The following is a 118,098-nucleotide window of genomic DNA, read 5'->3' on the forward strand; positions in this document are numbered from 1 at the left end:
CCAGATCTCCTGCACTGGGGGCACGGAGTCTTAGCTACTAGACCAGCAGGGAGTTTCCTGGCCTTTTTCTTAATGATGAGAGCCAAAGGGAAAATACATGGGAGTCAGAGGAACTGAGGCTGGATATTTTCCTGGCCCTTATTCTCTCTCTCCGATCCACCCTGGGTTTTCTGTTCCAGATCAGCCCTAGCCCCGTGATGAAGTCACTCTCCTTCTTGGGGCCTTCTAGTCCAGCTTCAAGAAAAGGGGCTTGGGCCCAGGAAGCTGCTTGTTACCAGATGCCCCCAGGTGGTTCCAAGGCAGGTGCTGGGTGGACAGGGTTAAAGAAGCAGCTGTCTTGTACATTCCAGAAAGGCTTTGTCTTACATTCCTCCTGGATGTACCCCTAGAAGCCAAGGGTCTGAAGTGAGCAACCAAGAGGCTGGGGCTTCTGGAAACAAGGCAGATGATCCTCTTTGTGGGACTTGACTCTGAAAGCTGCTACCATCAGTGGTAAGGATTCTGAGCTTCTACTGCCCGGGGCCCCAGTTCAATCCCTGGTCAGGGAACAAGATCATACAAGCAACACATTGCAGACAAATAAATTTAAAAAAAAATTTTTTTTAAAGAAATACCAATCTTACAACCCAGCCATTGTGTCCTTCGATTCTTACCCAAGAATGAAAACATGTCCACACAAAGACGTTACACAAATGTTTGTAGGAGTTTTTCTGGTAATAACCCCAAACTGGAAACAACACAAATATCGACCATTAGAATGGATAAACAAATATGGTATATCCGTACAACAGAATGTTACTCAGCAGTCAAAAGGAACAAACGATTGATTCACACAACATGGATGAACTTCAAAATAATTATGTTGAGTGAAAGAAGACCAAAAAGAGTATATTCTGTTTGATTTCATTTAGGTAAAATTCTAGAAAGGGAATCAGTGGTTACCTGGGGCGAAGGTAGAGAGAAAGAGGGAGAGATTACAAAAGGGCACGGGACTTCCCTGGTGGTCCAGTGGCTAAAACTCCTTGCTCCCAATGCCGGGAGCATGACTTTGATCCCTGGTCTTGGTCCTGCATACTCCACAACACAGCCAAAATAATAGTGATAATGGCATGAAGAAACTTCTAGGTATGATGAGTAGGTTCGTTACCTTTATTAAAGTAATGTTTACACGTGTTGAAACCCAAATTATTTTGTGCTTTGAATATGCACCGTTTGTTATGTGTCCATTGTAATTTAAACAAATTTTATTGGAAGATATTTGCTTAGTATTGTGCTGATTTCTGCTATCCATCAACATGAACCAGCCACAGGTATACAAATGTCCCCTCCCTCTTGAGCCTCCCTCTCATCTCCCACCCCATCCCACCCCTCTAGGTTGTCACAGAGTACCAGTTGAGCTCCCTGTGTCACGGCAAATTCCCACTGGCTATCTATTCTACACATGGTAAAGTGTGTTTCCATGGTACTCAATTTTTTAAAAGGTGTTAATGAGTGAACATAGGTTGAGCATATCTAGGTCCAATCAAGCATTGAAGGTGCATACAGAAATCAATCCAGATACTTTTAAGCATGAAGAACAGAAAAACCAACTTAGGTAGCACAAACATAAAATGCTTGATGTCATCTACCTGGAAGGCCAGAGGCTTCAAGTAAAGTTTGACTGATCCCTTCTGAGTACTAGACACCACCTTTACCAATATGATGGAATCCCCATAATTGTCAAGGGACTTAGCTACAAATAACAGAATATACTCTAACTGATTTAAGCAACAAAGGAATGTATTTAAAGATATACATGTAAATAGCTCACACAGTATCTGAGCAGGATAGAGAACTAAGCTTGGAGGCTGCAAGCCAGGAACAATATGTCAGTCTTACCCCAGGACTGTTATCAGCAAATCACATGCTTTTTGCCTCCACTGGGCATTTTCACCCACATAAGGGAGGAAGGATCTCTACTGAGAGTATTCACATTGCCCCACAAAAGCTCTGTATCTCTGCCACTCCCTGCAGCATCCTCTTCCCCATATAGCTCTCTTCCGAATCAGAGTCAGCTGCAGCTGATGGGGCAATCCTGGACCACATTCCTGTGCCCTAACTATACAGGAGGCTACATAGAAGAGTCTTTTACCTTATATTTTCCTAATAGGAACTCGTCTTGGCATGCATAGGAGAAGAGGCTTTCAAAAAGATACTGGGTGACCACAACATAAAAAAATGGCTCACTATAAGTCTTATTTGGGAGAGATTATTTATTTTTTTAATTTTATTTTTTTCATTTTTGGCTGTGCTGGGTCTTCCTTGCTGTGTGGACTTTTCTCCAGTCATGGCGAATGGGGACTCCTCTCTAGTTGTGGTGCAAGAGTTTCTCCTTACGGTGGCTTCTCTCGTCACAGAGCATGGGCTCTGGGGCACCTGGGTTTCAGCAGCTGGGGCACGTGGGCTTAGTGGCTACAGCTCGCAGGCTGCAGAGCACAGGCTCAATAGTTGTGGTGCACAGATTTAGCTGCTCCGCAGCACGTGAGATCTTCTTGGCCCAGGGATCAAACCTGGGTCTCCTGCATTGCAAGGCAGATTCTTAACCACTGAGCCACCAGGGAAGCCCTGGGAGAAATTCTTATTTATCACAGTTACAGTTGAGGAAACTAAGACTCTTAAGAAGTTAAGCTGCTTATCCATGGTTCATGGGGTTCTCAGTGTCATATCTTTTTGCCTTTTCATACTGTTCATGGGGACAATATGTCATGTATGGATGTAAGAGTTGGACTATAAAGAAAGTTGAGTGCCAAAGAATAGATGCTTTTGAACTGTGGTGTTGGAGAAGACTCTTGGGAGTCCCTTGGACTGCAAGGAGATCCAACCAGTCCATCCTAGAGGAAATCAGTCCTGAATGTTCATTGAAAGGACTGATGCTGAAGCTGAAACTCCAATACTTTGGCCACCTGATGTGAAGAACTGACTCATTAGAAGAGACCCTAATACTGGGAAAGATTGAAGGCAGGAGGAGAAGGGAACGACAGAGGATGAGAACGACATAGGTTGGATGGCATCACCAACTCGATGGACATGAGTTTGAGTAAGCTCTGGGAGTTGGTGATGGACAGGTAAGCCTGGCGTGCTGTGATTCATGGGGTCACAAAGAGTCAGACACGACTGAGCGACTGAAATGAACTGAACTGAACTGATCCATGGTTACCCAGCTGAGCCTTCCCAGAGGATTCAAACAAGGTCTTCCAGAGTCCATAGCTCGAGGTAGGGTAGGTAAAAGGAACGAAGACAGCTTCTGCCCCACCCTCACTGGCCTTCTCACAGGAAGACATTGTTCTTCCTTGGACCCCCTAGCCATATCTCAACATCCCTGAAGGAAAATACTGCAGTTTTCAGGGACAGGCTGGTCCATACTACAGAAGCACCTGGGGAATCACCCACATAAGTAACAAAAGTAAGTCACAGTTCTATTTGTCCCATGATAGTGTAAACATCATAGGTTTTTGTTTTGTTTTTTAAATCAAGATAGAATCTAGAAAACAAAGAAAAACCAGTTAGATATACCTCTTGATGGAAGTCCCTAATACTACATATGTAGGAGGCATATGGCAACCCACTCCAGTACTCTTGCCTGGAGAATCCCATGGATGGAGGACCCTGGTAGGCTGTGGTCCGTGGGGTCGTCAAGAGTCTGACACGACTGAGTGACTTTGCTTTCACTTTTCACTTTCACGCATTGGAGACAGAAATGGCAACCCACTCCAGTGTTCTTGCCTGGAGAATCCCAGGGACGGTGGAGCCTGTTGGGCTGCCATCTATGGGGTCACGCAGAGTCAGACACGACTGAAGTGACTTAGCAGCAGCAGCAGGAGTCTTGGACCATAAAGAAGACAGAATGCCAAAGAATTGATGTCTTCGAACTATGGTGCTGGAGAAGGCTTCTGCAAGTCCCTTGGATAGCAAGGAGATCAAACCAGTCAGTCTTAAAGGTGATCAACCCTGAATATTCACTGGAAGACTGATGATGAAGCTGAAGTTCTGGTATTTTGGTCATCTGATGTGAACAGATGACTCATTGGAAAAGTCCCTGATGCTGGGAAAGATTGAGGGCAGAAGGAGAGGGTGTCAGAGGATGAGAGGGCTGGATGGCATCACTGATGCAATGAACATGAACTTGGGCAAACTCCAGGAGATGGTGAGGGACAGGGAGGCCTGGTGTGCTGCAGTCCATGGGGTCACAAAGAGTCGGACACGACTGGGCAGCTGAACCACAGCAACAGGACAACAACAATAGAACAAAATTGAACCCCCTCTCCTCAAAAGAAAAAGAAGACTTGAGACGCAGAACCAATCAAAAATAGGGACTTTTTTTTTTTTTAATGAGAGCTTGGGAACAGGCTGTTTTATTCATTTATTTATGTTTTTGGCCAGGCACATGAGATCTTAGTTCCCTCACCAGGGATCAAACCCATGAGGGATCAAACCCTGGACCACTGGACTGTCAGGGAATTCTCTCTCTATGGGTTTTATTTTAAAATAATTGGGTATAGAGTTGGGCTTCCCAGCTGGCTCAATGGTAAAGAATCTGCCTGCTAACCCAAGAAGACTTGGGTTCACTCCCTGGGTCGGGAAGATCCCATGGAGGAGGGAATGGCAACCCACTCCAGCATTCTTGCCTGGAGAATTCCATGGTCTGAGGAGTCTGGTGGGCTATAATCCACAGGGTGGCAGAGTCGGACATGACTCAACATGCATGTAGGGACATGTTGGCTGTGAGTTGGTAGTTGTCCAATCTGATGACAGATACACAGGGGTTCATTATTCTGTTCTCTCTACTTTTGGATATGTTTGAGATTTTCCGTGGTAAGAAGCTATAAACCAAGAAACAATGAACTTCATGGTGTGAAGAATGGCATTGCTGGCCTGCCGGGTTGTATCTGCTCCTCACCACCACCAACCCTTAGGTGTCACACTCTGTCTCAGCCTAAAAAAGTTAAAGTGAAAGATGCTCTAAAGCATGCACCAAGTTTGCCCTGCAGTCCCCTTTGCTCCCACGAGGTACATGATGAGCAAGTGAAAAACTCTGAGGGAATTCCTTGTGGGTCCAATGGTTAGGATTCTGAGCTTTTCACTGCTCAGGGCCCAGGGTTCGATCCCTGGGCAGGGAACTGAGGTCTCACTGGCCCTACGGTGCAGCCAAAGCCAAAACAAACCTCTTCTGAGATTGCCACAAAGCTAATGAGGTAAGTGAGGGACTGCCTCTGATAACGAGTATCAGTTGGATTTCCAAGGACCTTTGTTGATACTTGTCAGCATGCCCCTGCCTTAGTTTGGATTCTCCCAGAAGCAGATCCTGAGACAAAGATTTGAATGCAAGAGGGTTTATTTGGCAGGTGACCCCAGGAACACCTGTAGACGAGCAAGCAGTTGAAGCAAGGAAAGGGAGGAAGCTGGTAAAAAGCAGTCAGGTAGCTTACTTCTGTGGGTAACAGTGCCTGATTCTTCAGGGGACCTTCAGGGGTCAGTGCAGAACACCCCGTTTCCCCCCAAGGAGTGATGAGCTGGAGTAAATATCAACTCTGATCAGATCAGTTGCCCATTGAGAACAACTAGAAAGGCATGTTAGATCTCCCACACCTTTGGCTGCCATTTGGGTAGAGACTCCAGGCAGGGGAAGAGATCCTCCCACAAAGAGATGTAGACGGCGGCATCCACAGTGCCCCACCTTGGCAATCTCAGTGGGGCTTTGTAGCATCAGCTGCAGTTCCTTTGGAAGAATTCCTGTTAGCATTTTGATCATCTACTTATGCCAACATACACATTGCCTAGGTATAGGGAAACAAGCTGACCAGGTGTTGTTATGCTTTTTGGGGGAGGGGAGGCGGTGGTGGAATTTCAACACACTGAGTACGTTTATGGGCCTTTGTCAAAGATAAATGGTGTGCACTTGCCCTGTGCGAATCAGCATGTGCTGTCCAGAGCCATGGGGGACACAGCCATTCAAGGTCAGCCCTACTGAAGAACCAAAGTATAATTCTATCTCAGAACGGAAGCAGAATCTTTAAAGCATCAGGATAAATGCCTTTGATTTTCCTTGTGGTTTTAAGGTTTTAAGGGCAAGATTTACGTCTGCAAGGAGGGTAGGAATTCGACCCTGAATGAGGCAAGACCACCTTTCAGCTCCAGACTTTCTCATGTGCACACACCAGTCAAATGGATGTGTGAAAAACAAGTGGGGTGACTAAGCGAGTGAATAAGTGCATTTTTAACTGTGCCAGGAGTATAACAGTGTCATTATCCATCAGTCTCCTTTGATCCCCCTGAAATAAACAATTTTTTAAAAATAGACCCTGTTGACTGGAAATGTTAACTTCAGCAGTCACAGTTCAGACTTTGAACAACTGAGAAACAACTCACAGGCTCTTCCTAGTCATCAAACTGTTTCCTTTGTGTGTGAGTGAGTGTGTATGTGTGTGTGAGAGAGAGAGAGAGCCACTTTTATCAACAAGCAAAAGGCCCTGAGATTCCAGAGGAGGGTGGACTCTGTCCAGCTGGGGCTGAGGTATTATAGAAAGTTCATACAGAGGCAACATTAGCGTTAGGCCTTGAAGGACAAAGCTAGAATGGAATTTTTGAGCATCCACAGCATGCCAAGCACCATGCTAAGCTTTTACCTACATTTTCTCATATAGTCTTCACAGTAATCTTGTGAGGTTGTATTCCTCTTTTATTAGATGAGAAAATTGAAAAATTGGCAGGCAGGGAGTAAGGGTGTCAATATTTCAGAGCCAGCCTTTGGTCCCAGCACTGCTCTTTGGGGAAAGGGAGACAAGGGCAATTTCAGCACAGGTGCTACCTTTATGGGTCAGGGCTCGGCAATCACTGAAAAATCAGAAACCCGGTAGTCCTAGGTGGGACATCCTACGCTGGGAGGATGAGGAAAACTTGGCTGTCAACACAGAAGCCAGGAAGAGCACTGTTCCTTCTTGGGCTTCTGCAGAAGTCTCCAAGAGTCAGGGTTGATTTGTAAAAATATTTCTTTGGCTGTGCTGGGTCTTAGTTGCGGCATGTGGGATCTAGTTCCCTGACCAGGGATTGAACCTGGGCCCTCTGCATTGGCAGCGTGGAGTCTTAGCCACTGGACCACCAGGAGACTCCCTGAGGTGATTTTCAAGCCCCTTATGAGCCATTGGCTTTGGTCATGTCACAGAGGCTGACTTTTATGGAGAAGTTATGTTGTCCTGCCCATGTCACCCACAGCACCAAGGCCACCTTTAAAAGTCACATGTGCTATCCTGGAGTTGGTGCTGATCACGACGAAGCCCTAAAGAGATACAGCAACTGCCAGGCAAAGGTAGCCTTGGTCAAGAATTTATACTGGAAGATTTACTGAGGGAAGAACATTTTTCTCATTCAGTCATTCTTTCATTTATGCGTGCAACCAATATTTAAATAGTGAGAGCCAGGCATTGTTCCAGGCCTCAGGGATGTGTGGTCAACAAGAAAGATGATGTCCTTGTGCTCACAGATTTTTCATTCTTCTTCTTCTTCTTTTTTTATTTTTGAGGTATGCAGGAGACCCCGGGTTGATTCCTGGGTTGGGAAGATCCCCTGGAGAAGGGAAAGGCTACCCACTCCAGTATTCTGGATCTGGACAATTCCATGGAATGTGTAGTCCATGGGGTTGCAAAGAGTTGGACACGACTGAGCAAGTTTCACTTTCACTTCACAGCTGATTTACAATATTGTGTGCATTCTTTTTTAATGAACTTTTATTGGAGTATCGTTGCTTTACAATGTTGTGTTAGTTTCTGCTGTATAGCAAAGTGAATCAGTATTACATATACATATATCCACTCTTTTTAGATTTCCTTCCCATTTAGGTCACCACAGAGCATTGAACAGGGTTCTCTGTGCTAGACAGAAAGCTCTCTGTATGCATTTCTCTCAGTTGTGGTTGGTTTCTCCAAATGATCTTTAGTTACGGACAACAGCAATAGCACTTCTTCAGATGTTTATTGACGCTTGTTTGGAAGCTTGGGTAATGTGGAGGATGAGCAAACAGCCCGGCCGGGAGGCTGTAGGTCTGCACCGCATCTACTGACAGTACTGTGGCCACTGACTAGTCTGAGTTATGTGCTTTCAGTGTTAAATACAGAGTGAATGTCAAAGACTTAGTATAAAAAATGGTGTAAAGAATATTTTCGTATACCAAACACATGTTAAAATGATAATATTTTGAATACATTGGGTTAAATAAAATATTGGTTGTTCAGTCACTAAGTCACATCCGACTCTGCAACCCTATGGACTGTAACATGCAAGGCTCCTCTGTCCCCCGATGTCTCTTAAAGTTTGCTCAAATTCACGTCCATTGAGTTGGTGACCCTGTCTAACGCCTCATCCTCTGCCACCCCCTTCTCCTTTTGCCCTCAATCTTTCCCAGTCTCAGGGTCTTTTTCAATGAGTCGGCTCTTTGCATCAGGTGACCAAATATTGATATATAAAATATATTGATATATTAAAATACACTGATATGATGGTCTCGGGACTTCCCTAGTGGTCCAGTGGTTAAGACTCCATGCTTCCAACGCAGGGGGCATGGGTTCAATCCCTAGTCAGGAAGCTAAGATCCTGTATGCTGCACAGAATGGCCAAATATATATATATATATAAAATAATAAGATGACCTCACCTTTAAAATTTTTTTTAATGTGGGGGGCTTCCCTGGTGGCTCAGAGGTTAAAGCGTCTGCCTGCAATTCAGGAGACCTGGGATCAATCCCTGGGTCGGGAAGATTCCCCGGAGAAGGAAATGGCAACCCACTCCAGTATCCTTGCCTGGAGAATCCCATGGACGGAGGAGCCTGGTGGGCTACAGTTCATGGGGTCGCAAAGAGTTGGACACGACTGAGCGACTTCACTTTCACTTTAAACAACTTAAAATTGCCTGTGTGGCTTACTCTAAATCTCTATTGGACAGCACTTCTCTAGAACTAGTAATAATATGCCAGTCATGCAGCTGGGCTGCTCTAGGAAGGAGGCAGGGCCCACAAGCACTGAACACCTGCATATTTACTCACTTAGCAGTTTCTGAGCATCCTCACTAATGCTGGGACCCCTACCCTGAACATCCTGGCAGGCAAAAGGGATTCTTCAAGGCCAGTGCCACCTTCCTTGTGACACTGAAAGGTTTATGCAGGTGCATCTGATTGGCGATCAAGTCACACTTTCAAGCCCTGGCTGCAAATGAGGTTTGACAGGCAAGTCTTGGCAACTACCTTTGGGAGGTGAGAAATTACCACCGTGTAAGAAATAGGTTCAAAAGACACTGGGGGAGCTACACATATAACAGAGTCCATTACAGGCGCCAATCACTGTTCTGCTACATTTTTGGCAGTGTGTGGATCACCAGGTATAAAGTTCCTCATCATGGGATATGTACATACATTTAAAGAACCTTGTCTGAGAGAATTCCCTGGTGGTCCAGTGGTTAGGACTCTGCACTTTTCACTGCAGAGGTTGTGAGTTCAATCCTTGGTTTGGGAAGTCAGATCCCACAAGCCTTGAACCATGGCCAAAAAGCCCCTGAGAGTTGTCTGAGAGCGCCCATCAACCTGCAAGAATGGTGCCAATAAAACAGATTGTTCTGAGTATAGCAGGTTTGTTTATTTTGTTCAATACCAGGAGTCTCTGGTTCATCACTTCAACCCTTTCACCAATGTTTTCAACTCTCTTGCACTTGTCTCTGGCTCATAGCAACCCTACATTGTTCCACCTTCCCGTCTTCTCTGGGTCTACATCTGGACAAATGGACACTGCTGAACAAAATCACATATCTGAGCAGGTTGGTGCTACTATAAATGGGCCCTCAAAATTGCCTGGCCATTTCCCCTTTTTCCCTGGTCAATTCCCCACTGTTCTCCACAATGGCTATTTCTTAAACCTCCACACCTCTTGTCCCCATGCTCTTCCTGCTTCCCCTGTGGTTTCCTGCCTCCTTCCCCCTCAAACTCACCTTCATCCACGGTAGTTCCTTCTTCCCTCCCTCTAGTTACCAATAGAGAAGTACTTCCCTTCCTGTTGTGAGTTTACGCCTCCACCTGTGCTGTGGGGCACAACTCCTCAATTTGTGACTCTCTTGTGCTTTTGAAAGTTTATCATCCTTCTTTTTTTTTTTTCTTTTGGCTGCACTACATGGCATGTAGGATTTTATTAATAGTTCCCTGACCAGGGATCGAATCTATGCCCTGCTGCAGTGGAAGCTTGGAGTCCCAACCACTGGATGACCAGGGAAGTCCCCTATTATCCTTTTCACTGACTCCTTATTGTCAACATTCCAGCGTGTTCTCAATTCCCTCGTCCTAAAAGACAACCGCAACCCAAACCCAATGGCAAAAACTTCTCCTTTGACTCTGCTGTTTCCCAGTGCTTTCTGTCTTTCGATTCCTTCCTTAATGGTCATATTTCTTGGAAAAGTCACTCAGGGTCAGTCCTCCCACACTGTCGTCTGGCTCATCTTCCCACAGCTCCATTATCAACATGCTTATTGAGATCAACAGCAACTTCCTTGTTGCAGAGGCTGGCAAACACCCAGGACCGGTGAAGGGATCAGGGCTCAGAGGTGGGTGACACCTGGGACAGATGAGCTTCCCAGAGTCCTTAATACCCAGGACAGGTGAGGAGAGGTCAGGTTTTCAGGGGAACTAGATCTTAGCAGACTCTGTGTCTCAAGTTCACTGTTTCTGGCCACTGTGTGCTTTGCAATAACAACAGGAAATGAGAACCGAGGTCTGGGTTCTGTTTCTGGATCGATCTCTGCCTCACGTGGGACCTTCCCCTCTCAGCTCTAATGGGACTCTCAGGGTTGCTGTGAGGCACCCAGCAAGCACTGAGGATGGGTGAGCTGCTCTGGAGTCTGCAGGAAGCTTGAAGTCCTGGCAATCATTTCCTCTGAGGGACCCAAAGGCCTCACACTCAATACCTTCAGGAGGCACATGGGTGCCATCCCATTTTTCAGGTGGCAGAACTGAGGCACCAAAGGCTGAAGAAGTTAATTATCATTTAAGGGGAGTTGTAGGCACTTACTATTACTCCACTGTGATCCAAAAAGGAACAGGTTTGCCGCTCAAACCTGTGAGAACAGCTGGGAGGGTAAGGTGTGAGGAGGAAGCATTAATATAACTTAAAGACTAAGTAATTGTGTTCTTCTGGGCTGGGCATTCATCAGTTCAGTTCAGTTCAGTCACTCAGTTGTGTCCGACTCTTTGCGACCCCATGAATCGCAGCATGCCAGGCCTCCCTGTCCATCACCAACTCCTGGAGTTCACTCAAACTCATGTCCTTCAAGTCTGTGATGCCATCCAGCCATCTCATCCTATACTACACTACTATACTACTACTACTACTACTACTACTACTACTACTAAGTCGCTTCAGTCATGTCTGACTCTGTGCGACCCCATAGACGGCAGCCCACCAGGCTCCCCCGTCCCTGGGATTCTCCAGGCAAGAACACTGGAGTGGGTTGCCATTTCCTTCTCCAATGCATGAAAGTGGAAAGTGAAAGTGAAGTTGCTCAGTCGTGTCCAATTCTTAGCGACCCCATGGACTGCAGCCTACCAGGCTCCTCCATCCATGGGATTTTCCGGGCAACAGTACTGGAGTGGGGTGCCATTGTCTTCTCCCATCTCATCCTATAGGGAATATTAATATTAATAAAATTTAAGACCTAGTCATTGTCTTCTTCTGGGCTAGGCATTCATGTCCCTCCCCTGAGCTGTTGCCCCACTTCTTTTCTCTTCCATAATTAAACATCTTGAAGGAGGAGAAACTCCTTCAAATGCTGCAATGACTTCCCACTGCGAATAGAATAAAATGCACTCCTTCCCTTGGTCCAGGAAGCCTAGGACCTCTGACATCACAGCCTGTCAACCTCTTCCCTCACACCATTCACCCCAGCCCCACAAGCCTTCGTTATGCTCTCACACCAGCCTCAGGGTCTTCTCACTTGCTGTTGCCTCGGCCTGGATCACTCTTCCCAAGTCAATAATACATGGCTACCTTCTTTTCACCATTCAAGTCTCAATTCAAATGTCACCACCTCAAAGAAGCCTTCCCTGACCACCTTAGCTAAAGAAATCTTTCCCATCAGCCTCTCCCGATAGCCCATTTTATTTTCTCAACAGCACTTTTCAGTATCTGCAAATATTATTTTTTTTAAAGTTTATTTATTTATATTTTGGCTGCGCCCAACAGTGCATGGGATCTCAGTTCTCCAGCCAGGGATCAAACCTTCTTCCTCTCCATTGGAAGTGTGGGGTCTTAAGCTCTGGACCACCAGGGACTTCCTGTTTATTGTTTATATTCTCAGTCTTGTGCTCTTGCTTTTATTATTTTCTTATTTCTTTGGGTATATGTATTATTTTTTATAACAGATTTGTTGCTGTTGTTGTTTAGTCACTAAGTCATGTCTGACTCTTTGCAACCCCACTGACTGTAGGCCACCAGGCTCCTCTGTCCAAGGGATTTCCCAGGCAAGAATACTGGAGTAGGTTGCCGTTCCCTTTTCCAGGGGATCTTCTCAACCCAGGGACTGAACCAGCATCTCCTGTACTGGCAAGCAGATTCTATACCACTGAGCCACCTGGGAAGCCCCAAAACAGGTTTATTAAGATATAATTTGTATGTCATGCAATTCACCTATATTAATGGTTGTTAGTATATTCACAAAGTTGTACAACCATCACCACAATTAATTTTAGAGTGTTTTCATCACTCCAAAAAGAATTCTGTACCCATCGTATGTTCCTCTCCATTCCCCTCTCTCCAACCCCATCCCCAGACGACAGCTAATTTACTTTCTGTTTCTACAGAGTTTTAACCACTGGACCAACAGGTAAGTCCCCCTATTCTAGATATTTTATATAAATAGAATCATATAATGCTTCCCTGATAGCTCAGTTGGTAAAGAATACGCCTGCAATGCAGGAGACCCCAGTTCGATTCCTGGGTTAGGAAGATCCCCTGCGGAAGGGATAGGCTACCCATTCCAGTATTCTTGGGCTTCCTTTGTGGCTCAGCTGGTAAAGAATCCGCCCACAATGTGAGAGACCTGGGTTTGATCCCTGGGTTGGGAAGATCCCTTGGAGAAGGGAAAGGCTACCCACTCCAGTATTCTGGCCTGGAGAATTCCATGGATTGTATAGTCCATGGGGTCACAAAGAGTCGGACATGACGGAGCGACTTTAACGTTTCACTTTCAGAATCATATAATATGTGGCCTTTAGTGTCTAGCTTCTTTCATTTGGAATAATGTTTTCAAGGTTCATCCATGTTGTAACAGTATATCATCTCTTTTTATGGCTGAATAATTTTCCATTGTATGGATCTATCATATTTGATTATCTCTTCATTTGTTGATGGAGACTTATTTCCACTTTTTTTTCTTTTATGAATAAAATGCTACAAACATTTGTGTACAAGTTTTTGTGTGAAACTGCTTCCAATTCTACCGAATTGGAATTGCTGTATCATAATGGCACCCCACTCCAGTACTCTTGCCTGGAAAATCCCATGGATGGAGGAGCCTGGTAGGCTGCAGTCCATGGGGTCTCGAAAAGTTGGACACGACTGAGCGACTTCACTTTCACTTTCCACTTTCATGCATTGGAGAAGGAAATGGCAACCCACTCCAGTGTTCTTGCCTGGAGAATCCCAGGGACGGGGGAGCCTGGTGGGCTGCTGTCTATGGGGTCGCACAGAGTCGGACATGACTGAAGTGACGCAGCAGCAGCAGCAGCATAGTATTCTGTATTTAACTTTTGGAGAAACTGTCTTCTACAGTGACACTGTTTTCCACAGTGGTGCACCATTTTACACTTTCACCAAACACTTATGAAGTTTCCAATTTCCTTATATCCTCCCAAAACACTTTTATTATCTTTCAGAGGGCAATTCCCCACCCCACCCCCCACCCCCGCCAATCTCCATCGCTGTGTGCTGGCTTACTCTAGTGGCACCTCGAGAGCTTCTCATTGCCGTGGCTTCTCATCACAGAGGACAGGCTCTAGGTGCGGAGGCTTCCATCAGTTGCAGCATGTGGGCTCAGTACTTGCAGTTTGCAGGCTCTAGAGCTCGGTAGTTGTGGTGCCTGGGCTTAATTCCTCCAAGGCATGTGGAATCTTCCCAGACCAGGGATTGAACCCAGGGCCCCTGCATTAGCAGGTGGATTCTTATCCATTGCACCACCAAGGAAGTCCCTATCATCTGTCTTTTTGATTCTATCCATTCTAGTGGTTGTGAGGTAGTAACTCACTGTGGTTTCGGTCGCATTTCCCTTATGCCTAATGATATTGATATCTTTTCATGTGCTTATTGGCCATTAGTATATCTACTTCGGGGAAATGTCCATTCAGATCCTGTGTTCATTTTAAAATTGGGTTGTCTTTTTATTATTGACTTGTACAAGTTTTGTATATATTACGGATGGATATCCTATATCAGATACATGATTTGTAAAAAAACTTTTCTCCTTTTTGGAGGGTTTTCTTTTCATTTTCTCAGCCATGTCCTTAAAGCGTAAACATTTTAAATTTTGATGATGTCCAATTTATCTATGTTTTTCTCTTGTTGCATGTGCTTTTGGTGGGTTATCTAAGAAACTATTGCTTAATCCAAGGTCACAAAGATTTATGATTATTTCTTCTTGTAAGAGCTTTATAGCTTTAGTTCTTAGAATTTGATCCATTTTGAGTTTTGCATAAGGTGTGAGGTAGGGATCCAACATCATTCTCTTGTATGTGGATGTCCAGTTGGCCCAGTACCTTTCTTTGCATTTATTTTGCTATTTTATTTCTAACCTTTTACAATAAATGCTTAGCTTATTATGTTCTCCGTCTTTCTTCTTTCCTAACATAAGCATTTAAAGTTATATGCTTTCCTTTAAGTATTTTTAACTTTTAAATATCAAACAAGTTGGTGAAATTGACAATCCAAAAGAGGCTTGTTCTGACGCTTTAAGAACACCTTCGCACATCACTGTGTGACCACCCTCTGCCAGCTACACAAACCCAAATTCAAAAACAAAGGCCTACACTAGCCTTGAAAGATTATCCGATTGTTAATTTAATAGGATTGACTCATTTATTCAACGGATATTTGTTGAGTGCCTACTGCAGAGCATCATTATATTAAATTCTGAGAACAGAGAAGTAAAATAGAGTCCTGCTATCCCAAAGCTTACAGACAATTGAAAAGAAAAAAAAAATTGAAATACTGCATTGTAAATGTTAGGGTGGGGTATGTAATACATACTAGAAATAGGAAACATAGGAGTAAGATTAATTTTAAGATTGAGAAAGGTTTTCTGGAGGAAATTGCTCCCTTCAAGGACCTGAAAGATGAATTAATAGGAGCTTGCCAAGTACACAGCAGGAAAGTGTGTCCTGGGCCATTGGAGCAGCAAGTGGAAAGACCCAGAGGTGTTAAAAAAAAAACCCTTGACGTTTTGGAGGAAGGAAAAGAAACGCACTGTGCTAGGAACAGAGAGTGTCAGGGAGAGGTGCAGGATGAGAGTTAGGATAAACGTGGAGAGGTCCCAAAGACTAGACTGGAAAGTACAATTAAATCATACTGGGGAGCTTGGGCTTCATCCTACAATAGTTGAGAGGTCATTGAAGAATTTTAGGTAGGACTGGGACAATAGCAGATTTGCGTTTTGAAAGTTTTGCTGTGGCTCCAGAAAATAGATGAAGGGAGGGAAGGTCAAGACCAGTGGCCAGGAGACCCTTACAGAGGTTGTAGCAGTTATCCAGGGCTGGGTTAAGGAGTGTCCAAGGGGGTGGAAAAGAGGGAACACAGATGATGGGGTACTGTCGGTTATGTCGGAACAGGCTGGGGAGAAGATGAGTTCTTTTTTTTTTTAACTAGCCATTTTAAAAAATTGATTTACAATGGTGCATTAGGTTCTGGTGTACAAAAAAGTGATTCGTTTATACATATAAAATATACTTTTTTCAGATTCAATTCTAAGTTATTACAAGATATTGAATTATAGTTCTCTGTGTGGTTCAATAGGTCCTTGTTGTTTCTCTATTTTATATATAGTAGTGTGTATATGCTAATCCCTTACTCCTCATATTTCTCCTCCAACTCCATCCAGAGGGTGAGTACTTTCTGTACTCTGTTTGTTTTTGCCTTTTTTTTGGTTGTGGCAAGGCTTGTGGAATCTTAGTTTCCTGACCTGGGATTGAACTTGGGCTTTGCAGTGAAAGTTCAGAGTCCTAACCTCTGCTGGGAAGACCCAGCAGTGAGCTCTGGTCTGGGTAGTTTGAGGAGCTCATAGGATGCTTCTTCACCTCCTGGCCTTATCTGAACCCAGCAATCTTCTAAAGACTCAGGTTCCTTAGCCTTCTCAAGGGAAGGCTGTCTCCTTCTCTCACATTTCGTGGCTCTCAGGGCCAGCAGGCTTAGCATAGTTTCCTGGTTCCTCACTGCTGCTTCCTAATCTTTCTTCTCCTTTACCTTCCCAAACCCGAGCTCTTTTTTTTTTTTTAATATTTTTATGTGGGAGAATGGATGCATGTATATGTATGGCTGAGTCCCTTCACTGTTCACCTGAAACGTCAGAACATTGTTAATCAGCTGTACCCCAAAACAAAATAAAAAATGAAAAAAAGATTTATTTGCATTCATTTATTTATTTGGCTACATTGGGTCTTAGTTCTGGCATGCGGGATCTTCGATCTTTGTTGTGGTACTAGGGGATCTTTAGTTGTGGCACGTGAACTCTTAGTTGTGACATATGGGATCTAGATCCCTTACTAGAGATTGAACCCGGGCCCCCTGCCTTGGTTACTTGCAGTCTTAGCCTCTGGACCCCAAGGGAAGTCCCCAGTCCTGAGCTCTTTGAAGTTAATGCCATCTCTGCTGTACCACTTACTACTCTATTGCTGTTATCTGTGGACCCACATCAATGACTTTGTCTCCTGGTCACAGACTTTCCCTTCATCCTACTCCAACTCCTGTCCTTGAGGACTTACCCATGTGGATGAACTATCCAGTACTTCTGCCTGCCACCCCCTTGACTTCCTCCCTTCCCTTCTCCACCAGCCAGCCTCTCTCAGGTTCACAGGAGACCTACTCACCACCCATAACCATACCTCAACTGAATTCTAAGTTTCAAGCCTACTCTGACCACCATTTCTTATCCTTCCAGGCCCTTTGGTTTAGTGTATACACCACACAACTCTTCAAACTCATCAAGACCCCATTATCTGTATCACTTTTTCACTATCTATCAGCTCCCACCCATTTTCACTTCCTTTTCTGCTCAGCTTAGAAAAGAGTCCATTACTACAGGCACTCTCTTCATACACCCTCCACAAACTCGCCGGTCTCCATCTCAACCTCCATTTACTTGACTGGCTAGCCACCAACCCTAAATGTACCCCAACTATCAGAGTTTTTCACGCCTGCAGCTGAGCAACTGAACACTGCCAGAAAAAAAAATTACTGAGCTGGACCTACTGGTTCCATTTTCTGTTCATGACCACAAACCTCAAATAAGCACTCGACACTGAGATCTCTATTTTTCCATCTTGCAATCAGCTTTCAACCCACTTTGCTCTGTCTACTGTCAAAATTGCTCCATCAGAATCCTATCAAGGTCAAAAACAGTTTCCCAGTTTCAAAATTCAGTGCATGGTTGGGGGAGTGGTGGTAGAGAATGTGAAAGGAATCAATCTGTTATACAACAAGTCACAGGGATGAAATATACATCATGCTGACTATAGTTAGTAATACTGCATTGAATACTTGAAAGTTGCTAAGATAGTACATCTTCAAAGTTCTCACTGTAAGAAAAAAATTCTTTTGTTAATTATGTGTGGTGATGGATGGTAACTAGACTTACTGTGGTGATCTCAGGGTTTACAAACATGGAATCATCATGCTGTTATATCTGAAACTAATGTGTCAATTATACCTCAATAAAAAATTCTAAAAGCACAGATTATATAGAGATTTTTCTGAATAGAGTAGTAGTAATACTGAGACCAACTGCAGGTTAATACTGGCAATTGCTTCATTGAACATTTTTCTAAAAGATATAGAAGGCAAAATGCACAAACATCCAGGTGTGAAGTGTTACTAAACTCTTTCAGGTAGTGAAATGTGAAACTAGTGGTATGGTCATGCCTGAGTGAGTTGTTAAGTAACTTAGTACATTAAGGAGACAAACTGTAGCCTCTTACACCTGCCGTGAGGGAAGGCTGTGCGCTCCAATGGGTAATAACTCAGGCTTTGGCAACAGACAGACTGGGGTCTGAATCCCAGTTCTACCACTTACTATGGTTTAAGAGTAGTCCACTGAATCTAAGCCTCAGTTTCCTTATCTTTCGAATGGAAGCAATAGGGTCAATGTACAGAATCTGTGAGCAAATGCATCAAAGTAGTTCTTTATTTTATACATAGTGAATTTCTAATAAATGCCAGTTGTATCAATCCAAAAAAAAAAAAAAGACAATTCAGTGTATCCTTTTCAGTCCTCATCTTTCTCTGTCTCTCAGTAGCATGTGGCAATTGACCATTCCTTCCTCCTGGGAACATTTGCTCCTGCCTTGGCTTTTGTAACACCACACACTGGTTTTTCTCCTTTGTGTGCAATTTTTCTGACCGTCCATTGCTGGTTCCTCCTCCTCAGCCTGACCTCTAAATGTCTGAGCAGTTCTGGATTCATTTGTATGCTTAAAATCTGAGGAGTTCCCTCATGGTTAGACCTAGTGGTTAGGATTCTGGGCTTTCACTTTTGTGACCCAGGTTCTAGCCCTGGTTGGGGAACTAAGATCCTGCAAGCTGCATTGCACAGCCAAAAAAAAAAAAAAAAATTTCTGTTTATTCTCTCCATAGGAAGCCTGATCTCTCCAAATTTATAGCCTTGGCCTGTCCTCTGAGCTCCAGTCTTATGCATTCATATGCTAATTTGCCATCTCTGCTTGGATGTCTAATAAAGAGCTAAAATATAACTCATCCAAAATAGATCCCTTGATAACCCCTGCCAAACCTGTTGTTCTCTTCTCCCTATTTGAAATCAAGCCAGTTATTCCATAAACCTAGGAGTCATGTCTCCCCTTCACCGACATCCACCATCAAGCCCTTTGTATTTTACTTGCAAAATGTATCTCAACTTCATTCCCAATCTCCCCTCCCCATATGTGCTTTTCCATCCTTGCCCCCATTCTGGTTCAAGTTACCACTGTCTTTTGCTTCATCTTTTGCAATAGCCTTCTGACTGACCTTCTGGCAAAGTCTTCTCTTTTCTATAAGCATCAAAGGGAGCTTTAAACAATATAAATCTGATTGCCCCCATTTCAAGACTTCCACTGTAACTAAACTAAAATCCATACTGTTTCCTGTGGTCAACAAGGCTTCCGGTATGATAACCCCTATCTGCCTTTCCAACCTGCTCTTAGCACCCTTTTCATCAGGCTCCTGTAGAGCCACCTCACACGTGCTGACCCTCTTTCTAGTCTCTGTACAAGCCAAGCTCTTTCTTCCCATAGGATCTTAGCAGTAGCTTTTCCTCAGCCTGGAATCTCTTGCCCAGAATCCTCAAATGGGACCTCCTATTTGTAATTCAGAACTCAGTTCAAGTATAATCTCTTGAGAGAGGACTCCCTGACTACCTTATCAAAAATAAATCCTTTTCCTTATCCTTTTATTTCCATCATGTGTGTGCCTGAGTGCTAAGTCGCTTCAGTCGTGTCTGACTCTTTGTGACCCTATGCACCATAGCCCACCAGGCTCCTCTGTCCATGGGGTACTCCAGGCAAGAATGCTGGAGTGGGTTGCCATGTCCTCCTCCAGGGAATCTTTCTGATCCAAGAATCAAATCTGTGTCTCTTATGTGTCCTGCATTGGCAGGTGGGTTCTTTACCACTAGCACCACCCAGGAAGCACTTATCATAATCCAATGATGACTTGTTTAATATCTGTTTACCTTTTTAACTGACTGTCCTGTCCCATTGGATGTTCATCCGTGTGGGCAGGGACTTGGTCTGTCTAGTTTACTCCTGGGCCCTAGGTCTTAGAATCAACTCTCGCTCACAGTAAGTGCTCAATAAAACATTTGTTAAATCAATGAACACAGAGTTAGACAGTTGGATGTTCTGACATAAACTGGTGAAAGATCTAGGCTGAAGATACAAATTTGGGAATTATTGTAAAAATAAATCTTAATAAGTAAGGACTAGAAAAGAACTTCCTTAACCTGCTAAAAGAGTCCACAAAAAATCTACAACCTGAAAAAAAAAAAAAAAGAACTATGCAACTGTGATGGAGATCCTAGCCAGCACAGTGAGGCAAAAAGAGAAATGATGCATCAAAAGGAAGAAATAGAAATGCCAATATTTGGACATATATTATTTATGTATAAAAACAAAATCACCTATACATAAATTGTTAATTTAGAGTTTAGTAAAGTTGTAGAATCAACATATAAAAATCAACCGCTTTTTTGGACTTCCCTGGTGGTCCAATGGTTAAGAATCCACCTGCCAATGCAGGGGACACCGGTTTGATCCCTGGTCTGGGAAGATTCCACATGCTGTGGGGTAACTAAAGCCATGGGCCACAGCTTCTGAGCCTGTGTGCCATACAGCCCACAGTCCACAACAAGAGAAGCCACCACGACGAGAAGCCAACATGCCACAACTAGAGAAAGTCCTGGGCAGCAAGGAAGACCCAGCTCAGCCACAAATAAATAAATAAAAATTAAAAAATAACCCTGCACATCTGCTTCGTGGAGCAGCCACCCACTTTCTCCTAGGTAGATGGGCTCTGCCGCCTAGTGTCCCAGTTCCTGCTGTCCATGATAGCGAGGCCCATGAGGGGTTACCACCAAGGTTTCCACTAGCCCGCAAGCTAGAGCAAGGGAGCCATCCCCCTCATGACTACTACCAGCACCTCCTTGGTTTCACTTCCAGTAACTGCTCCTGCAGAAGCCATACCCCACCACATGGTCTTCCCCCACCACCAGGGTCCCCCCAAGGCACACCCAAGACACTGGTGGGCAAGCTTCTTTTTCAGGAAGTCCACTCTCCCGTTATGGCCACAGTGTTGGAGTCCCCAGAGCACCCCAGAGTCTGCCCAGGCCTCCACCAGCATGATCACCTGTGACCTGGCTCTGTAAGCCATGGGGAAGCAGCAGCCTGGTGGCCAGCCTGGCAAAACGAACTGCAGGCCCCCCATCCTGAGTGACCACCACAGCTGTCAGGCTTCTTTCCAAGACGCTAGGTTCATCAGAGACCTCCCCATCCCCTCTCCTCCCCTCCCCTCCTCTCCCCAAGAATAAGCAGGTTGCAGCCAATGGAAGCAGTTCAGTTTTTAATATTAAAACAGCAAAACACCAAAAAGGAAGTTGAGAGACCTTACTCTTTACTATCCAAGTCACACAAGAGCCTTCTTCACATCCCATAACTCTGTGCCTTGCACCAAGTGGACAATAAATTCCAAGCAGCCAACAAAAACAAAACAAAACATAAGTTTTCCTTTAAAAATCTCGACTGCTTTTAAAAATAATTTTTATATACCAGGAAAATGCAGACCATCTCATTATTCTAAGCTTATCTCTGTATGAAAACAACCATTCTATCACCACAAAGCTCTGTGGACACAGTGAATTAAAAAAGAAAACACCCTATAGACATATGAACACATGTTAAAATACCAAAAATAACAACAACAACAAAAATCCTAAGACTAGCCAGGGAAGAAAAAGAAAAGGTCAGTGACAATAGAATAAGAATCAACAGCAACACTGGATGCTAAAAGACAATGGACCAATGCTTTCACATTTTTGAAGAAAATGTATTTGATTTTAGATAAAATTCTATACCCAGCTAAAGTGGCACTTAATTATAGCTGTTTAAAATAATGGCATTTTCCACACATTGTTATAATATTTGAAAATCTGCCTCATGTGTACTCATCAGAAGTTATGTGATAATATTCTCCAGCAAAAGAAGGGAGTAAACAAAAAAAAATTACTCTTGATCCAGAATGCAGTAGATTCAGCACCCAAGGAGAGCAGCCATGGGGGAGTCCTTAAATTCTTATCAGTTACAATAAGAATAAATATATTAGGTCTAAAATGGATAAAGCAAGAAAAAGCATTCTATCATTTAGAATAAATGAAGGTAACTACCAGAAGAAACTACTAAAAGAGTTAAAAAGGATTGCCTGTGGTAAGCAGGATTTAGGAATGAGGAAGGAACTATGTGAGAAATACATTTTTTGTTTAATTCCCCTCCCCTCCATGTTTGCTTTCCACAATAATCGTTAATACACTGATTATGAACTGTATACTTGCTTTTTTGATAAAAGTAAAAATTTACTTAAAAAGAAAGATTTTCTTGGTCCAGAAAGGACAGTTAGTGTCAGAAATGGATTTTTTTTTTTCCTTTCCGGGTAAAGCTAAAGAATCTTTAGAGTCCCTGTCAGGGCTGGAATTTGTTCTAGGTGAGAGAAGAGACCATGCTGCAGCCAAGCAGAATTTCTGATAACCTGCCTGAAGAGATCTCAGAGAAAGGGAACAATTCTCTAAGACTACAGTTATTTGTGGTTTATCTTCTCATTCTAAATAGACAGTCATATTCCAACCCTATTTAAAAATGTTTTCCCTTAAAGAGAGTCCTTCAAATGGGGTAAATGTTGCTGCTGCTGCTAAGTCACTTCAGTCGTGTCCGACTCTGTGCGACCCCACAGACGGCAGCCCGCTAGGCTCTTCTGTCCCTGGGATTCTCCAGGCAAGAATACTGGAGTGGGTTGCCATTTCCTTCTCCAATGGGGTAAATGTTACTGCTACTGCTAAGTCGCTTCAGTCGTGTCCGACTCTGTGTGACCCCCATAGGTGGCAGGCCACCAGGCTCCTCTGTCCCTGGGATTCTCCAGGCAAGAATACTGGAGTGGGTTGCCATTTCCTTCTCCAATGCATGAAAGTGAAAAGTGAAAATGAAGTTGCTCAGTCGTGCCTAACTGTTGGCGACGCCATCGCCTGCAGCCTACCAGGGCTCCTCCATTGGTGGGATTCTCCGGGCAAGAGTACTGGAGTGGGGTGCCATTGCCTTAGGCTTCACAAAATCTGGGTTAGCTTCTTGGAGTTGTTTCCCACAGGAGTCCAAACTTACTCCTTTTTATTAAACGGTCGATTTATGTTTTTATTCAGATTGTTTATTTGTTCTTTTTAATTCTTGTTCTTGCGGGGAGAGTGAGCACAGTTTTTTCAGTAATTTTTTGAGTCAATAAACTGTATTAGAACCTGCTCCTTCTCTGGCTACCTTACCTGAAGCTCGGAGACTGTAAGCCCTTTGAGGCGAGGAACAGAGCCATCCAGTTCAGGTATAAGGTTAATGCGGCTTTAATAAATATTTGTTGAAGGAACAAATACAAATTTGAGTGCCATTCAGATCAGATCAGATCAGTTGCTCAGTCGTGTCCGACTCTTTGCGACCCCATGAATCGCAGCACGCCAGGTCTCCCTGTCCAATACCAACTCCCGGAGTTCACTCAGACTCACGTCCATCAAGTCAGTGATGCCATTCAGCCATCTCATCCTCTGTCGTCCCCTTCTCCTCTTGCCCCCAATCCCTCCCAGCATCAGAATCTTTTCCAATGAGTCAACTCTTCGCATGAGGTGGCCAAAGTACTGGCGTTTCAGCTTTAGCATCATTCCTTCCAAAGAAATCCTAGGGCTGATCTCCTTTAGGATGGACTGGCTGGGTCTCCTTGCAGCCCAAGGGACTTTCAAGAGTCTTCTCCAACACCACAGTTCAAAAGCATCAATTCTTCGGCGCTCAGCCTTCTTCACAGTCCAACTCTCACATCCATACATGACCACAGAAAAAACCATAGCCTTGACTAGACTGACCTTTGTTGGCAAAGTAATGTCTCTGCTTTTGAATATGCCATTAGGTATCATTTTTTCCTTCTGCTTTGTCTGTTTATTGAGACTGTGTTATGCAAGGCTGTGGGAATAAGGGTGAGAGGAGGTAGAGTGATTTTTTCCAAACTTTAGAGCCCACACTTTGACTTTACATAATAGATGCCTTTCTGGACATTTTGTACTGTGTACAGATTTTGCTAATCTCAACTCACTTTACACATAGAGATTACTAACGATGTTTAAACATTTTGTACTATGAGATGCAGAGCATTTTTCTTGAAGAATCTGTTTATCTTTCTGTAAAGTGAATTACCAGCATATATGAAGTCTATTTTGGGGGTGTGCTTAAAATGGGGCACACCAGTACTAAGTTCGGCTTTAACAATGACTAATTCGCACACCCTGTGTGCTGTTGGGCACTCGCCAGCAACTAGGCACCTATCACTTCTCTTGGCCCTTCGCTCCCTGCTGACCACCTGCTTCGACTCGGAGGCGGCGTCTTGACACTCCGCGACCTCTCTGTCATGGCGTCCGCGGGGCGTCTGCCGCCGGGGCCAGGCACTTGGCCGGGCGGCGACCTTCCCAAGATGGCGGCGACAGAGGCCAATTCGCGTAGGGGGCGGGGTTCCGCCTCCGGAGGCGGAGCAGGAGGCAGAAGGGTCGGGCTAGCGGGCAGGCTGCTTCCGAAGTAGGCAGCCCCAGCGCGCCTGCGCGGAGCGGCCCTGCGCGCTGTGAGGCTGTGGCGGGGGAAGGCACCGGTGGGGCCGACGGGCGGGTTGAAGGAGGGAAGCGGGCGAGCGAAGTCCCAGTGCGCGCCGCGGCGGCACGGGTACCCTCCCCTTCCGGGCGTGAGGCGCTGTGAGGAAAGCTGAAGCGAGCGGACTCGCACCGGCAGCGAGGCGCCGCTACCGCCGCCACAGCCCAGCCTTCCTCGGCTTCGGCGCTCCCGTCGTGGGGGCCCGGGTTCCTCAGCACACCCAGCTCCAGCATCTCCGGAGCCTGTGCCCAGTTCTTCGGAAGCCCCGGCGCCAGCCCGGGCCCTTGGCGGGGAGGATGACGGAGCTGCAGTCGGCACTGCTACTGCGAAGACAGCTGGCAGGTGAGGGAGCGGGCGGCTGGGCGGCGGGCCGGGCCGCGATCGCGGCGAGCAGCTGCCCGCTTCTCCTCTCCTCCAGGGCGCTCCCTGGCTGGCGGGCCGGCGGTCGAGGGGAACGGCAGGCTCCGGCGAGATCGGGCGCGGGCCTGCGAGAGTGGGGAGCCTGGGCGCCGGTCCGGGCCGGGTCCATCACTTCTTCCCCGGCTTTCCGAGGGTGTTGGGGGCGGGGGCGCGCCCCAGCCTCGGCCCCCGGACGGGGCCTGGCACCACCGGGGATGGAGGGGAGCTTGTCCCCTCCCCCACTGTTCGGTGGGACGTTGCGGGGGAGGGGCTGTGGGTACCCTGTCCCGGCGGACCCTCCCTGGAGGGGCGGGTCCGGGCTCAGGTGCGCCCGAGACCGCTGGACCCCCCGAGGCAGGTAGAGCATCTGAGCCCGGCCGGCTGCGCGTCGCGGGCTCGGCTGTCTGAACCGCGGGGCGGGCAGCCGGGGGCAGGGTGGGCGAGAGGAACTGGCCGCGGGGCGGGTAGGTGAGGCGCGCCAAACTTCTGCCCGGGCAGCGCCGGGTCCGCGTAGTTGTGGCGGACAACAAAAGCGCCGGCCTCTGCGGCCTGGTCGCTGGCGCACGGGGTCTGAGAGCCCGGCGGGGCGCGGGACGCCGCCTCGCCTGCCTCCGCCTGGCACGGGCTCCGGCTGCGCCGCCCGGCTGGGGGAGGGTAGGAGCGGGCCGAGCCGAGAGCCGCTCGCTGGCCAGCTCGGGGCTTTGTGCTCCGAGCGATTCTGGCTCCTGTGCAGGCCTGCGGGGCCCCGGGGCTGCGGCCCGCGGGCTCTGGCTTGGGGCGGCGGCCGGGTCTGCCTCCCCAGAGGTGCCTGCGTCCCCCCTCCCCCATTGTCCCGGCCTCCGGCCGTTTGCGGCTTCCAGGTTGACTTTTTAGGGGGTTGGCTCCGACTCTGCTAGGACTGTGTGAGCGGAGCATGCGCATTGGAGACGTACGTGTGCGGAGTGAAAGAGGGGGAGGCGGGTTGGTGGCTTCACAATGCCTCCCCACGTGCTGCCAGATTTAAAGAGAAATGAACCAGCAGTTAGCTTCTGCTGCCCAACGCCCGGCGGCTGTCCTTCTCGATTCTGGCGGATCTTCACCTCTCCTCTCTACCGCCGGAGGCCCTGAGCCGTCGGCAGAACCTAGAGGCTGGAATGGACATCCGTTTTTGCAATAGGTTTACAAAGAGTTTGAGGTGCTGGTTAAATCACCTTTGTGACTTCTTAAGGAAAAGGTTGTCAGGGGCTGTTACAGGTTGTATAGTTAGGTTTATTATTAGACCATGAGCAAGCAAGTTTGGACACATACTGAAGTTCTGGATGGTCAGGGGGAGTGATCTAGACTGAATGGAGAAGTTCTGGTGATCTCTGTGTCCATCGCAAATAATGTATTGGACAAGCACTGAATGAATAACAACTTTATTGTATCTTGTAGTTGCAAACACAGCTTACTGTTCTGTGTTTTTTTTTGTTTGTTTGTTTTGGTGGAAGGAATTAAGATGTTATTTTGTTTCCCTAAGAATTCCTTGATCAGAATAAGTTTTAATTATGTGAACTATTAAACAGTATTAAATATTAAAACAGTACTCAACTTAAATAATGGGAAAGGTGTGTATATATATATATTTATTTAAAGGTGTAAAAGAAGTTAAGCAGTTGCTATGAAAATAAAGTATGACTAATAACAGTGTTAGCAGTAGCAGTATTTCAAAATTCTTTCCAACCTACTTGTGAACAGACTCTAAATTTTGATAGCCAGTTGGTTCAGTTTTGCACTCTTAAAAGATTAATCCCAAATATTGATGAAGACATTTTCCAAAACGCTTTCTTAACGGATGACTTTTTGTTAAGGCTTACCAAGATATGCTTTAAGGTTGGAGGACAGAATGATTTAGTTTGTAATCTTTCATGCCTTATTATAAAATTACTTAGCTGCCGATTACTTTTCTTGCCTTCTCAATCAGAAACAAGGACTGTTGTTAATATTTTCTTAAGTTTTTGAAGGATATTAATTAACATACTCAGAATATATGAAGTAGGCCAAGGCCAGTGCATTAAGCGAAATGTGAAAATATCAAGTTTATTGGAAAGACTTGATAACTACATACTGAAATAAAGGCCCTGTTTAGTCTTTAGTAGTACATTGTTTGAGCTTTTTGGTTCTTTAGATATCATTTGAAAACAGGAAAAATGGTAAACTGTTATCTCTTGAACTCATTTAGAGTGAATTTTTGAAAGGCTTAATAATAAATGCTTTAAAAATTGTGTAATATATTGAACTGAGTAGACACTCAAACCTAAGCCATTCTAGGTGGTAGAATTTTGGAAACTTAAAATAGTGGCCAACAGTGGTTAGTTTACTAAGCCCCTAGTCTACCAGTCCTTAAGGATTTTACTTTATTACTTGAGGGGAGAATTTATTTTGTGGGTTTGTGTTCTTTTGTTGGTAATTGTAATGAAGAACCCGGTTACTTTGAGAGTGAAGTGGAATGGTTCCTTGGGTTGCAGTTACTGTGGTGCAGGCCTATATACTATGTAATAGAATGTTAAGCAGTGTTCTTGGCCGCTACCCACCAGAAGCCAGTAGTATACCGCCTCAGTTGTGACAACCAGGAATGTCTCTGTTGCCAGATGTCCCCCGAGGGACAAAGTCATCCGAGGTTGAAAAACCTCTGGTTTAAGGTGTTTTGGTTAAGACCAGAATGGCTGTTGTGAAGCAAGTAAGAAATACATTCATGAAATCAGATAGGTTGTATTTCTTTGTGGGTATTATTAGACTATGACTTACTCCTTTGCGAATTCAGCAGTCACAGTTCAGCTTTTGCAGTGCATAATGCTAAATACTAAGAAATTCCACAGCGAAAGAGATGATTTAAATTTTTCAAAAAGATATAAGCAGTGGTTAAAAATACAGAGGATAGAAAAGGTATCATCTTTCCACCCTTGACCCAGACTACTTTTTTTTTTCCGGAAGCAACCATCATTGATAGTTTCTTGTGTGTTTGAGTTCAGTTCAGTCGCTCAGTCGTGTCCAACTCTGTGACCTCATGGATTGTAGCACACCATGGGGTCTTGTGTGTTTATATGGGCTAATGTTTACTGAGAACTAGTATGTACCTGGAATTGTGCTGAGAGCTTTATGTATATATCTCATTTAATCCTCCTAATAAGGAAATTGAGGCTAAGAGAGTTTAAATTACTTATCCAAGGTCACACAGGTAGTAAGTGTATGAATCTATTCATATTCAGGACCTTCCTGTTAGAAGCTTTATTTTTAATTTGCAGCGTTGTCTTCCAGGGAGCAGCGATTTAATATAACTGTGAAATACGGTTTTATAAATTTAAATATTCAAGGTTAATTTATCCACTAACTACCAAAATGATTGGGGAAATATTCCCATCTTAATAAAATTTTATGCACAAAATAATGCACCCTACAATCTAAATGATATTCTTAAGGTAATCATAAAAGGATGTTTTAGCCACTGTTAGTTTAGGAGCAGCATTCTGCAGAGTGTCATAGGTTGAAAGCAGCACTAAGCTTTTTGGTGTTAGCAGTTAACTTGGGGAACATGAATTGTACTAATTGGTCATATTCCCTACTCTAACCATACTTACTTTATGACAAGCATTTATAAAGAATAAGAGAATCTTTTTTTTTTTTTTAAGATCACTTGAGGTTTTTTAACAATGACAACATAGATTTTCAGTAGTTGCTTTCTCATAGGTACCTGTCATTCCAAAACTAGGAAGAAGAATCTCTTTATGCAGTAACAATAAATAAATTGAACTCCTTTTATTGTAGAAAGTTTGATTGTATATTTTAAAGTAATCTGGAACATTCCCATATCTCCTTGGCTACCTATGTAAGTAGGTTGTGATGAATTATATGTGTTTCTCAGACTTAATGTGCAACAAAATCACATGGGAGTATGTTAAAAATACAGATTCCTGGCTTTACCTCCACAGAATCTTAGTCTACATGTCCAGATGGGGCCCAAAAAAGCCAAGTCTTTAAAGCAGTTTTTTTTGTTGATTGTGAAACTGTGTTCTGAACCCCACACTTCAACAGTTTCCCTAAGCTATTTTGTCATCCCTCTGGAGGGCCTTCTGCAAGGAGTCCCATTCCTAGTTTTTGTGGGGTGCTGTGTTTTGTTACCCTGGTGTTCATAGGATATTGAAAGAATGGTGTTTAAAAGGAGGAATTAGATTTAATATTTCGTATTGGCCTTTCTATAATGTATTGGCACTGTGACATAAAATTTCATTAATAATCTTAAACAAGAAAAAATAGAGTATTGATTATTGAAAGGGACCACCCTAGTGGTAGAAGAAACTAAGGTGATGAGCACAATATTATTCTTAATGGTTGTAAACTCACATATTTAGAAATGGAAGAAAAGCCTAAAAGTAAGCCTTATATTGCATCAAATTACTATTTATTTTAATAGAGTTTGGGGAATTTTTAATTCCAGAAATCATTACACTGTTCCAGATATAATGCAGCTACTATATGCTGTCAGAAAAAAAGTATAAACCAAACAAACATTGTGGTTGAAGAAGGGATGTTAGATGACTTGTAAATCCCTGTAGTTGAGGGGGAGCATCAAGGAATTAAGCATCTAATGTTTTGTTACAGAATCTTACTTCAAAATATATACATATACATATATTAAATCATTATGTGTATATCTTACATACAGTGTTATGTGTCAATTCTATCTCAGTAAAGCTGGAAGGAAAATCTTTAATTCTTGACATTAAGGAGTAAATATTTTAAGTTATAATTTCTGTTGCTCAGTGAATATTTTTGATATATAATGCAATTTAGTTTTTTATAAGTATTGGTAGTTTAAAATAAATGGTAGTTTAATTTTAAATTTAGAATGAACATACTTTCTATATTGTGTAACAGTTGATTTCACTTTCTCAAGTACACTGAATATATCAAGATGTTGAGGTAAACATTTGTTTACCTATAATTTGTACATATTAGTTTATTAGTATAATCTGTACTTACTGTAAAGTAGTACTAAAGTATATGGTTTTATTATATAGTTTATATAAGTTAATATACTTTATATTTGGTGATGTGTGTGTATATAATGGTGATGTTGTGTATGTTAGTCGCTTAGTTGTGTCCGACTCTTTGCAACCCCGTGGACTGTAGCCCGCCAGGGTCCCCTATCTGTGGAATTCTCCAGGTGAGAATACTGGAATGGGTTGCAGTTTCCTTCTCCAGGGAATCCTCCTGACCCAGGGTTAGAACCCCGGTCTCCTGCATTGCAGGCAGATTTCTTATCTGAGCTATAGGGAAGTCCCAAACATGCCTTAAGTATTAATAGAGTGATACTGAGTATGGAAAACCTGAAAATCCTTTCACTACCTCAATATTACTGTTGCTTTTTGACTTTTCAGGTGAAGCGTGTTTGCAGGTATCAAAATTTTCAATCTTTGGGTTATTTGATCTTGTTTACTTTAGTGCAGATTTTATTGAGCAGGGAATGCTAGTTTATTGTAAATTGTAGCAGGCTATGCTTTTGCTTCAAGCAAATAAAATGCTAAGCATTCTTTTGTTTTAATGAACTGACTTCAATTTAGGATGAAGAATTTTTCATTTCTAGATTATTGAGAAGTATTTTTGTTAGAATTTAAAACACTAGTTGACCTCCAAAAATCTGTTGAACGGCAACTTTGACTGGTTTGTAGGAAATAACTTTTCAGAGAAGAAAGCATAGTATTAATATATGCTTATGGAACCATTCTGGCCAAGCAAACATAATATAATTATATCTTGTTGAAAGCGTTTCAACTACAGAAAATTACAAATAAGAAAAAGCAAATATTTTGCAAATTTTGGTAATGAACATGAATTTTTGGTATGAACAGATAAATGAGGGGATAAGAATAAAATGCATCTTTAGGAAATAAGATGTTATCTCTGTGTGTGTGTGTGTGTATGTGTGTGTGTGTGTGTGTGTATATATATATATATTTTTTTTTTTGCACTAGTTCAAGATACTATTAGACTAATTCAGGTAAATCAGATTTTGTTTTTTCAGCTGTGCCATGCTTGTAGAATCTTAGTTCCCTGACCAGGGATTGAACCTGTGTCCTTGGCAATGAAAGTGCAGATCCTGGCCACTGGACAGCCAGGGAATTTCCTAAGTCAATTTTTTTTATCAGTGCTGTTCCCTTGATAGAGTTTGGCCCTCAGAGAAATTGCTAGGAAAAATTCTGTAATTTATTGCTGTTGCAGTAGACATGTGTACTTCTCTTTATGATGTGAAGTCCTAGAAAATTTTTGAAAAGTCAATTTTTGTAAGTAGAAATGTTTACCTTTTATTAAATGTTTTTATGCTTTTAATTATATTTTCAATTTTATATTCTTATATAAGATGTATTTTAACTAGGAGTTTATGTTTCAAGACAAAGTAATTCTAGACAAGGTAGACATGGCACCAAAAGCATGATCTATACAAAGTAGTATTGGTAAACTGGACATCATCAAAATAAAAAAACTTCTGTTTGTGAAACACAAAAGAAAAAGCAGGCTGTAGACTGGAAGAACAAATTACAAACTATCTGACAGAAGATTGTTCTAGAAAATATAGACCTCTTTAAAATTCAACAGTAAAAGAAAATGAACAGTCTGTTTAGAAAATGGGCAAAAGACATGTACAGACATTTCAGCTGGTAAATAAGCAAATAAAAAGATGTTCAACATCATTAAATACCAGGGAAATGTAAATTGAAACCACTGAGGTATCACCACATACCTATTTAGAACAGCTAAATTAAAACAAGTTAACACCACATGCTGGACAGGAGAAGCAGAAAAACTTCATCTCTCACATGTTGCTGGTGGGGATGTAAAATGGTACTGCCGCTATGGAAACAGTTTGCAGTTTCTTGTAAGACTAAATATACACTTACCATACAACCCATCAAGTACACATTGGGCATTTATTTCAGAGAAATGGAAACTTATATCCTCATAAAAACTTATCTGAAAATGTTCACAGTAGCTTTATTAGTAATAACTGGTAACTGGAAACAACGCAGATGTCCTTCATTGGGTGAATAAACCGTGGTACATCTGTACTACGGAATATACTACTCAGAAATAACCTGATACACAAAACAACTTGGATGATCTCAAGGGAATTATGCTGAATGAAAAAAAGCTAATCTCATAAGGTTGCATATTCTGTGATTCGATTTATATAAAATTCTTTTTTTGATGTAAAAAACATAGAATTGACAGTCAACCATTTTCCAGTGTGGTTTGGTAGTGTTAAGTTTATTCACAGTGTTGTAAAAAAACAACCCTCCATAACTCTTTCATTTTGAAAACCTGAAATTCAATAAGCAAATCTCCCTTTCCACTTTGACCCCAGCCATTGCTAACCACCGTTTTATGTTTACAGTTTCTCTGCATTTGATTCATATGAGTAAATTCATCCAGTATTTGTCTTTTTGTGACTGGCTTGTTAGCGTAAGGTTTGTTGTAGCATACAGCAGGATTTCCATCCTTTTGACACTAAATAATACTCCCTCGTATGTATGTATACCGCATTTTGTTAATCCATTCATCTGTAGGTGCATTTGGGTTGCTTTCCTCTCCTGTGGTTATTGCTGCCATGCACATGGGTGTGAGATATCTCTTCAAAACCCTGCTTTCAATTCTTTTGAATATATAGCTGGAAGTGGGTTTGCTAGTTCATGTGGTAGTTTTTTTTTTTTTTTTTTTTTACAGGTTTAATGGGTTTAATAAGTTTACCCCTTCAGTTCCTATTTGCAGCACCCAATATTCCTTTGAAACACCAGACAGAACCAGCGGTGGCCAACAGTCAAGGTCAGACCTCCAAAGTTTAAAAGTTCAGGTTCTCTGAGCCATGTGGTAGTTTTTTAAAAATAAACTTTACTTTTAGAACCAGTTTTATTTTTTATTTTATTATTTAAGTTAATTTCATTTCTTGGCCATGCTGCAAAGCTTGTGAAATCTTAGTTCCCCCACCAGGGATTGAACCTGAACTCTGGCAGTGGAAATGCTGAGTCCTAACCACTGGACAGCCAGGGAATTCCCTTTAGAGCAGTTTTAGATTCACAGCAATCTTTCTGTTCTATTTTTCCATTGCCCTATACAACTGTATATCAAAATAAAAAGTTTAAAAAAGCCACTTGTAACCAGAGCATTTTTATCGGTCTTTTTTCATGTAAAGAAGTCCTTTTTATTAATAAACTTACTATCATACTTAGATAAGCCTACAGTGTGCCTGCAGTGCCACCTGTGACCTGGGAGACCTGGGGTTTGATCCCAGGGTTGGGAAGATTCTCCTGGAGAAGGGAAAGGCTACCCCCCCGTGCCCCGCCCCCCCAGTATTCTGGCCTGCAGTCCATGGGGTCACAAAGAGTCCTGACAGGACTGAGAGACTTTCACATCATACTTAAAAATGTAGCAACATAGTTGCCATATTAACACTTTCAAGGAATAGGAAGCTGCAATTGAGATACATCTATAGTTTGAGGTAGAAATTCCATCTTAATTTTAAATAATCTTTGTTTAAACTTCTTGTGCTATTGTTTGGAAAATGGGAGAAAGGATCACTATAAAAGCTCATTTATTGAGCACTACTGTTCAGTTGCATTGAGAAACACGGAGAGAATGCAAAAGATAATTGACCTGGTATTCTTGCCTTGAGGTGCTACATTTAATAGGCGTTGATGGACATGTAAACAAAATTATAATGCTGTCAGTTCAGTTCAGTCCCTCAGTCGTGTCGGACTCTTTGCGACCCCATGGGCTGCAGCACTCCAGGCCTCTGTCCATCACCAACTCCCGGAGCATACCCAAACTCATGTCCATTGAGTTGGTGATGCCATCCAACCATCTCATCCTCTGTCGTCCCCTTCTCCTCCTGCCCTCAGTCTTTCTCAGCATCAGGGTCTTTTCCAATGAGTCAGTTCTTCACATCAGGTGGCCAAAGTATTGGAGTTTCAGCTTCAACATCAGTCCTTCCAGTGAATACCCAGGACTGATTTCCTTTAGGATGGACTGGTTGGATCTCCTTGCAGTCCAAGGGACTCTCAAGAATCTTCTCCAACACCACAGTTCAAAGGCATCAATTCTTCTGTGCTCAGCTTTCTTTACAGTCCAACTCTCACATCCATACATGACTACTGGAAAAACCATAGCTTTGACTAGACGGACCTTTGTTGGCAAAGTAATGTCTCTGCTTTTTAATATGCTGTCTAGGTCGGTCATAACTTTCCTTCCAAGTAGTAAGCGTCTTTTAATTTCATGGCCGCAGTCACCATCTGCAATGATTTTGGAGCCCAAGAAAATAAAAGTCTCACTGTTTCCATTGTTTCCCCATCTATTTGCCATGAAGTGATGGGACCGGATGCCATGATCTTCGTTTTCTGAATGTTGAGTTTTAATGCCAAGTTTTTCACTCTCCTCTTTCACTTTCATCAAGAGGCTCTTTAGTGCTTCACTTTCTGCCATAAGGGTGGTGTCATCTGCATATCTGAGGTTATTGATATTTCTCCCGGCAATCTTGATTCCAGCTTGTGTTTCTTCCAGCCCAGCGTTTCTCACGTTGTACTCTGCATATAAGTTAAATAAGCAGGGTGACTGTATACAGCCTTGGCGTACTTCTTTTCCTATTTGGAACCAGTCTGTTGTTCCATGTCCAGTTCTAACTGTTGCTTCTTGACCTGCATACAGATTTCTCAGGAGGCAGGTCAGGTGGTCTGGTATTCCTAGCTCTTTCCGAATTTTCCAGTTTGTTGTGATCCACACAGTCAAAGGCTTTGGCGTAGTCAATAAAGCAGAAATAGATGCTTTCCTGGAACTCTCTAGCTTTTTTGATGATCCAGCGGATGTTGGCAATTTGATCTCTGGCTCCTCTGCCTTTTCTAAATCCAGCTTGAACATCTGGAAGTTCACGGTTCACGTACCTTTGAAGCCTGGCTTGGAGAATTTTGAACATTACTTTGCTAGCATGTGCAGAAGGCAATGGCAACCCACTCCAGTACTCTTGCCTGGAAAATCCCATGGATGGAGGAGCCTGGTAGGCTGCAGTCTGGTAGGGTTGCTAAGAGTCGGACATGACTTGAGCGACTTCACTTTCACTTTTCACTTTCCTGCATTTGAGAAGGAAATGGCAACCCACTCCAGTGTTCTTGCCTGGTGAATCCCAAGGACTGCGGAGCCTGGTGGGCTGCCGTCTATAGGGTCGCACAGAGTCGGACACAACTGAAGCAACTTAGCAGCAGCAGCAGCAGTTGCTAGCTAGCATGTGAGATGAGTGCAGTTGTGCAGTAGTTTGAACATTCTTTGGCATTGCCTTTCTTAGGGATTGGAATGAAAACTGACCTTTTCCAGTCCTGTGGCCACTGCTGAGTTTTCCAAATTTGCTGGCATATTGAGTACAACACTTTAACAGCATCATCTTTTAGGATTTGAAATAACTGGAATTCCATCACCTGCACTAGCTTTGTTCGTAGTGATGCTTCCTAAGGCCCACTTGACTTCACATTCCAAGATGTCTGGCTGTGGGTGAGTGATCACACCATCATGATTATCTGGATCGTGAGATCTTTTTTGTACAGTTCTTCTGTATATTCTTGCCACCTCTTTTTAATATCTTCTGCTTCTGTTGGGGCTATACCATTTCTGTCCTTTATTGAGCCCATCTTTGCATGAAATATTCCCTTGGTATCTCTAATTTTATTGAAGAGATCTCTAGCCTTTCCCATTTTATTATTTTCCTATATTTCTTTGCCCTGATCACTGAGGAGGGCTTTCTTATCTCTCCTTGCTATTCTTTGGAACTCTGCATTCAAATGGGTATATCTTTCCTTTTCTCCTTTGCTTTTTGCTTCTCTTCTTTTCACAGCTATTTGTAAGGCCTACTCAGACAGCCATTTTGCTTTTTTGCATTTATTTTTCTTGGGGATGGTCTTGCTCCCTGTCTCCTGTATAATGTCACGAACCTCCATCCATAGTTCATCAGGCACTCTGTCTATCAGATCTAGTCCCTTAAGTCTATTTCTCACTTCCACTGTATAATCATAAGGGATTTGATTTAGGTCATTACCTGAATGGTCTAGTCGTTTTCCCTAATTTCTTCAATATAATGCTGTATAAGTACATAAACACAAGTGGAAGGAGGACAAAGACTGAGGAAGGAGTATTAATTGTGGGAGGGTACAGTGAAGTTGGAAAATCATAGGGAAAGAGCTATATTTTGGATATAGCAGAATCAAGATGTCAGTTCTTTAAGAGTTTAACTTAAATATTTAAAAAATTCTTGGCATTTATCAGTGTAGAAAAATTAGTAATTAGAACTATTTAGCATGACAGAAATTTAATGTTGTGAGACTTAAAAACAAATAGGGGTTTGGAAATGCCGGGCTAAATGAAGCACAAACTGAAATCAAGATTGCCGGGAGAAATATGAATAACTTCAGATACACAGATGACACTGCCCTTATGGCAGAAAGCGAAGAGGAACTAAAGAGCCTCTTGATGAAAGTGAAAGAGGAGAGTGAAAAAGTTGGCTTTAAAACTCAACATTCAGAAAACTAAGATCATGGCATCCGGTCCCATCATTTCATGGCAAACAGATGGGGAAACGGTGACAGACTTTTATTTTCTTGCGCTCCAAAATCACTAAGATGGTGACTGCAGCCATGAAATTAAAAGACGCTTACTCCTTGGAAGAAAAGCTATGACCGACCTAGACAGCATATTAAAAAGCAGAGACATTACTTTCCCAACAAAGGTCCGTCTAGTCAAGGCTATGGTTCTTCCAGTGGTCATGTATGGATGTGAGAGTTGGACTGTGAAGAAGGCTGAGTGGCAAAGAATTGATGGTCTTGAACTGTGGTGTTGGAGAAGACTCTTTAGAGTCCCTTGGACTGCAAGGAGATCCAACCAGTCAATCCTAAAGGAAATAAGTCCTGAATATTCACTGGAAGGACTGATGTTGAAGCTGAAACTCCAATACTTTGGCCACCTGATGCGAAGAACCGACTTATTAGAAAAGACCCTGATGCTGGGAAAGATTGAAGGTGGGAGGAGAAAGGGATGACAGAGGATGAGGTGGCTGAATGACATCACTGACTCAATGGACACGAGTTTGGGTAAACTCTGGGAGTTGGTGATAGACAGGGAGGCCTGGTGTGCTGAAGTCCATGGGGTCGCAAAGAGCTGGATACGACTGAGTGACTGAATTGATAACTCTACTGAAGATTTCCAAGAAAATAGTCTGGACGCAGCTTTTGAGGGATGGCAGTAATTTGTAATTTAAGAAATTTTGTATAGAACCTGTCTGCTTGCTTACTTCACGAGTATATAAAAGTGGAAGGAGGGCAGAAAGGAAACGAGTCATTCTTCATGATCTTAGGACTTCCCGTATGTGGTCAAATTCAGTTCTTATAGCAAATCTTTGGAGTAAACACCTTTCTGGGATAAGGAAATTGAGGTTCAGGGCTTCCCTGGTGGCTCAGTGGTAGAGATTCCACTTGCTATGCAGGAGACGCAGGTTTGATTCCTCCGTTGGGAAGATCCCCCAAAGGAGGGAATGGCAACCCCACTTCAGTATTGCCTGGAGAATTCCATGGACAGAGGAGCCTAGCAGGCTTCAGTCCATAGAGCCACAACTGACCAACTGAGCACAACTGAGGTTTTTATTATGTCTGGTATTCCCTGGAGCTAACCCCGATGGAGCTGGCTGGCAGAAATATATCTGCTAATGAAATTGAAACCCTTTCCTTCTCAGTGGTTTCTTTAACATTTGGGGCTTCTTAGACGCCTTTGAGAATCTAGTAAGCATTAGACCTTCCTTTAGAAAAGGCACACACAGTTTTGGGTATAATTTTAGAGGGTTTTCTGATCTCGTGAATGAGACTTCTGCACATGTAATGCTGTCTCTTACATCATTCACTCAGCAAATTTGATGACAATTTTGTGTGTTATATAGGGATGCCCAAAATGAATAAATTATTCTTGTATTCCAGAAACTCATAGTCTATGGAAAATTCTGTCAGAGGGCTGCTTTAGCACACTGTGCCAGAGGGAGTCGGGATGTTTGCTTCTGCCTGGACGTCTTCGGAGAAGTTGGTGGCATTTGTGCTTGACTTGAAAAGGATGTGTAAAATTTGATCATGCAAACTTAAGAAAGGATTTAAGGCTGAGAGAGAAGCACAAGCCAGACATAAGACTTGCGCTGAAAATAAGTCACTGTGGTTGGAGTATATGATGAACCGAACTAGTGGGAAGACAGTATTTGGAAAGGTTGGTTTCATTTGTGGAAGACCATAAAGATACTGAAGCATAGACTTTTACCAAGGAGGGGAGAAGTGATGTGATCCAAGTGTGTTGGACAAATGCTTCTCCTTATCTGTGGTGAAAGACCAGGTTTAATAAATTTTCCAATTCATTATATAATGATTCTTTAAAAAACAATAAACAAATTATTAGAAAGATGAAATAAAGATAGATTCTAGTCAGTACTTTATAATATTAGGTTCATCAGATAAAATGACTGTCATATTGTTCTCTGAGTGTCTAAATGCTTGCTGTGGCTGACGGTCACGGACCAGTAAGTTTGGTACATTGGCACCAGTTAATGGACCACGCTTTAGCACTGCTTTGGGCAGAGTAGAGAGAGATACTAGACTACAGTCTCTCCACAAGGACAATGATTTTTATTTTTATTAACTGACTTATCACAGATGCCTGGAAGAGTGAAACAGCAAGCAACCAATAAGTATTTATTGGATGGATTAAAATTACTGTACTAGATCCACCTCCACCCTCCCCCCACCTGTCTCCCCGCCCCATTACTTTGGCACATGTGAACTGAACCTTTTAAGGTAGAAAGTGAGACAGTTAGAAACGTCCATAAAGTAAACATTTAATTCCTTCTATATGCCAGGCCCTGAGGATCCAAAGATTCATGATACAATTCCTGGCTTCCCTGTCTAGTGGAGAGTGTCGAGTTTTATAAACAAATACTGGTTGATCATTAGAATATATATACTTCATCACATTTGTATAGACATTCTTACCTTTCTTACATCCCCGCCTTCACTTGTTTAAAGTATAGCTTTGACCAAATGGGGCTTCCCTGGTGACTCAGGGGTAAAGGATCTGCCTGAAAGGCAGGAGACCTGGGTTCGAACCCTGGGTCAGAAAGATCCCCTGGAGGAGGGCATGGCAACACACTCCAGTATTCTTGCCTGGGAGATCCCACGGACAGAGGAGCCTCGTGGGCTACAGTCCGTGCAGTTGCAAAGAGCTGGACAGGACTTAAGTGACTGAACAACAACGACGACAGATGTTTTAAAATATAACTTTTCTAATTAATAAAATGAACCTATTTATTATAGACTTGGAAAAGATAAAATGTGATACAAACATCAACCATCCCTTTGCAGCCTCTTAACATTTGATTCTTTTCATTGCATTTTGCTTTTTTTTGTAAATTGAAATTCTGAAAGAAGAACCTTCAATATTAAGGATTGTAGTGAAAATCACGCTCTTCAAAGTAGAGTTTGTTAAAGTTCCTTTTACATACTGATTCTCTTTAAGAAATCTTCAAGATTAAGGAGTTCTTTTTTTCCAAATTTATTTAGCAAGTAAATGACAGAAATTTTAAACTCAGATTTTAAATTCAGGTCATCTTATTACCAGGACTACTGGTTTTTATACAGTAGCATGTTTAAACTTTGAAAACTTTGTGGCTTTTGGAAGGAGAACTAATATTGCTCGTGGCCTCACCTGATATTTTGAGATTGTCTTTCTCAACTTCTATGCTGTAGGATTCTAAGACTAAAATATCTACTTCATGGCTTATGTCAGGAGGGTTGTTACTCTAAGACTTTTCTTAATACTCTTTTACTTATTACGATAATATTTATTTTTCATGTTTAGCAGTGTGTAGGATGGTTTATATTGTCATCACTAGCCGTCTAGGACTTTGGGCTGTGCTCACTTCTGTATTCAAACTGCTGTGAACATCTGTGGTGTGGTAATTCCCCAGGGAAATACTGTATTTTTTTTTTTTTTCCTCAGTGTCTCTTCTGGTTGTTTTTACATCTCTCCCTTAGGATTATACCTTTGCTGCAGTTTCTGCCCTTAGCATTTGCTTGGTGGAAAAAGAACAAAACTGTCGTTATCCAGTTTGGTTTATATTTAACTCTTGTGGGTGCAGCTGTGGCACGGGTGAGGATGCTGTGCTTCCTGCTGCCCTCTTCAGGGTCTAAGGCATTCGGTGTGGCTCTTGGGGGAAGCAGTGCCATTGTGATAGGCCTTCCCCACCCCCCCGCCCCCCGCAATAAAGGTAATTTTAGAAGAGTTTTAGATTTACAGAAAAATTCTAAAGATAGAGTTCCTATATACCCTGTACCCAGATTTCCCTGTTATTAACACGTTACATTAGTGTGGTTCATTTGTCACAATTAATGAACCAGTGTTGATAGATTATTATTAACTAAACTCCATACTTCATTCAGATTTCCATAGTTATTTTGGGCTGTGCCATATGGCATGTGGGAATCTTAGTTCCCTGACCAGGGATCGAACCCATGTCCCTGGCAGTGGAAACATGGAGTCTTACCCGCTGGACCACCAGGGAAGCCTCAGATTTCCATAGTTTTTACCTGATATATGTTTTCCTGTTCCTCTTTCCTACCCTAGATAACCGCATTGCATTCAGTTGTCCTAAGTCTTGTCTGTTCTTGGAGAGTTTCTCAGTTTCCTTGTTTTTTGTGTCTTTTACAATTTTGGGGAATACCAGTCAGGTATTTTGTAGGATGTTCCTCAAATTGGAGTTGTCTAAAGTTTTTTTCTTGACTAGACTGGTGTTTTCAAAAAGAATACCACAGAGATGAAGTGCCCTTCTCATCACGTGCCAGTCGATAACCACACAACAGCACTGGTGATGTGAACCTTGATCCTTTGTTTAAGGCTGTGTTGACCAGGTTTTTCCACTGCAGAGTTACTGTTTTTCTCTTTTTCCTATCTTATCTTTGCTACTCACTTATAAATTTCATTCCCCACTCATGTGGGAAGGAAGGACTAGGCCTCACTTCCTGAAGGGGCCCCTATCTACTTATATTATTTGGAATTCATTTGTAAGGAAGATCTGTCACTTCTCCCATTTATTTGTTAATTCAATCGTTTATTCAGCATAGGTTTATATATTTTATAATTAGGGGTTAAAATATGTGTTAGGCGGGGTTCTGCAGGGAAGCGGAACCAGGAGGAGGATATACAGATATATCTGTGTCATGTGATTGTAGGAGCTGGCTAGTCCAAATTCTGCAGGACTGCTTGGAAGCCTGGAGATAAGTCTGTGTGGTAGTGCACGTCCTAAGGCAGAGTGCTGGCAGAATTTCTCTGGGGGGAGGTCAGTCTTTTTAAGAATTATGGCCTTCAGCTGAGTGGATGAGGCCCACTCACATTATGGAGGGTAATCTGCTTCACTGAAAGTCTGCTGATTTAAATTGTAATCTCAAAAAAAAAAATAAAATAAAATAAATTGTAATCTCATTTAAAGAAATAAACACCTTCACAGAAACATCTGGAGTAAGTTTGACCACATAATCTGAGTACCAGAATACTAGAGTGGATAGCCTTTCCCTTCTCCAGGGGATCTTCCCAACCCAGGGATCGAACCTGGTTTTCCTGCATTGCAGGCGGATTCTTTACCAACTGAGCTATCAGGAAAAACAGTTACTCTGCAGTGGAGAAACCTGACCAACACAGCCTTAAATAGTAATCTCGTTTAAAAAAATAAACACCTTCACAGAAACAATCTGGAGTAAGTTTGACCACCTAATCTGAGTACCATGGCCCAGGAATGTTGACATAAGTTAGTCATCATACATTTATTTTATTCCTTATATCATTAATGTTGTCTCTAAATTGTTGCAGCTTTGGTCATTGGGAATTCTTCCAGGCTCGCTTCTGTGTTCCTTTGACATGCACTCAGCCTTTTAGTTTTTAAGCACTTCTTGTTTTCTGATGACTCTAGGATGTGTCAGGCCTATCTTATATTTTCTCTGCCCCAGCCTTCAAGTCAGCTGTTTCTCCATGAATAATATCCAGAAACCAAGATCTGAGCATTGAAAGTGCTCATAGCTACTGGACTTCATTACTGTATAGGTCAGAAACACACACACACAGATAACTAACTTAGGTACATACACATCTATCCTGTCTCTGTATGTCCATCTGTGTATGTATTAAGTTACCCCTAGGTTCATACTGATGTTTCTGATTTTTAGTGATTGTGAATAAAGCTGCTGTGAACATTAATATACAGTTCAACTACCTTGAATAAATACCTAGGGTACAATTGCTAATTGTATGGTAAGACTGTTTAATTTGATAAAAAACTGCTAAATTGTCTTCCACAGTGACCATATCACACATTTTGGTTTAAACATGATACTATCCTAATGTGTTGTTCTGCCTCTTGATTTTTCACTTAATCTTTATTGGTACATAGAAACTTGTTCTTTTCAAATACAGTATGCCATTCTATGGCTAAAACAAAATTCAGTTTTTATTAAAATACTTATTTAAATTATAAAAATATTGCATATTCATGACAAAAATATAAGTTCTACCAGAGAGAATAAAATGAAAAGTCAGTCTCCCATCCATTCACCTCCCTCCTTTTCCTCCTCCAAAGGGAATTTCTAGTTCATGCTTCTGGTTACCACGATAGTTTATATGATTCATGACTAATTTCTCACTATGAAAGATGAAGACTTCCCTGGTGGTCCAGTGGTTAAGACTCTGCACTTCCAATGCAGGGGGCTCTGGTTTAATTCTTGGTAGAGGAACTAAGATCCCACGTGTGCTGGCCTGGCCCCAAAATAAATAAATAATTGAGCCCCCCTCCCCCAAGATCCTTGAATAAATAATCCATTAAAAAGAAAGATGTAGACTTTAAACTCTAATTCCCTTTCCTGATTTTTGTTTTATATATGTAGCTCTTCTAATGGTTGGCTTTATTAATGATTTATCTACCTTACATAAGGGCTTCCCCTGTGGCTCAGCTGGCAAAGAATCCACCTGCAATGCAGGAGACCTGGGTTCGATCCCTGGGTTGGGAAAATCCCCTGGAGAAGGGAAAGGCTACCCACTCCAGTATTCTGGCCTGGAGAATTCCATGGACTCTATAGTCCATGGGGTCGAAAAGAGCTGGACACGATTGAGCGACTTTCATTTTCTCTTTCCATAAGAGCTCTTGCTATGAAAGGTAAAGAAATTAGTTCACTTACTGTTTAGTGGTTTCTGTCCCCCCCATGCAGCTTTTAATTGTTTTTATATTGTCAAGTTTTATAGCATTTATATTCTTTTTTTTTTTATAACTGAAATAATGTTTTATGTAGTCTTGAAGAAGAACAGAAAACAGCGTTTATGTAATTTGTCGGGGTATTCATTATAATACCAAATATGGTTTGTACCTAACTAGCTGCTGTAGTTCCAGTCACTGAAACTTTGTTAATGGAGAATCTTTAAGTATCAAAGTCTTACTTCCTTCACTTTCACTTAGTTATTCTGGCTCATATGCAACTATTGTTTTCTCATAACCCACGTTGTCCTATTCCAGTATTTCTTAAATTTATAGTGTATGGGAGGTGAATTTTGAGTCCTTGCATATTGAAAAGTGCCTTTATTTTGTTCTCACATTTGATAGGTTTTCTGGGAATTGAATTCTTGAGTTGAAAATTTTTTCCCCATGGAACTTTGATGACATTTCATTGTATCCAGAATTCCTTATGAGAAGACAGTGAAAAAGAATGGCTCATGTCAAAGTATTGTTTCTGTGTAGATAAATTTTTGAAGTTCTAAAGGATATTCTTCATACTTGGAGTTCTAAAATTTTACCCATATGTGTCTCTTAAGTGTAAATGTTTTCCATTCATTGTTTTAGGCTCTCAATGGGCTCTTTTAGGCTGAAGGCTTAGGTCTGTATTTAGTTCAGAAATTCCCCTGCGTTGTGTTTCGAGCTTCTTTGCTCCAAACACGATAGTCAGGTGTTTGATCACTTTGTCTCCTTATTACCATTATCCATTTTCTGTTTTTTGTTATTATATCATGGAGATATCCTGCACTTTTTTTTTCCACATTAGTGACTTGGTCTTCAACCATGCCTGTTTTGTTTAGACTGGCCATTTTAATTTTCATTTGGCAATTGTATTTTTAATTTACAAGAGGTTAGTCTCTGCTCCACCTTCCCAGTGAAAGTCTATTTTTTATGACAGATTTATTGAGGCTTAATTTGAATACCATAAAATCTATTCATTTTAAGTGTACAATCAGTATGTTTAGAGTTGTGCAACCATCATCACAGTGTAATTTTAGAGCGTTTCTATCGCCTCAGCAAGAAACCTTATGCCCATTTGGAGACACTCCCCTTTGCCAGCCCCACACCCAGGCGACTACTAATCTACTTTCAGTCCCCCTAAACCTGCCTTTTCTAGGCATTTTATGTAAATGAGATAATAAGATGTGGGTTCTTTGTTACGGCTTTTTTCACTTGGCATGATATTTTTAAGACTGATGTGTGTTGTAGCATATGTTTCAGCATCATTCCTATTGAATTACCTTGGAACTTTTGTTGAAAATCTGTTGACCAACCTGTCATAGGTCTTTGGAGACTATGTATTCAGTTGTTGTTTAGTCTCTTAAGTTGCGTCTGACTCTTGTGGCCCCATGGAGTATAGCCCTCCAGGCCGCTCTGTCCATGGGATTTCCCAGGCGAGAATATTAGAGTGGGTTGCCATTTCCTCCCCATTGATACATATGTCTGTCCTTATGCTAGTATCACAGTTTGATTATTGCTGTGTAGTAAGCCCTAAAATCATGTAAGTCTTCTAACTTTGTTTTCCTTTTAAAAATTATTTAGGCTTTTAAAGGTCTTTTCAAGTCAGTTTGACACAATTTCTACAGAAAAACTTACTATGATTTTGAGTGGAATTACAGTTAACATATAGATTAATTTGAGGAGAATTGACATTTTAACAATATGGAGTCTTCCATGAACTTAGTAATTTCTCCATTTATTTAGAGTCTTTTAAATTTTTAGCATATTTGTCGTTTTTGCTGTATAGATTTTGTAGCTTTGTTAAGTGTACCCCTAAGTATTTCCTGTAGGAATACAACTGATATTTTTTCTTTTTCTTTTTTTTAAATTTTTATTGAAATGTAGTTGATTTAAAATGTAGTTTCAGGTGTACAGCAAAGTGAATCAGTTGCACATACAACCACTCTCTTTTAGACTCTCTTCCCATACAGGCCATCACAGAGGACTGAGTTGAGTGCCCTGTGCTGTATACCGTAGCTCCTTATTGGTTGTCTGCTTTGTGCGCAGCAGTGTTCACACGTTGATCCCAATCTCCTAGTTTATCCACACCCCCCGCCTGTAACTATAAGTTTGTTTTCTACATGTGTGACTATTTGTTTTGTAAATAAGTTTATTTGTACCATTTTTTTAAAAAGATTCCACATATAAGTGATCTCATATGATATTTGTCTCTGTCTTACTTCACTTAGAGTGACAATCTCTAGGTCCATCATGTTCTGGCAAATGGCAGCATTTCATTTTTTTTTTATGGCTGAGTAATATTCCATCACACATATGTATTTTTGTATTTTGACCTTGAACTGTGCAGCCTTGCTGAATTACTAGATCTAGTAGCCTTTTTATATTTTCCTTAAGAGTTTTTAAATACACAGCTGTGATCTCCGCATAAACACCATTTTACTTCTTCAATCTTTATACTTTTAAAATACTTTTTTTTCTTATGCTGGCCATGATTTGCAGTACAGTGTTGCATAGAAGCAATACAGTGGTTTCTCTTTGATTCATGGTTGTAAATCTGGATCACTGTTGCGGTACTCTGTTCTTGAGTTCTTAGCTCCAGGGCTGCTGTTAGGTCAGTTCTACATTTCCATGGTTGTCATACTGGAAGTTCTTTCTCTAACTCAAACTCTTTTAGCCATTTCAATAATTTTGTAAGCACCGAAGTTCTCATTAAGTTCCTTCTCCTTAAAGCACCAAATATATTTTCTGTTTTCTGCACCCTAAACCTTGACTGATAATGTTTCTATTTACCATATGGCTTGTTCTTAGGGTCCTTGGAGACTATTTCCTTATGGGCCAGGTAATAATTAACACTGGAGTAAAAAGATGGAATGGTCTGGTCAGTCTTCTTAATGGTTCCTTCATGATCTAATTCCACTTATGAACGAGCTGTATAGAAACTTTTTCTCTATAGAGATTGGGAAGGCAGTGTTATCTCAAAGATGATATGGTTATATTCTCTAAAGAGTGTTTTAAATAACTAACAGTGGCCCTGCCATTTAATTATAAGTTGCTTCTTTCAGTCCCTGGGTGTAAATTTTTATAAATAGTTTAATTTGGGGGAGTACAGCAGAAAGTACTCCTCAAAACCAGGCATTCTGTGAATGCTTTGTTACTTGTTTTGAAATGTTCAAGGTGGTTTCTTGACAGGGTTGTTAGCTAGTTAGCTAAGCCATACTATAAGGGATAGGAATTTGCTCATTTGTGTATAAGAAAGGATTTTGAAAAACTTCTAGGCCTAATTTACTTTTTATCAGAGGTAGTCTTGTTCTTCAGGTAAGTATTTGAATGCTGACTTTAAATATTAGTGGGCTTGGGAGACACTGAAAAAATTGTTTCTTGAACGAAGTTCATTTGTTTAGCGTGAAAGATAGTTAAATTTGTAATTGCCATCATATACAGGTTCATATAGCAGGAGTTGGGAAGAGCATTGCTGAGGAAGTACTATCCAAGCTAAGACTAAAGGATGGTTATAGGAACTAGCCAGATGTTTGGAAAGGCCAGGACAATTGAGTCAACAAAAAGAGATCCAGAATGGCTAGGCGTGGTGCTGCCATGCGTCACTGAAGCCTGTTAAGCCATTCTAAGTATCCACTGGAGTATCTTCTCTTTAGTAATAGGAGCTCATTAAGGCTCCCTAGAAGATGTGTGTGTTCTACTGTAGGTGTTTTTGCTCTGTTGGTCACACAGAGTATACATATCTGTGCTGTTTCTACTTGGTTAGTGAGTATAGTCTGAAATTTGCTGCTACCATATTCAGTTACGATAAACAAGATTAAATTACAGTTTTTGAGGATTGACTAAAGTCTCTGCAGTCTTTTTCTCTCTCTTTATTTTTATTTAAAAAACCAAAAAACCCACTCCCTGTTTATAGAGGGAGTGTTTAGAGTGTTTTTTGAAAATTTTTACTTATTAATTTTACTTAACTCCATCACCCTCCCTCTCAGCATTGGATGGGAGGAGTCTTAACCATTAGACTGCCAGGGAAGTGCAGGGGGTTCTTAAATGGATAGCGTAGTCTGGAATCCTCTGAAATTTTATATTCATAATTGTACATTTAGTGGAGGGAGAGGAAGATCTGTCTCTTAATTTAGATTCTGAGGTTTGAAACCACTTGCCTGCTGATCTCCCTTTGTCCTCTCCTCCTGCAACGAATTAAATATCAGTGTTATGGATACCCTTAGATTGTCCTCAGACTGCTGCCTCAGACACCTACCCTGCTGCACACCTACTCTCCGCAGAGGTGTTTTTCTTTACTGAACTGGGCTGGGGAGAGATCGCTCCTGTCGCCACCTGTGGAGATAATGCTGTCAGCAGCAACCCTGTGGAATTCATTGAGAGTTGTGAAGATGTTCTATAACACTGTCCTTTTTAAGGGGACCTGTAGGAGTAAGTGCATTTTTTTTGTTAGCCGTGCAGATAATTCTATTTAATCAGAAAAATAATTTTTCAACCTTAGTGGTAATTAGTTGTGTGACCATCTGATTATGTTTCTTTTTTCATACCAGTTGCTAGAAATCTTGAATTAATTGAACTAGTCATTCATCAGAAATTAAGCACCTATTAGCTTGGAGCCAAAATTGTAGGCTATTAACCCTGTGAATGTAGAGGACTGTGATACGTATTTTTAATGCATTTTTTATATTACTCTTATTTCTGATTTCACTTAATGTTCCTATGTTTCCCTTTTTCTCATCTATTTCTCATTTATGTGTTCTATGTTTCTTTGTAAAGCACTTTATTCTTGAGGGCAAGACAGAATATTAAGAACAAACCCTAAACATTCTGATTTAGCAGCTTCCCTTTGGAAAAATGTTTTTTCTGTCCTGTTTGTTTCTCTATATAACAAACATACATTTTATTTGGGGGTGTTCCTATCTTTTCCCCATCTTTGCTTAGTAAAATAAACTCATCCTTTAAGGTAAAGGACCAGTTCAGATGTTTTTGTTTTTTAGAAATCCCTGTCCCTTGCCATAATAAGTTGCACTGGGTTGTTGGCATTGAGCATATGTCTCAAGTAGGGTCTGAGTATTTTTAGTGAACTTTTACCTTCTCTACTTAGTATTTTCTTTGTCCTTAAAGCACTTATCATTTTGTACTTGATGATTATTAGGTACACGTTTGCTTTTGCCTCCATGTATGATTATTAAATGTCAGTCTGCTATTAGTATCCTATTTCTTAATCCCTATTCCTGTCCTTCTCTCCTCAGTCACGTATAATTTTTTGTAGTGATTCTGTTAAGCTGCCGACAACCATGGTAACCATATGGAAGACTGGATGCTTATATAGTTGAACAGTTATAATTGTAGTGATGTTTGATTGGTTCACAAGAACCATGATGGACAGTCTACTAGTTTGCATCAGGGTTCTTAATTGATCCAACTCCAAAAAATAATCACTTGAATGAAGACATCAATATATTAAGTTCGTAGGAATCAAAAGAATTGAATAACCATTAGGTTCATTGATAAAATCAGGACTTAGAAAGTTTTCTATAGTTGGGCGGAAAATTTGCTAAAATAATAATTGTATTTGTCTTTAAAAAAAAGAAAAAAGCTTTTTCAGGGTGAAGTTAGGGAGACTTAGCTTAGCGATAAGTAGCTTGAAAGAAAAAGACTTCTATTGATCACTTTTTGTGTTAGTCAATAAATTAGGTTGTGCTGTGGTTAAAAAACACACACAGACTTGAAAATCGCAGTGGCTTCAAACACAAATGTTTATTCCTTATTGGCTCAGGTTGCCAGAGGTCTCTGCTTGTTGAGATTACTCAGTAGTGGTGCAGCTACCATCTCAAACATTGCCAGAGAGGTGGTGTTTTTCTGGAGGTTTTGTTCAATTAGCAGTTAAATGCTCTGGCCAGAAGTGAATGGAGGCACTTCAGTTAGAAGTCATTGACCAACCAATTCTAGACACAGGGGTCCTCTCAACCACTAGGGGGCCAAGAAAGGTATGTTAATTGTGTGCCTGCATGGGAAGAGAACCAGAAGTATTTGACAATAGCGTTAATGACTACTGCATTATATTACCAGCACATAACAGTACTTTGCTTGACATATAGTATACCTTGAATGGATGGCATTGTTCAAGTAGCTGCTAAGTTTAAATCTTTGGTAGGGATGTTAAGGAATTGCTAGAAGGTTAAACTCAATTTTAGAAGAGCTAAGTAGTCCTTTTCTCAAATTTCTACAGTTGTATTTCTTCCTCTTTGGTATCTTTTTCTCAGGCATCTTTCTTCATTTTCTCTGTACCTCCTTTCTAAATTCTTATTTAAAGTATGAGTTAAGATGAAACCACAGTATCTTACCTACTTTGAAGGACCATGAAAACTGAGTTTGTTGGCTGTCTACTCCATATACTTAGGATTATTTCAGTTGAGGTCTGGGTGTAATGTTCATACTGTTGACTTGCATTAATATTTGATGTTCATTGGATTAGTGTAAAGAATAATTTACACCTAAAGACTTTTCAGTAGGTAGAAAATACACCTAAGATGAGAACTAAAATTGGTCTTCACAGTTATGGCAGTAAATGCTACTTGTATTTTATATTCATTTTTATAAAGAGAATAAAGTGGTAAGTTATAAAGAAGTTCTGAATACTGTATTATTGAAACCTCAGTAGCAGATATGAGCATCCTATTAGTAATCATAATGTGAAAATAGTTTGAAAAGTGCAGTCTTGAATTATTCAGTACTTCTATTTCAAATTATGGGAAATATCTATTTTATGATTTTGAATAGAGCCATAGGTTGTTTACTTAAATAAGGATGGCTGTGTTCTTCCTCCCTCTTCTCAATTAGAGGCTGTGGAATTTGTTCTATTTTTACTTGTGGATCTGCGTACTGAAGCTGTCTCTGATTTCATGCTCTGAAGATCAACAAGAGATCTTCTCTTGTAAGATGAGAATTGTGTAATAGGTGACTATTAGACGAGTAAACAAGTCTTAGTAAGTCAGTAAACATTTATTGAAGTTTTTTTCGGTAAAAGCAATTCTGTACTGTATGTCTCTTGGTACTGTGAATAAAGATAACTGAATAATAAATTCAATGGCTAGCTTTATGCCTGATAAGTAATTTCTAGAAGTAATTTTTTATAGTATTATTGAAGCTTTATTTTCTTTTTTTAACTTTCTTTATGTTTAGTTTTTAAACTTTTTTAAAGTGATCAATGAAAGTAATACATATGAAATATTTACACTGTTGGAAATAAGCCAGTGCTACTGCTACTGCTAAGTCACTTCAGTCGTCTCCGACTCTTTGCGACCCCAGAGACGGCAGCCCACCAGGCTCCTGTCCCTGGGATTCTCCAGGTAAGAAGCAACCCACTCCAGTACTCTTGCCTGGAAAATCCCATGGACGGAGGAGCCTGGTAGGCTGCAGTCCATGGGGTCACTAGGAGTCGGAGACAACTGAGTGACTTCACTTTCACTTTTCACTTTCATGCATTGGAGAAGGAAATGGCAACCCACTCCAGTGTTATTGAATTTGAAAGAAGTCTTGCAAATCAAATTTAATCTTCATTTTCATTATAAACTGAAAGTGAAGTGGTACTGTTAAAATTCAAATTGGGCAACATTTATATGTTTTCAAGACATTGAATCTGCTTGGGGCTTGGTTTGAAAAGATCTGGGGGGAGCATGCTGCACAGCTTGTGGGATCCTTAGTTTCCCCACCAGGGATCGAACTCCGGCCCTGGCAGTGAAAGCTGTTTGGTTATTGATTGGGCTTCTTGTTTGGAGATTATTTGAAGTACAGACTGTGTTGTTGTGTGCTCAGTGTTAATAGCAATAACTAGGTACTCTTTGACTACTGTTTATTCCTCGTTAACATGCTTTACTATCAAGGATAACCTTGGCTCTGCCTTCAGTAAATGAAGGACGTAGTACTGTTTTAGAAACCAGCAGGAGCACCGGCATATTTGTTTGCCTCAGTTTTTTCTTTTGGCTGATAGTCATTGCTATTTTTTTCCAGAGACATCCCTAGAGCTTTAGTCTCTAAAGTTTATATCTGTTGAAATGAAAGAAATTTACCAGTAATATGTGCTTTTTCCCCTTCTTGAAAAAAAGGTTGAAGAAGAGTATAGTGAAATCTACTCTCTTATATAGGAAAAGAGGACTTGGCCTTGTTTTAAAGTTTTATCACTTTTAAGTGGTTGAATCATGTGAAAGCTATCTCACATAGCACGTTCAGCTCAAAGTGCTGACATATCAAATTTAATGTCTAAATTTAATTCTATAGTCATTTAGCAAATATTTGAGTGCTTGCTTTTGTAAGCATTATAGTACTTTAAAGAACAGAACATAAAAATCTTGCTGGCACAGAGTTTAACATTTAGTATGGGAAGACAGGTAATCAACTGGATAATTAAGTTAAAATGTGGTGTGTTAAATAATAAGTACCCTGAAGAGGAAATAAAGTGGGGAAAGAAGATGGAAAGTTGAGGGTGGAGCACTGGTGTCTTGGAGGCCAGGCTTCCCAGGCAGAGAGGCTCTGAGGTGGGAGGAGGGGCCTGGTTTGTCAGTAGACAGCAAGATGCGGTCTTTATAGGTAAGGACTTTGGGTTTTATGCTGAGACAGACCATTACAAGGTTTTCAGCATAAGAGTTTACATGATTGGATATACATTTTAACAGGATCACACTTGACTTGTGATGCTTACTATATAGACCGCAGGGAGACAAGGACAGAAAGTCATGAGACTTGAGCAGTAAATCAGAAGAGATAGGACATTCCCTTGGACCAGGATGGTGGCAATGGAGATGATAAATTGTTGAGTTTGGGGATGTATTTGCTAAATAGAGTGGTCAGGATTTATGATGAGCTAGATTTTAGGTGAAGTGGGGGGTGTGTGTGTGTGTGTGTGAGAGAGAGGGGGAGAGAGAGAGAGAGAGAGAAAGTATCCAGGATGACTTCAGTTTTTAGCCTAGCAGCTGAAAGAATGGAGTTGTTATTAACTGCAGTGGAAAAGACTGCAGGACAAGATGGAGGGATTACAAGGGGCTCAGTTCTGAATGTACCGATTTTGATTGGGGTTCCTTTATCTTTCCTTCAGGGAACCTCAGCCCATCATAAAATCTGTACTAGTTTGTACCCCAATTTTAAACCAGGTTCACCTTTCATAGAAGGTATGAGCAGCACGTGCTTTCGTTTCCCTGAATGGTTCTTGAGGGTTAAGCTGCTGGTCTGCCTGAAGTGCAAAAGTAAGTTAGGTTTAGGGGAGTAAGATGACTTATATTGACTGAAAGTTGCTGTATTTTTGACCCAGAAAATTTAAAAAAATTATTTGCTTATTTTTTAAATCCTATTTTGCATTTAACTTTTCTAATACATCTGAAACTAATGTGACAAACATGTGACAATATTTTTGTTACAATTAGTTTTCCTAGTAAGTGTTCAATAACTCACTATTTGCCATATATATTGATATTTTCATTATTATATCGTATTAAGGTGGTTTATTTCCCTGCTGATTTTCAAAAATAGGTATTTGTTTATCTAATAACATGTTTACTTACCTATTTCTCCTTTCCTATTTTAAAATTATGAATTATTTTGAGTATACCAGAAAACTGCTGTGGCAAACAGTAATGTACCCACATTCTAAAATAGCAAATAATAACATTTTGTTGTATTTGCTTCTGATATTTTTAAGTAAAATTTGTAGTAATTTACAAAAATCACTCCTCAGTTCCATTCTCTACTTTCTCTTCTCCTCTTGAGCTAATCATTTTTGAAGCTAATATGTATCTGTGTGTTTATAAATTTATATGCATGTATAAATAAAATTTTACTTAGTATTTTGTGAGTTTTAAGATACTACAAATATCATATAGTTTACACTATATATTTTAATTTATCAGTATCTTTTACAAGTCGCTTTTTTATTTAATATAACTTTTAGTCTATCTTAATACTTATAGACCTTATTTAACTACTGTAGAGTATTTCTGCATATGAGTGACAATTGACATCTTTATATTGATGAATATTTAAATTGTTTGCATATTTACGTACCATCTTTCGTGTCATTTTCGGCATATAACTGGAATGTAGAATGTCTAATTTTAAAAATTTAATGAGTTTGTATTTTAGAATTAAGTTTAAACCATTTAAATTTATAGTAATAACTTAATATATTTGAATTTATTTTCCCACCTTCTTTTCCTTTCTGCCCATATGATCTTTCTTGCTCCTCCCTCTCTACTCTGTGTCTCTTTTCATCTCTTTTTTGTCCATTCTTGACTGTGCTGGATTGTTTTCTTCATTGCTTTTTATTTGTTTGTGTTTTCTTAGCTGATTTGGAAGGTTTAGATTTCATTTGACAAGATTGGTTTCCAAGGTGGCTCAGTGGTAAAAGAATCTGTCTGTCAGTGCAGGAGCCAAAAGAGACTCAGGTTCCACCCCTGGGTTGGGAAGATCCCCTGGAGGAGGGCATGGCAACCCACTCCAGTTATTCTTCCCTGGAGAATCCCATGAACAGAGGAGCCTGGCAGACTACAGTCTGTGGGATCACAAAGAGTCAGCACAAGCGCAATTTGACATTAAATCACTTTAGATGGTGACTGCAGCCATGAAATTAAAAGACGCTTACCCCTTGGAAGGAAACTTATGGCCAACCTAGATAGCATATTCAAAAGCAGAGACATTACTTTGCCAACAGAGGTTTGTCTAGGCAAGGCTGTGGTTTTTCCAGTAGTCATGTGTGGATGTGAGAGTTGGACTGTGAAGAAAGCTGAGTGCCGAAGAACTGATGCTTTTGAACTGTGGTGTTGGAGAAGACTCTTGAGAGTCCCTGGGACTGCAAGGAGCTCCAACCAGTGCATTCTAAAGGAGATCAGTCCTGGGTGTTCTTTGGAGGGAATGATGTTAAAGCTGAAACTCCAGTACTTTGGCTACCTCATGCGAAGAGTTGACTCATTGGAAAAGACTCTGATGCTGGGAGGGATTGGGGGCAGGAGGAGAAGGGGAAGACAGAGGATGAGATGGCTGGATGGCATCACTGACTCCACGGACGTGAGTCTGGGTGAACTCCAGGAGTTGGTGATGGACAGGGAGGCCGGGCGTGCTGCAATTCATGGGGTCGCAAAGAGTTGGACACGACTGAGCGACTGAAGTGAACTGAACTGAAAGAAGCCATATAGACATCATATATGATCAGTTTATCATATATGATCAGGAATTCAGTGAAGAGTGTGGCTCAGCTGGTAAAGAATCTTCCTGCAATGCAGGAGACCTGGGTTCAATCCCAGGGTTGGGAAGATCCCTTGGAGAAGGGAAAGGTTACCCGCTCTAGTATTCTGGCCTGGAGAATTCCATGGACTGTATAATCCATGGGGTCGCAAAGAGTCAGACACAACTGAGCGACTTTCACTTTCAGTGAAGTGTATGGCTTAGAGACATAAACTGGGGAACTGTTGGTGTATAGATTGTGTACAAACCATGAAACTTGGATAGGGTCAGTAAGAGAAGGGGATTAAGGACCAAGTTTTGGGGCACACCAGCACTAAAAAGTCAGAGAAATTATCAGAAACTAGGGAAGGAGAGTGAGGGAGAGTGGTCAGGGAGGTAAGTGGAAAACCAAAATATGGTGGCCTTATAAGCCAAGTTAAGACATTTTAGGAAGGAGGAAGATCAGCTGTGTCAAGTAGGAGATCAAGTGAGACAAGGCTTGATAAATGACTAGTAGAGGTGAGTGGAGACTTTGCAAAGGACAGTTTCAGTGCCAGTGGTGGGGCAAAAGCCAAACGGGTGTGAACTTGAGTGAACAGAAGGGGAGGAACTGGAGACCAGGAGTGCAGATAACGCCTAAAAGTTGTGTTCCTAAACTGGGGGAGCAGAGAAATGGGACAGTAACTGGAGCAAGCGTGGGCTTTTTTTGTGTGTTTGTAAAGCTTGGAAATGATTGCATGTATGTTGATGGGATTGAATTCAGTAGAGGGAAGAACTGATGACACAGGAGAGGTTAGGAATTTCTTCAGCAATGTCTGAGTGGGGGAAATTAGATGGGATCTAATTACTGCCCAGTTTGGAAGCCTTAGCTAGGAGGATGAGCAGCTAGCTCATCAGAGTTAACACCAGAGACGGTGGAGTAATGAGTCCATGGGAAGATATTCCGGGAAGAGGGTGGGTTTGTATACAATGTGGAAAATTTTAGTACTTATCTCATAGGATTTTTGTGAGTATTCAGTAGGTTAATACTTGTAAAGGGATGATTATAGAACATAGCAAAGTACTTGATAATTGTTGACTAGTATCATCACTTGTACAGGTAACTGTAAACTAGTGTGTGAAATTGTTAAGGTTGTAGTATTTGTTTATAAAGTCACAGGGTTATTTACTTGACCAGTTAATTTAAATCTCTTGTGTTTAAGAGGGACCATGTCTATAGGGTCCATCTCTAAATATTTATTTTATATCTTAGAATATTGTTGTCCAGTGTTGAACATTCAGTTAGCAAATGATGGATGCTCAAAACATAATTTTATGTTTTTATACTTTATAATTTTATAAATACAAAAATAATTTAGGGGCAAAGATGTTGGGGTTAGGTGCAAACCCTAATTCTGGAAGTTGGGTTGGGGTTAGTACTTATCCTATGAGATAAGTACTAAAATTTTCCACATTGTGTACAAATCCACCCTCTTCCTGAATATCTTCCCATGGACTCATTACTCCACCTTCTCTTGTGTTACTCTGATGAGCTGGCTGCCCATGCTCCTAGCTAAGGCTTCCAAACTGGGCAGCACCTTTAGGGTGCTTAGGGTTCCAAACCCTAACTTAGGGAAGTTCCAAACCCTAACTTAGGGAAGTTATAAACACCTAAGTGTTGGGGTTAGGTGCAAACCCTAATTCCGAAAATTCTGGCTGTTCATTTGAGCTAGATGGATCAGTTCAATAATTTCTGGTTATGCTGTCGTTTCTTTGCAAAGATGCTGGCCACTAGAGGTGCTACTCACACAGAATATTAATTTAAAGCACATCCCAGAAAGACAGAATTTTCATAGTTCTAATCAGAAACATTGTAATTTTATGTTACAGTTTTGAAAGTGGTACGCTTTCTTTAATATGTGGGTAAAAGTCCCTTTATCAAAACTGTCAAATAGAAAAATCCTTTTTATATTTTGGTTAGAAGTTACAGAGAAATAATATATATTTATATAAATTGTAATCACAATTTTAGGACTGATCGTAAAGCTGGGGCAGATAATCTAGGAATATTAGAGGGAGAACTGGATCCTGGAGATGCTTGGGAAATCTACTCAGACTCTCACCTGGCTTTAATTATGTTAATATTTTGAAAATGAGACGGAGTATGCTTAAAACAGACAAGTACATCAGTATCATTTTAGAGTGATATGGGGGTGAAAGGTTAAAAAAGGAGATAAGGAAGTCTGATCAGTGAACCCAGAGCTGCTTTTTAGAGGCAGGGTTTCTGTGATGGAGAAACAGATCTTGGCATATAGAACCCCAGATTCTGACCAGATTGTTGTGTAACAAGTAATAGAGCTACGATACATAGATTGGGAAAGACAAGACCTAGAATGTAAAAACTTTTAGAAGGCTTTTAACTGATCTGGCAAAGAGAGGAAGTTAAAGGAAGTTAAAGATTTAAATCAAGAGCCAGTAATTGGTAAGAATTTAAAATTTACTGTTTGAAACACCTTTGTACCTAAATTATTTTTGTATTTATAAAATTATAAAGTATAAAAACAAAAATATGCTTTGAGCATCCATCATTTGCTAACTGAATGTTCAACATTGGACAGTATTCTAAGATATAAAATAAATATTTAGACATGGACCTTGTAGTCAATAAAACCATATCAAGGAAGTAATATACCATAAGAAAAAGTTATTGTGCTCTAGGTTTTTATAAGAGGAAGAGGGTACCTTCAGTTAAAAAGAGTTCATGGAGGAAGTAGCATTGGGTAATGGCTCTTGAAAATGGAAGATAGAAATGTTGATGAGAATATTTTAGGTAACAGAACATATAATAATGATAGGAAAGAGTTGGTAGTGTATTAGATAGGAAAGAGTAGTCCTATAAATAGTTCAGGTTAAAATTAAATCCAAGTAAATGTCTCAGAGCAGTTTTTTCCCCGTTCTTCTTTCTTTTAATCCACCACTGAATCCTTTGGAAGTTTGTGGGTGAGGTGGGTAGGAAGTGGAAGAGGGTTGAGAGGGTGAAGCAGAAAGCTATGGTAACCATTTAAAGAAGTTACTTTTTTTAATTATGAAAGAGTATGCTTGAAAAGCATAGGAATATAGAAGTGAAGAAAAAAACTGTAAGCAGTGAGAAAAATACTGTGGCCAATTTATGTTCTTAGTTTTTAAAATTAAAATTAGTTTTGTTAAAAATTGCAACAAGACAGAAAAAGTCAAATTTTCTTGGAATAGTATTTCTTAGATTTCTTAAAAACAAATGAGCCTCCTTTGTGTTTTCTATGTTATCTCTTTCTGAAACTTATGTTAATGGGATGATAGACTTGTTGATGTTGGAAGAGTAAGGTGAACAGTGGGAAGAAAAGTAGGAGATGCAGTCAGACAGCTAAAGGGGAGGATGTGGGCTATTATAAGGACATGGGCCTCTGCTCTAAGTGAGGTGGAGAGCTGAGAAGGGTTTTCAGCAGGGGAGAGAAATGATCTGACTCTTACTGTAGCAGGCTCACTCTGACACAAGACTGCAGCTCAGCCTTTCTGAATAAGAGATGGGATTATTCAGAATTGCAGTTAGAATAGTTTTAGCAGCTAGAAAAATTTTTCTACAATTCAGATGATTTTATAGCTGTATTTTTTTAGCTCAAACTTAAAAATATTTTTCTTTTTGTATGTATTTTAAGTAAAATTTTAGTGTTTTAGTTTTCAATAGCTTATATTAATTTTATCAGTTAATAATAGTTGTATATTTAACATATATTTTAGTGAAAGTACATTTTCTTGATATTTCACAGTTAACACTTTTGCATTGAGATGATTATTTTTACAAATTCTACAAACTTGTTAAAAGTTCTGAACAGTTTAAAATGCAAATATTAATGCTGGTATTTTGATATTAAGTGAAAAAACACTGGCATCTCTTTGCTCTAGAGTCATTTTGTCAGGTTTTACTCACCACTGTCCCTCATCCTGCCCTTCAGTACTTTGCAGTTTTGATTGAGTGCATTGCATTGAATTTATAGATTGATTAAGGGTGGTTGGACAAGAACAAAAATCTGGCTTCCCATGTAATCCCAGCTTTCAGTGGGCATTTTATTTATTTTTAAGACTAGCTCAACATTTTTCTGTTAGACTTGAGTTGCTTATGGGTACAGGATTATTTTTCCACTTTTTAAAATTAGTTTATATTTATACATGTATAAGAAAGCTGTTATGTATTTAATTTTGTAATTGCCCTCTTTGTTTAGTTTTTCATTTGGTTTTGTTAGTTTTCCTAGCTATACAATAATCATATTCAAATCTCCTCTTTAAATATGTTTTTGAACCTGAATACATTGCTTAATTTTTCTAAAACTTTGCTAAATGTTTTACTATTATTTATTAATAATAGCTTTTTAAAAATATAAATGTTATATGCTTTCATTTTTATTTTTCTTTCCTCAAAAAAAATGAGTGATTTTTTTTTTAATGAATTTTATTATTACTCATCTTCAATTACTTTCATAATAGCTGTCATGGCAAGCATCCTTGTTTTGTTACTAGACTTCAGTGAGACTACTTCTAATTTTTGCCTTACAGGCTTAATGTATTATGTGTGTATGTAAAATCTTTATCATAATATACAACTTCATGTGTATTATATGGTATGTCTTTCTTCAAAATATTGGTACTATATCCACCTCTATTTTATTGGGATTCTCTTTCCTTTTAATTGGGAGTGTATATTGCACTTTTTAAAAAATAGCTGCATTTCTTTTATTTGTAAAACTTTTTTGGCCTTGCCTTGAGGCATGCAGGATCTTAGTTCCTTGACCAGGGATTGAACTTGCACCCTTTGCAGTGGAAGCACCAAGTCTTCACCGGTGGACTGCCAGGGAACTCTCTGTATTGTCATTTTATGAAAAAATGTCAACAATAAAAATGAATGCCCTTTCTCACTTGATCTCAATGTGATGTTAGCTCAAAAGATTGAGCCTCTGTTGTATTTGTGGAAGAGTGACACACCCTTTAAGTTCATTGTTGGATTGTATTTGTTCTGTTGTTTTGTCACCCAGTTGTGTCTGACTCTTTGTGACCCCATGGACTGCAGCACATTCTGTCCCTGGTTATCTCCCAGAGTTTGCCTAAGTTCATGTTCATTGCATCAGTGATGCCATCCAGCCATCTCATCCTCTGATGCCCTCTTCTCCTTCTGCCCTCAGTCTTTCCCAGTGTTGGGGACTTTTCCAGTGAGTCGTCTGTTTGCATCAGATGACCAAAATACTGGAACTTCAGCTTCATCATCAGTCTTCTAGTGAATATTCAGGGTTGATCTCCTTTAAGATTGACTGGTTTGATCTCCTTGCTGTCCAAGAGACTTTCAGGAGCCTTCTCCAGCACCACAGTTGGAAGGCATCAGTTCTTTGGTGCTCTGACTTTTTTATGGTCCAGGTCTCAAAACCACTGGGAGACGTGACCACTGGGAAGACCGTAGCCTTGACTATACGGACCTTCGTCGGCAGAGTACTGTTTCTGCTTTTCAACACTGTCTAGGTTTGTCAAAGCTTTCCTGCCAAGAGGCAGTTGTCTCCTGACTTTGTGGCTGCAGTCACCATCCGCAGTGATTTTGGAGCCCAAGATGAGGAAATCTGTCACTACTTCCACCTTTTCTTCCCTTTCTGTTTGCCATGCAGTAATGGGGAAGGGGGTGGATGCCATGATCTTAGTTTTTTAATATTTAGTCTTAAGCCAGTTCTTTATCTCTACTCATCACCCTCATCAAAAGGCCCTCTAGTTCCTCTTTGCTTTCTGCCATTCGAGTGTATCATCTGCATATCTGAAGTTGTAGATGTTTCTCCCACCTATCTTGATTTCAGCTTGTAACTTAACCCAGCCCAGTATTTCTCATGATGTGCTCAGCATATAGGTTAAACTGAGTAACAGCTGACAGCCCTATTACAATCTTTTCTCAATCTTGAACCAATCAGTTGTTCCATATAGGGTTCTAACTGTTGCTTCTTGTATTTACTAGTATTTTATTTTAGAAAGGCTGTATAGCATACAAGTTACGTGCCCTAGCCTCTCTTTTATCTAACTAATCTGGGTCTGTTTCCTCAGCTGTAAAGTGGAGATAACAAATACTTCTCAGCTCATAGGCAGGTAATGATAATCACTCAGTAGGCACTAGTACTAATGTGATGGATGCACAGGTGTTTAAACTACTTGGTCCCTTCCGTGGCTGTTACCCTTCTGCCTGTGATCTGGCCAACTAACAGGGTACTGTGTGGCAAAAAAGAGGGGCTCTAGGAGGATTCCTACATAGCCAAGGTCTGGCATGCTTCTGATGGGTTAGTGACTGTTCTGGACCTGCTGTTAAATATTTGGTTCTCCAGCTCATCAGATTGCTTTGAGAGTAAATGAGTTGATTTATGTAATTGCCCATCAGAGACCAGTGTTTAGGATATAGTAAATACTGTTAGTGTTTGCTGTTCAGGATTTTTGTCAGAGTATCCTTTGTGCTGTCTGTGCACAATTGGTTCCATGAAATGTAGAAAACTTTCGTTTCTGAATCAGTTCAGTTCAGTCGTTCAGTCGTGTCTGACTCTTTGTGACCCCATGGACTGCAGCACTCCAGGCCTCCCTGTCCATCACCAACTCCCAGAGTTTCTGGATATACTTTAATAAAGGAATTACCTTTCACATTTTTACAGTGAACATGTCTAGTACTGGTAGAATGGTTGGAGAGATAACTTACTCAGTTCTTTGAAGGTTATTGAGGTATTTACTTTCTAATTCTACTTGATTCCAATTGACAATTTGTATTTTCCAAGAAAACCATTTATTTTATCTACATTTTAACATTTAGTAACTTAAAAATTTACTGGAAGCTTCTTTTGGTTTCCTCTATCATTTTATTCCTTTTTCAGTTTTAATTTTATGTATTTGTTTTTTTAGTCTAGCTAATGGTTTGTTTGGAATTTTTCTTCCCTTCAAAATGCAGTTCCTAGGTTTTAGAGTTAAACTTACTAGCTTCTGTTTTCTAATTGAGTAACTTATAAATTTCTTTAATTACTTCTGCTTTTTAAAATTGAAGTATAATTGATATACAGTACTTTCTGCTGTACAGCAAAGTGACTCAGTTATACACACACACAGACATTTTTGTTTATGTTCTTTTCCATTATGATTTATCCCATAATGGCAGTCGTGTCCCACTCTTTGCAACCCCATGGGGTGTAGCCCACCAGGCTCCATGGGATTTCCCAGGCAAGAATACTGAAGTGGGTTGCCATTCCCTTCCCCAGGGGATCTTCCCCACCCAGAGATCGAACCCAGGTCTCCTGCACTGCAAGCAGATTCTTTATCACTGAGCCACTACGGTTCTATACAATAGCATCCTGTTATTCATACATTCTATACGAAACTGGTTTCATCTACTAACTCCCAAACTCCTAGTTACCCTCCTCCTTTCCTTCTCTCTGTTCTTTTTTTTTTTAGTTCTATTTACTTTCTAACCTTGAATGCTTATTATTTAATTTTAATTCTTCATCGGTTGATAGGATTTATTTAGTCTGTGGATCTTCCTCTTGAGTATAGCTTTGTGTATCAAAGGTTTTTTTTTAATATAGGTAGTTTTTATAATTGTTATTAGATAATCTGTATTAATTTTAATATCCATCTTTGAATGGAGTAGTTTAGGGAGAGACAGTACATAAATGGTCAAGTCTCTTCCCCTTAGTGGAAGAGACTTGACAATTTGTTTCATTTTCAGATTTCATGGTCTCTATTGTTTCTACCTTTGTAAATTTTTACATGTTATGGTCTAGTTAGATGATCAGTTTTTATAAACTGTTACATAGGAATTTGATCACATCATATGTTCACCTATTTAATCTGTTTGATTTTTAAGAACTGAAATGGTGATTGCCTTCTACTATATATCCATGTATATGTGTATATGATGTTGGGAATGAGAGAGAGAAGGTTTGGTGTATATAGTTTTATATCTTCTTTATAGATTGTAATCTTGAGCATTCTGAAAAATGACCATTTTTGCTACCTTAATGTTCTACTTTGAATCCAGTTGATGAGTGTTTATACTTGTCTGTTATACTTCTGTCTAACCTTTTAATATTAACCTCTCCAAGTTCTTGTTTTAGATTTGTCTCATGTAGACTTCATGTAGTTGGATAAAGAAAGGTTTGTTTTTTAAGACCCAATCTGAGATGCTTTTAATCATTTACTTTAATTGTTCTATGTTTGGTTTTGCTTCTTTAATATTGTTCATTGCCTATCTTTTTGTTTAGTTTTCTTTTTTCTTCCTTAAACTACATGGCTTCTTTTCTTTCCTCTCTCTCATTTTGGCAGTTATATACTGTATTTTATTATGTCTGAGGTACTGTTGATTGTAGGATGCCTTATTTAGACAACCATTAACATGGTTAAACTCTGTCAAAGAAACTGTGACATGACATTGATTGTAATATGCATGCGGATTTCAGATATTCTAAAATGTGAAAAAATAAAGTACATCTTAGGCTAGATGAAATATGGTAGTTTATAGTTCTGTGGCTATTATAAAGCTGTAGCTTTAATATACTTAAATTTATTATGTTTATCAAATAGCTTTTTCTGTTTGAGGAATGGTTGTTTAAATGCTCTATTCTCAGGATTCTTGTATGTTTAAAAATGTTGGTGGCTTTCACAAATGGAGTTATATTTTGGCTGGTTATAGAATTTTTGAGCTATGTTACCTTCCCCTTAATACCCAGTAGACATTACTCCATTATCTTCTGGCATCTCGGATTACTCTAGAGAAGTCTGGGGCCAGCCTGACTTTTTTTTTCCCTTTGTAGGTGACCTACTTCTGTCTGGGTATTGGTAGAATTCTTTCTTTATCCTTGAAGTTCAGTAACTTCATCAGGATATATCTCGGTCTTGGTGTGATTCTCTATTACATTTTCCTGTTACATGGTAAGCCATTTCAATCTGTGACTCAGGAATATTTTCATATATATTTTGTAATATGCTTTCATTTTTATTTTTCTTTCCTCAAAGGACATCAGTTTTATCATTGTGCACCTTCATTTCCTGTCTTTTGTATTATTTTTCTAAATGCTTCCTTTGTTCTCTTCTGCTGTGTTCTAGGAAATTTTCTTGAGATTATCTTTCATTTCATAAATTTGTTTTTATCAATATCAGGTCTGCTACTTCCTTTATACGACGGAGTTTTCATTGTGCCAGTGGCTTGTGTACTTGATTCAGTTTTATTTATTTATGTCTGTGAGCTACCCTTGCAACTTGTCTCGTTTATTTCCCTCTTTAAAAAAGCCTTTACTTCTTGTGGTAAAAGTAAGTAAAACCACATTGTTTTTTGAGAAGATGGATGGGTAAAACCAGTTGCAAAGCGGCTAACATCAAAATTTATTCTCAACACAAAAAACAAGTGATTAGTGAAATTGTTTTATCAAGACATGCTGTTAAATGAGCTTTATTAATGGCATGAAATATGGAAAAAGCATTTCATTTGCAGGCTCAAAGACGTTTCTTTTTGGGGTTGGATAAGCTTCTTTTGTGCTCAGTAGAAATCTGTTTTACCATGTGTGCTTTTGTGTGTGTGAGGGAAAAGTGTTCGAGGATTTTTCTTATTAATCATTGAAAATCTGTTGAAGATGTTTTTCTTCCGTCAGTGAGTTGTAATGTAGACTAGAAAAAGATTCACTGAAGAAGGAGATCATGACTGACAGGCTCTGTCGTCTGCATGTGCCACAGTGAAGACCTGCTGCGTGAATGTTTCGGGAATGCTAACTTGCTCTTTGTTTTATTCTGAAGAAGTGAAGGTGATCAACAGTGTGCCCCTTGATCTCCATTTGGGGTTGAAGGAAACAGTGAAAATTGGGAATATGTGCAAATTGTGATTACTCGAGCATGAGTCACTGTGACTTATTAAGAAAATGTACAAGACTTGTTCACTTTCAAGTGTCTGTTGTTTAGAGTAGGTTCTCCCCCCACCCCTTTTTAAAAAAAATTGCAGCTGAGATACCAGCATTTTCATTGTTACTGTTGATGTTAACAAAGGTTATTTTAATTATTTCAGTGGACTTGCACAGTCAGTATGACTCGGTATGCTAGCAACATACTCAGTATTGTGAATGACTGTACTACTTCAGAGTCTGCTGCTGCTGCTAAGTCGCTTCAGTCGTGTCCGACTCTGTGCGACCCCATAGACGGCAGCCCACCAGGCTCCCCCGTCCCTGGGATTCTCCAGGCAAGAATATTGGAGTGGGTTGCCATTTCCTTCTCCAATGCATGAAAGGGAAAAGTGAAAGTGAAGTCGCTCAGTCGTGTCCGACTCTTAGCCACCCCATGGACTGCAGCCTACCAGGCTCCTCCACCCATGGGATTTTCCAGGCAAGAGTACTGGAGTGGGGTGCCATTGCCTTCTCCACTTCAGAGTCTAAATCATAGCTTATCCTTATAATTGAAATTATCAAAACATCTTAAAGGTTCCAGACTGTTGTGCTTGATTGCCAATAGTGTGGTATCTTCATAAAATGATACATATGTTTTAACTAATCTATTCATTCAAATTTACAGAGGATCTGCTACATGTCAGGAACTGCTACATGTCAGGAACTGTAACAGATGCTGGACTACAGCAGTAAACAGATAAGAATCCATGTTCTTTTAGAGCATGCATTCTCATGGAAATGGGAGAGATAAATTTAAGAGAAAGTTGTATGCTCTGGGAGAAGTAAAATGGAATAAAGTAGGAAGTATGAAGAATAAAAGGGGATAATAATATAATAAGGAATAAGGGGGTAAAATAGGGAATCCAGCATAAGAGTGTGGGGATTATGATTTAAATTAGATGACGTTTGAGTAATTGAATTAGCTGAGGATGGGAATTGTCCAGAGGCTACAGCAAACACAAAGGCCTTGAAGTGGAGATAGACTTGAATGTCGAGGAAGACAAGGAGAGCAGTTAGCCAAATGAACGTAGAAAGTTGGATAATTCTAAAGGACCTTTTAGGCCGTTATGCAGGCTGTTCATTAGCCTGACCCAGAACTCAAAGCCGTTGGAGTTGTGACATGATCAGAATTCACAGTTCAACAGGACCCTCTGGATGCTGGGTTGAGAATAGACGAAGGAGACGCCTCACAGTGCCCTGGTAAACGCTCTTAAGTAAACATTTATAACTGAACTGAAAACGTCATCAATGATATCCCTATTTTATTTTCCCTTTTTATAAGGAGAAAGAAATGTTATTTATGTCCCACTAGATCCGTTTCATGACTGTGTAACTTATAGCTGAAAAACACTGCTAAATGAGACACAGCCTCTGCCTTGGTGGGAAGGAAGTAGAAGTAGGGTGTTGCATATTAAAGGAAAATGAACAAAGTATAAAATGGAAAAGGATGAAAACATAAAATCAGTACTCTATCAACACTTAGCTTAAAAAATCAAGTAATCAAATATCAGTGATACAAAAGGCCTAATAATGAAGAGCCCCACTCCCCCAGAGGCAACTACTTTGAAAGAAACTTTTCTGGTTCAGATTTCCTGGGGCTTAACTCCATGTTCTAAATAATATGCTTATAGTGTTTATTTTTTGGTTTATCAACTTTAGACATTCTCTGTTGACTTCTTGCTATGACAGATGTTTTCAGTCCCACTTCTCACTACTGACCTTCCTCGTACGACGGTCACAGAACTGGCGCCTCTCTGGGGTTCTGCCCAGAAGATTAGCCTTCCTCGGCTGCTGCTCCCCCTCTGTGAGTATTCTGCTCGTCTCCCTCCACTGTGCCTAATCAGTTCACATTCCTCCATCCGTTCTCCATCTTTTCAGAACCATGGGCAATCCACCTAGGTATTTTTAAAATATCTTTAAAAAGTATATTTTTTACTATAAAACTAAACAAAAAGTTATTTTTAAATTTCTTTAGAGAAGTTTATTCAGTTAAGTGAAGGAGAAAGGATAAACACTTGCTCACGCTGGCACCTTGAGCTGGAAACTAGAGGTAGAGGTTTAGGTCAAATTTTTTGGCCTCATTTTTTAAAATACATGTAGTGTATGTGTTTTTAAGAGATATACTTAATAATATTTTATTTTTCAAAAACATTATAAATATTTTCCTGTGTGGGGAAATACTTTTTCAAAGTATTTAAAATTGATATTTAGCATTCTTTCATATGTAAATATCGTAGGATTCCCCAAATTTTTGACTTTAGGTTATTTTTGTGTTACAAATTATTTAAATTATAGCTAATGCTGCTGTGGATTTTCCTTATGAATAAATGTTTATACATAGTCTTTTTATTATTTCTCTTAGGATAAATATATAGATGTGGTCATTGCTGAATCAAAGAAGATAAATGTTTTTGGGGTTTTTTTTTTTTTCTGTTTTGTTGGGATAGGATAGATATACAGTGCTGTGTACGTTTAAGGTATATAGCATAATGACTTACTATGTTGTGAAATGCTTACTACGGTAAAATAGTTAGCATTCATCATGTTGCACAGTTACTCCAGTTTCTTTTCCGCTTGTGACGAGGACTTTCAGGGCTTACTGTCTTACATCTGTCAGAAGTATAGCACACAGCAGTGCTAGCTGCAGTCGCTGTGTGGTGCGTTACACCCCAGGTCTTAGTTTATCTTGTAACTGGAAGTTTGTGTCTTTTTGAGGTTCTTAACAAATGTCGCCTAGAAGGTAATAGTCCCACTATCACTGTATTAAAATTTCATTTTTTGCTGTGTTGTTACTATTAGAGACTTCTAAAAAAGGCTTGATTCTGCTGGGTAAAAAGAATATTTTTATTTAAAAAACTTCCAATAAAATTGAATGCTTCTTGACAGTTTTGAATTGTATGTGTGGGAGAGAAGGAGAGGCTTGTTTTAAAGGTTTGTAAGAGTAGTTCTTTGTCTTTCTTTTTTTGACCACACTGAGTGGCTTGCAGGATCTTAGTTCCCCAACCAGGGATTGAACCCAGGCCCTGGAAGTGAAAAGTGTGGAGTCCTGACCATTGGACCACTGGGGAATTACCAGTGCCTTTGTAAATTTTTATGGCGCTCTTTTTCAGTTGTCCAATTAATTAGGCTTTCTTTGTGTTTTCTTTGACACTTAGAATATTTCCTGTTCCTAAAATCAGACAAGACTGGAAAATTTGAAGATAGCTCTGAAATGGGTGGGGTTGGGGGGAGAAACTTTTGAAAACAATCGATTAGAAACACTTGGCCTTCAGCTTGTATTGAGAAAAATCTATCATGATTTAGATTTCAAATTGTTGCTGCTTCTAAATATGATCAGTTGCCTTGTGCTATAAAATGTTAAATTATTAAATCTGTCCATCAAAGGACAGTATATATATGAGATGTTATTAGTACTAGTAACTCTGTGCTTGGGTAATCTGGCTAAACTAGTCTTTCCGCAAAGGGCATAATGCTTAAGCTTTCTTTTAGTGAGTCATGGAATGTTACCAGGGAATTTGTCACTATTTGGCATAATTCCATTAGGAACTTAGGCTGGCAATAGTTTAGTCCTTTTTGGGGAAAAATTAATTTCATTTTAGACAGAAAGAACTTTACTGACTTTTTAAGCTATTTATAAGTAGCTTTGTAACATTTTATAAAACAAAATTAAAAAAAAAAAAAAAAGCCCTTAAAAAAGCCTAAATGGCAGTGGACCAGACTTCATAGTAAAAGTTATATTAGGAAAAGAAAGCTTGGTTTATGAATTGACTACAGCAGATAGATCAGTGCTATTTTTGAAGGAATCCCTATTTTCTGGGATTATTGAAATCCTTAATCGTTATAAAAATGCCTTGAATTTTCATGACTCTTTAAGCTATAGAAATTCCTATTCATGAGCAGTGGATTAATTGGGGAGAGAGAAAGAGAGAAAATGTCAATCTCTTTTCACCCAAAAGCTATTACTTATGGTTTTGTTGTATTTTTTTCTTCCAACCTTTTTAATATATTTCATAATCATGTGTTACTGTACTTAGTAATATAAATATTTCTCATTTTACTACACTGGTGTCTTCACTTTCATTTTTAATGTGGCACTAGAGCCCTGTGGGAGACCTGGGTTTGATCCTTGAGTTGGGAAGATCCCCTGGAGAAGGGAACTGCTACCCACTCCAGTATTCAGGCATGGAGAATTCCATGGACTGTATAGTCCATGAGGTCATAAAGAGTCGGACATGACTGAGCGACCTTCACTTTTGCAGCCCACCCAGTGGCAATCACATAATTTTTTGTTTAGACTATGTTTTGGAAAAGTTTAGTTAAATTCTAGTTTTTCACATAGGTGCTTAGATTTCCTTTATAAATTTGAGTAAATATATTACTGGTTTCAGAGTTGACTCAGATTCTTTACCTCAAGCAGATAACTGTAGCAGAAGGTGGTGGTTGGGGCGGGGAGCCAGTGACGTAGAGGAATGAAATTGGAAGCAAAGAAGCATCCTTTCATCTTGTTCCATCCTCTTCCCCTCTCTCCAGTAGTCTGGGTACAAGGCATTGAATTCAGATCACAATCTTTAGCTTTACTGTACTCTTGTTAGCTAAATATTTGTTAATTCTCTTGGCATTTATTATGCCCATCAGAGCTTTTTGATATGTGTAAGGTACTAAAGTGCTTTGCCCCCAAAACAAAAAATCAGTATATCAGTATTTTGAAGAACATAAAATAGTTGCAATGTGTATATTTATTTAAATAATTTGTGAAAAGTATTTCTATTTTTTTTTTTTTTATTTAAATGAAGACTAGTTTATCTTCCTGTTCTAGTTCTCAGTTGGGAGAACCAGACTAGCCGTTACTTTTCTAGTCTAGGCCTCAAGTTCCCACTCCATAAAAATGATGACTTGCAATTTGATATCCCTCACAAACCTACGAAGTCTGTTTTGTGATCCATTTGGAGTTGTTTTTCATATACATGTTGTTAACAGTGAGAATGAGGGTTTTGGCTTACTTGAACCTCACGCAGACTGAAATGGCCCTTCATTGAGGAGAAGCTTCACAGAAAACAAGGGAGAAGGGGTTCACACAAAGGCAAAGCAGGGCAGATTGGTTTCCAAAGGCCACATATTAAGGCAAGGATAGCAGATGTCTTTCATCTTGTGTTTTTTTGGCTGGAGTGACTCCTGAATACTGTATTAAGAAAATTTGGGTTCCATGATTGGTTGTTAATGGTTCCTTCATTGAGTGTGGATCACATCCAAGATGTGAGAGTGATTAAGAACAATGATATCCTCAATGTGTACATAGGGATCTGTCATACAAAGTGGTTAAGAGGATGACTGTTTCTATTTGAGGTGTTCCACATTGATCTCATTTGTATATTTGGACTTTTTTGTGTTGTGATAAAATGCACATAACATAAAATTGATCATTAAAACCATTTTTAAGTGTATAGTTCAGTGGCATTAAGTTTATGCACACTGTTTAGTTACCATCACCACTGTTTCCAAAACCTTTTCATCATCTCCAATTGAAAAAACTCTGTACCCACTAAATAGTTTAACCCATTCTTGGCCTTCCACTGGCCCCTAGTAACCACCATTTTACTTTCTGTCTCTATGAGTTTGACTACTCCAGAAACCTTGTAAGAATCACAAATAATCTGTCCTTTTGTGTCTGGCTTGTCTCACCTTGATCTTTTCCAGATTCATCTGTATTGTAGCATATTTTCAGAATTTCTTTTTTTTTAAGGCTGATACTCCAGTGTATGTATATACTACATGTTGGTGTTCCCTTTCATTTTGGTTTTATTATCCAAGTAATTTTGTTGCCAAATCTAATGTCATAAAGATTTCCCTCTGTGTTTTCTCCTAAGAATTTTAGAGTTTTAGCTTTAGGTCTGTGATTCATTTTGAATTAATTTTTGCATCTGATGTGTGGAAAGAGTCCAGTTTCATTTTTCTGCATGTGGATATCCAGTTTTCCCCAACACCATTGGTTGGAAAGACTGCCCTTTCCGCATTGAATGGTCTTGACACCCTTGGCGAAAATCATTTGACTATGTATGCCAGGGTTTTTTTTACCTGAGCTCTTATTTTATTCTGTTGATCTCTTTGTGTTTTTATGCCAGCACCGCACTGTTTTGATTATGACAGCTTTGTAATAAGTTTTGAAATTAGAAAATAGGAGTCCTCCAGGAACTTTGTTCTTCTTTAAGATTGTTTGAGGAAAAGATTCAGTTGTCCATAGGTTTCTCTCTTTTTGAAATTTAAAAGTTCTCAATCTGTTTCTAATGTTTGTCTTTTTTATTCTTAAACTGTATAGGCACATCTATAGAACAGTGTATTTTGTGTGTGATGTATGCAATATAAAACATGTTTGCTTTAAAGGGTTGTTATAAAGCAAGGTGTAGCTACTACCTCGGTGAAGAAATAGTTGTGTAAAGTTTTAAAAACAATTAAACTAAAGCATGGCCAATCAAGTGATTCTGTCAGCTGAAGTCAGAAAACAGAACTGTGTTTCCCAGGGTGTACTAGGAAGAATACTGCACTGGGGGTGTGTATGCAGGGAATTGGAGCCCTGGGGACACAATAGGACAGGATTTCCTAGAGCCTGGTGGTGTAGGGAGAGTAGGGAATCTTCGAGTGTCTAAATCTGAAAATACTAAATTTGTAGTTTGTTTTGTCCAGGATTAAGAGGGAATGGGATTAAGAGTAATGTAGCTAGAAAGCAGTGCCTATTAGAGCTGAGTCATAATGTAATAAGAATTGAAGCTATTTTGAAACAGAGTAACTTGATCTGGTTGGAACACTAATCACTACTTGTCAAAACACCAAGCTCTTTACATAATCAAAGTCAAGTGTGGTTGTGTATCCAGTTGGATAGCCTAGATTTAAATGTCATTTTGGCAAACTGTAATGATAAATACTTAACAATTATTAACTATGTTTAGTATGGTTCTTATTTAAAACTACATGGTTTATACTCAGGGTTCATATGCTTTAGCTTTTTTTGTAGAAGTTTTTGTTTCTTCCCTCCCCCAAATAAATGGCTCCCTTTGAACCTCTGAAATTACATTTGAGTGATAAGGACAAACAGAATTCATATCTGAAATGGGGCAAATTCACTAATAGAAAAATACTAGGGAGCACAGATGAGAAGGTTAATTTACATCCCTGATTTGGTGGGGTTTATAGGAGGATCTGGGGCTTCCTAAGTGGCACAGTGGTAAAGAATCCGCTTGCCAGTGCAGGAGGTGCAAGAGACGTGGGTTTGATCCCAGGGTTGGGAAGATCCCTTGGAGTAGGAAATGGCAACCTGCTCCAGTATTCTTGTCTGGAAAATCCCATGGACAGAGGAACCTGGTGGGCTACAGTCCATGGGGTTGCAAAGAGCACATCTTAGGTAAAGGTTTGAGGAGGTGTTTAAGGCATGATGGTGAGATATACCAGAAAGTGGATTAATAGCAATTTATCACTGCTGCTTCTACATAACCCACCTGTTGTTCTCCTTTCTGGAAGAAAGCTTGGAATGGAACTGGAATAGCCTGCTGCTTAGATTTATTTTTTTCCCCTATGGCAAGGGTATGGGGCGAGGGATTGGGCCTACTTAGAGGACATAGAAGAATCAGAAATCACGCTTTTTAATATGCATTTGTGAGTTAGAACATCTTACATTTATGTTAACAATTCCAGTTTTTACTTTGTGCATTGCTGTTTTTGTGTCTGTAATGTAAATCTACTTATGTGCTGCTGCTGCTGCTAAGTCGCTTCAGTCGTGTCCGACTCTGTGCGACCCCATAGACGGCAGCCCACCAGGCTCCGCCGTCCCTGGGATTCTCCAGGCAAGAACACTGGAGTGGGTTGCCCTTTCCTTCTCCAATGCATGAAAGTGAAAAGTGAAAGTGAAGTCGCTCAGTCGTGTCCGACTCTTAGCGACCCCATGGACTGCGGCCTACCAGGCTCCTCTGTCCATGGGATTTTCCAGGCAAGAGTACTGGAGTGGGGTGCCACTGCCTTCTCCGATTCTGGTACATATCCCTCTTTATTTTAGTTACGCTATTGTAAAAATGGTAAAGCTTTCTGATTCATTTTGAGCCTATGTCCAATATCAAAATCTGACAGCACACAGAAATACTCTGGACCAATCCCGGTTATAGATGCCAATGTCTTCTAATACATTAAGGAGGAAACAGTCCCATGATTGTGGATCACTAATAATATATGTTGAAAATGCATTTGAAAAAATTTGGCTTCCATCCTTTACCCTTAAAAACAAACCAGGTTAGGGCTGGTCCAGTGGTTAGGACTTCATACTTCTTGTGCTTACCTGTTCTTCATTTATGAGGAAGACTATGAAAGGATTTTCTTCTTAGAGTACAAGTAAGCACAAGATGGATATGAATTTTCATAATTAAAAACTAAATTTGATTAAGCTATCAGTCATTCAGGTTGATAATACACCGATATGTAGATTTTTTATTTTTAATGTGACAGAATTAAGGACACAGCAAGAGAATGTTTGACTTTTGCATGCTAGCATATAATAAGATCTGTATAATGAATCATTAGCTTCTTACTTAAGTAAATGATGAGAGTTTGACTGTTGTAAGTATCAGATGCATTTGGCCCTAAATATCACACAGTCTTGTAACTTTGTGTTTAGAGTTTATCCTGGAAATGAGATGGCAAGGGGACACCACATGGTTCAGTTAGTGTATTCTTCTAACCTTCATCAGATGGCGTATGTCACTGCATCTCATTTCTCTAAGAAATTGTTTTCTGTCATTCTTTGCAAGCCATTGGGATGCAGTTAAGTCAAACCATTAGTTAGCATAGGAAACATTTTCTATTCCTTAGAGGTCAGCTCTTTCCTTAGATTGCTTTAATAACTACTTAAACTTTCCATCTAGATGGACCATCTACTTATAGTCTTGGTGCTTCTTTCTTTTTCATTTTCTGGGTTTAAGTCCGTTTTTGTTGTTTTTTTTTTTCCTGACTAAGTCCACTTGTTCCTTGTATTGTTTTAGGGATGTGTTCTTCATGCAGTTAGAAATAGTCTGTTTTACTGTCTCTCAGTCATTTTATCTGAGTTTTATTTAATTTTTGTTTTTTAAGTTTCTATCATAAGCTCGCTCAGTCGTGTCTGACTCTTTTGTGACCCCATGGACTGTACCCCTCCAGGCTTTTCTGTCCATGGGATTTCTCAGGCAAGAGTACCAGATTGGATTGCCATTTGCTTCTCTAGGGGATCTTCCTGACCCAGGGATCAAACCCGAATCTCTTGTGCCTTCTGCCTTGCAGCCAGATTCTTTATCTCCTGCCATTCACAAATGACTGGAGACTTTGAAATACTTTTGTGAACGTGTAGGCAAAGTTTACTTTTATTAAAGAAAAGGCTCATTGCCAATAAACTCTTATTTTCTCTTTACCTAAAACAAGCTTTCCAAATCATAAAAATCAGTATTATAGAAAATTTGGAGAAATGTAGGGAGTTTAATTTTTAATATTGGCATGCTTTCTTTCTATGTGTTCTGTAGCCAATTTAGAAATTTATCTATGTGTATAACAAATAAAAGAATGGAACTATCAATTTGGGTGCTTTTCTTTTCTTGGTAGATTTTAAGGTGAGTCAAACACTTTATAAGGAAATGCTGTTATATACAAACATGAAACCAAAGTCAGAATTCAGTGCCATAGTGGAAAGAAGCAGTGAATTTAGATTTCACTGACCTTTAACTCTTGGGGGAAAAGTGGATTATTTGATAAAATGCCTTGGAACAACTGGTTTATCATACTGGGGATAGGTGGAGGGGAAGATGATTTATGTGTTTATGTTTACATGAATTATAAAAGGACCGGGATAGTTTCTGAGTGCTGACTTACAGTGTGCCAGGTGTACCGTGTGCGTGAATATGTTCCTCAGACAGACCTTCTGAAGTGTAGACAGTGTTATCCTCACTTTACACAGGAGGAACCATGGTCAAACAGTTGGCCAAGAATTGAAATTAAAGATAAAATCATAAAGTAAAACCTATCGAGAATATTATTTTAGTCTGGGCTTGAGGGAGTTAGGCTTTTTTCTAAGCAAGACAAACCAAAGAGCTATGAAAAAGATTGATTTTTTAAAAAACTTGCACTCTTTGAACTTATTCTTAAATGAGAATTTAAAGAGGTAACACAAGAACATTTTAAAACAAAAATGGCAGTATAACTGCCATAATGCTTATAAAACTCACCCAAATCAATAAGAAAAAAGCTGAATCACTTAATGTAAAAAAAAAAAAAGGGCAAAAAATACAAGTAGGTAATGCATGTAGGGAGTTGTCAACAGGAAAAGGATAATATCCAAGGCTGTAGAGAAATATATACCTATAGTGTTTCTGGAAATACAAATTGAACTTTTGATGGATGATATGTATGTTCCTTTGACTCACAATTCAACTTACAGGAGCTTGGATTCTAGGTAGTACCTCCACAGATGTACAGGACAGTACAGAAGTGTTTTTGGCAGTATTATAAATGAATGAAGGGGGTAGAAACTGTCTGATGTTCGTAGCATACTTGAGTGACTAAGGTATAAAACGATACCTCATTTTCTGTACTATGTGGCATAAATTTTTAATTTAAGTTGGTTGCATTTGACTAAAAAAAAAAACCAAAAACTCAGATACTATTATAAATATGATTGATCTGTGTTACTACAAACATGTTTTTTACTGCCAGAAAGAATTCCTGAAAGGGTTCTAAAGCTGAGAGAAGAAAATTCTGAAAACCTCTAAATAGTTTTGAGTCCCTTTTAGTATAACCCATTGACTTATTGATAAGCCAGGATGAGGGGAGAAACAATACATATATATACATCCCATGTATTGATATATGAAGCAGAGCAGTTTACCTAGTTTTACACAAAACACATAGATAAGGTGATAGGAACTGTCAGAAACCTTAATTTAATTTTGAGTAGTACTTAAGGAAATCAACATGAAGTGAAGTAGTTAATGATTCTCACCCTCAGCTGGTGGCAGAGTGAACAGATTACCCCATTCATCTACCTCTGGGGGTGATCACACCTTACCAGCTCTGCTGAGAATGTTTGTAACCTCTGTGTAATGTGGTTTGAGAGAGTAAAGGAAAGCTAGGAACTACTGCTATACAGAAAGTATTAGAGGCGAAACTGCCTAGAGACCAACTGGGATGTAAGCTTAAAAATATGACTCTCTGAATAGAGAAAAGGGTACTCTTAGCAAGAGGAATTGAACTAGGATAAGTTTAGACAGTGTTTTAGACATAAAGTAAGTTTAGACATAAAGCTGAGTGCCAAAGAATTGATGCTTTTGACCTGTGGTGTTGGAGAAGACTTGAGAATGGACTGCGAGGAGATCCAGCCATTCAATCCTAAAGGGAATCAGTCCTTGAAAATTCATTGGAAGGACTGATGCTGAAGCTGAAGCTGCAATACTTTGGCCACCTTATATGGAGAACTGACTCACTGGAAAAGACCCTGATGCTGGGAAAGATTGAAGGCAGGAGGAGAAGGGGACAACAGGATGAGATGGTTGGATGGCATCACCAACTCAATGGACATGAGTTTGAGCAAGCTCTGGCAGTTGGTGATGGACAGGGAAGCCTGGCGTGCTGCAGTCCAGGGGGTCGCAAAGAGTCAGACACGACTGAGCAACTGAACTGAAGTTTGGACTAAACAGGAAATTTGATGCTTAATTTATGGAAGAGGGCAGGAGTGGTACCAGGTTTAAGGAACTAGAATTCTGTTAGGACCTTTCTCCTTGTTGCTTGCTTTTGTTCATTTTCGCGTATCTGCTTTCTCCTTGAGATCTGAGCTGTGGGCCTACCCCATGGATTGGAGTTCCTTTTGTTTAATGCCAGTTTGAAAAATTCTCAGCAAGATCTTATTCTCTTGGCGTGTCAGGTATTCCTTCACTCACTTGTGTGTCCCAGCGGTACTGTGTACAGAATAAACTGGTACAGAACAAGCAACAGCAAAACAAGTAGTTGTGTGTGATATTCAGGGGAAGGTAGTATTTCCCAAAAGAAGTACTTAAAGTATGGCTTGTTCTTGAGATTCTGAAGAAGACTGTATTCATTTTATCGCCGAGTCTAATGAGCAATTTTAAAGGAGAATAACAGACACTTGACATTCATTGTACTCTAAGGTGGATGGTCTTGCAGTATTGCTCCTCTGTCCTGCAGCACTGCCATGGGATTTACTGTACTTTACTGACGAGCAAAAGGACATCAAAAAAGAGTCATGACGTGTTTAAGACGCTAAGGATAGTGAGAGAGTTGGCATTCGAACCCAGGTGTTACTGACATAGGACCGTGCTCTGCGCCCAAACTGTGGCCCATGTTTTCTCTTGTGAGATGAAATTCACATGCCTCTCCTCCCACCTCTGCATCGTGTCTTTATCAACTTATTTCTAAAAAATAAATGAGAAGTTTATATAAAACAGTAGACTGTAGTTGTAGTGTCAGGGCCTAACAATTTATGCCCTGGGGGAATTCCTGCCATACTAAATCTTGGCAGGGACATATGAGACAGCTGCTGTACTTAAGCACAAGCAACACCATATTTAGGGCCTACTGTTGAAGAGCCCTTAGATAATAAGTGTTTGAAGAGGATGTAAGCAAGGTGAAACATTGCAGGTAGCAGAACTTCCCGAAGTGCTGTTTTAGGAGTGTGGTCCGGAATTCTGCCCAGCAAATCCTTTCAGAAGCATATTGCCAAATATTTGCAAGATAGGATCTCCGGACTCTTCTGCTCCTCTGCTTCATATTCCTTATGTGCTTGAGGCACAGTAAAAGAAATTCATCTAGGCTGAAAATGTTTTCGATTAGGAAATCAGCTTGCCTTATCCAGCCCTAGCCTTGGACATATAGTGTAAAGAAAAAAATTCTGATTTTAAGCAAACTTTAAAGTTTACCAGAAATCTGTTGATTTAATTGATGCATTTATAAAATCTTTAGAGGAAATATGAGCAAACCATTGGTTGTTTGCTGATAACACTACTTTTTTCAGTATTGATTACTTAATGGAAGTTTGTAAGACCAGGGATATTTTCCCAGTTAATTCTGGTAACTAGCTTTCTGGCGATATATGTGTTTTAAAGTAATGTGGCAATTTATTCATGTAATAATGAGGTCAAAATTATTTTGACAAACCATCTCAGTGCTTAGGAGTAATTGGATAGTGTCTGGATAAAAGGTTCTATCTGAGACTTCAACAGTTTGAAAGAAAGCCAGTGTAAAAATAGTCACTTTGCAGATATGCACCTTACAACCAGCTGTGTGTTACATAAATAACCTTGACAGGAATGCACATTCCCAGGAGCAGAAGACCACAACCATCAAGACACAAAGGAAAGTCATTGCTGTGCTATAAATATGTTTGGCTTTGTAACTTAACTTAGTCAACTGTTGGTCTTGGCAAAGTGTATTTACGATTAAAGTAGGTTATTTTTTCTTAATAGCCAAGTATAAAATGACATACACTTGAGCCTTTGAATGTTGTTATCCTGAGATACCTTGTATTTTTGATAAAGCCCAGTGAAGGTTTATTTTCACATGGTTGACCAAATATTGTAAACCATTATTTTAGACTACATTAAAACTGTCTTTTTAGCATTTGAAAAAAAAACTTTTATGGAGAAAAAAAATTTAAGAATATAATAACACCAAAGTTGACTGACTGTACAATGAACCTGCATGTGCTTACCTAGACTCAACAGTTGCTCGGTCACAACCAGTCTTGTTTTATCTGTCTCTGCCCACTCCCTTGTGATTTTGAAGCACAACCCAAACATCATCATCATTTGTCTGTAAATGTTTCAGTAACTTTAAAGATTTATGTACCTCCTAAAAAAGTGGGAGTAAAAAACCATGTGGCATGACCACACTTGAAAAAATTAAAAATAGTTTAATATTGTTAGATGTAGTTAGCCTCTAAATTTGTGCATGTGTCATACATTTTTTAAAAGTCTGAATTCAGTCTTCTCTGTTGTTGCTCCTTGCAGTATACTTATTGAGGATTCTAGACCTTGCCTTTTAGAATTTCCCAAAGTATAGATTTTACTAATTGTATCTTGGGAATATTAAATATATTTCTCCGTGTTTTCTGTAAATTGGTAATTGTGTCTAGGGGTTCTGGTTTGTGAGTCAGGTGAGATCACTTCATAAGTGGTGGTGTATTTATCAGGAGGCATGTTAATGTCTGCTTGTCCTTTCTAAAATGCCTAGGTTAAAATGACAAAATGGCAAGGTTTCAGTAAGTTTTCATTTTTCAACTGGACTGTCTCTGTAGGGAGAGATACCTCATTTGATCAAATAGTAGTTACTGTTTGATTTCCTGACAATGCTATTTGTATAGAAAAGGAAGACTAAATCTTGTGTTTTTGTTTTGTTTTGTTTTTTTTAAAGGAGGAAAAAAAAAAAGTGGTTTTCAAAATAACAAAATGGTTTACTAGCATCCTGTACTGGGATCAGTCAATTTGTTGTTTCTTGTATCAGTTTATAAACTCATGGGTTGAAACATATGTTTCAGTCCTTAGTGGTTATTAACTGTTGATACTCAAATTGTCCCCTGTGGGCCAGTGGAAGTCTCTTCAAGTTGTCTGAGTTCTTTTAACATGACCATGGAATTACTTGATAGCTTCGGTTTTATCTGTTATGAAAGTTGAGCCTAGAACACTTCCTGCCCCAGACCTGGAATCACCCATTTTTATGAAGAGCCCTGCTCCATTTAAGTGTAGCTCATATATGGAACGGAGAAGGCAATGGCACCCCACTCCAGTACTCTTGCCTGGAAAATCCCATGGATGGAGGAGCCTGGTGGGCTGCAGTTCATGGGGTCTCTTAAGAGTCAGGCACGACTGAGCGACTTCACTTTCACTTTTCACTTTCATGCATTGGAGAAGGAAATGGCAACCCACTCCAGTATTCTTGCCTGGAGAATCCCAGGGACAGAGGAGCCAAGTGGGCTGCTGTCTATGGGGTCGCACAGAGTTGGACATGACTGAAGTGACATAGCAGCAGCAGCAGCATATATGGAGACTATATTCTGGGCGCTAGAGACACTCATTGCTGCAAAGTTGGTCATTTTTCTTGATTTTTTTAGTGGACAGAGCTCTGCATTTTTAAAGCTTTATTGTGGGTTCATATGGATACTTTTGATTCAAATTTAGGATTGAAGAGTTTTTACTTTTCATGTGTTTTCCTTTTTCTCTTTTATTCTTGAATAATGATTATATCATAGCAAGCCTGCTCATACTTTATTTTCCACTACTTATACCTATCTAAATCGTTATTCTCAAGGACATTACCTTGTCCTTGATTTCATTTTTAATTCACGGTTTATAGACCCTCAGTGATTTTCAGATTCACAGCATGCATACATAACTCTCATTTAGCAATCAGCAATACTTTGGGATTATTGAGTTTTAGAAATTGAAGTATAATATGCACAAAGAAAAATGCATAAATATTATGTACAGCATGCCATTACTAGCATCCCAGAATCTCTTTCTTTCTTCTTTCCGTATACCACTCATTCCCCATTGAAAGAAAAAGAAGAAAATGTGACTGTTGTCCTGACTTCTAATGTTACTCATTAGTTTTGCCTGCTTTAGAACTTTAAAATTTTGTCTGAGCATTCATGATATGAGAAAAAGAGAGCTCTTTCTAGCTGTTTCCAACTTTACTCATGTCCAGGTAGCATCCAGAAAAAAAGTATCATTATCTTTTTCACATTCAAAACTTCTCTGTAATATCTTAGGAATCTAAGTAAAAACCCAGGCATATACAGTTCTTGGTTTAAATATTTGTCTTAAGCAGGCTAGATTTTTGTGTATGTTAGCAATTTCCATTTCCCCTCATTGTATTTTTACCCTTTGCATGTTTCCCCTTTCTTTTGATTAACAGGAAATCTATCTGTATTAGGGATATTAGACTTTTACCTATTGTGCTGTAAACATACGCTCCTAGTCTCTCATTTGTGTTTAAACTTAATTGCCCTGGTAAATTTAAAATACCTTGTATAGTATGTTCTGACTGTTGAGTTTTGTGTTCTGCTTAGGAATGCCACCTCCAACTAAAAGTATGTTAAAAAATAAATCTGCATCTTTTTTTTCCAGCTGACTTTCATTATTTACTTGTATTTGTATTCAAATACAGTATGAGGTATCTCTGTTAGCATTTAAATGTAGTAGGCTGTTTAAACATCTTTCCTTGGACTTTCCCATTAAAAAGGGGATTTAAAAATGGAATTTCGCTGGAATTTCATCTACATATGGCTACTACACTTTTCATCACAAACTTCTGGAGGAAATTTCCACCTTCATTTGTTACTTCACCTTCTTTTTGTCAATTGACTGTTATCTGCATGGCTTTACAATTACACTGAAACCACCTATGCCCAGGGCAGCCTTGCCATTCTTTGAACTGAACCCAGTAGACTGAATTTAGGCCTCCTCTTTCCTAAACAGTGTGCATTTATTGTTGGCAACTTTCTCCTTGGAACACATCTTATTTGGCTTCTTTGATCTAGCTTTTTCCTGGTTTTCTTCCTACTGCTGTCTTATTTGTAGCTGTTTCTTTTTTAATCTCCCTGATATTGGTATTCTCTAGAATTCCTTCAGTTAGATTCCACAGTTCACACTTAGGCTCATCCTTGGGTAATACCATCAGTCTTATGGCTTCAGTTATCAGCAATATTCTGATAATCCCCAGGTCTCTAGCTGAAATTTCTTTTGGAAACAATGTATTTATGTCCTATAGGTACATAAAACCAAACCTGTCGTTTCTTTCCCTCCCTCTAAATTCAGCACATCTTTATTATAATTCCCATTTCAGAAAAAGAATAGACTTCTACCCAGTTTCTCTGCATAGAAACCTCTATTTGTCATTTTAAAAAGTTGAGTTGAAACTCAGATAACATAAAACTAGCCATTTTAAAGTGTACAGTTCAATGGTATTCACAGTGTTGTGCAAACAACCACTGTTACTCTCTTCAGTTTCAGAACACTTTCATCACCCCACAAAAACTCCCAGACTAATTAAATAATTGCACTCACCGCCCACCCCCCACCCCCTGTTCTGCTTTCTGTCTGTGGATTTGTAGATATGAAAGGAATCATACGGTATGCGGCCTTATGTGTCTGGTTTCTTTCGCTTAGCTTGATGTTCTTGAAGTTCATCAAGAAGCAACATGCCACAATCGAAGTTGTAGCTAGTTGTAGCATGTATCAGCACCTAATTCCTTTTCTTATGGCTCGATTATATTCCATTGTATGTATATGGTATATTTTGTTTATTCATTCATTGATGGACATTTGGATTCTACTTTTTGACTATGCTGCAGTATAAAACATTTGAGTATAAATTCCTATGTGGATAAATGTTTTCATTTCTCTTGGGAATATACCTAGAAGTGTAATTACTGGGTTATATGGTAACTATGCTTATAAACTTTTTGAGGAGTTATGTATTGTTATTGACTTTTTAAACTCCCTATATCACCAGTCTTGGTTGGTTGATTCTACCTCCTATGTATCTGTGTTTTCCATCATTATTCCCACTACTATATACTGAACATACACTTTCCAGGATTACTTTAATAGCTTCCTTTCCTTTTTTGGCTTCTTTGTCATCACATGGCCTTACTCTATCACATACTTTTCACATTCTGAGAGATTGGTTTTTGAAAATGTAAATTTCATGAGATGACCTCTTTGTTTTAAAAACAAAGCAAAATAAAACGCAAACAAAAATTGTTCTCTGGGTAAAACCTAAACTAACATGGCTTACAAAGCCCCTTTGCTGTCCTCCTCCTGACATGCTGTCTAGCTTCAGCTACATGGTGTGTTGCACCCCTCTGCCGCCATGCTGATCTCCATATTTCAGATTTTTGTAGTATATATTCTTCTGTCTAAGCCTTGCTGTTACTCTACCCAAATCCTTTGTCTTATTTCAGATATCTCTTCTCTTTTTAGAAGACTTTTTGTCTCTTTTTGATTGTATTGTGCCCTTCTTTGTGCCCCTCCAAATTCCTGTGCTAATGTTGGACCATTTAATACATATTGTAATCGCCTTTTTACTTCTGTGAGAATCAGGAGCTAATAGTCAAGTGCCAGGGGATGCACTACAGACTATAAGTATGATTAATAGGAATTTAGCAGAAGACAAGATTATTTGGTAAATTGTTTAGGGAAGGCCTCATGGAGGAGGAATATGGTACTTGAATTGGACCTTGAAGGGAGCGTTCATAAAAAGTATGATAATGGTTGGCCTCTATAGGTAGATTAAATCTGTTAAATGTCCATGGATCTAGGCTATGAGGAGCCATGCTGGGGGCAAAAACCATGACAAAACCGATATGGATGGACATCTTTCAGCATTACTTTTGTATTACTTAATGAAACAAGCAGTAGGCACAGTCACTCCTGTAGAAGAGAAGAATGCAAAGAACATGTAAACGATTTTTCTAGAACTTGTGTATTGATGAAATATATAATGAGAAGCAATAATATACTTTATGGAAAGTATAAGGAAGTTTTCAAGGGTAGTTTTGACCATATATGCTAATTTAAGAATCTATCCACCTATGTTTATAAAATTCCACTGGACTTCTAATGCAAGATTCAATAACTAGGTGATTTCTGGACAAATTATAAAATCTCTGCAAGACTCTTACAGCTATTGTTGGAGAAAGTGGTCTGAGTAATATACTAGTGTTTGTCCAGAGAAAGGTTAGAAATGAGATAACTCAGTGTAGAAATTTCCTGTCCAGATAGTGATTGTGCTCTAGTCGCCCCTCAGTTGACAGTAAAAATGGGACTTGCAGATCTTTTCCGGAATGTCTGCAGCATATTGACACTCAGTGAATGTTTGCATTCATAAACAAAATAACCAGATTGAAATACAACTTCGTTGCATTTTCAGTATTTAAAGAATGTCTTAGAATGGCTGTTTAAAAGTAAAACTGCATTTCTTATATTTTGCAACACGGTACTGATTTAAAACTATTTATAAAAGTCTGCTTTGCCAGTTAGGCAAAAATATTAGACTTAGAAATTAAAAAAAAGAATTTCCTTCAAATTTTGAGAAAAGAAGCCATTCATGTTTAAATGTAAATAAACTTTCACTTTTGGCTCTCTCTGGGTTTCACTGGCATGTTGGGGTGTTAAATCTTAGTTGTTGAAATAAACACCTCTGATTCCTCAAAAAATTAAATATTTTCTTCTCAGTTAATAACACACTTTGTTCAGTTTTTTATGGCACTCTGAGTTGTGTTGCACTTACTTATCATGAGACCAAGCTTCTTGAGGAGGATGGCAGGAATTATGTGAGAATTAGAAACCTGTTCAGCCACCTAGCAACTTCTCTCTCAGTTGCTCTCTTGGGTGCTTTGTCCCCTCTTCTCAGTTTGAGCCAACCAGTGCCTCTTGTTGGTGATTCATATATTTATACGCAACACACACACACTCAATCATGACAGTGGTGATGACTTCACAGCTGTGTATATATATCAATGTGTAAGAAATTATATAATTTAAATGCCTACAATTTACTGAATGTCAATTATATCTTGTTAAAGCTTTTTTAAAAATCCTAACATGATGCCCACCATCGATGGGTCATTACTTTATTAAGCCCCGTGTCTCCAGGAACTGTTCAGACTTTGCTCTCTTTCTCACCTGCTCCTCTCAGGGGCCCTCATGGCCTGCGTCCCCCTACCTCACTAGTTCTCTGCCTTTGTTTTTATCCCCAGCCCCCATCATTCTCTATCCATGCTAGCGCACTGTCTCTGGAAGAGGAAGATCTCATGTTGCTAGTGTTGTTCCTGTAGGCCCCAGCTATTATTCTTAAGCCATTCCTGAATGCTGGAGATTGTGGCAAAAGGTTCAACATACACAGGCAGGACAGAGGGAGTCTGTCTTCTCTGAGAACTCAGTCTGTTGGGGCACACATGGACGCCAGCTGCAGACATGTATCCCCAAGAATGCAGAGGACTTAGTCATGCAGATACATAGTTACTAGTATAAATTAAGATTGGTTATATAGCAAGTTCCATTGAAAAGGTACCAGGCACTCTATTGGTATTTCTGAAAGGCCAAAGACCCTAAAGACCATACCATAAGAATTATCAGAAATACTGGTTTGATTTTCCTCTGAACCAGAATCTCTGGGGAATGAGTCTGACAACTGCATTCTAATAAGCTCTCTGTCCCACTATACCTATATACCACCAGAGAGCTACTTAGAATGGTAGGAACCTTGCTGGAAACCAGGGTAGATGTAAAAGGGGGGTAGAAGTTGATCTTCTGGATAGCTTGCTTTACCTATTGCCTCCTTGTGTTATAGAAATGAAAGGTTTTGACATCAGGTAGCATTTTGCTAATGGGTCCAGGTGTATTCATTTAATAGTTTAGAATTTTTAATGGTCTGTAATGAATGTTGGGTGAAGATTATGTACTTAAATTTTGTTATAAAACTATTCTTTTTCCACAGAGCTCAACAAAAATCCAGTGGAAGGCTTTTCAGCAGGTTTAATAGATGACAATGATCTCTACCGATGGGAAGTGCTTATTATTGGTCCTCCAGATACACTTTAGTAAGTATAATGGAACTGACATCCAAGTGGAACTCTTTTAATAATTAAAATATAAACTATTTTGACAAACTGAAGTTTCCCAGTTTATAAGAATGATTGTTAATCACTTAATTAATCACTATTAACTGATATAAAGATAGACAGCAGAGTGTGGTGTTATCAAAAAGCAAAGAAAAGATGGACTTTCTTATATATGTAGTACATTTTTAGATTCAGAGACCACACACAGTCTGATTTTCTGTTCCAAGTGTTTGCAGGTCAACTTAAACTTACTAATATTTAATGTTCTGTAAGATGGATCATGACTGTCTGATGTCAATGACTAGTACAAGTTGCATGCTTTTTATAGAAGTTGAGGTGTTGGGAAAAAATGCAGCAACCTTCTCAAAGCCATGCAACTGAGGGATAGTAGGGTCTTTCTTGGGAGATTCTTAGTCACTCAACCTTGGTCCTTGATGGTACTAAGCAGCAAGGATTTGGATACATAAGACTTTTTTTCTTTTTTTTTTTTACAATGAGAGTTTTATTTTAGATGTTCTGAATGGTAACTCCTTTGCCTCCCCTCTGCACCTCCCCAACCTGATGGAAGAGAAAATCCAGAGCTAGTTCTATACCAGAGCAAACTGATATATGACATACACAGTTGAGCTGTAGTATTGATTGGGAGGTTTTCTAAGGTCTGAAAATAAATGATTTAGGTTTTGTCACAACTATTGCTGATCAAAATTTTTGCTGATTTATTTCCCAATGGTACATTTGCATTGGTAATTGTTACAAGCTAAGATAACTCAATCTAGTCACTCTATCTACAGTGATAGTTTGGTAGATAACAGTATTCAGTGAAAGCCATCCTAGAGGTCTTCCCCCACAACCTTAATATTATTTGAAAGTAAATTTCTTACCAAGTTTTGCACACAAAATCATACTTGTGCCTGGCTTCTGAGCCTGATGAGGTTCTGTTCTGGGTTTCTAAATCAAAACACATTGCATGAAGGTTTACTCAAGGAAGACACAGCAGCATTCCAGTGACAGAATCTTGTTGATCTTAAAGTTGGTTTGTGATAAAAAGAGAAGTTCTTCTGAACTAATGTCTGAGTAGAAAATGAAGTGAGGCATCCAGGTTTGACCTCCCGTCTCTAAGGACCTCACATGATTTTTATACTTTTTTCATGAGATGGTGGCAAGCACCGCTAAATGTTACTAGCTGGTCCGTATACATGTTGTGTCCCTTCAGCTTCATGAAAGAGAGACACTTTAATACTCATTGTACTAATTAACAGGCCATCCTTCCTACCAATGAAAACCTGTTTCTGGCATTTCATATACATTTTAAAAGTGCTGACTGTCTATCTGAGGCGTGGATAACAGAAGCGTTTGTGGCAGCTCCTCTGGAGTTGCTGACTGGCTGCCACTTCCTCACTGTCCCTTACTGATGAGAGCACTGACTGCACCCAGGCTACAGTTTAACCTCAGTGCCAAATATACTTTGAGCATCCTGTGAACAATGAAGACTTAATGCCGTTGACAGACCTTATAATAATCATCCAAATTTACCTGGGTATGATTCCTTTTTATGAATGACCTTTTCTAAAACTCACATGCTAGAAGTTATGAAATTCTTTATAAAGCCTTCAGGAAGTGGGTTTAAGATTTATTGAGTGTTGGCCATCCCTTTTAGCAACTTCCCATTTAGAATTGTTTCAAAAATAAAGCATTGTAGGCATTTACACTACTCATTCATTTAGTTTCCTAATGTTTTGAGCACTCTTATGCTAGATGCTACAAACATGGGCTTAAATCACTTAATAGGTGCTGCTCCAAAGCGGTTACAGTTTAGTTGGCAAAGCTGCTCATTGTGTAGTTATTTAATACACTTTGGGGACAGCCATGATGGAGGGAGGCATTGGGATATGGTGAGAACTCACTGGGTGTGTGGCAAGTTTTCAGTGTATTGGGGAATTTTTCCCAGAGGAGGAGATGTCTAAAATGAGAACTGAAGAGTTAGTCACTGTATTAGTAGGCTTCTGGCTATAAGCAAAAGAAATCTGATTTTAGCTGGCTTAGAATATAAGAAAATTTGTTTTCTTGACAGAGATAGTAAAATGGTTACAACAGTTTTGAGCATTTCAGAGTATGCTGAAAAGGAAGAAGTGAAAGTAGTTTCTGCTTGTGTTTTATGTATTTCTTATATAGAAATAAGAATAGAGCCTCCAATTAAAATAACTCAGTTTTTTTTAATATAAATTTATTTATTTTAATTGGAGGCTAATTACTTTACAATATTGTATTGGTTTTGCCATACATCAACATGAATCCGCCACGGGTATACACATGTTCCCCATCCTGAACCCCCCTCCCACCTCCCTCCCTATACCATCCCTCTGGGTCATCCCAGTGCACCAGTCCCAAGCATCCTGTATCCTGCATCGAACCTGGACTGGCGATTCATTTCATATATGATATTATACATGTTCCAGTGCCATTCTCCCAAATCATCCCACCCTCTCCCTCTCCCACAGAGTCCAAAAGACTGTTCTATACACCTGTGTCTCTTTTACTGTCTTGTATACAGGGTTATCATTACCATGTTTCTAAATTCCATATATATGCATTAGTATACTGTATTGGTGTTTTTCTTTCTGGCTTACTTCACTCTGTATAATAGACTCCAGTTTCATCCACCTCATTAGAACTGATTCAAATGTATTCTTTTTAATGGCTGAGCAATACTCCATTGTGTATATGTACCACAGCTTTCTTATCCATTCATCTGCTGATGGACATCTAGGTTGCTTCCATGTCCTGGCTATTATAAACAGTGCTGCGATGAACATTGGGGTACACGTGTCTCTTTCAATTCTGGTTTCCTCGATGTGTATGCCCAGCAGTGGGATTGCTGGGTCACAAGGCAGTTCTATTTCCAGTTTTTTAAGGAATCTCCACACTGTTCTCCATAGTGGCTGTACTAGTTTTCATTCCCACCAACAGTGTAAGAGGGTTCCCTTTTCTCCACACCCTCTCCAGCATTTATTGCTTGTAGACTTTTGGATAGCAGCCATTCTGACTGGCGTGAAATGGTACCTCATTGTGGTTTTGATTTGCATTTCTCTGATAATGAGTGATGTTGAGCATCTTTTCATGTGTTTGTTAGCCATCTGTATGTCTTCTTTGGAGAAATGTCTGTTTAGTTCTTTGGTCCATTTTTTGATTGGGTCTTTTATTTTTCTGGAATTGAGCTGCAGGAGTTGCTTGTATATTTTTGAGATTAGTTCTTTGTCAGTTGCTTCATTTGCTATTATTTTCTCCCATTCTGAAGGCTGTCTTTTCACCTTGCTTATAGTTTCCTTTGTTGTGCAGAAGCTTTTAAGTCCCATTTGTTTATTTTTGCTTTTCTTTCCCATATTCTGGGAGGTGGGTCATAGAGGATCCTGCTGTGATTGATGTTGGATAGTGTTTTGCCTATGTTCTCCTCTAGGACTTGTATAGTTTCTGGTCTTACGTTTAGATCTTTAATCCATTTTGAGTTTATTTTTGTGTATGGTGTTAGAAAGTGTTCTAGTTTCATTCTTTTACAAGTGGTTGACCAGTTTTCCCAACACCACTTGTTAAAGAGATTGTCTTTAATCCATTGTATATTCTTGCCTCCTTTGTCAAAGATAAGGTGTCCATAGGTGTGTGGATTTATCTCTGGGCTTTCTGTTTTGTTCCATTGGTCATTATTTTTGTCTTTGTGCCAGTACTACACTGTCTTGATGACTGTGGCTTTGTAGTAGAGCCTGAAGTCAGGCAGGTTGATTCTTCCAGTTCCATTCTTCTTTCTCAAGATTGCTTTGGCTATTTGAGGTTTTTTGTATTTCCATACAAATTGTGAAATTATTTGTTCTAGCTCTGTGAAAAATACCGTTGGTAGCTTGATAGGGATTGCATTGAATCTATAGATTGCTTTGGGTAGTGTACTCATTTTCACTATGTTGATTCTTCCGATCCATGAACATGGTATATTTCTCCCCTATTAGTGTCCTCTTTGATTTCTTTCACCAGTGTTTTATAGTTTTCTATATATAGGTCTTTCGTTTCTTTAGGTAGATATATTCCTAAATACTTTATTCTTTTCATTGTAGTGGATAAATGGAATTCACGGTGAATGGAATTGTTTCCTTAATTTCTCTATTTTCTCATTATTAGTGTATAGGAATGCAAGGGATTTCTGTGTGTTGATTTTATATCCTGCAACTTTACTATATTCATTGATTAGCTCTAGTAATTTTCTGGTGAAGTCTTTAGGGTTTTCTATGTAGAGGATCATATCCTATGCAAACAGTGAGAGTTTTACTTCTTTCCCAATTTGGAATCCAATCCCCAATATGGATGGGGAACATGTGTACACCCATGGCGGATTCTTGTTGATGAATGGCAAAACCAATACAAAATTGTAGAGTAATTAGCCTCCAATTAAAATTAAAAAAAAAAGTCTCAGTGAGCTAAAGTCAAAAAAGTAGAAAAAAAAAGTAATTTTTTATGTATTTCAATGTAGAAAAGCCTTTTTTCTGGAAGCTCTCCAGCAGACTCTTGTCTCATTTGTTGGAATCAAGTTGCTTCATTCCTTACTTGGTAACTGGCAAGATGAATGAGATTGCCACATTTGGTTTAATTATTCTGGGATTGAAGAGATTTTGGATTGTCAATAGCTAGGGTAAGGATTAACTAGACAGATACTCTGGCATAGCAGTGGGATTTAGGAGATGGGAATAAGTAGGAGATGGGGGTAAGTGGAAGGGAAGCTGGGGATTGAGCATTTCATAGGGAGAAAGAAATGTTTGTGTACATAGGCCTGGAAAATAAGGGACAGAACAAGGGGATGGCAACTGAGCAAAATGACTATAAGGAATTTCAAAGAATGAGGTTGGCTAGAGAGTTGAGGGCTAGAAAATGTTTGTAAACACTATTAAGGAGTTAGAATTTTTCTTTTGTCCTGAGGACCAGGCATAACCATTGGGGAGTTTTACATCAAGAATTATAAGATTTATATTTTAGAATATGCATCAGATTCTAAGTATCATAACTTTGAAATTATAAATTTTATTTTCCCTCAGCTTGTATTTTATTTCTGTAGTAAAATGTTTTAAACTATTGTTAAAAAAATTAGGGGGGGCGATCTATAGTGTAAGAAGGGGCTTCCTTGATAGCTCAGCTGGTAAAGAATCACCTGCAATGCAGGAGACCCTGGTTTGATTCCCAAGTCAGGAAGATCCCCTGGAGAAGGAATAGGCTACCTACTCCAGTATTCTTGGGCTTCCCTGGTGGCTCAGACAGTAAAGAATCTGCCTGCAGTGCGGGAGATGTGGGTTCAATCCCTGGGTTGGGAAGATATCCTGGAAGAGGGCATGGCAACAGACTCCAGTATTCTTGCTTGGAGAATCCCCAGGGACAGAGGTGCCTGGTGGGCTACAGTCCATGGAGTCTCAAAGAGTCAGACACAACTGAGCAGCTAAGCATGCGTGCATGCATAGTGTAAGAAATGGACTGAAGTAGGGAGATCAACAGCCTTTCCCAGGGGATGACACACATGTGCCTAGGCCAGGGCCCTGAGAAAAGCAGAGGAAGTTAGCCAGACATCTAATAGAAGGTTTTATAGAAGGAAGCTTTCTAAAATGCCACCAAGAATCAAGTATTTAATGCTGTTTGTTGATTTAACAGTAAGGAAATTTCAGTGGAGTGAAGAGGGCAGAGGCCTTCTCGTGGTTGTTGGAGGGAGTGTTACTTGAAATGAGACACAGATCTTAAGTGTAAGTAAGAGGAGAAACAGAGAGGCTGGTAATGGGAGGAGGGGTTATAGTATTGAAAGTAGTTAATGTGAGCAAACCTAAGTGATTGATCCATCACTTAGTAATTAATTAGGTCATTTCTGTAATAATAGAATGATTGCTGTACTAAAATTCTTTAAAAGCTAGTGTAGTTCATGGTGGTGTCATTAACCCTCATTTAGCCACTAGAGGGCACCCCACACTCCTTACAATCCATGTGTCAATAACTGGTATATTCAGGCATTACTTTATTGATAGTTGCTTTGAGTATTAATTTAGCTGTTACATTTATCTTTACACAGTATTAACTTTTTATTGCTGTTCTTGTCATTGGCTCAGACAGTAAAGAGTCTGCCCACAATATAAGAGACCTGGGTTCGATCCCTAGGTCGGGAAGATCCCCTGGTGAAGGAAATGGCAACCCACTCTAGTATTCTTGTCTGGAAAATTCCATGGATGGAGGAACCTGGTGGGCTACAGTCCATGGGGTCACAAAGAGTTGGACACAAACTGAGCAACTAACACTTGCCATTAATTAATGTTTCTGGAGATATTAAAAATAGATTCTTGAGGCTTTCTCTCTATGAAAAGTAATCTGAAACTGGTGTGACAACCTGCTATTTTCAGACTAATGATTATCAAGTACTGTGACTAGCTGCCCATATCCAGAGAAAGAATAATATCAGGTAGGAACGGCAGTAGGTTTTGAAAGAAACTTTAGGAGATATGGGTTTCACTGTTGAATTATAAATTTTATAAATTTGTATTAATAAATGATATGTAACTTTTGCTGTATCTCTTTTTCATCACTCATGGTTGGTGTGCTCAAGAAGTATGTTTTATATTGTTTCCTACCTCTGGCAATGGTGTGAAAAATTTGTAGAATCTTGGAAGATTATATGTATCTTGTTATTGCCTTACCTTGATGGATATAGAAAGCGAAGAGTTGACTAACCAAATTCTTGGATTAATATTCTTTTACAGTAACAAAATTCTTATACAGTCTGTTTAAAACTTAGCTGCACAAGCTATATATTTTGTATGAACTTTCGGAAGGAATGAACCTGGTGCCTGTCTGACTTAGAAATTGATTGATCCATGGCAGTACCGTATCATTTATCATTTAGTGCTTAAGAATGTGAGTTTTGGAGAATATCTTTGTTTACCTCCCTGAGTCTACTACTGTTATTATCCATGTGACTTTTAACAGTTATTTAAACTTCATCTTGTTTCATTTCTAGGGTAAAACCTTGTGCCTAGAAAGTGTTCAGAATGGTCAGTGTTTTATTGTTTGTAGTAGCAAAAACATTGGAAGCCATCAAATATTTTATGAAGGTAATAGATGAATTGTGACAGGTAAAAATGAATAAACAGAAGACAGATGTGAAAAGGAATATATAAAAGAACAATGTTGATGGTACATATGGTATATCATTTAAAGAAAGTAAATATGGCTGAATGATAGGATCTGACAAGGTAGAATGATAGGCTCTTATCCTTGTAAGACTTTTATACATTTAATACAAAGACAGTAAGGGAAGTCTAATAGAAGAAACTTGAACTGGCCTAGAATATCATGCTAGTAATCATATATGTAATATGATATATCTGTAATATATAGCAGTTATACTCTTACACTGTTAATATCTGTGAAGAGAAAGTAGGAAAGCATCATTTGAACCATTGATGCTTTTCATAAAACTTTGATTTTGCTCATCATAGTAGCATCTTTATGTATTTGAAAAATAGTGAATATGTGACATTTTAATATTTATTTAACCATGTTTTGTACACTATGTTTTGAGTTTTAGGCTTAAAAACAAGTATGATTTTCACAGGTGTTAGAGAAATTAAGGATTCCACCTATAGGAAAAAAAAACTAAAGACTTGCATGATTGATTCAGAATGGATGATGAGGACATTGCAGACAAAAAAAAATTGTGTACTTTAAACTTTTAAGGATAATCCAATTAATTAAATTTGATCAAAATTTTTAATAGACTAAGGTAATCTTTCATGGTAGGGATTTCAATCAGCTGTTGTAAAGCTTTTAAGTGGATCTGATATCAGTCAAAATTTAGGGATCCGGGAAAGCTAACTTAGTATCAGGGAATAGCCTTACCAGTGGTTTAAAGTACATGGGCTTTGTGGTAGCTGTTCTGATGTTCTTTTACATGGATTCTTGCCTAGTTTTTGTATTTGTGGCTTTCAAAGTGTTTTTTTTTAAACCACAACCCATAATCAGAAATATTTTACATTATGACCCTCTGTATACTTAATACACTTCATAGAAAGAAGCATGTATGTAAGCATAAAGAGAAACATGTTCCTTACTCGGAGCCCAGTGGCCTTTCCTAAGTATTCAGAAGTATTTGGTGTTAATGATCTACCTTTCTTTAACACCGTCCTGCCATCTTGCTTCTATGATCAGAAAAAAGTAATGAGAATACATACTTGCTTTGGTTAAAACTTCAAGTGATAGCAAAATGTACAAAGCAGAAAGTAAAAAATCTCATAATCCCATGCTTCAGAGTTAACCATTTCGGTGTATTGGTATCATGTTTCAGACATTTCTATTTCTATACAAACATACCCTCACTTTTTCTTCTTAAAGACAAATGGGCTCATTCTGTAGATACTTTTTTAAAACTTAACAATAGATTGCTCATTTCATTCCAGTATTTATTACTGGTACTTTTCTTGCTATTATTCTCTGACCCTAGAATGGTAAGTGCTGTAAATCAGTGATCTCTGATGTCCTGTTCTCTGTCATATCCTTTTACGTACAGCAGTGCCTTCTCTAGGTAGATAATCAATGTCTGTTTGTTTAATGAATGAAAACCATTTAATGAGCTGAGAATTCTGTTATTTACTGATCTGAAACAAACACAGTCAGATGACGCTGCATCTGACCCTGCTCTATGGGGTATTTATCTTATAATAAAAGAATCAGAGGTGTGAATTCCTTTTGCAGTAAAGAAATGGAAAAGAAGTCCACGTGATAGAGGGACACAGGGGCTAGTTAGAATTGGGTAGCCAAGTGAAATCTTTCTCAGAGGTAACATTTTGGCTGAGTTCTGACTATAACAAAGGGAGAAGCGCCTTTGAAACAGAGGAAACAGCGGTACCAAGGTCACTAGTCAGAAACTTTGTCATTTTTGCCCCATAAGGCTGACTTTTTTCATTGGTTTTCTGCAACATTGACTTGCGTTGTTTTGACCGTTGTTTAGCAACAGTTCCTAAGCATAGCAGTCACTAGTCACTTGTGGCTATTAGAATTAAACAAGATTAAAAATTCAGTTAATCAGTTGTATTGGGTTGGCCAAAAAGTTCTCAAACTTTTTGAGAACCAAGTACTAGCCATATTACAAGTGGTTGGTGGCTACCATGTTGGAGAACGTAACTATAGACCATCTCCAATTGCAGAAAGTTCTGTTGCACAGCACTACTTTGAAACACACCAGAATATAAAGTACTTGAGAGACTTTGTTTTGTTCACTGCTGAACTCCCAGTGTCTCCACATAAAGACTGAATAAATACTTGTTAAATGATAAGATGAATAAATGGATGGATGGATGGTTGGAGGTCAGCACAACTGTTCCCAGAGAGGCAATAAGAAAATGCATAAGCTCTCAGATGAGAAAAAGCTTGTTGTGTTTAAAGAACAGAAAGAAGAATGACTGGGATGAGAGAGAAGAGTGACAGGTTGAGATCAATATAGAGAAATTGACAACTTGACCCTGATAGGCAATGTTAAACATTTGAGTTTTAAGTGCAGTGGGAAGCAATGAAAAGATGTGTGTAGCCAATAGTAGCGTGATCTCATCTGGATGCCTTTTTAAAGCTGTTTCTTTCATTTTACTGTTTTTTGAGAGTTTAATAAGGTGGTAGGCAGGACAGTTTATTAAACTTGGTATTTGAGTAAGTAAACTGCTTGAAATCCAGATTATTTCGTTTATAATGTTAGCACTAGCATCCTTGTTTTATGTTTGTTTTAATAATCATCTTACTTATAAGCAGGAACTTATAGGCAAGAACTTGTTTTTGTTTTTCCAGTGAAGGTGGTGTTTTTAAAGCTCATCTCACTTTCCCAAAAGATTATCCCCTTCGGCCTCCTAAAATGAAATTCATTACAGAAATCTGGCATCCAAATGGTAAGTTTATCTGGTTTTACATTTGCAAGTATGACAGCCTGTCACTGAAGTTTTCAAGGTCATAAGATGTAGTTCTCAGTGAAATTGTGTTGGAATTTTTATGATAGGTTTATTGTGTTTGTTATATACATGGTCTTGGATTAGATTCCTTCTAAAAGAAAGAGTAACGGATCAAATGGAAAAAGTTTGTTGATTTACTTAGTTCTCAGCTATGATGTTCACAGCTGAGATGTTCATGAGTTCATGGGTGATACTCAGCATTTAATAGGGCTCTTAAAATTGAGATTATTTCTAAGGTATGATGTGATTCATTGGCTATTACAGAGAACATAGAAGTAGTTAAACTTGGATTTTTAATTATTATTTTCTCATCTTAGCTCCTAGACTATGGACACTCTTAACTGTTTATGTATATTCTTCATAAGGAAAAGGAATGTTTTACCTATGTCATAAGATGATTGATAGGGTCAAATGAGATAAAACTCTGTGTGTTTAGATCTTTGGAAAATATCTAACAGTGCTGTGCATCAAATGGTGACATTGACTTTTTTACCTGAAGTTGTACAACCATTTAAAATTCACTTTGTGAGCCAAAGGCTAGTCTAGATAAACTATGTTTATACATAGTCTCTCTGAACTTTTGGCCTTGTTTTGTATGATTGAGCTTGCAAGAATTTCTTTCGTAAGTATTTTGACTATAAGTATTTTGTAATCAGTGTTGTTTTTTTAGACTATTACACCAGTCTGCGTTCTACTTCTCATAACCCAGACATTGTGTTGCAAGGAAGAGAAACCCTTCTATATTAGTTTAAGCAAAAATCAGTGAGAGTAATGGATGCATGAATAAACCAAGGCTTTGTTACAAGGAAATGTAATAGAACTCAGTGACCTGAAAAACAGTTGAGTCTTAGAAGAGACTAGAACTGATGAATGGAAAACTATTGGGAATCAAGGAGGCCACCATATTTCATCACATCTTAGGTAGCAGTGATCACAGAAGACATAGTATGCACCAGTATGAAGGGGAAAAAAGAATTTCTTTCTGGTAGAACACGTTAATGATAGCCCTGCACAATGTATGGGTGCATGAATCGACCACATCTGCCCATTGTTGCTTGGGCATATGTTCATTTCTTCCTAGGCTCTTGGCAGTTTCCCCTGCCTTCTCTTGAATTATTCAGTGTGTAATAGTCAATTTTTTTGCACCCGTTTGAAAGGAAAATGTAACAAAAAGTTTCTGAATGCTGTCTTTTGCGTGAATTAGGCAATTTACCAAGAGGTAAAGCCTCTTGGAGCCTTAGTTTCTTTGTGAGTTACATGAGAGCATATAGAAAAGCAATACATGGACTCTAATTATTAAGAGGAATGATAGCACTGGCCTTTTCACTCAATTATCAGCTCAATTATTTCACTCAGTTATCTTGCCTTTAAAAAAAATACTACAATTTTAATAGGTAATAGGTATTAAGCATAAAAGCCTCATTCTAAGAGGTTTAAAATGTTTTCTATATGTTTAAAATGAAATGACATGAGGTTAAAATTTTAAAGATGCTAAATTATAACAATTTCTATAAAAGGAAAATGGATCTTAAATCGATTCTCTGATAGAATTTTGTACAAACATTTGATATTAAATGTTCTCAAAAACATATGACTTCCTTTTCTCAAGGAAAAATTTATATTATGTGGTAAGTGAGGAAAATATCTTAACACTGTATTATCATTTTCTGTTCAACTTTATAGTGCTGTTACAAGTTTTACTGTTGTTATTCTTGCTTCTTGATCTGGTTATTTCATTTTAGTTAATAGATTATATTAGAAGGTGTAGGTGAGTTGGGATAAGGAGCGTTAATTGTAGAATAGCTCATGTACAGTACACTGAAGGCATGGGTCTTAAATGTTGCATTCACTGCTAAACTCTCTGTGTCAAGTGTGGGTGCCTGGCATACAGCATGCATTCAGAAAGCATTAGTTGTAGAGCCACAATGCATACAAACTTTGATGCTGGTTCCCCAGAGGTGAAAAATACGCTTTAACATTATACCTATCATAAATTTGTTGGACTTTAGGTAGGAAGTCAGAAATGAACATAAGTATTATTATTGGTTTTTATAGGATTTGCAGATTTGGTTGTGTAATGTAAAGAGGTTAGTAGAATATAGGACTCCATTCCCCCTTTTGATCAACAATTAATTTATGGCTTGGATTTTAAAATAGGTTTATAGATTAGAGACCTAATGAATGTATGCTGATGAGTTTTCACTGGCAATATAACATGGTCTTTTTGGAGAAGGGAATGGCAACCCACTCCAGTATTCTTGCCTGGAAAATCTCATGGGTAGAGGAGCCTGGCAGGCTACAGTCCATGGGGTCGCAAAGAGTTGGACACTTCACTTTGTGGATTTGTGTGTGTTTTTTTCCCTGAAAATATAATTTTGCCTTTATGTGATTTAAAAAGTATTTTATGATGTTATTTTTCATTTTTTTCTTAGGAAAGTCTTAGACCTCTGACTATCAACAATTTCAATCAGTAAGTTGCTAGGGAAACTAGGAAATCATACAGAAACTCAGTTCTGATGTTTGGACCATATACTTTGTATAAATGAACAGATTCAATAGATACCATTTATTTCATTATATTTATTACATGTAAATGCTAGGTACCATCTACATATTAACTTGAAATTTTGCAGAAATGAAAAACATGGCTTACATTTCTTTTGGCTTTGTCAGGTGGATCCTATTTGGTAAAATCTCTGGTCTTCCTAAAAGGTTAACAGGTTCCATTTTGGACATTAACTTCTGTATGTATTCAGTGGAACAGTGTGGTACTGAATCTTACACAGATACCATGGGAATCAGGATCATATCAACTAATATGTATTTTATGTATAGCCAATTTTTTAAAGTATTTGAAACTGGAATCTTACTCTCTAATTTTGCAGTTGATAAAAATGGTGATGTATGCATTTCTATTCTTCACGAACCTGGAGAAGATAAATATGGTTATGAAAAGCCAGAGGAGCGCTGGCTGCCTATTCACACCGTGGAAACCATCATGATTAGTGTCATTTCTATGCTGGCAGACCCCAATGGAGACTCACCTGCCAATGTTGATGCTGCGGTAAGGACACATCTGCTCTCCCCTTTAATTAAGCTTGATTTAAACTATATACTTTTATATGTATGTGTTTGTGGACGTGTATTGATATATCTGTTTATTTTCATTTATTTTTCTCATAAATCTTATTTTACTGCCAAATAGTTGTACCTTTTAAGAATAAGGATGCTATCCTACATAATTGTAAAACTATTATTATACTTAATATCTAGTCGCTATTAGGTCCATATTATTTGCAAGCATTTATTTTTGAGACTTTGAGACCTAACAAAACGTTGGATTACCCTATACCCTACACATAGATTTACCATTGTGGAGATTTTGCAACGTTGTTGTTATTATTAACATTATTGTCATTATTATTTGCTAAACTGAGAAGGCTTTACAGATCTTTATATTTAAATACTTCAGCATGTAGCTCTTAAGAACAAAGAGAGGGGGCGAGAGAGAATCCAGAATTTAGGAACTTATTGTATTTTGTATTCATGTTTTATTTATTTATTCATTTATTTTTACTTAGTTTTTTATTTTTTAAAGGATGGTGTTTCCTATCATTTTATTATAGGTTTCTCATTTTTACATTATTGCTTTTATTTTATTTTTCAATCTTCCTTCTTTTCCTTTTAAAAAAATTATTTGTTTTTTGTTCCTGTTTTTTTTGCCTGCACCATGTGGCATATAGAATCTTAGTTCCCTGATCAGGGATTGAACTTGTGGCCCTGCAGTGGAAGCGTGGAGTCTTAACCACTAGGGAAGTCCTGTATTCATGTTTTATTAGTCTTTTTTTTAATCTAGAATAGTCCTAGTTCCTCAGTCATCTATCCCTCTTTAAAAATCCTTTTGTTCTAATTCTTGGAACCTTTGTTAGGATATGTGAAAGCCAGCAGGTTAAATTCACCTTTTTTTTTCCCTCTTGTTAATTCAGGTCTACATAAAAACTTGGGGGTAAAAATCTTACTTGTAGAAAAACACTACATATATAACCACCTTTCATTTGATCTTAGCCAAAAGGCCAAGAAGCGCTATAACCACCCTTCAAATCTCTGACTTTGAATTTTTGAATTTAGTAATTGAAGTAAACACTGACAGAAAATCATTCTAACTTTATGCTTAGTCAAGTCAACATAAGGGATGTATGTGTGCAGAATTGGTTCTCCTTAGGAGTGTGTGAGTGGTAAGCCAGATACTAAACTAAGAGTGAAAAAAAAAGTAAGAGTGAGTTGGAGGAAGAGAGGTGTCAAATGCCAAAATGAAGAAGTAATTACTTTCCATACCGAATACCCATACCTGGAGCTCAAATTCTAGTGGTCTTCAGATATTTTTATAAAATCTGTATATCATCATTATTACTTTAGGAAGGTATTAAAATTTGGGGTGTGTGTAGAAGGAAAGGCCAAACTTTCTGTCATTCAGTTTTCAACCCCACTTTTTAGTGGCTTCAAGCTGCCATTCCCAAACTTTAACTTTGGGGCTCTCTTCAGTAGGTCCTTTCCCTCTTTGCTGGGGTCCCACTGAGACTTCCCTAGGCCGCTGCTTTCTCTGCTCTGCCGCACGTTTCATTGTTCTTTCATCTACCTTTGGTCTTCCAGGAAAAATTTCTCCCCATTATTAGATGACTTCACTGCCATTTTCTTTGGTCGTGAGGATTTATATCTTACAAAAGTAATTCCAGGGACTTCCCTGATGGCCCCAGTGGTTAAGATTTCATGCTCCCAATGCAGGGAGCACAGGTTCTAGAATTAGGATCCCACATGCTACATGGTGCACTCAAATAATAATAATTCCATATGATCTTTTTAATACCTTTCTACCTGATCCCCCTTGCTCTCAGTCTTAATTCTCTCTGCTGAGTGTGCTTTTTAGGTGATTTTTTTTCTCCTTTGTTTTGACCTCCCCTTTTTACTGGAATTGCTCTTCCTTAAAATGTCTTAGAAATGATAATGAGGTAATTAGAGACAATAACATTTTATTCACAAATACTTTATCAAATATCTACAAATCTCTCTGCATTTCCACATTATAGTTTACCTCATCATTTACTATAATGATTGGCTTACTGGGGTGCCTTGCTTTGAGGGGAAAAAATTGTTCAGATCTCTTCCTCTGCAAGAACAAGTGTTGAAGGTTTCTACAGTCTTTGCTGTCCCTACATGGATGATACAGGGAAAAAAATAGGCCGGGCATTTTAGTGAGAAGTTCCTGCTATTTACATGCTAAATACAAATCAGCTCTCTTCTCATGTGAAAGTATGCTGGTGCTCTTTTGTGTTCCCTTTTCATGTGCCTGGCAGTAATAGTGTTATTGTTACTGTCATGTCCTGGCCCCTCCCCCACTAGAAATACTACTCAGTATCATCTCAATATGATGCACTACACCCATCTACTTGATATAGGAGGCACAGTTCTGTCTACTTTATTTTCTGGGTGCTTCCAGTAGAGAGTTGGTGATCCTCCAGATAGCCTGGATATCTTATTTGTAAGCAGCAGCTTTCTTTTCAGTGTAATACAAAATTGCTAAAGCTTTTTAGGGCCCTTTCCTTTTTCAAAGAGACTTTGCCTATAGAAGTAATTTGTATGTATCCTGGCAGAGTGCCTTGCAAAAGTGTTTTCAATCTTATCAACTGTTTAACATTTTAAACGTGTTCACATTGCCAAAGCATTACATTCAGAATTAAAGTAGGTATTTGAGGTAAGAGGAGTTTGCATAAAATCACTTGCTATTACTTTTGTACTTACAGAAAGAATGGAGGGAAGACAGAAATGGAGAATTCAAAAGGAAAGTTGCCCGCTGTGTAAGAAAAAGCCAAGAGACTGCTTTTGAGTGACATTTATTCAACAGCTGTAACTTCACTTATTTCAGGGTAAGTTCATTTAAAAAAATCATCCTACTCTTTTACCTTTTTTATACATGACATAGTGTTTTTAGAAAATGTGTGATTTGGGGATTTGAATTGCTTGTTTACATTGGCTTCATTTTTCAGTGGTAGTGTCCAGTAATCTGCTGTTTCTCAGCAGATTAGTGTCATCTACTTGCTTTTTCCTTCAGTAAATCTAGCTGTTTTTAACTAGATATTCCGTGTTAAACTGATTTAGTATGGTAGTAGTTCACTGTTGGTAAAATTTCTCATTATAGAGGGTTTTTTTGTTTTTGCTTTTGTTTTTGCTACATTTTCTTTGTTTTTACCTTTTGGTCTGCCATCTTTGACTAAACTAGGCACTGAAATTTCTTATATTTTCTCATACTGTGCTGTATATGGTAAAGATTGACTTAAGTTTTTCCTAGTTTTTTTAAAAAAAGAAAGACCATAGTTTGTAATATATTGATAAGACCATTAAATATCTACCTTTCTTGTTTTAATTGGTCTTTATCTCTTTGCTCATTACTTACAGGGCCAGTAGGAAAATTTTTCCTTTTCTTGTATACCATCTGTCCACAAGTCTGCTTTAAGTCTATCAAGGAGCCAAAGATAGTAGGTACCCATCTGGCTTAGCAGAAGACACGGTGTAGATGAATTGACCAAATGTGTGATATTTAAGTTCTTTGGCTTTTCTTTCTTTAAATTAAATATTGAGGTGATAAAACCTACTTATGAAACGTAGCATCGAAAAAAGTCAGAGTACATGCTATATATCTTTGTACCGGCCACCTATTTTAAGAAAAAGAGCTTTATTATTAACTTACATCTCCTACATTCCCCTCCTCTACCAATACTTTTTCCATATTCCCAATTCTGTGTTTATCATTGTTTTTCTTCACAATTTCATCAATTTTTATTCCTAAACAACATATTGCATGTTTTTGAGCTGAATATATGTGGAATTATAATGTCTTTTTTGGGTCATATTCTTTTGTGACTTTGTTGCTCAACATTATATTGTTGCAATTGTCCTTTGTTATGTACAGTTATATTCCATGTTCTCTGTTATGTAGTATTTCATTAGATAAATTTACTCTTGGTTCTCATTTCATTATTTCTCTAGAGTGGGGTTTTTGTTTGTTTTTTTGTTATTGTTGTTTTTGCTTATTCTTGTTTCTGTTTTTGTTTTGTTTTTATTTGGGGGAGGCTGTTTCTTGTTTTTGGCTGTACTGCCTGATTCCTAGGATCTTAGTTCCCCAGTCAGGGATTGAACCTGGGCCTACGGCAGTGAAAACACTGAGTCTTAATCACTGGACCACCAGGGAATTTCCCTATTTTGCTTTGTTTTCGCTATTACAGAGAATGTAGCTATCCTTGTTTCTTGTAGATGTACTAAAAGAGTTTCTCTGGGGTGTATACCTAGGGGTGGAATTAAGTTAAAGGTGTATACACATCACTTTAACTAGATAATGCCAAATTATTTTTAAAAATATTGGATCTATTTATACCCCTGTTGGCAAGGACAAGGGTTCTATTTGCTCCATATTGTCTTTAACATTTGATATTATCAGACTTCTGCAAAGTCTTGTTTGTTTTCCCAGTTTTTTCTTTTGGGTCTTCACTGCGGTGGACGGGCTTTCTCTAGTTGTAGCGTGCAGGCTTAGTTGTCCTGCGGCATGTGGAATCTTCTGTAACCAGGGATCAAACCTGCAGTCCTTGAATCGGAAGGCAGATTCTTAACCACTGGACCACCAGGGAGGTCCTTCCCCAAAGTTTTTGATCTAGTATCAGATGAGATGTCATTACAGACTTGATGTGTGTTGCCCTAGTTACAGTGCAGTTGCATGCTATAATGTGTTTGACCATGGATACTTCCTCTGTGAAGTGCTTTTTCTGGTCTTTCCTATTTTTCAGTTAGGTTATTGATTTCTATCCTTGTCAGTTTACTTTCTTTATAGTATCTTTGGGTGAACAGAGGTGCTTAATTGTAATGCAGTTGAATTTTAATTTTTTCCTATATGGATTTTACTTTCTGTGTCTTAGATTCTTCCCTGCCACCAGAAAGTTATTATTGTAGGATGAAGTAAGAGGACAAAGGGAGAAACAAAATCTTCCCGCTCCCACAGATCAGCTACATGGCCACATTCTGTACCACCAGGCAAAAGGATTCTGTCTTTTGGTTCTGTATCAAGGGTAGAGGGACTGTATTAATTCCCTTGCTATTTTACAAATTACCCCGTTCAATGACCTAAAACAACATCTGTTATCTCGTCCACGTTGAATCTTCTGGCTCTGGGGTCATCATAATGCTGCAGTCAAGGTGTTGGCTGGCACTGTAGCCATCTATCTCAGGGTTCAGCTGTGGGTGGATCTGCTTCCAAGTTCAGTCATATGGTTGTCGGCAGGTTTCTGTTCCTCACAGGCTGTTGACTGGGTTCTTTCTAAGTTTTGTCACATGGGCCTCTTCATAGGTTAGCTCACAGTATACTGGTTGGCTTCACCAGGAAATAAATAAGATGGTAAGAGAAGATAAGGTCTCTGGGTGTGGTGGATGTTACTGCCTGTCCAGAGGGAAATAATCATACTCCAGGCTGTTGGGAATGTTGCCTGCTGATAACTCGTAGCTGACTTGCTTTCTAGGAGTTAAGAGATCACTTGCCCAAGTTAGTCCCTTTCCTCAGAAGCCACTTGCATCCATGGACTGTTTGGTTTGGAGAAAGAATGGGTTGGTACAAAGACTTGGGCTTTTTTCTCAATTTGGGGATTATCTGAAAGGCCATTCCAGTGTTGGATTGCCTGAAGTCTGTATTTCAGCTGCGCTACCCCCACCATCTTCTGCTTAGATCTGTTTCCCTCACTGTTGCTCTTCAAAGCACTTCCCAGTAAACCTTACACAAATACCTGTCTCAGAATCTATTTCCTAGGCAACCTGACCAGGACACAAGGCATTGTGTAACCCAAGACAGTAATGCTGAAGAATCTGAGTTGAACGGTTCAATGAAGACTATAAGACCTTCTAGAACTAACACCCCCAAAAGATGTTCTTTTCATTATAGGGCACTGGAATGCAAAAGTAGGAAATCAAGAAATACCTGGACTAACAGGCAAATTTGACCTTGGAGTACAGAATGAAGCAGGACAAAGGCTAATAGAGTTTTGCCAAGAGAACGCGCTGGTCATGGCAAACACCCTCTTCCAACAGCACAAGAGAAGAATCTACACATGGACATCACCAGACAGATGGTCAGTACCAAAATCAGACTGATTATATTCTTTGCATCCAAAGATGGAGAACTCTATACAGTCACCAAAAACAAGACCAGGAGCTGACTGTGGCTCAGATCATGAACTCCTTATTGCCAAATTCAGACTTAAATTGAAGAAGGTAGGGAAAACCACTAGACCGTTCAGGTATGACCTAAATCAAATCCCTTACCTTTACACAGTGGAAGTGACAAATAGATTCAAGGGATTAGATTTGATAGAGTGCCTGAAGAACTATGGACGGAGATCATGACATTGTACAGGAGGCAGTGATCAAGACCATCCCCAAGAAAAAGAAATACAAAAAGGCAAAATGGTTGTCTGAGGAGGCCTTACAAATAGCTGTGAAAAGAAGAGAAGCGAAAAGCAAAGGAGAAAAGGAAAGATAGACCCATTTGAATGGAGAGCTGTAAAGAAAAGCAAGGAGAGATAAGAAAGCCTTCCTTGGTGATCAGTGCAAAGAAATAAGAGGAAAACAATAGAATGGGAAAGACTAGAGATCTCGTCAAGAAAACTAGAGATACCAAGGGAATATTTCATGCAAAGATGGGCACAATAAAGGACAGAAATGGTATGGACCTAATAGAAGCAGAAGATATTAAGAAGAGGTGGCAACAATACACAGAAGAACTATACAAAAAAGATCTTCATGACCCAGATAACCACGATGGTGTGATCACTCACCTAGAGCCAGACATCCTGGAATGCAAAGTCAAGTGGGCCTGAGGAAGCATTACTATGAACAAAGCTAGTGAAGGTGATGGAATTCCAGTTGATCTATTTCAAATCCTAAAAGATGATGCTATAAAAGTGTTGCACTCAATATGCCAGCAAATTTGGAAAACTCAGCAGCGGCCACAGGACTGGAAAAGGTCAGTTTTCATTCCAGTACCAAAGAAAGGCAATGCCAAAGAATGCTCAAACTATTGCACAATTGCACTCATTTACACGCTAGCAAAGTGATGCTCAAAAGTCTCCAAGCCAGGCTTCAACAGTATGTGAACCGTGAATTTCTAGATGGATGTAGAAGAGGCAGAAGAACCAGAGATCAAATTGCCAACATCCATTGGATTGTCGAAAAAGCAAGAGAGTTCTAGAAAAACATTTACTTCTGCTTTATTGACTATGCCAAAGCCTTTGACTGTGTGGATCACAACAAACTATGGAAAATTCTTAAAGAAATGGGAATACCAGACCACCTGACCTGCCTCCTGAGAAATCTGTATGCAGGTCAAGAAGCAACAGTTAGAACTGGACATGGAACAACAGTCTGGTTCCAAATCGGGAAAGGAGTACGTCAAGGCTGTATATTGTCACCCTGCTTATTTAACTTATATGCAGAGTACATCATGAGAAATGATGGACTGGATGAAGCACAAGCTGGAATCAAGATTGCTGGGAGGAATATCAATAACCTCAGATATGCAGATGATACCACACTTACGGCAGAAAGCGAAGAAGAACTAAAGAGCCTCGTGATGAAAGTGAAAGAAGAGAGTGAAAAAGTTGGCTTAAAACTCAACATTCAGAAAACTAGGATCGTGGCATCCAGTCCCATCACTTCATGGCAAAGAGATGGGGAAAAAATGACAGACTTTATTTTTTTGGGCTCCAAAATCACTGTAGATGGTGACTGCAGCCATGAAATTAAAAGACGCTTGCTCCTTGGAAGAAAAGTTATTACCAACCTAGACAGCATATTAAAAAGCAGAGACATTACTTTGCCAACAAAGGTCCATCTAGTCAAAATCTATGGTTTTTCCAGTGGTCATGTATGGATGTGATAGTTGGGACTATAAAGAAAACTGAGCACAAAGAATTGATGGTTTTGAACCACGGTGTTGGAGAAGATTCTTGAGAGTAAGGACTGATGCTGAAGCTGAAACTCCAATACTTTGGTCACCTGACGCGAAGAACTGACTCATTTGAAAAGACCCTGATGCTGGGAAAGGTTGAAGGCGGGAGGAGAAGGGGGCGACAGAGGATGAGATGGTTGCATGGCGTCACCAACTCAATGGACATGAGTTTGAGTAAACTCCAGGAGTTGGTGATGGACAGGGAAGCCTGGCGTGCTGCAGTCCACGGGGTCGCAAAGAGTCAGACACAACTGAGCAATTGAGCTGAACTGGACTGTACCCAAGACAGCAGGACAGAAGACTCACTGCTTTACCTAGTTGCATATGTGTACATGTGAATCTAGAGTCATTGGCTCACAAGTAGAAGTACAAATGGATCTGTATATGGCTTCTGTTTGTCCTAAGCAGCCGTCTTCTCTCCCCTGCTTATTTGAGACCACATTCACAGTATGTGGTTATCTCAATAGGACCACACCCTTGATGGGTTTCCTATTTGGATCATTTAAGGATTGGCCTCCACATCTCACCCATATCTCCTTAAAAATTAAGGCTCCTGAAATGCTGAGCCTTTCTTATCGCCTTTGCTACAATAAGATTATGAAGAAAAGTGAAAACTCTCCTCAGTGGGCTTCAGGACACACCCATCTCACTGCCAATGATACAGGTGATCTGTAGTGGTCTTGCTGACTGAGAAAGGGAGGAGGCTAAGCTGTCTCCAGTAAGTTTTAAAACATAAGACAGATATGAAAAACAAAACTACTAAAACAAAATACAGGAGAATATCAAAGTAGAGAAGTTAGGCACAAATAACACCCATAAAAGGGAAAAATGATAAATTTGGCTACATCAAAACCCAAAACTTAAATATTATGACAAGACAAAAGAAATAAAAATAAGTGGCAAACTGGGAAAATATTTCTCTAATCTAATATTTAGGATTTCTATCTACTGTCTACAACAAAATTTTGAAAATCAATGAGAATATCAGCACAAAGTAAAATGATATGAATAGATAATAGAAGCAAAAGAAAGCTGATAGTTGTTATGCATGCCACAAGTAACTCAGCTGCATTTATAAGCAGAAATACAAAGCTGCAGGGGATGACATCAAATTCATCAGGTTGTCAAAATCAAAATGTCCAAGAAACCCAGGTGTTGGTGAGGATTTCAGGAAATGGTATATACTTGAACTCCTTCCTGGCATGTGAGGCTGTTTTGTCAACACTGGAGAGTGATTTGGTAATACCTAGTCAGTGTTCTTGCCTGGAGAATCCCAGGGACGGGGGAGCCTGGTGGGCTGCCGTCTCTGGGGTCGCAGAGTCGGACACGACTGAAGCGACTTAGCAGCAGCAGCAGCAGTCAATTTGAAAACACATATCCTGCAATTTAGGTGTATAGGTTAAGAGAAACTCTAGCACATGTATACAAAGAGACATGATACAAAGATATTGCTTATAATACTGTGTGTAATTTTTAAAAGCCCCATCAGAAGTAATCAGTTATTATTAATATCAGTTACAATATTGTTAATCAACGAAAATATATAATGTAGACTTAGTTATATGTAATCACATAGTTAACAGTCTTGAATAGGAGAAGCAATGTGATAAAAAGAAAAAAGAATGATACCATTTATATATAAGTAAAACCCACCATTCTGTTGTAGCTATCTGACAGAATGAAAGTTTTTTAAAAAGAAAGGACTAGAAGAAATACATAAAATTCTTAAATTTTGCAGTAGTACTTTAGGGAGGAAGAGAGGGACCTGGGAAACAAAAGGACTTTGCCTTGTTTTTTTAACTGTCAGTCTTCCAGCATGTTATGCTCACCTTCCTTCTCCATAGAATACTAAAGTAGTAAGGAGACCAGGGGCTGCCTGTTTGCCACATTCAAAGGCTTCATTTCAGTTTTGATGAGGGTATTTTTGTTGTTTGTTTTTTGCCTGTGGCATGAGGGGTTTAGTTCCCCAACCAGGAATGCAGTGGAAGCATGGAGTCTTAACCATTGGACCTCTAGGAAAGTCCCTTAGTTTTGGTTTTTTAATTTCTGTAGCATTTGAACTGAATTGACTTGATCTCCCTTCTAGAAACATCTTCTCTTACCCATAAATATCATGGCTGTCTCTTGGTTTCCTCTGAATCTGACTGCTACCTTTAGAGCTGCAGCTATATGTAAGGAAAAGTAAACCTCTTTCCCATCTCAGCCCACCAGTTCTCAGAAGTAACCATTGCTTAATCTTTCAGAAATCTAATCTACCCCAACACCCATGTACATACAAGTGTGATTTTGTCTGTGTCTATAGCATACATGTATACATAGTGTCCACTCTGAGCTTTCTGGTTAATGTTGTCTTTTGATATTTTATTAATATCAATTGTCAGTAATATATATCTGCTTCCCTTTTAACAGTTGCATGTTATTAAGGTTTAAGATTTATATCTTGGAATGAGAGGTAACACCAAGAACAGCACACCTTGAACTCATTTCATTTCTTATTTAATGAATATTTCCAAAGGCACTATTCTCTTGGGAAAGAAGGGGTTCTCCAGAGTACCATAGATACTATCCAGGCCAATAAAGAACTGTTCACCTGGCTAGTTAGACCAGGCACAGGAATGTTAAACCACATGGAAAGCTTTAGTGGGAGTAATAGCAGAGCATGGCTTTAAGTCAGCACATGCCTAGTACTGAATGGTTAAGATAGAGGTTAAACGTAGGGCTGTGAGTGAGATTAGAAGTCTCCAGAGTAGAGATGTCCATTCATTTGGTACAGAGAGCAGTACTTACTAGGGCCAAGGACAGCATCCTTCAGACGCTGGGGACAGAAATACGTGGGCTGGTTCGTCACCAGGAGAAGAGCTAGGAGAGTGAGCTGTTAGACCTCAGAAAGGAAATGTGTGAATGGTCCAAAGTGGATAACATAAAGAAAAGAATAAGAATAGTTCAGTTTGGGGGAGAAGGATGGGTTGGTGATGGGGGAGAGTTGTTTAGTGCCACCACACTTGGTGGCAGTGTAGAATGAATTGGAACTTTTGGAAGAAAGGTAATGCCCTGATATAAACCTATTTAACTTATGGACTGCTTTCACTTAAGAATGGTTGAGATTATTGGGACACTTACCCTTGAGTGAGAAATTACTTTCATTATTGCCTTTTAACATCAAAAAGTATTTTTTGTGTGTGTTGTTTTTTTTAAAGCATGCTTGTCTGCTTTTTATTTTTTAGGCCTTTTAAAAGATTAAAATGTGTAGCCACTTGGAAAATTAATGATATGATTCTAGTTTTAGAAATAAATGGAATAAGACACTTTGAAGCTAAACCATCTCCAGATTTGTAGGTTAGGAATCAGGAATAGTTAAGACTTAGGTTTAAGGCAAAAAACAGATACTTATTTCATAAAGTTGATATGAAAACAGTGTGATTTTTAACACCACCACACAGATTTTAAACCAGAAATAGGATATATATATATCCTATATATGTAAATCTACATACATATATATATGTATATATATCCTATATATGTAAATAGGATATATGTATATCTTATATATGTAAAATGACTATTTTAGATCAACACCATTTATTTGAGTATTAGGTAAATTCAGCTTCTAGAATTTTTCTTTCTAGAGCAAAGAACAGCAAACTTGCTTTTGCTGTACCAAGGCTTTTTTTCTGTTTAGAATATATTTTATTCAAAGGAGGGGAAATAGATTTTTTTTTTCTCTGCCTGCAAGAAGCTAAAGCTATTTAAAGCTGGTTCCTCACTATTAAAAGGCTTGAATGTCTGATATTAGATAATTAATGAGTTTCTGTAGTCAGTCTTCTCTGGGGTATTTTTCTTTAAAACCTCACCTGGAAATGGTTTTTAAATGATTGTTTTGTGGCCCTGAAATTTCTTGTTCATAACATAAGAGAGTGATTACTGAATGCCTAAGTTCTATACCCAGTTCTTTTTCAGCCCTGAGAAGTTAACTGACCAGGGGTTAATTTGAGTGTGGTATATAGTCTTTGGAAAAACATTTTAAGTAACATAACCTGGAATTACAATCCTATTCATTACAATTTTTCTTGAGGATCAGTCTGTGCCTTTAGATTTTCTAATAAAATATGTACATATATGTGTATCTGTGTGCAAAGGATAGAACCTGGTGCTGGTGAAAGGTTTGGTGGATTCAGAGCTTTGCTGGGGATCATTTACATTGGTTGGTACGAGCCCTTTGGGGAGAAATTTAGCAGTCATTCTACTTCTCAGGAGCTGTCTTAGGAGGTAGTCTAGATTCTAGAAACAGGCACATGTTTGACCATAAATATCCCACAGTTTTCTTCCTGCCCACTGCAGAGCTTTGGTATGGTTGAATTTGGGTGACTGTAATATTGATAACTTCATTTGGGGATTTAGAAGACACATTGAACTTTTCCCATGTCTGGTATAAGTTAAATATTTGCCATGCTGGCTCTAATAAGTACATTTGGCTTCTTTGTTAGGAGTTTAAAATTATATCCCTTGGATTCCTAGTTATTATGTATGAGTCTTCTTGTGACCAACAATGGCTTGGCAGGTGATACAGACTCCCGAGTTTCGAAGCAGTTGATCTGATGTAACACTAATAGGCATTTTTCTCCCTTGCCCCTTTCTTGTGCTCCCCTTACATATTTCAAAGGACACATTCATATAATAAAAGCTCTAAAAAGTTTAATCATTTCACTAGATTTTTTTTTTTAACTGAAACAAGTGTTTTGTTAACCTTTTGAACAGAAAACTCTGCCATTTATTAGCTCTGTGACCTTGTCTTTCTTTTCTCTGTAAAATGGGGGAAACCCCTTTATATGGTAATTATGAACATTACATGAGATGAGTTTTTAAGGCACTTTGTATACTGCTTGGCACATAATAAGCACTCCATAAGGTGACGGATGTTTTTATTTAGCTGTGGTTCTTCTAGTCTAATTGAAGACAGGAGATCAGCAGATACAAAACAATAGAAAACTCTAATTGGGAGAGAAGATCATTTGTTGGAGCCTGGATGGATAAAATAGGTTTGGGCTGAACTTAGAGAAGTCTCTAAGTTAAGTCTGTGTGATACAACTTTCTTCACTGGTGGATATAATCTATATTTGCAGTATCCAGTATGGTAGTCACTAGGCACACTGAGCACTTGATATGTGGGTAGTGTTACTGAGGAACTAAATTTAAAACTTTATGAACTATTATTTGAATTTAAAATGAAATGGTTGGATGTGGCTACCATATTGGACGTGGGCAAAAGTGAGCTTAAAGTGAAATGAAGAATTTGTTTCCCAAGAAGTGGAATACAAATAAAAATTGCTAATCAATTAATCCTTCTGTAACTTTTAAATTCACTATATAATGCTGTTTGCTTTCTTGTAGGTCTCCAATTGAGAAACATGGCACTGTTTTTCCTGCACTCTACCCACCTATTGCTGGACTTCTGTTGTAACAAGTTGGCAAACACTGGCTGGAACTGGGCTGCAATAAAACATGCCAGTATCAATGCTGACAAGAGCCTAACAAGTGCCAACTTACAGATGATTACGCATTTTGAATTCTAATGAACTGTTTTAACCTTCAGGAAGAATTGTAAAGACCTGTACATAGCACAACATGATCCGGATAATATATATACTGTTCATGTACATCCACAAATACACCTTGTACCAAATAATGCTTTCTTGTAGTAGAATAAGAATCGTGTAAATTCTAAAAAATTTTAGCAGGTTTTCTTTCCCTATTCATTGTTTCTTATCAGTTTTAAAAGACTCCTTAAAGCATGTCAGATAAAAAGCAATTAGGATTAAAAGTTTCCATTTAATTTCCTTTAAACCATTGAGGCTTCATTAAACTCTTTCCACTTACTAAACTTTTGTATCTTCTTTGTTTTGACACACTCCCCTTTACTTTTATCTCTTGTGTCTGCCAGGAAGTTTTCAAATCATTTAGTTCAAATACCGAAGTACTCAATAAGCAACTACTTGATTTTTAATGATGACTTCAGAGGAGCGGTCATCACTAGGTGCTTTGTCCCTTTTGTATTGTACCTGCACCCATCTCTCAGATTGGATACAGCAATAACATTTTCTTGTCGTTGAGAGCTCTTGAATTCAGTCATTATCCCTAGGAACTAAAATGAGTTAGTTCTGGATTCAATTCAGATTTAAAATGATTGAAATTTACTCCCAACACAAAACTCTGATTTGGTTTTATTTTTGCCCTCAGTTACCTAATGTGAAGGTTGGATGAATAAAGCATGCACAGCTACAGGCTTTCTACTTAACTTCTGGGTTTGCTATTAAAAATGCTGTTTACCCTCGTACCCTTCCCCTTAGCCCTTCATATTTCTTTGCCTCTATTCTAATACTGCAGAATTTTCTCACCTATTGTACAAAGAAATTGCGATGTATATTTTCATGTAATTTGATTTTGGAATTCTGTCACCTTATGTAGTGAGTTCTTCCAAAATATAATTTTTTTCCAATAATTTGTCAAGTTGTTGGCTTTTATTGTATTGAATGAAGGTTATAATAATGAGTGTCAGAGAAGTGCAGTTTAGAAAAATCTCAGGTTGATTCCTTATGCAAACAAACTTAATACTTGAAAATCACACGGCCATCAGTATATATATTGGACTCTCTATGGATTCTTATATGAATCTCAAAGCATTACAGGGCTATAAATGCTTTGCTGTTTGACATATAGATTCTGTCACTGACATAGTCCACTTGGGTTTTTCTTACTGTTTGAGCATAAATATATTTCATACTATAAGTTTTCTAAAACAGTTTTCAGGAAGTGGTAAAATAAGCGTGTGCAGTGTTAAAGGCAGGCCCAGGTTTCTGTGTTTGGTATAAAGTTGGGACTGGGACAGTGTCTGGCATAGAAGGGGCAGAACTTAAGACAGTACCTGATGAGACATGGTGTTTAACTGTTGAGAATCAGTGAGAACTGGTACATCTCTGCTTTGTGGGGTTTGGAGAAATTTTTTGACAGAATGAAAGGATTCCTGCAAGTAGCCAGTCCTTTACAAACTTTGCGTGTCTTTTTTAAAGTGAAATAATTAAGGATGTAGTCAGAGTAGAGAGTGATTTTTCTAAATCTCAGCCTCTTCTTCACTCTGAAGCATTAAAAAACAAACAAAAAGCCTGTAAATGTATGATGGCTGAATGTGAAACTGTTTTGAGTCACTGCAGCCAGTTTTCTCTAAGAACTCTGCTTGTGACTTTACTTTTTTTTTTTTTGTGACTTTACTTTTTCAAAGACTCTGTCAGCACTGTTTCCCCAAAGCACCAGTACTGCATACTTACCTGGGACTTTGAATGCCATCCCTTTTATTCTTAAATTGTCCGCGTGATGGTGGTTCGTGGCAAGATGGAGTCTGAGTTTTGCTCTCTTGTGGCTGTAATTCTCCTAGCAATCTCTTGAGTTAAAACCTGGGATTTGACTCTTCAGGGAGGAGCAAAGGACCAAGTAACTCAGGGACAACTATTCTTAAACTCTTAAGTGCCACTTTAATGCAGTTACTTTGGTGTGACTGTGTGTTTTTTAGGGCTAGATCTTGGGGAGTTGGAGAGCCAGAAATGAGCAAACCTCTTGATGCCCTTTACCACCTGGTGCCCTGACCATGCTACATATGGAAACACAAACCTCGAGAGATGTTTCGGCTTCCTCTGTCAGAGGTGTCATCTGTGCCTTTCCCAGTGTTCATCTGACAGTGTGAATCTAAATGGCTCTACATTTGATATTAAACCACACTCAGGTGACACTAATTCTGGTGGCTTTTGTCCCAGCAATGCCTCATCATTTGTGTGAGGTGAGTCCTCTGCTTTAGGGAAAGGATTTTTCTCCCTGACCACGTGCCAACTATCAACAACACCTGTATAGTCTTATGGATTGTAGAACTGTTGGCTGTTTCCTAAATTTACTCCAATTTCTTGTAAAGGCTTATCGATTTCAGTCTGGGCTCATAATGAGATGGACTATTTCCGTGGCTTTCTGGCCTCTTCTGGTGAGCTTAAAATCCAAATGAGGTTGGTTTCCGTGTCATTACAAGGTAATATCTTTGTGAGGTTTTTCGACTAGTTCTGTGATCACTTGGGTGTCATAGTATCTTTAATGGCCTTCATTCTTGGTTGTGAAATTTTATATGCTCATTCACCCTCTACAAATCTGCCCATTTGGGATTGTCATGCCTGTGTATCTTTGCCCATCTGGTCTCCAGTTGGTGGAATTACCTTTTGTGTACTGCCACTTCTCAGCATCTTTGAAATTTGACCTAATGTTGCTTCATTCCAGTTTTTTTTTTTTCCTGTAATTTGTTGATTGTATTTATATGAGAGTTCTGTTGTGATGTTTACTGTATGTAAAGCACCTGGATCATGTGATGGGTGCTCTATGAATCAATAAATGATGACTTAGAGGCTGTATCATGAGCTGTTTTGGTTTTAGGATGTAGGTCTCCAAAGTAAGTTATGGTATTCTTTCTATATAAACAGCACATGATACCAAAGGGTCCACTGGGGAATCTTGATAACTAATTTTTAAAACTTCATTTAAAGAAGGAACCAGAGGGTAGGAAGTTCACTTGACTTCCAATCTCATATAATAGTCTTAAAATTTCCAGTATGAGGCCAGCCAACCATTCTTCATCAGAATTTCATGCATGCTGATTTAGAACCTTATGTAAAATAAAATGAGCACCTGTTAGAGCATTATTGGGGATTTTGTCTGTAGCCTAAACTGGCTGTACCATGAAGATAAGCTAAAAGGTAAAGAACCCAGACTCAGATGTGAGTGAACTAGAAGAGACCCAGAGGTCTCAGTCACCACCTTCCCTTCTCTAAACAGATGGGCGAACCTGACCCTGATACCTGCCCAGAATCAGTAAGTTAGTGGCAAATGAGGCAAGACCTGTGTACTTTTTTCCCCTTAATTTTTCCAAATTAAAATTTTTTTCTGAAGGATTGCAAACTCCAACAGGATTCAGGATTTGAATATTCAGCTTTTTACCCTGCATCCTTAAATATAGTTTGTATGGGTTTGGAGGTGTTGAAAGTTTGTCTCTCTTGATAGAAGTTGCCAGTGGTTTAAAGGCCTCTTCAGAAAAGAACAAGGAGCCAGATCTCTTAATCACAAGAAGAAAATCGTCCTTGAGGGAAGTTTGGGGAAAACGGTGGCTCATTTTTCAGTTTTAATTTTTCTGAAAAATATATTTGAAATAAAACTGTTATAGAAAGGTCTAGATGATGTTCCTAAACTTTAAATGTCAGTTTTAAGCATAATGATCTATTCAAGGTATATAGCAAGAGTTTTATTTGGATGCCATTTCCAATGCAGATGAACCGGTTCTTGACTATGCCTACTGTGTGCAAGTTTGAGGAAGGACTTGTTGATTTTCCATCTCTCTCTAGAGTTGGTAACACGTCACCAAATTAAAAAATTTAATTTTCTGGAGGACTGCAAACCTCAACAGGATTCAATTCTCACAGCTAAGTATTTCCAGGATAAGGAATTTTTGGTTGCTCAGTTTCAGATGGTGTAACCTGGCTGCCAAGGTAGGACAAGGCTTCTCGTTCCACTGAGTCTGCACACCCCACTGGGCTGCACTGAAACGATTAAGAAGGAGTTTGAAACCTATTCACATAAGTGAAATAAACTGAAGGTGAAGGGAAGGGCTTTCACAAAAGGCAGCCAGACACAGCTTGGACACAGGAGCTGCACAGGTCACAGACAGGTACTTGGTTTTCCCTTACCAGCAGTCTCCATTAGGAACAACTATAATAGTACTGTGTATGTAAGGAACTGTAGTAGCATGGTAACCTCTCCTTATTCCTAATGAGCACCAGAAGTCAAGTTCCTGTTCACTGAGCCTCCACTTTGTGGCAGGCTTGTGCTAGATATTCTTTTTGTAAAGGATCTAGTCAAATCCTTAGAAGGGTCCACAGGTATAAACAGGTTCAGAGTAATTTATCAAGACTGGAGCAAGTAAGTTTCATGGCCGGGATTCAGTTTCACGAACTCCCTTACTGGGTGCTTTATGTCTTAGCTCAGGAACAATTTTTCCAAGGTCAAACAGAGTTAATGTGTTGAGGCTAGTACTTGAACCCAATCCATGGGACTACCAGCCTCGTGATTGCCTCCCTCCCGTTCTACCATGAAATGACGCTGCCTCCCTAGAAAGAGTCTGTTCCCCTGTGCTCTTAAGGCAGGCAGCATTTAACTATTCCTGCACTTCATGCTCCCTGTCGGAGACAACTCCACACAGTGTTCTCTATATCAGACAACAAGATGTGAATTAGGTCCAAAATGAACCCTGTCTATATTTTAGATCACATCTAATGTAGCTCCATCCAAGCCTGTAGGGTGTAATTCGCTGAGTACTCCAGATGTTTAGTTTCACAGGTTGTTTTTATGCCAGTAAGTCTACTCAAAAGACAAGGGCCCAGACAGGGCTGTATTAATATTACAGACATCACTAAGAGTGCTTTCACTTCTGTTAGAGGGTTTCTTGAAGTTAGGCTGTGATAAGGTAGTAAAGCCCTCGAGTTGGTTAAATCCCTTAAGAAGAGTTCTTGTTTGACTGTGGGCATCTAGTCCAAGCAAAATTTGTTTACTCCTACATGTGTACTACTCTAAAGCAGAGGATCCCTGGTTTTCATCAGATTCTAAAAGGAGGTCACGATCCCCCTAGTCAAACTCCCTCTTGAAATCGATGGAGAATCTGATGAAACAGCCTACACCTTGCAGAGATTTGCCCATGATCAACACTACAAATCAGCAGCAAAGCCAAGTCTGAACCCAGTTCTCCTGACTCCTGGTATAGCTCACAGCAACAGCTCATCAAATATTTTGAGCACCTGCTGTATGCCAGACACTAGGCTAGTGCTGGTGAAGGGGCAAAAATAAATCGTATGATACAAACCCAGCCATCAGCTATGGCATTACTTCCTGACCACTTTTAGGTTATGACCTAGAATATATTTGTACGGCACTCATAGGATAACGGAGAAGGCAATGGCACCCGACTCCAGTACTCCTGCCTGGAAAATCCCATGGATGGAGGAGCCTGGTGGGCTGCAGTTCATGGGGTCGCTGAGGGTCAGACACGACTGAGCGACTTCACTTTCATGCACTGGAGAAGGAAATGGTAACCCACTCCAGTGTTCTTGCTTGGAGAATCCCAGGGACGGGGGAGCCTGGTGGGCTGCCGTCTATGGGGTCGCACAGAGTTGGACACGACTGAAGTGTCTTAGCAGCATAGGATAACAGATGGGGCTGCCTCTGCCTGGCTACCCTAATGGCCCCAAGGGCTCACCATTCTTGACATGGAAGCACTGAGCTATGGCACCTCTGTTGGGTCTGGCAAGTATTGCCCTGCCCTCCTTAGTCTAAGCGCTGCTTGCTCAATACAGCTCTACAAACCTCCCTGTCCATTCCTCCTCCCACATCTTCAGTCTCTTGTCACATCTTCAGTCTCTTGTCACAACGAGGACACCATTTCCCTGAGCACACCACTATTCTTACACATTTCAATACCCTCTCCCCTTTCATTGCCTTGGTATCTATCCCTCATCCAGAATTCCTCCCCCTTCCTCAAAAATTTAACCCCATGACTATTGTTTGCAAATTCCTTCTCCATTCCATCTCACACCCAGTAATGCTTAACCTAAGCAGCACCTAAAATTTATCTTCAAATCCTCCCCCTTTCCCCCTTATTCTCTGTTTCTGCAGACAGGTGTCTTGAGTTCTGAAAGGCCTGAAACCAGGCCTTCCAACTTCTTTTTCTTCACTCTTTTTTGGTTCTCTTGCCTAAGAATTTCAACCATAAAATTGATGGCATCAAGCA

At 39.2% G+C, this 118,098-nt stretch overlaps 1 protein-coding gene and 1 long non-coding RNA gene across 3 annotated transcripts; both read left to right on the plus strand.

Annotated features, from left to right (window-relative positions):
• The first annotated feature begins 24,613 nt into the window (after positions 1–24,613).
• On the plus strand, positions 24,614–112,737 carry UBE2G1 (ubiquitin conjugating enzyme E2 G1). Of its 2 annotated transcripts, none has more exons than XM_086359575.1 (6): positions 24,614–25,027; positions 85,079–85,181; positions 95,043–95,140; positions 98,086–98,264; positions 100,999–101,121; positions 111,630–112,737. In XM_086359575.1, the coding sequence occupies exons 1-5, from the start codon at positions 24,982–24,984 to the stop codon at positions 101,083–101,085; spliced, it is 513 nt and encodes a 170-aa protein (XP_086215701.1). In that variant the 5' UTR covers positions 24,614–24,981; the 3' UTR covers positions 101,086–101,121; positions 111,630–112,737. The 2 variants fall into 2 exon arrangements, with proteins under 2 accessions (XP_086215701.1, XP_086215700.1); XM_086359574.1 differs by lacking the exon at positions 24,614–25,027 and adding an exon at positions 47,013–47,852.
• Positions 51,900–52,721, plus strand: LOC147352262 (uncharacterized). Its single transcript, XR_015148053.1, has 2 exons — positions 51,900–52,010; positions 52,516–52,721. It is a non-coding gene; the product is annotated as an uncharacterized LOC147352262 (long non-coding RNA).
• Positions 112,738–118,098: the final 5,361 nt, after the last annotated feature.

Source organism: Bos grunniens, chromosome 19 (genome assembly GCF_055505025.1).
Source record: "Bos grunniens cultivar Pamir isolate PY7600 chromosome 19, Bosgru_T2T1.0, whole genome shotgun sequence".
Classification (NCBI taxonomy): Eukaryota; Metazoa; Chordata; class Mammalia; order Artiodactyla; family Bovidae; genus Bos; species Bos grunniens.

Excerpts from the sequence above, each read along its gene's own strand:
- UBE2G1 (XM_086359574.1), top strand. The coding sequence starts at position 47,768 with ATGCTGTCAGCAGCAACCCTGTGGAATTCATTGAGAGTTGTGAAGATG. Across the intron at positions 85,182-95,042 it reads GGTCCTCCAGATACACTTTA|TGAAGGTGGTGTTTTTAAAG; the intron begins GTAAGTATAATG and ends TTGTTTTTCCAG. Across the intron at positions 98,265-100,998 it reads CTGCCAATGTTGATGCTGCG|AAAGAATGGAGGGAAGACAG; the intron begins GTAAGGACACAT and ends TTGTACTTACAG.